This window comes from Dromiciops gliroides, chromosome 1 (genome assembly GCF_019393635.1).
Source record: "Dromiciops gliroides isolate mDroGli1 chromosome 1, mDroGli1.pri, whole genome shotgun sequence".
NCBI classification, from domain to species: Eukaryota; Metazoa; Chordata; class Mammalia; order Microbiotheria; family Microbiotheriidae; genus Dromiciops; species Dromiciops gliroides.
This window is the reverse complement of record NC_057861.1, coordinates 700,182,381-700,326,559: the sequence shown is the minus strand read 5'-3', so window position 1 is coordinate 700,326,559 and position 144,179 is coordinate 700,182,381. Positions and strand designations below refer to the sequence as shown.

The window sequence follows — 144,179 nt, the reverse complement described above, 5'->3', positions numbered from 1 at the left end:
AACAGCAGCTTTCATTCTGCTCACTCTCTATACTTTCTTTTCAGGGTATTAAAACCTCCCTTGCCTTCTGCCATCACCTCACCAGACACCAAACAACCATAGCTCAGTATTTAGCTGGGACTCAAAGAGAAAAGGTGGATAACCTAGACAGTAGGAATGTCTGTCTACCTCAAAGTTCAGAGGTAGCTGCAACTCACCTTGAAAGACCTGATGGAGGAAATCCCGCTGTCTGCCTGTCTCTGATAGTCGTATCGGGAAAAGGGCCCTTTGAGCACAGCACCGGTGTGCTTTAAGTCTACTGTTTCCTCTACAGCAATATTGCCCCAGTGAGAGACTTCAATGACTCGAGTCATGCTAGTGATGGTCAAGAAAGGACTGTTGTTCTCATAATGCACTTTAAAAGGATCCTGTGAGAGAAAGAAAAACAAATACCTTTAATTGTAGGTAAAAAGGGATAAGGAGGATTTAATATTTCAAAAGTTTAAAGGCAACTAGCATTTTGTTATTGTGTAGCCTTCAGGGTGCTTAGCGCAGTACCGTATATAGATTACATCGTGCAGGCAAACAATTATTATCTATTATCAAGCAGCTAGTGGCACAATGGATGAGGCATTCCGGCCTGGGAGTCACAAAGATGCAAGTTCAAATTCAGCCTCCAACACTGACTAGCTCTGTGATCCTTGGGCAAGTCACCGAACCTCTGTCTGCCTCAAGGTTCCTCAATTGTAAAAGGAAATAATAATGGCATCTCCCTCCCAGGGTTGTTGTGAGGATAGAATGAGATGGTATTTGTAAAATGCTTAGCATAGTACCTGGCAAGAGATAGCTTAATACATGCTTATTCCATTCCATTGGGGGGGGGGGGGGGAGGTGTTTCAGTCTTTAAGTAGTATTGCTTTGCTTTGGTTATCCCTGAAGCAGGCCTAAGCTCAAAGTTTACCTGACTGGGGGGCAGCTAGGTGGCATAGTGGATACAGCACCAACCCTGGATTCAGGAGGACCTGAGTTCAAATCCGACCTCAGACACTTGACACGTGCAAGCTGTGTGACCCTGGGCAAGTCACTTAACCCCCATTGCCTCACCAAAAAAAAAAAAAAAAAAAGAGGAAAGTTTACCTGACTGAAGGGAGGAATGTCTTTGAAAGGACCGTAATCCAGCACATCTTCAGATCGGGTAGGATTGCCGAGCTTGGTATAGCTCTCAACATTTCGGGAGGCCAACTTGACCCGCATGGTCTGTGTCTTGGTTGGATAGGGTGAATAGAAATAATGGCTTCCTTCAAAAACCACAAACTGTTTTTCTGACTGGGTGATCTGGGTTGGATATGGCTGCAGAGCGTGAGTGAAGACTGTCTCAATGACCACTCGGATCTTGGCACCTCCACTTAGGGAATAGGGAAGCTTCACTGTGAATACTTTCCCACTAAAGAAGAAATAGAGAAAGGATTAAAAAGCATAAAAAGTCTAGAAGCTCCAAGTTACAGGATCACTTTGCAACAAAGATCTTCCAGAAATCTCATTTCAAAAACCCGAAGGCATTCATCCCACCTACATAGATTGCTACCCTCTTATACTTTAGTAGATTAGTCTACAGAATTTCCATAGCCCAACCAGGATCACACATAATTCAGTAACCATCACACTAAAGAAGAGAGTTTGGAGTCTAATATTCCAGAATACTGGTGGTTATGGTGATGGTGATGACAGCAGCCTGCATTTACAAAATTCCTACCACGTGCCAGGCACTGGGATAAGTCCTTTATAAATATTAGTTCATTTGAGTTTTAACAACAACCTGGGAGGTAAATGAGTTTATTATGCTCATTTTACAGATGAGAAAACTGAGGCAAACTCAGGTCACACACAGGTGGAAAATGTCGAAGAACATGTTTTAACTCAGGTCTTCCTGCTTCTAGGTCCAGCATTCTATCTATTGTGCTGTCTATCTGATATAGACTTATAGCCAAGAATAACTTACCCAGCAAAACAGTATAATCCTATAAGGAAAAAAATCGGCTTTTAATGAAGTAGAGGATTTTCAGGCATTCCTGATGAAAGTTGACCTTAATAGATGTCACCAAAGCACAAATGTTATCTGGACTTGTCTTTTCTTCACTTAAAAAACCCATCTATTTATAGGTATAATTTCTTTCTGGCCAACCAGCCAGTTAATAAATTATGAGAAATAATAATAATACTTTATTCAAATTACAAAGTAGTTGAAGTTAATTCAGATTTTAGATAAAGAAAAAAATAATTCTACTGGTCAATTTACTAATAGGTTCAGAACTTCTTGGCACAAAGCAACAAAAGACATACTTTATAATAAAGGTAGTACAGTGTAATTCAAGGGCAATGCATTTGAAATATGAATGCCTCCCAGCTCCTGTAGATACTAACCATGTAACTACAGAAACAAGTAACTTCACCACGCTCAGTTTCCTTGGTATAAGATGGTGATGATAATATCCATTCTATATTCTTCACAAAGTGGCAAACTTGTGACTTCATGGGTATGGGAAGTGCCCACTCTTAGAGAATGATAAGGTTTTGGGGCGGCTAGGTGGCGCAATGGATAAAGCACCAGCCCTGGATTCAGGAGTACCTGAGTTCAAATCCGGCCTCAGACACTTGACACTTACTAGCTGTGTGACCCTGGGCAAGTCACTTAACCCCCATCGCCCCACCCCCAAAAAAAAAAAAAGCTATCTGAGAATGATGAGGTTAAGTGACTTGTCCAGTGTTTCAACCAGGGAAGGGGCTGGACTAGAGGCCAATCAATCAACATGCATTTTTTAAAAGCCTACTATGGGCCAGGTATTGTGTTAAGTCCTAGGATATAAGGAAAAGCAAGAGAAGAACACTCCCTGCATAGGCCCCAAGGAGCTTACACACTAATGAGGGAAACAACCTGTGAATAATTAAGCACAGAGATGATACATGGCTGAAGTCATTGGAGGGACCTTAAAGGCCTCCTGCAGAAGGTGGCATGTGATCTTAATCCTGAAAGAAGTGGGGGATATCAAGAGACAGAAGTGAGGAGGGAGACCATTCTAGACATGGGGGAAAACCAGGACAAAAGCAGAGATGGAAGATGGTGCACCATGAGCAGGGAATAGGTCATTACCACAGAGTATAGGATTGCACTGAAAATGTGGGGAGGGGGCAGGTTGTAAAGAACTTTGAAAAGAGAGGACTTTACATTTGATCCTCTAGGTAAGAGAAAGCCACTGGAATTTGCTGAGCAGGATGCAATGTGTCCAGATCTACACGGACAGCTGAATGGACCATGGAGTGAAGTAAGAAGAGAGTGGAGGCAAGGTGACAGGTGATGAGGGCCTGAATGAGAGAGATGAGTGTATATGAGAGGGATGCTGTGAAATCAGAAAAGACAAAACCTTGCAGCAGACCAGCTATGACTTAGAACTTGGGAGACCAGGAGGATGCTTTTCCTGCAAGAGTAAAAGGGAAGTTTGGATGAGGGAAAGGTGGGAGGAAAATGATGAGTTCTGTTTGGAATATATTGAGTTACAAGATACCTATAGGACATTCAATCAGAAAATTTCTAACAGGCAGTTGGAGGCATAAGAGTAAAGCTAGGTTATATACAGATCTAATAATCATTTGCATAGAAATAATAAATGAACCCAGGGGAGCTGATGAGATCACTAAGGAAGACAGGCTAGAGGAAAAAAAGAAGAGGACCCAGGACAAAGCCTCAGGTGACACCCACAGTTTGGGGACATGACAAAGATGATGATCCAGCAAAGGAGATGTAGGAAGAGAATCAAAAAGCAGTTTCACAAAATCGCAGCGAAGAGACTATTCAGGAGAGTGACTGAGTGTCAAATGCAGCATAGTGAATGAGAGAGCAGTAGGACAGTGGAGATGAAATTAAACAATGTAAACTTTTAGTGGACCCAATTAGCACAATTTCCTGACTTCCTCCAATTCAATTCATTAGCTTGTGGGTAGGAGTAAAGGAAAAGGATGATGAGAGTAATCAAAGGCTGGAGTTTGGCAAAGCACTGGCCCTGGAAAAGGGGGATGATGATGGAAGATTAGGGGCAGCCACCAGCTGAATTCTCCCAACATTCTCCTAAATCAAGTTTAGGACCAGCAGAGTCAACAAAACATCAGGGTGAGATATTTTTCAGGCTTATGAAAACTTAAGAGTCTGGCAGGAGAAGTCTGTAACACCATGGTGAAGGTCTGCATGGGGCCCACACACATCACAGTGACAGCGGCAACAGCAGCTTCCTGAGCTCTCACCCCAGAGACAGTAAGGGGGTCAAAAAATTGGTAAGAAAGAGACTGCAGAGGACCCTCTGCTGGCACTGACTAGCACCTCTATTGCCCATAGGCAGTTCTGGGTCACAGCTCCAGGGCAGAGAGAGGCACTAGAGCATGCAGCTGCAGGGGATCAGGGACTCTTCCTTGGTAAAGACCAGGAGAACAGTGGCCATACCTCTCTCAGGATGATACCACCTTGGAAGCACCAAAAACTTGTAGACTCTCACAACTAGCTCTAAAAACAGCCCCAGAAAAATGCCTGAAATTTGGGACAGTGTCTCTCCCCACCCCCATTCCCCCAAGCAGAGGCCAACCTTAACATAAAATATGAATTCAAGAAATAAAGGTGGAAAAACTAGCAATCAACAACAAAAAAGAAAATTTAACCCATAAAAAGCTACTACAGTGGCAGGGAAGCCCAAGACATGAACTCAGAAGGCAACAAAGTGAAAACAATAACAAAAAAAGTTAACTGGAACCAGAAAGTATGGGGGTAAATATAGAAATGTAAGAAATTGGTTATAAACAAAATACTAGGAGGCAGCTAGGTGGCGCAGTGGATAAAGCACTGACCCTGAATTTGGGAGTACCTGAGTTCAAATCCGGCCTCAGACTCTTGACGAGTACTAGCTGTGTGACCCTGGGCAAGTCATTTAATCCTCACAGCCCCACAAAAAATAAACAAACAAAATACGAATTAGACTGCTTACCTTTTGCCTTTAAGTTTTACTTCTCGTACTTCCAAATGATTTTCTTCCTCTTCTTCTCCCTTTAACTGTAGAACACACAGAATTATTTCTTATGCTTTTTCAGATCACAAATTCTGAATCCATTTTCATTTGACTCACAACTTCAAAAATAAGAGCAACCAGCCTGCAAGAGCTTTTCAGGAGCACCAGTCCTATCACCTTCACTAGTTTGGGTGTAATGAGATCACCAGTGATGATAAATTGTGACTCTACTCAAACCCTGTATAAGCTTGAAAACCAAATCTTCTACAATGTGAAACACTCTCAAGTAAAACAATATAAGGGTGACTAGAACTTGTGACACCTATAACCTTAACTCTTTCAAGTTTCCACTGTTTTCTTAAAGGATGGATGGATGTTTTATACATTAATACCCATGTTTTCCAATCTTTTAAACCCCTATTGCCGTTTAAAATTGCCTTCACTTAGACAGCTGCAATTAATTATGTAGACTGTCTTTTTTACTTTGTTTTACCCATTCCACATCACTTCATAAAGGCTTCCCTTATTTCTTCCAATTCTTCCCACCAGCTGTTCCTGGTGGTCAGTGTCAGACCACAGTTCTAGAGCTGGAAAGGGCAAGACAAGTGACAGGATTCAAACCCTTCATTTGACAGATAATAAACAGAGCCAGACAGTTTAAGTGGTCTGACTACTGGGTAGCAAAGCTAATATTTGAGCACAAGTCCCATCACTATATTTAGGGCCCTTTCCATATCATAACATCACATATCATAAGTGGTTGAACCTTTCCCCAATCAGTGAACACTCAATTTGTTTGCATTTTGTTGTTAAAATAGTACAAGGTCTAGAAGTACTCTCCCCCTTTATTTCTGTTCCTCCAAATTTTATTATTTTGTCTGGGTCTTAGTCATCTGATTGGTATAGCACTAAATCTATAAATTAATTCAGATCATCTTGGGATTTCATGTTGGCATGGCCTAACTATAAGTACTGAATATTTTGAATCCTACTAGATTGAAAGGGAGAGGAAAAAAATATTCGTCAATAATAATATACCTTTGACCTGTTTGGTTGGCCAGTCTGGGGTCACCACCGGTTTTCCATATTTTTTATCTTAATCCCACTTAAGCAAATGGACTACAAATGGCTAAGGGTGCCTGAGAAGAGAGCATATTTCTGCCTCTTCTCAACAGGAGTAACAAAAAACATGACACCTAAAACTTAACTCTTAAGAATGAATGGAGCAAGAGACTTACCTCTTGCAAAAATCACGGAAACTACAACCTGAGTTTACAATGAAGTTTCTGGAAAGTAGTAGTCCACAGTACATAATGGCCCCAATCTTTACAACAGGCCATGATTTGCACAGTCCTTATAGAAGACTACCGATTGTGAATAAACGAAGACAAGGAAGACTGAAGGCCTTAAAGACCAATGAAACTTATTTCTACCCACATAAACTTGGTTTACAACTATCCTTCAGCTATATACTTTTAGACAACTTGCTTCTATAATAACATAAAACGCCCATCTTTAATGAGGGTTGGACTTCGTAAAAAAACCAAACCTTATTTTCCATATAAAAAGAAATCAGTACCCATTAAAACAGAACTTTTGCTCGTATTTCAGAAAACAGTACTTGGAGAGCAATTTAGCTCCAAAATTTATTTAAATCCTGCCTTCCATACTCTGCACTTCATGAAAAGAATTCGGAAGTTAAATCTGATACCAGTGCTGCCAGAGACTCTATAAAATGCAATTTTATAACTAAGGCATCTGAAGATATTGTCCTGCTCTTAATAGAAGTCAAGGTGCTCACTTACTAAATCCTAGTCTGATAACAATGTAAATAAAAACAATAAGCAGCCTGACTCTTCCTAAATACAAACGTGGAAATTTCAAAAAGGCAGTTAACCATTTATAAGAAATAAAAGAAAAGGGGCAGGCAGCTAGATGTCGCAGTGGATAGAGCAGTGGCCCTGGAGTCAGGAGGACCTGAGTTCAAATCCGGCCTCAGACACTTGACACTTACTAGCTGTGTGACCCTGGGCAAGTCACTTAACCCCAATTGCCTCACCAAAAAAATTAAAAAAGAAAAGAAAAGAAATACAAGAAAAGGCAAAAGCAGCTTCCACAGTTTGGACAAAGCCCTGGCCCTAAAGTCAAGAAGATCTGATTTCAAATCTGACCTCACGTTTACTCATTATGCCCTTGGACAAGTCTCTGAACGTAGTTTCCTCATCAGCAAAATGTGGATAATTAGCACCCACCCCCCAGAGTTACTGTGAGTATATAAAGAGTTAATATTTGCAAGATGTTTTGCAAACAAAATTTTGTAAAACTTTTTGCAAAGGTTTTGCCAAGAAAGTACTGTATTAAAGTTATTATCCACACACTATTTCTTTAGGATTCTGTTTAAAAATGCTTCTTAAATTCTAAGGATTATAAAATCATGTCTACTACTTCCTCGCCAGCCGTTGTTAAGCACTGGTTAAGCACAATGAAGGGTAATAGACAGTCGGTCCCTCACCGTCTCCCGTAGGGGAGAAGGTGCAAATCTGGGGGTGGTTTCGGAGGGAAGACGCTGGGATTAAGAAGGATGGGCAGAGGGGACCCACTAGGTGAGCCTAGAAGCCGGGGCTAAAACAAGAATCTGAAGAAAGGGCCGAGTTCCCAGTGCCAACGCGGTGGGGGGGGAGGGCCGCTTAATCGAAAACACGCCCCCCGCTTTGGGCCAAAACCAAGGGCCCGGGAAGCCGCTGACGTGAGCTGGTGTTGGGGCGGTTCTCGGCCTGAGCCCGGGCTCCCCTGGGGTCTAGGTGCCAGGTGCCGGGCCCGGGGCTAAGTGCGGGGCCCTCAAGAAGGGCCCGTGGGATGGGGCAGCTAGGTGGCACAGTGGATAGAGCACCAGCCCTGGAGTCAGGAGTACCTGAGTTCAAATCTGGCCTCAGACACTTAACACTTACTAGCTGTGTGACCCTGGGCAAGTCACTTAACCCCAATTGCCTCACTAAAAAAAAAAAAAAAGAAGGGCCCGTGGGCGCGGCGTGGCCTGCAGGGGCCCGGCCGTGCACCCCGGCCTTATGCTTACGTGTCAGTCAGCGGCAGGCGGGCAGATCACACGCGGAAGTCCGCGGCTGTCCAGAGATGGGGAGGGGGGGGATCCGGGGAAGGGGAAGAGCTCTGCGAGGGGGGAGAGGAGTCCTGTCAGAGGGGGGGGCAGAGCCGGAGGGGAGGCGCAGCGAAGAAGCGCGGGGTGCTTGCTCCGCTCTGTGGTTGAGGCCCGCGGGCGCGTCGGCCGCTCGCCCTGGCCCCTCGGTCCCTCCATCCCTCGGTCCCTCCCCGCGGCTCACCTGCACGCCGAGGTGGGCCAGACGAGCCTCGAGCACGGGCTCCAGCGCCAGCAGGAAGGAGGAGACGGGCGCGGCCGAGCCGCCCGGGTGCGCCAGCAGCACATCGGCCGTCACCTTGGCCAGGTGGCTGCTCAGGTCCACCGTGCGCTTCACGTCCTCATTCACCAGCTGCGTCTCCGAGGCGGCGGCGGCCGCACCGTGGGCCGTCCCCACGGCCCACAGCAGCAGCAGCAGCAAGCGGGCAGCGGGCGCCTCCATGTCCGCGGACTGAGCAGGCCCTCCACGCGCAGGCGCGGGCGCAGGCGCAGAAGGCGAGAGCAGAACCCGGCCCAGCAGCCTCGCGAACCTGAGACTGAGGTTTCCCCTTCCCCTTCTCTTTCTCCTTCCTCCCACCCCCGCCAATCCGCTCATTCGGTGGAAGGCGGGGCCACAAGATGGCGGCGCCCACGGAAAGGGAAGGGGGCGGGGTTCTGCTGAGGACCCCGTCTCCTAGGCAACCGGGGCATCTCTGGCAGGCGCCTGGGAGCAAACTAATATTCATTAACAACCCTGCTATTAAGTAACGACTTTTTACACCACTTTTCTTAGAACCTGTGAGGAAGGTGCTGCAAATATTCTTTAGCTCCATTTTACAAGTGGAGAAATTGAGGCTTAGAGAATCTGAAGAACCACACCCTTTCACATGATTAGCCAACTGTCCAAGCCTTCTCACAAGTCATCTAGTCTAGGTAGAATGCTGGACTTGTAGACAGACAGGCCAGAGTTCGAATTATGCCTCAGACCCTAGACGAGTCACTTCACTGCACTGTGCCTCAGTTTCCAAATCTGTAAAATGGAGATTATAATTGTACTTCCATCTCCGGGTGGCTGTGAGGATAAAGTGAAATAACATAGATTATTGCTTTTTTTTGTTTTTATAACGTTAAGAGGGATTGCTCGGGGGCAACTAGGTGGCGCAGTAGATAAAGTACCAGCCCTGGATTCAGGAGGACCTGACTTCAAATATGACCTCACACACTTGACACTTACTAGCTGTGTGACCCTGGGCAAGTCACTTAACCCTCATTGCCCTGCAAAAAAACAAAAAAAACAAGAGGGCTTGCTCAAGGGGCTATATAAATCCTAGCTATTATGAGTGTACTCCAAAGGCCTATTTTACAGAGAAGGAAACTGAGGCACAGAAAACTTAAATGATTTCACCATAATCATGGTGGCAAAGCCAGGATTTCAACCTAGGTCTTCTGACTCCAAATAGAGGTCTCTTTTTAAAATAAAAAAAAAAGTATCAATATCTTTTGTGGGTTTTTTTTAACCTTCATTTTGGAATCCATCCTCCTTTCTTCCCAGCAAGTCATCTCTTGTAATAAAAGAGAAGGGGGGGGGGCGGAGGAAGGGGAGGAGTAACACTTCAATAATAATATCATGGGGGCAGCTAGGTGGCGCAGTGGATAAAGCACCCGCCCTGGATTCAGGAGGACCTGAGTTCAAATTCGACCTCAGACACTTGACACGTACTAGCTGTGTGACCCTTAGCAAGTCACTTAACCCTCATTGCCCCGAAAAAAAAACACACAATATCAATAACACACATGACGATTTATGCAATATTCCATATTCAGCAATCTATCTCAAATCATCATTTTTGCAGACTAATGCAGCCTATATATAGTTCACGGCTTACTATGATCTGGGAGGTGGGGCAATGAAGACCCAAATGGACCAGAGAAGAGAAATCATAAATCCCTGTGTGAAATGTAACTGCCTGCAAAATCCTAACTCATAGTTTAAGACACGGAGGGAAATCTGCAAGGTCGGGCAGCGCCTACGTGGCCCCACCTCCAGGAAGGCTTGGGCGGTGCGGGACAGCCCTGGGATGCCAAATATGCGTTGGCTGACGACATTTAGGATGTCCCCAAACCTGTCTGAGGGTGGAGCTGCAATTAGCTACTGGGGATACACTTTGATGTGGGGATAAGTCTTTGGAGAGACTAATTAAGCCTGTAAACTCCATCGAGCTAGGGCTGTTTCCTAAAAACCTATAGCCTGCGAGGATGAACACACAAGTAAAATTTGCGTACAGAAACCTGTGTTGCCCGCTGGCTGGAGATGAGGGTGCTCCTCCCTGGAGAGTAGTCTCCACATAGCCTCAAGGAATCACTGAATCTCAGAGTTGGAGGACGTTATTGGCTATTGTTCTTTGATCAAGATACTTGACCGCCATGCATTTTCTTTTTTTGGTTTTGTTTTTTTGTTTTTTTTTGTTGTTGGGTTTTTTTTGTTTTTTGCCCGGCAATGAAGGTTAAGTGACTTGCCAGGGGTCACACAGTTAGTGAGTGTCAAGTGTCTGAGGTCGGATTTGAACTCGGGTCCTCCTGACTCCAGGGCCGATGCTTCATCCACTTCGCCACATAGCTGCCCTCCCCAACCACCACCATGAAACTCTGCCTCCTCACGTCATCCTAGTGGCTTCTCTGACTTCCTTAGGATCCCAAGTAAAACCCCAACTTCTGCAAAAAAGCCTTTTCAGAACCAGCTTAATGATAACACCGTCCCTCTATTGATAGGCTACAACCGACTTCTAGTATATCTTCTTTGGACATGACTTATTTGTCTGTTGTCTCCTTTATTAGTCTGTGAGTTCCTTGAAAGCAGGGATTGTTGGGTCGTTTTGTTTTGTCTTTCTTTGTAGTCCCAGCATTTAGTACAGTTCCTGACATAGGGGAGGTGCTTAATCAATGCTTGTTGACTTGCACGTGTTGCCTATCTAGTTCAATCTGGTATCTGACTGAGGATCCCTCTACAAAAGCCTCAGACAATGGACATCCAGGCACCCTCAGCCAGTTGTAGTCTTTGTGCTTCAGTGAGATTAAGATCACATTGGTGACATCCAGTCTTTACCTGAAGACCTCCAGTGATGGGAACCTACTAGCTACAGGGGTCACTTACTACAGTTTTAAACAGCTCCAGTTGTTAGGAAGATTTTTTGTTTAGTGGCAGAAATCCATCTTTCTGTAACTTTCACCCATCTCCACTAGTTCTACCCTCTAGACCAAAACAGAACAAGCCTAATCCCTCTTCCACAAATACTTGAAGAAAGCTATCATATCCCCCACCCCAAGCCTTTTCTTCTCTGGGATAACATCCTCATTTCCTTCAACTGATGATGGATCATATGACATCAAGAGACCCTTCACTCTCTTCCCGATATTCTTGAGCTTATCAATGTCCTCTTCCTAAGATGTGGTAAGAAAATCTGAACTCATGACTCTAGATGGAATTCGGGGCAGGGGAGTGACAAAGGTGACAAGTGACATTCATTCTTTCATTCAGTCAACAAATACTAATTAAGCACCTACTGTGAACAAAGAAGAACTCACTTTTATGAAGCATTTCCTTCACACTTAGCCTTGTAAGATGCTAACTAACTGGGGGCAGCTAGATGGCGCAGTGGTTAAAGCGCCGGCCCTGGATTCAGGAGTACCTGAGTTCAAATCCGGCCTCAGACACTTGACACTTACTAGCTGTGTGACCATGGGCAAGTCACTTAACCCCCATTGCCTAAAAAAAAAAAAAAAAAAAAAAAAAAAAGATGCTAACTAACATCATTATCTTCACTTGAGAGTCTCTCTCTTTCTAGTCTGTCCAACATCACTTCAGCCCTAGAATTAATACCTTGAAAATACCCAGCACCCTTTTGGCCCTTGCTCTGGATTGGGTGGCTCCTTCCAGAACCTCCATTTAAGGAGGACACCCAAGCCACCCATCTCTCTCTTTTTATTTTTCAGGGCAATAAGGATTAAGTGACTTGCCCAGGATCACACAGCTAGTAAGTGTCAAGTGTCTGAGGCCAGATTTGAAGTCAGGTTCTTCTGAATCCAGGACTGGTGCTTTATCCACTGCACCACCTAGCTGCCTCCTGATTCTTTCACTCAACTATGATGGATCTTTACTATGTTTAAGGCTCTGTGTTATTGTGGGAGGATGCAGTAAAGAAAAAGGCATTATCTGCCCTCAAGCTACTTCTAGTCTGGTAAAGAAGATAGGTCATGTGATAGGAAAGCAGAGGTGAAAGCTATCTTCTTCAGGGATCAGAGACTGCATGAGCTTGACCTTGAAGGATGAGGAGGAATTGGACAAATTGATTATGGGATCTTAAATCTATAGAGAACCTCAGAGGGCAATCCTTTCATTTTACAGATGAGTAAACTGGGGTCCACAAAGGCTAAATGACTTGCTCAGGGTTACACAGAGAGCATCAAAGGTAGGATGTGAACCCAGGCCCTCTCACTCCAGAGCCAGTATAGTTCAATACTGCCTTCTTAAAGGAGGGACATGAAAAAGAGGGAAGAGGAGGGAAAAGAAATTAATTGAATACCTTTCACTCTCAGCTACTCACTTCCTATTTTACTAAGAAAGTAGAAATCATCTCATTGGAGTCCTTTCAATCCCTCTGAAACCCTCTATATTCACACCCATGTTCTCCTTACCTCTGGTTTTAGACCATAAGAAGGTCCTAATCTCTTACCAAGACTAAACTCCCTACCTCTGCCCTTGAATTAATCCCATTCCCCTCGGTGACTTTTCTCTAGCAATTATCTCCTCTCTCTCATACATATTCAATCTCCCCATCCCCCTTTCATTCCTCCCCTTCTGCCTACAAATATGTTCATGTCTCTCCTACCCTAAATATAGCAGACTATAATATTTCCTTCTCCCTCAGTCAGGGTGTCTGCAGCAGAAGCAGCCAGTTCTCTCCCTCCCTCCCTCCCTTCCTCTTAGAGATAGCTTGCAAATAACAAAACAAAGTTTTAAAAAAAGAGGCTCTTTGGCCCTGTGGTGTACAGTGTATTTATGATATGTACACATGTTTGAGTAGTCAAAGACACCAGGGTGACCCATCCACGTGGGCTGGACAGCTGGTCCTCTGGAATGAGATGAGTACCATCTGCTAGAAAATGGCAGAAGCAACGAAGTCAGCCATGGAATGGGAGCTGAGAGAAAGCTGGCAGGGGAAAGAAAAAAGAGACAAAAGAGGCTAAGCGGTCATGGAAGGAGACAGTGTCATGGAAGAGCAAACACACACATACACACCCTTGCTGGAACCCAGAGACCAGACAGGTCTTTGGGGAAGGTAACCCTCTGGTGGGTCTTTTGACTCTCTGTAGACTTGGATGCAGGTACTTTCTGCACCCTTAACTTTATAAATATAATTTTCCTATATTTTGAGTCCTATAAGTCTATGTGCTGGGGGCAGCTAGGTGGCACAGTGGATAAAGCACTAGCCTTGGATTTAGGAGGACTTGAGTTTAAATCTGGCCTCAGACATTTGACACTTACTAGCTGTGTGACCCTGAGCAAGTCACTTAACCCCCATTGCCCTGCCCCCCCCAAAAAAAACCAAAAAACAAAACAATAAGTCTATGTGCTTATATGGGAAATTGATGGCTACATTTGAGAATATGCCACATACCAACTCTGATTGGGGTCAATTGATAAGCCAGAGAAGTAAGACGTCACCATGGTTTCCCTTGGCCTTTTGTGTCTGAAACAATAGTGATATTTAAGAAAGAAAACCTGCCCTGGACCCCTGCCAAATCTGCAAGTGATTATTCTCTCTCTCTTATTCAAAATCCTCTGTAATCTGTCTTTTTGTTTTCCAGTCTTCTGCTGAAATCATTCTCCAAGGTCTCTAATAACTTCTTTATTGGGGCAGCTATGTGGCGCAGTAGATAGAGCACTGGCCCTGGATTCAGAAGGACCTGAGTTCAAATCTGGCCTCAGACACTTTACACACTTACTAGCTGTGTGACCCTGGGCAAGTCACTTAACCCCAATTGCCTCACCAAAAAAAAAAATCTTCTTTATTGCCAAAACAAATCTCCTTTTCACATTTGTAACCCTAACTGTTAAGCACAGTTCTGGGCATATAGTAAGCACTCAGTAAATGCTCTTCATTTTCATTCATTCAATCACTATCTTCCTTCTCCTCTTTCAAACATTTGACACTGACAATCTTTCCCCAGAGTCTTCCCTTGCTTCACAATTTCCAAATGCCTGATGGATAGCTCAGGTGAGATGTCACGATACCCCCCCATCATGGGATACCATTCCATGTAAAGGTAAAGGAAGCTTCCTCTAGCTGAGCCACTGCTGTATCTTTGTTGAACATTCTTTTCATTCTATTTTTGAATAACCTTCTTTTGCTAAATGTTATAGAACTGGGGGCAGCTAGGTGGTACAGTGGAGAGAGCACCAGCCCTGGAGTCAGGAGTTACCTGAGTTCAAATCCGGCCTCAGACACTTAACACTTACTAGCCGTGTGACCCTGGGAAAGTCACTTAACCCCAATTGCCTCACTAAAAAAAAAAAAAAAGTAAATGTTATAGAACCTATGAATGTCTCATGTCATTCCAGTCCCAAGACTTGAACTACCAGACTGGCCTAAGACAGGCCTAGTCAAGAATATCATGGCATTAATCAGAGTTTCGAAGGCTTTCACAGCTGTTTTCTTTAATACTGTAGTGTTAAAAATATTTTGAGGAGGGGTAGCTGGGTGGCACAGTGGATAGAGAACAGACCCTGGAGTCAAGAGGACCTGAGTTCAAATCCAGCCTCAGACACTTGACACTAGCTGTGTGACCCTGGGCTAGTCACTCAACCCCAATTGCCTCACCACCCAAAAAAAAATTTGAGAAAAAAGAGTTTCCTGGTTCTGCTTATTTTGCTCTGTATCAGTTCATACAAATCTTCCCAAGTTTTTTTGAATTCTTCATATTCACCACTTCTTAAGATGCATTAAAATTCCATTACGGGCAGCTAAGTGACAAAGTAGATAGAGTACTAGCCCTGGAGTCAGGGGCACCTGAATTCCAGCTTCAGAAACTTGACATTTACTAGCTATGTGACCTTGGGCAAGTCATTTAACCCAGATTGCCTGAAACATCCAGGCCATCTCCATTTGTCCTGATATATATCTTGCCACTGGACCCAGATGGCTCTAGAGGAGAGAATGAGGCTGGTGACTTTGGGTTTTTTTGCAGGGCAATGAGGGTTAAGTGTCTGAGGCTGGATTTGAGCTTAGGTTCTCCTGAATCCAGGCCCGGTGCTCTATCCACTGCTTAGCTGCCCCGAGGCTGGTGACTTTGTACAGCCCTCCCTCACTTAAATCTAATTCTCAGCAAGTCATGACATCATCTCCCGAGATCATCACCATTCTCTTTAAGGATGAAGGACAAACAACAAACAATATCCCACTACATTCATATGCCAGAACTCATTTAGCCATGCTACAATAGATGGGTGCCTAATTTTCTTCTACTTCTTTGTTTACACCAAAAAGTGCTACTATAAATATTTTTGCACATATAAGAACTTTTCTGCCTTTGACTTCTCTGGAACACATTCCTAGTGGCAGCATTGCCAGGATGATTTATACAGTTTAGTATAATTAAAAATTTTTTTCCAGAATATTTGAACTGATTCAGAGCTTCACCAGCAGTAGTTCATGAGTGTGTCTGCTCAAACTCATCTTTGGTTCTTTCTATCTCATATTCATCCAGTTACCAAATCCTATTCATTCTACCTTGAAATATCTTTCCCGTGGATAGAGCACCAGCCCTGGAGTCAGGAGTACCTGAGTTCAAATCCGGCCTCAGACACTTAACACTTACTAGCTGTGTGACCCTGGGCAAGTCACTTAACCCCAATTGCCTCACTAAAAAAAAAAGAAAAAGAAATATCTTTCCCATTTGTTGATATCTATGCTTTCCCTGTAATCACCTATGTTGGGTATTCTCTTCTGGTTCAGATTCCTATAATAGAATCTTCACTGGTCTTGTTCCTCTAATCTGCCCCTTCTCCAATCCATCCTTCACATTGCTGCCCATAATCTTCCCAATATACTTATCCAGTCATTTGACTCTGACGCCCAAGATCCTTTTGTGGTTTCCCATATTCTGCCAAAGGAGTCCCAACTCTGTGATTATTTTCTCCATCAAGCCTTACAATCACTGCCTCCTCCCCAGTTGAAAATGGTTTCTCTCTATTCAAAGTTCTCTTGGCATTTGGTCCAGCCCTCTGCTCTGCACCTATCTCTTTCTCCCTTGTATGCATCTTCCCTTCCTATTAGATTGTAAGGTCCTTCAGAGCAAGGCCTGTCATGCCTTTGTATCTCCAATACTTTGTACATTGTACATCCTTAGTAAAGGTAAGTTGAATGAATGGCAAGACCTTCCTTTTTTATATTCTTTCCTCTTGGCTTCTGTGAAACTGCACTCTCATATTTCTCTTCTCTCCACCTACTCCTTGGCAGATTCCTTTGTTGGTCCCTCATTCTTCTTCCACTCTCTAAATGTCGAATTTCTCCAAAGCTCTGCCCTTAATTCTCCTTTCATCTCATTCTAAACGTCCCTTTTAGTAACTTCATATACTCCATTGAAACCAGTGAAATATATCAAACAGAATCCATCATTCCTTCCCTCCTCCCTGCCCCCATCCCCAACCTGTTTAACCTTCTAACTTTCCTATTCATATCTCTATCATCTTGATAGATATAGATACATAGATATCTCTATATGTTCTAGTGGGATCAATATCATCCTTGTAACTCAGATTTGAAACCTCAGTCATTTTTTTACTCCTCCCCTCCCATACCTCATCACTTGCCCTATTATAATAACTTCCTAACTCTGTCCCTAGTGTCTCCTTTTCTCCAGTTCATGCTGTTTGCCTTCCTAATGGACTGCTCTAATCATATTACTCCTCTGCTCAGAAGCCAGGGCCTTCCATATAGAGGTTAGATCTAAAGCCTGTAGGCAATGATAAAAATTCAATTCAATTCAGCAAGCATTTGTTTATAATGTTTATTTATTTAATTTTTTTGTAGTTTAGTAGTTTATTTTTCTCCAATTACATGTAAAAACAACTCAACATTCATTTTTTAAATTATGAGCTCCAAATTCTCTCCCTTCCTCCCTTCTCACTGCCATCATGGAGAAGGCAAGCAATTTGATATAGATTATACATGTGTAGTCGTGCAAAACATATTTCCATGTCATTTTGTAAAAGAAAACATAGACCCAAAGGCCCTAAAAAAAAAGTTTATAAGTATGCTTCGTTCTGTATTCAGAAACCATCAGTTCTTTCTCTGGGGATGGATCGCATTTTCCATCCTAAATCCCTCAGACTTAGGATGTCTTGAATTATTGTATTCTGCAAGCATTTATTAAGCAGCTATGTGTCAGGTACTGTTCTAGGTGCTGGAGATATAAAGAATAAATGAAACAGTTTCTGCAAATAAAATGGATCTTCCCTGCCTCCTTCCATATGCACACTGGCTTCTGGACTGTCTTTGATGCCCACCTTTTACCAGATTTAATCTGTATAAATATATTGGCATAAATCTGTATAAATATATTTGTGGGGGGTGGGAGAAGGACAGGGGAGAGACAGTCTACAATCTAGCATCAGGCCCTTACCCTATTAGAGAAGCCCCATGAAATGACATTCCCGTTTATTCTTTGGACACTTGCCTGACATATGCCACCTTTCCGTTTTAAACAAACAACCATATATGAATCCAGGCAAATACATGTTTCTAAGTGGGCGATATGTGCCCCCACACTGAACAAGGCAGCCAGAGAGATAAGAAAAGCACAAACTTAACTCATATGAACTGATGTATAGTGAAGTGAGCAGAACCAGGAAAATACTGTGCACAACGACAGCAGTATTGTTCTATGAGCAATTGTGAATGACTTAACTACTCTCAGCAATACAATGATCCAAGACAATCCCAAGGACTAATGATGAAGCATGCTATCCACCTCCAGAGAAAGATCTGATAGTGATGGGACACAGACTGAAGCATGCTATTTTGCACTTTCTCTTTTTTTACTTGTCTTTTTTTTGTAAAATGACTAATATGGTAATGTTTTACATAATTGCACATGTATAACCTATACTGATTGCTTGCAACCTTGGGGAGGGGGGAGGGGAGGGAGGGAGGGAATGAGAGAGGGATAGAATTTGGAACTCAAAACTTTAAATAAATGGGGAAAAAAGAAAAAGAAAAGCACAGACTCTCAGAGTCAGAAGAAACTTCAGAAACCAGTTAGACCAACCTAGACCTAACCAAGGAGCCCTTCTATAAGATTCCTAGCAAGTGACCATCCAGCTCATGCTTAAAGACCTCTAGTGAGGTAAAACCCATTCCAGAGAGGCAGGCCAATCCACTTGAATTATTAGGTTCTTATAATTAATTTATTAGTTATTATCTATTATCTATGAATTATTAAGAGGCTCTAACTATTAGGAAGTTGTTCTTTGCACTGAACAAAAATCTCCAGTACTTCATCTCCCCCTGTGCCCCAGTTTTCTCCTCTGGGGCCAAGGAGAATGAAATTGTTGTTCCATTTGGCTTGTTTCAAATACTAGAAGAGGGCTATCATTTTCTCCCCTCATTTTAATTTTTTCCAGGCTAAATATCCTGGTTACCTCCACTAGTAGAAGTGACTAATGTGACGTTATGGCCCTTCCCCTTCTTGGTTGACCTCAGCAGAAGCTTTGTAGCTTATCAACCTCCTTCTGGAAATGTGGTACCTAGAATGGAACATTTGACTCCGGATCTTGTCTGACTTTGTAGTTCGCTCCCATGTCTGTACCTTGTACCTTCTCCCCACGTCCCTTTTCAGCCATTTTAAGTGTGTTGTTCCCCCCCCCCCATTAGATTGTAAGCTCCTTGAAGGCAGGGACTGTCTTTTGCTTTTCTTTGTATCTCCCAGAGCTTAGAATAGTGCCTGGCACGATTCAGGCACTTAATAAATGCCTGTTGGGGGCAGCTAGGTGGCGAAGTGCATAAAGCACCAGCCCTGGATTCCTGAAGACCTGAGTTCAAATCCACCCTCAGACACTTGACACTTACTAGCTAGTAAATGTGACCCTGAGCAAGTCATTTAACTTTCATTGCCCCACAAAAAAAGGAAGAGAAAAGACAGTAAACCATAGATGAAGTGGATTCTTGTGTTCTCTTGTGTTTAACCTGCTGGTTCCATCTTCACACCTTTATGGAGGATGCCCTGGAACAAAGGGGCAGGCCACCTAAAGGCTTTGGGAGTGTCATATGCTGAGTATGAGTAGGCCATCTTGTGTCACCAGTAGGAAATAGTTCACAAAAAGAAATGCAAAGGATATAATAGGAGAGGTATATGATTGGAAAAGAATTGAACCAGTCAGTTACATTGCAATAATAGCCAGCATTTATATAGTACTTTAAGGTTTGCAAAGGACTTCACTTCTATTTTTTCATTTGATCCTAAAACAACCTTAGGAAGTGTAAAGTAGTCCCACTTTACAGTTGAGGAAACTGAGGTAAAAACATAGGCTGGATTTGAACTCTGGTCTTCCTTACTCCAGGCCCAGTGCTCTATTCATTGGGTCCCCAAGCTGCCAAGAACAAGCACTAACCAAAAGACAGGACAGCTGGAATATTCTTTTGGTAATATGCAACTTCAAGAAATCTAAAGGAAGGTGCCCCGGTCTGTCCACCATACTTCCTGTGAGGGATTTCTGAAAGGGCAAGAACAATAATAATAACAGCTAGCACTAATATATAGTGCTTAAGGCTTGCAAAACCCTTTACAAAAACGATCCCATTTATCAACACAACAATCCTGAAAGTTGGCACTATTATTATCACCACATTTTACAGATAAGCATAGTGAGGCAGGCAGAAATTAAGTGACTTGCTTGGAGTCACATAGATAGGATTTGAACTCAGGGCTCCCCTACTCTAACAGTTAGATGACATTAGGCAAGTTTCCCCATGTGCATAATAGGCTATGATTCCTGACCAAATAATGTATGGTAGGTTGAAAGCCTTGAAATCCTTAGAGGGTAATATAAATGGATGCTGTTGTTATGATTCTCTGACAATGGGATACCAGGTAAGGTATTGCTCCTCTAAGCTTGCTTTCTCTTCTTCCATAAAAATAATGTGGTTGGACCAGACCACGGATTCTTAACCTGTAAGTCCATAAACCTGTGTTTCTAAATATTTCAATAACCACAGTTCAATGTAATTATTTGGCTTCCTTTATATCCATTTGTGTGTTTATTTTATACATTTTAAAATATTTTTTCCTGCAAAGGGGACCAGACTGCCCAAAGGATGCATGGTACCAAAAAAAGTTAAGAACTCCCTGGGTCAGATGATATCCAAGATGCCTCCTGGCTCTAACCTACTAACCTACTAACCCTCCTTCCAGCCCGTCCAGTCACTCCGGCAGCTAAAGATGTCCTGGGATGTCCTGGGCGCGGGGCGGGAGGGGACCGGCAGAGATGCTAACAAACGTTCACTTATGAAAATTTACAATGGGAGTTCCGGATGCGTCCACCAGGGGGCGGCAGAGCAGGTCGCTCGCTCCCTCCCTCCCTCCCCGCGTCCGGCCACATCAGCCGAACACAAGCCGGAAATGGTGTAAGGCTAAAGCCGTACAAGAGGAAAGGCCGAGCGGAGCCGTCCCTCCCTCCCCAGGAGGAAATGTCTTTCGCAGGCAACGACTCTTTCGTTGTCTCCGAGGGTGGGACGGCCCCGAAGTGTCAGGAAACTCATGAGGGGTGGAGCCAGCGGATCGTCCTACCGTTCCTCCCGCCCACCGCACTTCGCTCTGCCCCACCCCCCCAACAAGATGGGGGATCCTCTCGGAGTCCGAACCCGAGGGGGCGGTGCCTAGACGCGAGGCATGCGCCGTACTCCCAAGAACTCTTGCCAGCCCCTCCCCTCATCTCTTACTTCCTCCTCCGCCCTCCACCTTCCCGAAATAGATCCTCCTCCGTCTCCCGTCCTGCGTCAGGGGGTGTAGCCCAGGCGTCTCCCTCCTTCCGTAAGCGTTCGATCTCAGGGCGGGGCTGAGGTGGTGGAGGAGGGGCGGGCGATGTACGCTTGTTGAGCCCCAGAAAGGACGCCGAAGCTGGAGGACGGGAAACCTGGGTTCGAATGCCGCCTCTTTCGTTCACCACCGTGCGGGCCTGGGCTAGTTCCCTGGCACTCCCTGAATTTTCCTTAATAATGAATAAACTGTCATGCATTGATCACCCAGGAAGCCGTCTAAACCTGTTGGATTTTAAACCTGAACGATTTGGGGCTTGAAGAGAGTTTTATACGGGTCCTCTACTTTACTTACTGCTTGGAGATACTTCTACCTTTGTACAATGTCATATATGGGATACTCAGAAAAGAATAAGAGGAAGCTCATTGGTGCCATTGGAGAGACCAGGCTGGACCAAGAGTCTGCAAGACCTGAGTTCAAATTTTGCATCTGATCCTGTGCAAATCATTTAACAGCTCTACCTCAGTTTCCAGATCTGTGAAATGGGGTTAATAATAGCACGTGCCTCTCTGTGTTAGGAGGTTAGAATGAAATTATTTTTTGTAGAGCACTTGGCAACCTTAAAGTGTTATATATGCTAGTTATTAATTTTGTAAGCATCATTGTACAATACATGTATTGGATGTTCTAAATGGAAACTTTCTCCACATCACCACTGAAGAATTACCCCTGTTAAAAATTGCTTACACTAGCTTACACTTTTTGAGGCAAATAAGGCCTCAATATATTACAATAATTATTGTATATTAAAATTAAGGGGCGGGGCAGCTAGGTGGCGCAGTGGATAGAGCACTGGCCTTGGATTCAAGAGGACCTGAGTTCAAATCCGACCTCAGACACTTTACACACTTACTAGCTGTGTGACCCTGGGCAAGTCACTTAAACCCCAATTGCCTCACCAAAAAAAGAAAAAAGACCACAAGTGGTCTTTCTCAGCTTTAGGGCAGCTAGGTGGCATAGTGGAGAGAGTACTGACCCTGGAGTCCGGAGGACCTAAGTTCAAATTCGGCCTCAGAGGGGCAACTAGGTGGCACAGTGGATAAAGCACTGGCCCTGGATTCAGGAGGACCTGAGTTCAAATCCAGCCTCAGACACTTGACACTAGCTGTGTGACCCTGGGCAAGTCACTTAACCCTCATTGCCCCACAAAAAAAATAAATAAAAATAAAAGATTAAAACATACATTAAACAACTCTAAAGCTAGTCTTTCCTCATAAGTCTTCTATCTTAACCTCTTTGGCTTCTTCCTTATTTCATCAGTTATCCCTGTTTTTCAATCTCCCAGGCTTCATTGAATTCTTTCCTTCTGTCTATAAGTAGGTTTGCTCAGGTGTCTCCTATTATGATGAGAAAAAGGAATTTATCTTAGACCTGTGGGTTTCCTTGAACTACCAACACTATTTATTATGCATTATTGACCTTTGCTTTTTTTGACTTTATTAACCCACACTGTCCTTCCTTGAAATTTTTTCTTCCATTGATTTCTGGGACACTTTTTTCCCTGGTCTTCCACCTACTTCTAGCTTATTTTTCGTTATCTTTTTTGCTAGTTTCTCTTCTTCCCATCCTTATTGGCTTTCTATAGTCTTTGTTCTTCTTTTCTCCTCTCTTTTCAATCTCTCCCTTGGCACTCTCATCGATTCCCATTATTTCAACTATTACCCCTTGGCAAATGATTCCCAAATCTCTCTTCATATTCTTATTGTTTGCATCCTTCACTCAGCCTAACACAGTGCTGTGCCCATAATAAGCACTCAGAAAGTATGTGTTGAAAGAATAAAGGATCTCAGATAGAGTCCTCACCCTATTTGCCAGGAAGGGCATAATAAGCTTAAGCTTGAAACATCACAAACTGTGTGAGGACCAACAATCTCTCCAACTTCCTGACTAAACTAAGTCAGTAGCTGCCACAGACTACTTTCTTTTCTTTTTTTTTTTTGCGGGGCAATGGGGGTTAAGTGACTTGTCCAGGGTCACACAGCCAGTAAGTGTCAAGTGTCTGAGGCCGGATTTGAACTCAGGTCCTCCTGAATCCAGGGCCGGTGCTTTATCCACTGCACCACCTAGCTGCCCCCACAGACTACTTTCTTAACATCAAGGTTCTTCAATGCCGCTAACATTTCTTCTTTAAATCAGAAATTGAAGATCCATCAACATGAGGTGGAAGGTTGGATAATTCTCTGTGGGAACGTGCAAGGTGAAGACCACTGTTCCCAGAAGAACATGAGATCTTTTTCACAGAATTTCAGAATTGAAAAGAACCTCAGGGAAGCTAGGTGGCGCAGTGGATAAAGCACTGGCCCTGGATTCAGGAGGACTTGAGTTCAAATGTGACCTCAGACATTTGACACTTACTAGCTGTGTGACCCTGGGCAAATCACTTAACCCTCATTGCCTCGCAAAAATAAAAATAAAAAAATGAGAAGAACCTCAAAGATATTCTAGTTCAATCTATACTTGAATAGGAATACCTCTATGATTCCCAGCAGGTGGTCATCCCTTTTCATTTTCCTTCTCTGCAAAATGAGGACAGTAGAATAGATAAGGGGTTCTTAACTGATTTCTTTTGCAGTCCACTAGAAACCATGGAATCCTTTTCAGAATCAGACTTTTAAATGCATAAAATAAAATACATAAGATTCCAAAGGAAATCAGTTATATTGAAATATATCTGTCAGCTGATCACAGTGGCCATGCCAGTAATTCCTGCTACTGGGAGAGGCTGAGGCATGTGGATTGCTTAAGCTCTTGAACTCTGGGCTGCAGTAGGCTAAGTCAATTGTGCATCTGCACTCAATCTGGCACCAATATGGTAAACTGCCAAGTGTGGAGGACATCTGGCTGCCTAAAGAGCAGTGTGAACTGGCTCAGGTTGGAAATGGAGCTGGCCAAAACTTCCATGCTTATTAGTCATGAGATTGGACTGTGAATGGCCATTGTACTTCAAGCATGAGCTAGATAAGAAAGAAAGAAAGAAAGAAAGAAAGAAAGAAAGAAAGAAAGAAAGAAAGAAAGAAAGAAAGAAAGAAAGAGAGGGAGGAAGGAAGGGAGGGAGAGGGAGAAAAGAAAGAAAGGTAAGGGAAACAAAAAGAAACCATTATAAAAGTATTTTTAAGAGGGGCAGCTAGGTGGTACAGTGGATAGAGCACTGGCCTTGGAGTCAGGAGGACCTGAGTTCAAATTCGGCCTCAGACACTTTACACACTTACTAGCTGTGTGATCCTGGGCAAGTCACTTAATCCTTATTGCCCAGCCCCCCCCCCCAAAAAAAAACAAGCTCATAGACTCCAGGTTAAAGACCCCTGGACTGTGTGACCTCTAAAAATCTTTCTAGCTCTCAATTTTATGATCCTTTAGGAGGCTTAATCTAGTAGGAGCAGTCAGCATAAAGGATGAATTAGATGAGGAAGGCAGGAAGCCCAGTTAAGAAATTCTTTCAGTAGACTAGGAGAGGCTGAACTCTCTCCAGGCTGTCCCCCATGCTTGCAGTGCGTTCTCCTCTTTACTTGTGTTTCTTGGAATCCCTAACTGCCTTCAAGGTTGATCTCAAGTGTCTCCTACTAAGAATTTACTTTGTATTAACTTTTTGTGTTGTTGTGTACCTGTTGTAGTTCCTTCCCCCTTCTCTTCTATGCACAGTAGAATATAAGCTCCTTGAAGGCAGGGCCAATTTCCTTTTTGTCACTAGCATAGTGATTGTCACTATGATGGGTTTTGAATTTAATTCCATTGAACTACAGTGGTAGCAGTCAGAATGAAAAGAAAGGAATGAATGTGAAGTGATAACTGAGAAAACAAAATAAGCAGAATGTTAATTAAATGTAGGTAGAGAGGATGAAGGATCAAAGTCTTGGGGGAGAGGAACATTATAGTTTTCAAGGATTTGAAGACTGTCCTTTCAAAGAGATTTGTTCTTAATAATAAAAATAACAACAATGACAACAAAACAATGATAGTATCCTGTATCACTTTAAGGTTTGCAAAATATTTTTAAAATATTATCTCATTCTATCTTTACAACAACCCTGGGATGTGGATTCTATTGTTAACCCCATTTTTTTTAACCCCATTTTTTAAGAAGTAATAAGCATTTTTATTTATTGTTTTGAGTTCCAATTTTTATCCCTCCCTCCCCTGTCCCTCCCTGGGCAATCAGATGTGGGCCATACAAGTACGATTATGGTAAAACACTACCATATTAGTCATTTTGTACAAGAAAACTTGAATAAAAGAAAAAAATGAAAGAAAGTGGAAAATAGCATGCTTCAGTCTGTGTTCCATCAATATCAGTTCTTTCTTTGGAAGTGGATAGTATGTTTCATCAATAATCCTTTGGGATTGTCTTGGATTGTATTGTTGAGAATAGTTAAATCATTCACAGTTCTTCCTCAAAGAATATTGCTCTCTCTTGGTTCTGCTCACTTCACTATACATCAGGTTAACCCCTTTTTAAAGATGAGGAAACTGAGGCAAACAAAGAGACTTACCCCATAGTCACATAGTTAATGTCCAAGGCTTGGCCCTCATGGGCAGAACTAGAAGCAATAAGTAGAAGATGTAAAGAGACAGATTTAGGCTTCATGTCAGATAAAATTCCCCAAGAATAAGTGCTACACCAAAGTGTAATCAGCTGCCTTAGTAATAGTGGGTTCTGCCTTACTCTAGGTCTTTTAGAAAAAAGCTAGATGACCCTTTGTTGGGAATGTTATAGAAAGATTTTTGTTCAGGCATGGTTGAACTAGAAGATCCCCAAAGTTCCTAGAGCTCTGAGATTCTGTGATTCCATAAATCATTGATGGCCCTGATGTTTTCAAGCCTGAGTAATGGGAGGTTAGCAGAGCCATTAAAATTGGGAGATTAAGGTGTTTTCTCCGGGGGGTGGGGGGGGGGGGGTGGGGGGGGGTGGGGGGGGGAGAGACATGACCAATGTAAGAATTGTTTTGCTTTACTCTATGTGTTTGTAACAGCGGTTTAGTTTTTAGTTTCTCTTGTTTTGTTATGGGGAAGGGATGAGGTAGGAGGGATAGAATGCTGATCTGAAAATAAAATAAAATTTAATTAAAAAAAAAAACATTTTGGGAGAGGGCAGTTAGGTGGAGCAGTGGATAGAGCACTGGCCCTGTATTCAGGAGGACCTGAGTTCAAATCAGGCCTCAGACACTTGACACTTGCTCGCTGTGTGACCCTGGGCAAGTCATTTAACCCTCACTGCCCCACAAAACAAAACAAAACAAAAGAAAACAAAAAAACAACATATTGGGAAAGAAGAAGAATAGGTTTGAGTGAGATAATAAGTTTTGAGGAAGGGATACCATAGAAGAAATCTTAAAACCTTCCTGATACAATACCCCCATTTTGCAGATGTGGTAACTGAGGCCTAGATAGTAATTTGCCCAAGGCTACCCAGGGAAGCAGGATCTAAAACCAGGTCTTCTGACTCCAAATCTAATCTTCTTTCTACTGTACCATGCATGCTTGCCTCTTTAATATTAAGGTGTTGAACTTGATGATCCAATGGGACATTAGGGTAGCATATCTTGATGATGGTTAGGAATGTGAATTTGGAGGTTAGAATAGAGAGAAATGGTCAGATTAGAAATACAAATTTGGGAAATATAGTATACGGGAAGGGGCTTAACATGCCCTACCAGCCCCAATTAATAAAGTGTAAAGGAAAGATGAAATTTTGAATATGGAACCAAGGTAGTCTATAGCCTGCGATCTCTTTATGAATTGTAAGCCTCTTTGTTTGGGTCAAAAAGGGAACAGTTAATTGGTTAACCAAACAACCTAACCATGATTCTTTGGGGGCTTTAAATAGAGGAATTTGAGTAGTTGGCCAGGCAAGCAGTGAATTAGTCTATTAGAGGACTCCAAGTTGAGGAGTTGAGGATTTCATTTTCAGAACTGGAGTCAAGTTGTTTTGCATCTCTCCCCATCCCCCATTACCTCTATTGACCATGATATTAGAGAACATGGACCAGCAGCAGATAGTTCACCCACCTGGGTTCAAAGAGAATAGATGAGTAGATGACATATACAGGTGGGAACAGACTGATACAAATTCTGAGACAGTCACCCAAAGAGATAGCAGCAAAATGAAGACAGTGGACTCAAGAATGGACTTCCTAGCTTCTAGAAGTTGTGAGTTACCCCTTTGCCACATGTGTATCCTATCTGTGTGCCTCACTACTGTTGTATTCTAAGTCTATTCTTCCTGAGCATCTCTGCATATTTGTGGGAGAGGTTTCATACCAACAATTCTTACAATATCATCTTAGTAAATTACTTTATTAAGAGCTGTCTACTAGCTGATTGTTAATGGGAAACACACCAATGGTGGCTCTTGAGTGAGAGTATTAGAAAGAGCCTCGAACAGGGTTACACTTACAACCCTAAGAAAGAATAGATAGTTATACCTCTGGGGACCAACCTGCAAGTGGGAATGCAGGTGGAGGGAGTGAGCTCAGAGGGGATGCTATAGTAGAATTAATTGGTAATATCTGTAGTCTCTCTAGCTAATATATTCTCTTCAAGAATCATAGTATTTAAAACCACCACAACAACAAAAAAAATTAGCCTCACCTTTAATAAGAGTCCTGTTTCCAATGTTTATAAAATTTCTTACATCTCTATAATCTGTTATCCTGGTTTACTGGTATAATTTAGGTATTTAGGACTGACTCAGGAAAAGATTAACCATATTAAAATATCAATCAAATTGAGATATTAGTATTGGGCTCACTAATAGCAATTCTTATAGATATCTGCCATAACCTAGAGATTTTTATCAGATGCGCTTCACTGATGCTTTGAGGACTCTAGGACTGAAAAGAATTTTAGATATTGTCTAGTCTGGTGCTCTTCATTTTGGAGATGAAACTGGGGCCAAGATAGGGAAATCGCCTAAGGTCATGCTGCTAGTAAGTGGTGGATTGTGAGAAGGAACCAGCTTCCCTGACCCCTAATCTATATCAGTTTGTGGTTAAGAGTAGGTTAAATCCTGTGTGACCCTGGGCAAGTCACTAAACCTTCACTGCCCTGCCAAAAAAAAAAAAGAGTAGGTTAAATCTAGGAAAATTCTGAGTTTCTACTATGTGTTAGACACCAAGACATAAAAGAAATAAGATGCAGGTACCATCCTTAATCTTGCAATCTATTTGGGGCAAGTCATAGAATGTGACAGTTGAAAGGAACCTCGCAAGCACAGCTAATCTACCCAGTGCCTAAGCAGACATTCCCACTCCTACAACATCTAATTTAACAATTTAAAAACATTTACTAAGTGCTTTATAAGTGGTCGTCCAGCTTCCACTTGAAGATCTTCAGTAATAGGGGAATCCCTGGACTCCCAAGGCAACCCATTCTACTTTTAGGCAGCTCTAATTATAAAGACGCTTTTTCTGACATCGTCTAAATCTGCTTCTCAGCAACTTCCACCCACTCCTTCTCAATTCTGCCCTCTGGGGCCAAGCAGAACATAGCTAATCCTTTTTCCACATGACAGCTCTTCAGATACTTAAAGGCAGTTATTAGGTCATGCACACAGAAAATAGTTAAGTAACACTGCAAACCAGTCTATGATTAAATGCCTAAATGGTTTGGTATAAACAATGAATGTTTAGGTGTTCCCCCAGAAAGGGAAAGATATTCTGGCTGGGGCTAGAAGGGAAGACTTCGCAGGGAGGTAGGACTGGAACTATCTCCTTTTTAAAATTAATTTGTTTTCAATACAAAAGCATTTGTTTTTCTCACTCCCACTCTTCTGCCCCCTCCACATTAAAAAAGAAGAAAAGAATAGAAAAAAAAGTCCTTGTAAAAAATAACCATAGTCTTGAAAAACAAATTCTCAGACCGGACATGTGCAAAACTGTGTGCCTCTGAATATTTAGTCCATCATCTCTCTATCATGAGGTGGGGACCATTCTTCACCATTGATCCTCTGGATTCGTGGGCAGTCATTGTATTTATTAGAGTTCTTGCGTTTCTTTCTCTCCGCCCCCCCCCCATTATCACCTCATTATCTTTTTTAAAAAACTATGAATAAAGGCTGGAAAGATGGAATAACATCAGACTGGGGGACCTTTAAAGTTTGAACGTCACTAGGGAAGAAGTGGAAGACAACATTGCATAGCTGTGAGTAGAGGAGAGGCATGGTCAGACCAATGCATAAGGAAGATGAATCTGACAGTGAGCTGGAAGACCTGTTAGGTGCCTATTGCAATAGTTTAAACTAGCAAGGAATTTTCATGCCTCAGGACAGGTAGTATGAAGCTCACCCTCATTTGAGATTAGGGAGGAGGTGGGACAGAAGAGAAACTCACCCTAACTGACAGCTAAACTCTATTGTTTTTCTCTACTCAAAGGACTACAAGTATTGTCAACAAACTCAATTCAGTACCCTGGAACTAAGCCCCAGCTGTCCCATCTTAGTTAATGTGTTGTAAAGCTGGTGTCAATGAGGGCCTATATAATGATAGTAGCATAAAAAGAGGAGCCTTTTGGCCAGCTAGGTGGTGCAGTAGATAAAGTATGGGCCCTGGATTCAGGAGGACCTGAGTTCAAATCCAGCCTCAGACACTTGACACTAGCTGTGTGACCTGGGGCAAGTCATTTAACCCTCGTTGGCCTGCAAAAAAAGAAAGAAAGAAAGAGAAAAAAAGAGGGGCCTTTTGTAAATGAGATTGCAGGGAATAATTAAAGATAACATGCACAGTTTGGGATATACTGAATTTGAGCTCCCTTGTGTGAGTCTGAGTTTAGGAGAGAGGGACTAAAGATATTGATTTAGGAATCATCTGCATAGATTTTGAAGAGAGTCGAAGCTATGGGTATGAATGAGATTAGCAAGGAGGGAAGAGAGAGAAGCCCACTGAGGACAGACCCTTAAGGTTGTTAAGGGAGTGAGGATCCAACAAAGGAGACACAGAAAGAGCTAATAGGAAGGAGGATCAGAAGAGGATGGTGTTTTGGAAGTTAGGTAACCAGAAGTAGAAGGTGTTCAATAGAACTGAATGCTACAGGGAGGTCAAGAATGGTGAGGACCAAACAAAGCCATTGCATTTGGCAATGAGATCATCGCTCACCTTTTAGAAAATAGTTTCAGATCTGGGGTCCGACTATGTCAGCCCTCCTTCCCCGCCCCCCCCAACTTAATAAACTCCGGTGGCTTCCTATTGCCTTCAGCAACAAATACAAAATCCTCTGGCATTCAAAGTCCTTCATAATCCAGCCCTCTCCTCACTTTCCAATCTTCTGACACTTTATTCTCCCCCTCAACCTGCACTCTTCCATGCAGTAACACTGACTTCCTGGCTGTTCCATGAACAAGACCCTCCATCTCCCAGTTCTGGGCATTTTCTTTGGCTGTTCCCTGTGCTTGGAATGCTCCCCTTCATCTTCTCCAACTACTGACCTCTCTGGCTTCCTTTAAGTCCCAACTAACCCATCTTTTACTGGAAGCCTTCCCCAATCCCTCTTAAATCTAGTGCCTTCCCTCTTTTAATTATATGCTATTTATCTTGTATATAGCCTATACATATTGTTTGCTTGTTGTCTCCCCTATTAGACCGTGAGCTTCTTGGGGCAGGGACTGTCTTTTGCCTCTTTTTGTATCCCCAGTGATTAGCACAGTGCCTGGCACTTTGTAGATGTTATGAAAAGCTTCATGGATCTGGGAGAATAGTAACACAAATGGAGTCAACTACCACCAAGAGTAGGACCTTTGGTAGCAAAGAAGGGAGCTGGCTATAGGCTCAAGAGGGAGCTAACCCAAGCAATTGAGAGTGGAGTTGTAGAGAAGAGCAGAACCTGGGAACCTAACCTATCAACCACCCAGCAGAGATGCTGCAACCAGTGGGGAGTTGCATGAGGATTCCATGAGAAGAGAAAGACATTGAGATTCTGCACTACTAGAGGCATAAATTTTGTGGTCCTTATGTATTCCCTAAAGGTGTGCCTCTTTATTATTGTACTCTGTGCCTTCACATCTATGCTGTGTGTATTTCTTTCTTTCTTTCTTTTTTTTGCAGGGTAATGAGGGTTAAGTGACTTGTCCAAGGTCACACAACTAGTACATGTCAAGTGTCTGAGGCTGGATTTGAACTCAGGTCCTCCTGAATCCAGGGCCGGTGCTTTATCCACTGTACCACCTAGCTGCCCTATGCTGTGAATATTTGTAAGAGAGTATTCCTTAGGCTTATGGGGGAAACATTTTGTAGCTACTGTTCTTACTATGCTAGTAAATCATCTTAGTAAATACCTTTGCTCTGAGTTAGTTTTGTCTAATGGCTAACTGTTAATAGGAAGTATATTAGTAGGGATGACTCATGAGTTATAGTTTTAGGAATGCAGACCCACAGGCTGCCCAAGAATCTGGAAGTAGCAGCCATCTTTTGGGGACCCAACACTTACATGTTAACATGTAAGCATAATGGTGGACTGGTCAATGATAGTCCAGTCACTATGAGCTTATGCAGCAGATTCAGTCTGATGTAATCCCCTGTATGAACTTTAGGACATATAAAGGCATTTTGTAACTGGTCCAGTACTCATGTGGTGAAGGGACAGATTTTACTGGGCATATGTTCAAAGGGCACTAACTAGCTGGAGTGAGACTCTCTTTTTCCATTCTTTTTTTTTTGGGGGGGGGGGAGGGTTAAGTGACTTGCCCAGGGTCACACAGCTAGTAATTGTTAAGTGTCTGAGACTGGATTTGAACTCAGGTCCTCCTGAATCCAGGGCCAGTGCTCTATCTACTGTACCACTCAGCTGCCCCTGGAATGAGACTCTCAATCCTTCCTGCTTGTTTCAAGTGAGGAGGAAATAACTTGTAAGCCTTCAAGGTAGGAAGAGAGAGAGATGGTACCAGAAGCCTACTCTCCCTATCTGGGTTGACATGAAACCCAGAACACATAACCATACTGTTGTTTCTGACCCTATTGTATTTATTCTTTCCAGCCTTAGGTAAAGGGATATTGGAGATAGAACTGATTTGGCTGTGATCTTGTGAGCTCTGAAAGCACCAGAGGTCCAGGAACCAGAATCCATGGCAGGGTTTTCAGACAGCTGAGCCCAGCCCTTCAACACAACCTGAATACTGATCAACACTCAGACCAACACTTTGACCCTGCACTTCATATACCAAGTTATACACCCAAGGGATCAACTTTGCCCATTTGCCATGCAGCCTTCAGAAGTGAACTTATCGGAGGTAAATGGTTTGTAACATTCCTTTGAATTTGAACCCACTCTCCCCAGGAAACAAGGTGGTACAATGGTTTGGGGAGGAATGCTTGTATTTCTGTTCTTGCTCTATCTTTTCCATGAATATCTCTATGCCATAAATATCTGGCTCCAAACGAGCCTTCATGCCCAGTCACACTAGGCTTCTTGATTTTCTTTGAACACGTATTCCATTTCCCTTTTCTGTGCCTTGGCACCCTCTGTCTCCATAGCTGGAATCTATTCCTTCCTCATCTCCATCTCTTAGAAATTCTAGTTTCTTTAAAGCTTAGCTCAAGTGCCATCTCCTACAAGAGACTTTTTTTTCTCTCAGTTGCTAGTACTGAAGAAACTACCTTGTAAGACATTTTGTTGTTGTTCAGTCATTTTTCAGTTATGTCCAATTCTTCATGACCAAATTTGGGGTTTTCTTGGCAAAGATCCTGGAGTGGTTTGCCACTTCCTTCTCCAGCTCATTGTAGAGTTGAGGAAAGTGAGGCAAACAGGGTTAAGTGACTTGCCCAGGGTCAAGAAGCTGGTAAGTGGCTGAGGTCAGATTTGACAGGTCTTTCTCACTCCAGGCTTCAGATTCTATTCACTTCATCAGCTAGCTACTCAATAATTAATGAATAAATAATTAATGTGAGAAATTACCTGGTATCTATTTTGTATATGTTTTATACATGCATAGATGTGTGTGTGTGTGCGTGTGCACGCGCGCGTGTAAATGAGGTCTTCCCTAAAAGAATGTAAGTTACACGAGGGCAGGCACTATTTCATTTCTATATTGCCAAAATCTATTGAGAGGCAATGTGGTACAGCAAACCTCAAACCTACTATGACCTGAGTTCAGGTACTGCCTCTTTTGCATCCTGGCTAACATATTGATTCCTTGAGCAAATCATTTTCCCTCTCAGCATTCTAGACTTTAAATTTCAGTCAAGGAACTACTCTGCATTGATAAAAGGAATCTTCTCACCCATAAATTCCCCACCGGTGACAGTCCCAGTCAATACCAATGAAATTACAGGTCCAGGCCCTCTATCTACTGCTAAAACCTACAATGGTGCCTACCCCTAAATAGGCATTTGATAAATATTGTTGAATTGATGAATGGTGAAAGGGCAATTGCTAAATAGAGGTATAATAGAAATAAAAATCCAGCACTAGGATGGCCACCCAGGATTATATTGTGAAACTTAAATCAACCTATTTTCTAGAACTGGTATACAAAGCCTATGGAGTTCTATGGGAATCTGAAGGACTAGATTAGTTAAGAGATAGAGAAACAAATTATGTGGGCTGGTAAGTACACAATAAGGAAACTAAGTTAACAAAGAATAACATGTTATCTAATAAGAATTCTTAGGTTCCAAAATTTTTTCATCTTTTTTTAGTCAATTTTTTTTTAAAGAAACTATTTCTTTACGACTTATATCCCAAGAGAACTCTGTTTCTTGGTCTTCTTAGTGCCAGTTGTAATCCTGAAGTCATGTTCATGATTAGTTACCAACTTTGCCTTATCTCCCAATACTTTCTTCCTATCAAATGTGGTAAATGTATACCTAATGTTAAAAATACGAAAGCAGGGCAGCTAGATGGCACAGTGGATAAAGCACCGGCCCTGGATTCAGGAGTACTTGAGTTCAAATCTGGCCTCAGACACTTGACACTTACTAGCTGTGTGACTCTGGGCAAGTCACTTAACCCTCATTGACCTGCAAAAACAAAAACAAAACAAAAAAAAAATTAAAAAATATGAAAGCAAAACCTACCTTCACTACATTCATTTGTAGGGATTCAGTATGAAGGGCTGTCGAGAAAATATGAGCCTTAGACAAGGTTAATTGAGAAGGTTTAGGGTGGCAAGATAATAAATAGAGTTTGGGAAATGGACTCTTGGAAGTTCATAATTAGTTATTTCCCTCTGTTTGCTGGCAAGGCAACTAAAAGTACTAAATGTGATATTTTTCCAGTCTACACAGTGTGATTTCAGGACTCAAGAAGACCCCATTACCAAAAAGATCTTTATTTAGCTACTGCCTGGTATTCTACCATTAGAGACTTTCACTTTTAGCTTAAAATTCTGATTCCTATTAAAATGCAAACCCTACTGGTTATGGTTGGTGAGATAATTGAAGATAACAATGAGATGTTCAAGTGTCAATGACTTTTAAACCACTGGAAGTAATGGGATGTCAGTACAAGGTATGAATGAAGTAATAAAAATAGGGATTTGGGATTCATTAGTAAGGTATATTGTTGTTGTTGTTTGTCCTTCATTCTCGAAGAGGACCATGACATTGGCAAGTGATGTCATGACTTGTAGTGAATTGGATTTAAGTGAGGGAGGGCTGTGCAAGGTCACCAACCTCAATCTTTCCTCCAGAGCCATCTGGGTCCAGTGTCAAGATATATATCAGGGGGCAGCTAGATGGCACAGTGGATAGAGCACCGGCCCTGGAGTCAGGAGGACCTGAGTTCAAATCCGGCCTCAGACACTTAACACTTACTAGCTGTGTGACCCTAGGCAAGTCACTTAACCCCAATTGCCTCACTAAAAAAAAAAAAAAAAAAAAAAAAAAAAAAGATATATATCAGGACCACTGGAGCTGACCTCAGATGTTTTAAGGCAATTGGGATTGTGACTTCCTCAGGGTAACACAGCTAATAAATGTCTGAGGTGAGATTTGAACTGAGATCCTCCCAACTTTAGGGCCAGTGCTCTATCCAGTGTGTCACCTAGCTGCCCCAGTAAGGTATATATTTGAATTTGAATTAGGAAATGTTCAAGAGAGGAAAGTTAAGAAATTTTCAGTATACTGCCTTGACAATATCAGAAAATTGAGGAGGGGCAGCTAGGTGATGCAGTGGATAGAGTACTGGCTGTGGAGTCAGGAGGACCTGAGTTCAAATGTGACCTCAGATACTTACTAGCTGTGTGACCCTGGGCAAGTCATTTAACCCCCTCCCCCCCCCTGACAATTGCCTTAAACATCTGGGATCATCTCCAGTCCTCCTGATGTATATCTTGCCACTGGGCCCAGATGGCTCTGGAGGAGAGAATGAGGTTGGTAACCTTGCACAGCCCTTCCTCACTTAAATCCAATTCACTGCAAGTTACAGCATCACCCCGATGTCACGGTCCTTTCTGAGAATGAAAGACAAACAAGAGGATTTAGGAAAAACATCATCGATTTCTCAGGCTAGTTCTGTTTCTGGATTTTTCAAGTCCATTATATACCTGTCAACTTAGGATACAATAGGAAAAAATACTAAAGTATCATCCCTTGTCTCTTTTCACTCCTCCATCCCCACCCCATCTACCCATCGATAAGCCTACATTCTGGACCATACTTATGTTTACACAGCAGACATACATGATTAAGTGAAAAGAACACTAGATTTGCAGTCAACCTCATTTCATATCCCAGTTCTGTTTGTTCTTCCACCAATCCATTTCTGAGCCTCAGTTTCCTTGTGCAAAGAAAGAAGAGGTTGAATTAGATGATCTCAGAGATTTGCTCCATCCCTAGTATGGATGACCTTATGTAACCCAGGATGTTGTGACTCAGTAAAACTTCATTCCAAGAAGGCAATGAGCACTGACACCTGGAAGGTGTGGTGACAGTTGGTTTATAATGACCTAATTAGGATCCCTAGGGACAAGAAGGTTTTAGAGCATGAGTTGTAGATGTTTGGAGATACTAGAGCTATTTTCTTGGGAGTAAACATGGGTGCTAAGAGACAGGTGTGTCCTACAAGGGTAAAGACATTTTTTCTTTCTAGACTGTAAACTACACAAGATCAGGAACCATGCCTTAGATTCTCTGCATTGCTCCACCCCCATCCCCACCCTCACATATAGTAACTCCTTAGTAAATACTGATTGAATGAATGAAACATTTTAAATGTTTTATTAATGCAGCTTTCCTTTATTTTATTAACATTGTGTTACTTTCCATTGTCTCTTCCCTTGCAACAAGAAAATTATCAAAGGAAAACAAATTAACACAGGAACTAGGCCTAAAAATAAAGACTTCCTTCTAAGCCTATCATGGGATCATGGGTTTGGAGTTGTAATCAATCCATCAACAAGTATGTATAACACACTAGGCCCTGCGCTAGGTTCTGGGGATACAAGTACCAAGAATGAAACAACCCCCCTCACAATTAGAATTGAGTACAGGGGCAGCTAGTGGCACAGTGGATAAAGCACTGGCCCTGAATTCAGGAGGATCTGAGTTCAAATCCAACCTCAGACACTTGACACTTACTAGCTGTGTGACCCTGGGCAAGTCATTTAACCCTCATTGCCCACCCCTAAACCCTTCCAAAAAAGAAGTAATTAAGTACAAATCCAATGGAAAAACTATCAACCTCTTTGCCAGTGGGGAGGAGATGTACCTTATCATCAAGGCATCTGAAGTCCATTGGTCACTAAATGGATCTGAGATATGATTTTTTGCAGTGTTGTTTTCTTTTACATATTGTAGTCATGTAAATCATCCTCCTGGCTCAGCTTACTTTTCTTTGTGTCAGTTCATATACATTTTCTCAAATTTGTCCAAATTCTTCCTATTTGCCCTTCCTTATGGTGTTATATGCACCTGTTGGGTTTTCATATTTAAATGTTACTTCAGTTTCTGGTTTGTTTTTGTTGTTATAATCCTTTGTCACAGTGTGTTCATTGATCCTACAATCCATGGCTTCTAATTCTCTTTCTAGTTCTTTGTTACAGAGAAAGAATACTGCTGGGGAAAAAATGTATATATGTTTGTATCTTTGGAGGAAGTTCCTTTGTCTTTGGCCTCCTTGGGCTATGCTACTGTACAATGGTATTAGTAATAGTACAAAGAATATGTTGATTTCAATGACTTTTTTTAAAGTAAAATTCCAAATTGTTTAATGGATGATAGTTTCATCACCCTCATATAAAGTAAATCATAATCTCTGAGACTGAGCCATGTGCCCAGTGGATATAGCCAGCTAATCAATTATAAGTATCAGCAGCCTTATCTCATGTTGTAGATGTCACCAAGAAGTAATTTTCTAGAAGATCATAAATTGAGTTTCTTATGGGGCCCAGGGGAGTAGAGACTTAGTAGGTCCCTACTCCATTTCAACTAGGAGACCATTTTCAGTCACTTTAGTCCATTGCCTAACATGAAAATCAAAAATAATAGATAGCATCAGTGCCTACTACATGTTATTTTTGTTTGGTTGTGGGTTTTTTGGTTTTGTTTTGTGGGGCAATGAGGGTTAAGTGATTTGCCCACTACCTGTTATTTTAGAACCAAAAAGGCACTATACAAAAAAGAAAAAGGAAAAAAGTCTTTTCTTTTTCTTTTCTTTTTCTTTTTTTTTTGCAGGGCAGTGAGGGTTAAGTGACTTGCCCAAGGTCACACAGCTAGTAAGTGTCAAGTGTCTGAGGTCAGATTTGAACTCAGGTCCTCCTGAATCCAGGGCCAGTGTTCTATCTACTGTGCCACCTAGCTGCCCCCCAAAACACCTTTTCTAATCACTGGTGGGTGCCTGAAGTTCTACCATTATAGCTTCACCCTTTTAAAAGATTAATTCATTCCATAAGCATGCATTAATCATCCTTTATTAAAGTACAATTCTATCACAATCTGAGCTATCATTAGTTTAAATTTCAGTGTGACTGAAGAATATGAAAGCAAGTTTTTATCAAAAGGGAAGAACATAAGGATACTGGCAGGGATATTGTGAGGCCAAATGAAATAAAATAGGTAAAGCACTTTCCAAACCTTAAAGCTCTGTATAAATGGTAGTTGTTGTTGTTGTTGGCCTAGAGTCACCAGGCCCTTTCAGTCCTGTGATGACTATGTTCTCTGAGACTTCTACTTCATTCCTGATGAGCTCAAGCAATGATTATAGAGCCATAAAGTGATGGGCTCTCTCACAAGCTGGTTAGAGCTGGTCCCAGCATACCTCTGGACTGGATGACTCTAGTAGGAGTGGGGGACTTGGGCTTGTTGCAAGAAAAGGAATAAAGATTGACAACCAAGGATAGGAGAAAAGAAGAAAAAATCCCTTCTCCTTGCATCACAATTTTGTCTCAGACCAGCTCTTTCTCAGTTTCTGTTAAAGAAGTAGTCCCATTCTTGACTCAAAGTTCCATGTTTCTTGGTTTTCATTATTTTTTTTCAGGATCCCCTTTGACATTGATTTACTTATTTTCCTTAGTTTCTTATTTTATTCTGAACTTAAATATTGAATAAAACAAGCATTTCTGTATACATATTTGAAGAAAGAAGGGTTGTACGCTAAATTAGTAGTGCTTATAATATGCAATTTGGTGTCTTTTAAAATATAATAAATACTAAAATGTAATAAATTCAATATGTAACTTTCAAAGCTGTTTTGCTTATGGATACTTCTGGCCTTCATTATGTTATCATTGGTTTATTTTATATTGGCACATATACAGACCCAATTATCTTGCTCAGATGGATTTTCTACATCAGAGATGTCTAGGAGAAATGATGGGAAACTGCTGCTGGAAGAATCATGATGTGTAAGGGAAAGGCCGTGGAGAGATTGTGGAACGTATGTGGAATTATGTAACTGGTTCCAGTTGGCTGGCCACATGGTTGGGAATAGGCTTTTTCCATTGGCTGTGTAGCTAGACTTGTTGTGCCTCAAAGAGACCTGAGTCAGCCTTGGCTGTCTCTCTCTTTGCTTCATTTGCATCTGGGGGGAGCTGGGTGATCCATGAGAGACCATGCGGTAAGGGCAAGAACCTTTAAATCTTCATTCTCTGGGGCTGGGTGACTCCTAAGAAATGTGTCCCTCTTGTTTTTTTGTTTGTGGTGGTTGTTTGCTCCTTTCTATTCAGGGAGTAGAGTCTCCAATCTTTGAGGTAAGAAGAGAAAACCACAGGAATCCAGGAGTTAGAATCCAAGCTAGATGTTGCAGCCAGCCCAGCATCAATGCCTCAAAGACCAAGAAGTGCTCCTTGTAAGCATCCTTCTTGACCCATGCCAGTGAAAGCTCAAATGGAGACTAATTCAGCAGTGAAGCCATCTTTGAACTTGATGGGACCAATGCTGTATAGAAGAGAGCTAAATTATGAGCCTAATCTACCCCAGAGACCAAGGTGGTACAGGGGGGATTTTTATGCTGTGTTGGGGGGAAATTTGTCTTTACTCTAATTTTGATGTAGAAAATCCATCTGAGCAAGATAATTGGGTCTGTATATGTGCCAATATAAAATAAACCAATGATAACATAATGAAGGCCAGAAGTATCCATAAGCAAAAGATAACTGGTGTTAAGTGGTTATATGGAATTAGGTTGCTAGTCACTGACTTCCAACAAATGAGGGCTCAAACCAATGAGAGTAGAGAAAGGGACATCCCACAAACCCTTCAGGTACCTTAGAATTCTAACAGGAGATGCACCAGGCCCAGCTCTGGGAAAACATATTATGTTATAATTTGTTCAGCCATCCCTTTAGTTTCCAGTTCTTTGCCACTGCAAAAAGAAAATTGAAACTGGTATATTTTTGTACATGTGGGTCCTTTTCCTCTTTTTAAAAATAATCTCTTTGGAGTATAATATAACCCTAATAATGGTATTTCTGGATCAAAGAACATATGCATACTGTTTAGTGACTCTTTAGGCATTGTTACAAATTGCTTTCCAGAATGGCTAAACGAATTCACAGTTTCACTAATACTACATTAGTATGCCTGTTTTTCTGGGGCCCCTCCATCAATCATCATACTATTTTTTTTATCTTTGCCAATCTGACAGATGTAAAGAAGAAGCTCATAGTTGCTTTAATTTGCATTTCCTTTTTTTATATAGCTATCAATCACTTAATTTCTTCCTTTGAGATCTATGTGGCCATATCTTTTGACCATTTATCAATTGGGAAATGGCTTTTGTTTTTATTTGTTTAAGTCAGTTCTGTATATATCTTGGAAATGAGACTTTTTCATTAGAAAATTTTGCTGTAAAGAATTGGAAATTGAGGGGATGTCCATCAATTGGGGAATGGCTGAATAAGTTGTGGTATATGAATGTAATGGAATACTGTTGTACTATAAGAAATGATAAGCAGATGAACTTCAGAAAAACTTGGAAAGATTTACATGACTTGATGCTGAGTGAAATGAGCAGAACCAAGAGAACATTGTACACAGTATCAACAATATTTTGTGATGATCAACTGTGATGGACTTGGCTCTTCTCAGCAGTGCAATGATCCAAGACAATGTCAAAAGACTTATGGTGGAAAATGATCTCCACATTCAGAAAAAGAACTAGGGAGCCTAAATGCAGACCAAAGCATACTATTTTCACTTTTGTGTTGCTTTTTTGTTATTGTTCTTGTTTATTTTTTCTTGTGTTTTTTCTTTCCTTTTGTTCTGATTAATATGGAAATATGTTTAATATTATTGTAATGTATAATGTATACCTATATAAAATTGTTTATTGGCTTTGGGAGCAAGGAGGGAAAGGAGGGTGGGAGAAAAATCTGGAACTCAAAAAATATCTTTACATGTAATTGAGAAAAAAATAATTAGAATTAGGAAGCAAAAAAAAAGAGAAAATTTTGCTGCAAAGCTCCCCCCCCAGTTAACTGCTTCACTTCTAAGCTTAGCTACATTGGATTTATTTTTGCATTTAAAAAAAAATTATGTAATAAAAATTTAACATTTTATCTTCTTTGATCTTCTCTATTCCTTTTTTGGTAATGAGCTCCTCCCCTGTTCATAGATCTGAAAGCAATTCTTCCTTGTTCCTCTAATTTGCTTATGTTGACACATTTTATGTCTAAGTCATCTATCCCTTTCCAGTTTATATTGTTATATGGTATAAGATGATAGTTTATTTTTTTGTTTTTTGTTTTTTTGGTGAGGCAATTGGGGTTAAGTGACTTGCCCAGGGTCACACAGCTAGTAAGTGTTAAGTGTCTGAGGCCAGATTTGAACTCAGGTCCTCCTGACTCCAGGGCCGGTGCTCTATCCACTGTGCCACCTAGCTGCCCTTGAGATGATAGTTTATACCTAATTTTGGCCAGACTGCTTTTCAGTTTTCCTATTGGTTTTTGTTAGATAATGAGTCCTCACCCCAGTAGTTGGAGTCTCCAGATTTATCCAACACTATGCTACCATCTTTATTTGCTTGTCTATCTGATATGTTACACTGAGCAAACTTTCTACTTTATAATTAATACCAAATCATTTTTAATCATAAAAGTATTTTCTTATTTTCTAGTTACATGTAGAGATCGTTTTCAACATTTGTTTTTATAAGATGTCTAGTTTCAAATTTTTCTCCCTCTCTCCCCTACCTCCCCTCTCCCCAAGACAGCAAGCAATCTGATATAGGTTATGTATGTACAATAACATTAAACATATTTCTGCATTAGTCATGCTGTGAAAGAAGAATCAGAGCAAAAGGGAAAAATCCTCAAAAAAGAAAAGCAAAAAAAAATAGAAATAGTATGGTTCAATCTGCATCTAGATGCCACAGTTATTTTTTTCTGGATTTGGAGAGCATTTTCCATCATGAGTCCTTTGGAACTATCTTGGACTATTGTATTGCCGAGAAGAATCAAGTCTATCACACCTGATCAACAACACACAATGTTGTTGATACTATGTACAATGTTCTCTTGGTTCTGCTCATCTCACTCAGCATCAGTTCATGTAAGTCCTTCCAGGTTTCTCTAAAATCTGCATGCTTATTGTTTCTTATAGCACAATAGTATTCCATTACATTCATATACCACAACTTGTTCAGCCATTCCCCAATTGATGGGCATCCCCTCAATTTCCAATTCCTTGCCACCACAAAAAGAGCAGCCATAAATACTTTTTTGTACATGTGGGTCCTTTCCCCTTTTTTATGATCTCTTTGAGAAAAAAGACCTAACAGTGAATACCAAATCATTTTTGATGACAAATGTTTTGTATTATAGTTTGGGATCTAGTACTTCTAGGCCTTTCTACTTTTAAAAGACTATTTCTCTTGCGGTTTCTTTAACCTTTTATTCTTCCAGATCATTTTTATTATTGTTTTTTGCATTTTATTTAAATTTCAGTGGTCTGAGTCCCATTTTATGCCTGGTCACTTTCTCCTAGCAGGAGAGCCATGTCTCTTTCCTTCCCCTACTTTCTGGGACTTTCTGAGATTTACCTCTCAAAACTTCCATTTCATACTTTTACCATTTACTTCCCCTTCTACCATCTCCAGAAAGATCTCCAATTTAGCAATTTAGGCTTTAAGTGAATACACTCTGAGGTGCATGCCCACACTTCCCCTCCCTAGTCCAACAAACTTATCAAAGGTCCTTGTAACCTAGCAGAGTCAAGTCTGTGCTGGACTTTTCTTAAGATGGTTTACTTTATTTAACCCAGCAGCTCTCAAACTTTGTGGTCTCGGGACTTCTTTACACTCTTAAAAATTATTGAGGATCCCTCCCCTGAATTGCTTTTGTTTCTGTGAGTTGTATCTATTGATATTTACTATTATAGCTTTTGATACTTTACAATTTTGTCTATTAATATTTGATTTTAGAAATTAAAACATTATAAAAAGTTTTGACCTCGTGACCCCTATTAAAGGGTCTCAGGGACCACATTTTGAGAACCACTGCTCTAGGCTTAACCCTAGGATCTATGGCCGACCAATCCACCTCGTATCTTTCTCCCAGCCCCCTGCACCAAGCTCTCCCTCACATGGACTATTTCAGGAAGAACTCTTGAGTCTGTGGCCTATAAGATGTTTTCTTCTGTCTCATTCTCACTCAAGTTTTGAAATCCTCAATCCACACTCAAATTCTACTTCCCCATTTGATTTCTGGGGAAAATTAGGCCTCTACTCATGGATTGTTAACTAAGTAGGAGCTGCAACACAGGCCAATATCTCTCCTTGTTCCTTCCAGGTCGGACAGAATATTTTGTTGGTTTTTTCCCTTTGATATAGAGCAGAAAGCTGACACAGCATGATAGGAAGGGTGGTGACCAAGGCTGTATATATTTAGGCATTGGAAGCTAGGAGTTATGGTTTCCAGCTTTCCTCAGTAATTGGCCAGTGTATGGCATGGTCAGAAAGAGAAGTGGTTGGTGATGGACCAAGAGAAGAGGAAGAAGTTGATTGTGAGTGTTTTCACTTCTCCAAGAAAGAGCATGCAGAGAGTAAGATGTCAAATGATTTCTGTAAACCCGGAAAGAAAACCTTTGGGCTCCCTCTCTTAGAAAATTGTGGACACTTTGGGGTTTCCTGAGGGAAATCAAGAGCCCAGGATTGCTGAACTCTGGAGTTGGCCCTGATATGAGGAAGACTTCCATGCATCTCATGACTGGAAGATGGGGAGGGGAACTCATTGAACCCAAGTCATGCCAAATATTGATACATCTTCTCCATCCTTGCTTACACTGATGTGTTGTTGTTACTGTATTCTGGGCTTAGAAATGGTAGGACTGGGGCAGCTAGGTGGCGCAGTGGGTAGAGCACTGGCCCTGGATTCAGGAGGACCTGAGTTCAAATCCAGTCTCAGACACTTAACACTTACTAGCTGTGTGACTCTGGGCAAGTCACTTAACCCCAATTGCCTCACAAAAAAAAAAAAAAAGAAAAAAAGAAATGGTAGGACTGACTTAAGACTCATGGGAAACTGGGTCCTGATTCACATCCTCTGCCCATAGTTACTCTGAAGGATTGGGAACAAAGAACCCAGGCACTAGCTCTCCAGAGGATCATGGATTTTAGCAGTGGCAAGGATCAAAAAGGGGTCTAGTCCAAATCCCTCATTTTACAGATAAAGAAACTGATACCATTAGAAATTGTCAGTCATTGGCAGATTTGAACCTGGGATCTCTGACTTTAAATACAGCAAGACTCCTAGCATTTCCCCTGTTCCCTATGCCTGGAATATTCTCCCTCCTCATCTCTGCCTCCTGACTTTCCTGGCTTCCTTCAAGTCTCATCTAAAATCTCCTCATCTACAAGAAGCCTTTCCTGATGCCCCTTAAAGCCAATACCTTCCCTGTACTGATTATCTCCAATTTATTCTGTATCTATCTTGTTCATACATAGCTGTTGGCATTTTTCTCCCTCATGTGAACTCCTTGAGGGCAAGGACTGTCTTTTGCTTTTTGTTGTATATCCAGTACTTATTGCCCGCCTGACTCCATGGTATTCTGTCTCCTTGTGAATGAAGGTGGTTATCTGAGAGTTAGAAACTGGAGCCACTTCTTAGGCAGATTGTGCCTAGGGGAGAATAGAGCTGACCATATGTTAGTGGATGAGCCCATCCCCTTTGCCCATGGCTCTTCGATCATTTGAACAAGTCATTTCACATTCTCTTTTGCCTGTTTGCCTCAATGTTTCCATCTGTCAAACATGTATTCTATTCTATCCCTTTCTCTGACCAAGTTCCCTGGGTCTGTGAAGATGAGTAAGTTACCATACTTTTCTTAGAAGAGAGAACAAGTAATAATAATAATAACAATTTACATGCATATCATTATTATAATGGCCAAGATTGCTATAGCAGCTATTCCAAATTTTTTCATCTCTCTTTATGCTTTCCATGCTGCCCCTTTGCCCCATCTCAGCTAAATGAAGACCTTGCTTCATACTTTCCTGAAAAAAATAATTATGCTATTTAACAAGTTTCCTCTTCTCTCCTCATTCTCCCAATACCTCCTTCTTTAACTCAGTCTCCAATAAAGAATTGACCCTTCTCCTTGTCAAGGCAACATCCTCTAGAATCTACCTGCCTGCTTGATCCTGGCGCATCCCATATTCTCCAGCAGAATGTAGCCTTTATCATCCCCATTTTCTCACTAATCTTCAATTTCTCCCTATCTACTGGCACCTTACCTGCAACCTCTACAAATATAAGTATTCCTGCCTTATCCGTAAACAACGCTCACTTGATCCTTCCATTCCTGATAGTTACTATCCTAAATCTCCCCTCTCCTTCTTGGTTAAACTCCTTGAGAAAGCCATCTTCATTCATTTCCTCTGCTTCCTCTCTTCTCCCTCTCTTCCTCCTCTTCTTCTTCTTCTTCTTTCCTTCGTGAAGCACTTGGGGTTAAGTGACTTTCCCAGGGTCACACAGCTAGTAAATCCACTGTGCCACCTAGCTGCCCCTTCCCTCACTTCTAAAACCTCAGCAATCTGGCTCCCTACCTTATCGTTAAACGAAAACTCCTCTTTCCAAAGTCACCAATGATCTCCTAGTTGCCAAAGCCAATGGCCTTTTCCCAATCCACTTTCTTGACCTTTCTGCAGCATTTGACACTGTTGATCCCCCTCTCCTCCTGAATACTTTCTCCTATATAGGTTTTAGAAACATTACGCTGTCTTGTTTCTCCTGGGAAGAGTGAGCACAAATTTAGAGCATAATAGTAATGAGACACACATGTGGGATGCACATGCAGCAGCAGCAGCAGCAGCAGCAGCTGCTTACAAATCCTGGCACTCCAGGGCTGGAAAGCCCTTTCTCTCTGCATAGAATCTTCATTTAGCTCCCCTTGCTTAAAGCAGCTTCGGAGGGCAGCTGAGATGCCAGGTTCTGCTCCTCTCCACAGTTCAGTTCACCGTGGCTAGGGCTAAATTTCTCCTGAGGTCGTAACTGGCTCTCTTTTATGCTGCCAGGAATCCCACAGCTGCCTCTGTCTTCCACTAAATGCCTTTCTGTATCTGTATCTGTCTATACTGTGTCTCGATTACCTCAAGGCACCTTGAGCTCTAACTGATGACCCGGATGGGGTGTATCCCTTTGGGTAAATCATTGCTAGATGTTATTGATGTTATGACTGCAAGGGTCTCACTCCACAGCTGCTCTGATCTCTCACTGTCTTCAGCTACTCAGGACTTCAATTAAAAAAAATTTTTTTTTTTAATTTAGACAGATAATTAAAACTCCCAGGTTAATTTGTGTGTTCTGGCGATTTCAGTTGTTCCCTTTGGATTCAATTATATTAGATGTTCATACTTTGTAAATATTTGTAGAGAAACTCCTTAATGCCTCCTTTATACTCATTCTTCATGCCCTTTTGTCAGGGATTAAAAAACAAACAAACTTCTCCATAGCACTTCCTTTCCACATCTATATTATAGCAGATCAGACTGATGATGGAGCCTCTTTTTTTCCAGACCAAGAGTAGCCTTTGAGACAGAGCTTGAGTTTTGTGATTGTATTTGTATTTGTTAATCTTCTTTTAGTGTTCCTGGTGAATATACACCCTAAGTATAATCTTTTTTTCAGTCACCTTTGAACAGGACATGTGTTTACCAAGATGACATATGAAATATGACAACCCTGCTCCATTTGACAGCCCTTCAAATACTGGAAGAAAGGTATCGAGTGCCCACTGAGTCTTTTCTTCTATAGGCTAAATATCCTAGGTTTCTTCAACTGATGTTCATAGGCGTGGACTCAAGGCCCTAGACCATCCTGGACATTCTTTGTATATTCTCCAGTTAATCAATATCCTTCTTTTTTTTTATTTGTTTGTTTGTTTTTGTTTGTTTTTGCAGGGCAATGAGGGTTAAGTGACTTGCCCAAGGTCATACAGCAAGTGTCAAGCATCTGAGACTGGATTTGAACTCAGGTCTTCCTGAATCCAGGGCCGGTGCTCCATCCACTGTGCCACCTAGCTGCCCCTATCAACATCCTTCTTAAACCATGACACCCAGAACTGAATACAATACTCCAGATGAGCTTGGACTAGGACAAAGTACAGTGGAGTGATCATTTGTCTCTTCTTTGAAGCTATGCTACTCTTTTTTTTTTTTTTTTTAGTGAGGCAATTGGGGTTAAGTGACTTGCCCAGGGTCACACAGCTAGTAAGTGTTAAGTGTAAGTGTCTGAGGCCGGATTTGAACTCAGGTACTCCTGACTCCAGGGCCAGTGCTCTATCCACTGTGCCATCTAGCTGCCCCTATGTTACTCTTAATGCAAAGCAAAACTGAATTAGCTTGTTGGGCTTCCACATGTCATTGCTGACTGGTACACTAAAACCCCAAGATCTTTTTCAGAGCAACCGCTAGCAAGCCATGCTTCCACCATCTCTTACTTCTGAAGCTGATTTTGGGTTTCTAAATGCATTTATCCTTATTGATTTTCATCTTCTTAGATTCAGCCCTGTGCTCAGGTCCATCAAGATCTTTTTGGGGGGCAGCTAGGTGGTGCAGTGGATAAAGCACTGGCCCTGGATTCAGGAGGACCTGAGTTCAAATCCAGCCTCAGACACTTGACACTTACTAGCTGTGTGACCCTGGGCAAGTCACTTAACCCTCATTGCCCCGGAAAAAAAAAAAAAGATCTTTTCAGATTGTGACTCTTCAGTCAAACACTTTAGCCTTTCTAGCTTTGTGTTATCAGCAGATTTAAAGAGTATACCATTTTTGCCTTTATCCAAATTACTTATGGATATGTTGAAAAGCATAAAATCCTGCACAATTCCTGGGGTGCTCCACTGGAAACCTCCTGCCATATTGACAATGAACCATTAACAACTCATTTTATCAGTCAGGCCATCTGACCAGTTCTGAATCATCCAATTGTCTAATCCACATCCCTCTATATTCATCACAAAAACAGTATGAAAATTTTATTAAGAGCTTTGTTAAAATTTAGGTAAACTATATTCATAGTTATTTAGGAATCCTGACCAAAAAGTTAATATGTTAATATGACCTGTTCTTGATGAAGCCAGGCTAGTTCTTTGTAATCCCTGCTTTCTTTTCTAGATGTTCCACAACTACTTCTAGAAAGTCCATTCTAAAATTTCCCCAGAAATGAAAGTCAAACTCAAGGACCTAGAGTTTGCAGATTCTCCTATCCCCTTCCCTTCCCTTCCCTCTCCTTCCCTCCCCACCTTCCTCCTCTTCTCCACTCCCCTTCCATCCCCTTCCATCCCCTTCCTTCCCCTTCCCTTCTTCTCCCCTCTCCCATCTACTTCCCACCTCTCTTCTCCCCTCTCCTTTCCTCCTCTCCTCTCTTCTCCCTTGTCCCCTCCCCTCCCCTTCTCTCTTTCTCTTTCTCTCTGAAAACCAAAGTATTTGCCATTCTCTCTCATTTTCCATGACTTTTAAGAAATCACTGATAATGGCTTACCAGCCGTTCTTTCAATATCCCAGGTTAAAGTTTCCCTGGGAGAGGACTTGAATTTATCAAGAACAACTAGGTGCTCTCTTACTGTCTTTTTATTTGCCTTGGCTATCCAGCCTCCCATTTTTCATTTTCATTCAGTCACTTCCAGAGCAAAGATCCTTTCCCCTTGTTAGAGAAAACAGAAACTATACAAACATTGGCAGTTCTGTTTTCTCTCTGGGATCAGTCAACATCATCCTATCCACCCTGGCCACTCTTTGGCCCTTCTTTTTCTCCTCATAGAGTTAAGTGGAATGAATTTACTTTGATTTCACTTTCTCAGAAATAGGCTGCCAGGGGGCAGCTTGGTGGTGTAGTGAATAAAGCACTGGCCCTGGATTCAGGAGTACCTGAGTTCAGATCCTGCCTCAGACACTTGACACTTACTAGCTGTGTGACCCTGGGCAAGTCACTTAACCCCCATTGCCCAGCAAAAAGACAGACAGACAGACAGACAGACAGAAAGAAAGAAAGAAAGAAAGAAAGAAAGAAAGAAAGAAAGAAAGAAAGAAAGAGGCTGCCACATCTCCCCCCCTACATTCTAGCCCCATGAGCTGTGTTCCCCCCACTGTTTGTGGTCAGTGGCTAGACCCTATTTTGATTTAATTACAATATCCCTTGACTTTTACAAAAAGCTATTTACTTTAAAGGAATAACAATAATAGAATACATTTTCCTCAATGTCTCAGAAGCATAATCTACCCTTACTCCAATTCAATGGTGAGGGATAAGGAGGGAGAGAAGTAGGCTCATAACTTAGCTCAGTTCCTATATAGTACTGGTCCCATCAAATTTATTCCCAGAAGTGGCATATGTAAAGTTGCTATCTGTACGGTGGCTAAAATTCTAGCTAAACTGTCTAAAAATCTATTGAGTGGTCACCATAAATTAGAAGCTTTAGCAAGAGTTTAGACTTTTAAGTATTTATTAAGGAGCATAAGAATTAGGAGAGGAGCCAGCATCTCAGATCCACTCAAACCGAGTTCCTGGGCAAAAGAGAGTTCTTGGAGCAGCTAGGTGATGCGGTGGATAAAGCACCAGCCCTGGATTCAGGAGGTCCTGAGTTCAAATCTGGCCTCAGACACTTGACACTTACTAGCTGTGTGACCATGGGCAAGTCACTTAACCCCCATTGCCCCACCAAAAAAAAAAAATGGGGAAAAAAAAAGAAGTACCTATAGCTGATAGGTCGTTTTGAATACCTCCAAAGTTAATCAGAATGCCTCCCCTACACCATGTGATATGTTGACAGGAACCAGGAAAAACATGTCTACATACACTCCCAAGTTTCCCATTCAACAACCAATTCTTCCCCATTCATAAAAATCATATCCAGGGTGGCACAGCGGATAAAGCACCAGCCCTGGATTCAGGAGGACCTGAGTTCAAATTTGAACTCAGACACTTGACACTTACTAGCTGTATGACCCTGGGCAAGTCACTTAACCCTCATTGCCTAATAATAATAATAATAATAATATTTTGTTTAAAAGAGGGGACTGGGCTAGATGGCCCCTTTCATCTCTAGATCCATGATCCTGAATTGAACAAATAAAGATCTCCCTAGAAGGTCAGAGATGTCTGAGACATCAGGGAAAGAACATGACGTATGGAATCAGGACCTAGGTTTATATCCAGTTCCTACACTGGTTGATATACTGATTGTATATCGTCACTATCTATCTCTCTATGTCTCTGTTTCCTCATCTTCAAAATGGTATTCTTGAAACTATACTTACTGGATATGTGCCACCAAATAAGCCTTCTACAGGAAGCCTTCCCTAAAGCTTCTTAAATTCCAGTGCCTTCCCTCTTTTAATTATTTCCTATTTATCCTGGGTGTAGATTGCTTTGTATATATTTGTTTGCATGATGTCACTCCTATTTGATTGTAAGTTCCTTGAAGACAGGGACTGTCCTTTGTCTCTGTTTGCATCCCTAGCACTTGGCACAGTGCCTGGCATATAGTTAGTGCTTAATAAATGTTTATTGAATGGAATTGAATTAAGGTTCCTGAGCCTCTTTTTCCTCATCTGCGAAATGACAATTATGCTTGTACTCCAAGGTTATTGTGAAGAAATTACTCTACAAATCTTAAAGCATAGTAGAAAAAACAAAATTAGCATTGCTATTTACTGGAAGTCACTTAGTGGAAAGAGGAGACTATGCAGATCACATATGATGATTATGGACAATAGTTATTTATTAGCCCAGATTGTTTATAGCCTGAATCTCAAGGAACTCTAAGCCAAGAAGGAGGCAAAACTAGCCAACTAGCAGGGGATGGTGGATAGAGGAGACCTAAATGAAAAGAAAAAAAGATTTTAGTATTCTAGGGATCTGAATCAGATCAACAACTAAGTAGGTATATTTTATCTCCCAATTTGATTCTAAATTCAGCAGCCAGTCTTCAGGTTGAACAGTAATCTTGATGCCTAGAAAGTTTTTGGTCTCCCAGAGTCCTTTCCCCTTATCAGCAAAGGCTTTCTGTGGTTAGTCAAGCCTAGAAGGAATAACACTGGAAGAGGGAGAGTAAGGAAGAGGGGGGAAAGGGGGAGAGGGGGAGGGAGTAATAAAGGGGGGAGAGGGGGAGGGAAAGCAAAAGCACAGGAGGACAAAGATAAATCTTGCCTATGAAGGTCGGCCAGCCCTGTTGTCTCCTAACATCACAATGATACTTGGCGCTCTTCTACCTTTGTATTTGTTCAGCTATCCAATACAGCTTTTCTGTGGGATCTGGAATAAAATCTTTTTTAGATGACTGGAAATTGCCTCCTCCCCACCCTCTCCTGGGCTTTTGACCTGTGATTTCATTAAGAGGAAACTCCCTTAAGCAGGAGAGATAAGGAGTTCATCTGTAACTTTCAGTGAGAGTTGCTTCAGGGCACCAGGAGATGAAGTTATTTGCTCGTGGAGACTTGAGCTGGTGTCAGAGGCAGGAGCTAACCCCTAACTCCAAGACCAGCTCTCTCTCCACTCCACCACACTGTCCCCCAACTAAAGCAGCAGTATTCATCGTGTATTTGCAGGCTTTCTCCTTCCCTATTCTTTCTTCTCCAAGTACACAGATGAGCGTTCCCATATCACGTGATGTTCACCAGTATAGTGATGAATGATTAAAGGCTGTGAAGCAGCTGACCTCACTACGTCCCAGTCTCTCATTCTCTCAGTCTCTAAGTCTTCTCTCTTCTCTCTCTTTGTCTCTTTCTCTGTCTCACTCTGTCTTTCTATTTCTCTGTTTTTCTGCCTGTCTGTCACTGTCTCCCTCTCTGTAGGCACTGCTGAAAAAGAGCAAAGGAATTGTACTAACAGTGTTGGACCTGCAGTCAGGAAGACTCATTTTTGTGAGTTCAAATGCAGCCTCAGACACTTACTAGCTGTGTGATCCTGGGTAAGTCACTTAATTCTGTTTGCCTCAGCTTTCTCATCTGTAAAATTGAGCTGGAGAAGGAAATGGCAAACCACTCCAGTACCTCTGCCAAGAAAACCCCAAATGAGGTCACAGAGAGTCAGACACAACTGAAAACAATAAACAACAACAGTATCTAAGGGCTTCACTTGGGAGAGCTACCAGTCTGAGAATAGAGAATCAAACATTCCACTTATCAGGAGAAAGGAAGAAAGTCCTGCTCTGTGAGGTGAGCCTAGCCTTGGATAAGATCATTCCATCACATCATTCCCATTTGTCCAGCTCAGTCTCTCTTTCTTCCCTTACTCCATCTTAGTAGAGTATTATTTCTTTGAGGAAAGGGATTATTTTTGTCTTTGCATCTTCAGCACACAGCATAGTGCTCAGCATACGGTAAGTGCTGAATAAATGCTTGTTGAATTGAAAATTGAATGGAATTGAACACCCTGAGCTAGTAACATCCATCCCTCAGGCCCATTGGGCCTCAGCACTTGTACAACATTCCCATTTTATACCATGAGTATCATTCATTGAAGTGATGAGATCCAAAGGGCCACTGGTCAGGCTAGACAACTCAATTCAATTTTCAATTCAAAAAAGTATTAAGCACCTACTAAGGTCAGGCTGCAGAGAGCCTGCGTTTCTAGAAGCACTGTAAAAAGGCCCAACCCTGGGGGCAGTTAGGTGGTGCAGTGGATAGAGCACCGGCCCTGGATTCAGGAGGTCCTGAGTTCAAATCCAGCCTCAGACACTTGACACTTACTAGCTATGTGACCCTGGGCAAGTTACTTAACCCTCATTGCCCCGCCTCCCACTTCATGAACTCTACATTCTAGCCAAACTAGGATCCTTGCTGTTCCCTTGTACATGGCATTCCATCTCCTCTCTCCTCCTTTTTTCTCTCTCTGTCTCTCTCTTTCTCTGTCTCCCTCAAACACTTTCAGTTTTATTGATTATTTTACATTATAAACATTTATAGATAACTCTTACTTTGTGAGGTCTCTTGTAACACTTTAACAAAACTGTTAATATAGTGACCTCAAATGGAAGTTCATGTTATCTTTCAAATCTAGTACTTTATCCCACCTCACTATTTTAATGACATCTTTTTTTTTTTTTTGGCAGGGCAATGAGGGTTAAGTGACTTGCCCAGGGTCACACAGCTAGCAAGTGTCAAGTGTCTGAAGCCAGATTTGAACTCAGGTCCTCCCAAATCCAGGGCCGGTACTTTGTCCACTGTGCCACCCAGCTGACCCCCCTACCTCACTATTTTAAAAAATAAACAGAAATCTATTTTCTCTCCTTCCTATCCCTTACCTTACTGGAAAAAGGAAGGAAGGAAAAAAGGGAGCAAGGAAGGAAGGAAGAGAACATTTCTTTAGCATGTTTGTTGAATCCTGCCTCACACATACTAGCCAAGCCTTTCATTTTATAGATAAGGAAATCAAGGCCCAGCAAAGTGGTTTATTTGCCTTTTTTGTTTGTTTGAGGGTTAAGTGACTTGCCCAGGGTCACACAGCTAGTAAGTGTCAAGTGTCTGAGGCCTGATTTGAACTCAGGTCCTCCTGAATCCAGGGCCAGTGCCTTATCCACTGCGCCATCTAGCTGCCCCCAAAGGGATTTATTTGCTTAAGGTCACACAGGTAGTGTGGGGGACCTTGGCTCCAAAGCCAGTGATCATTCTGTGTCAGGCAACCTTTTGATCCCTATAAGAAAGTAGAATAGGTTGATGTCTCTGTTAACCTTTCACCTCTCTGTTTTTTGCTACAAGGAGTAAACATTCATGTTTGAATGTTTTATTTCATACCATGACTTTCCCTCTGTTGATTTTTTACATTCTCTCCTATGTCTGGCTTGTACATAATTGTTTGCATGCTGTATCCCCCCTTAGATTGTAAGCTCCATGAAGGCAGGGACTATCTTTTGCCTTTCTTTGTATCCCTAGCACTTAGCACAGTGCCTGGTACATAGTAGGTGTTTAATAAATGCTTGTTGACTGTGTTTGTTGCCAATATGCATAGTCAAGCAAAACAAATCCCCACAGTGGCTATACACAAAGATAGACGTGTCTCATTCTGTACCCTAAATCCACCACCCTTCTATAACGTAATGACAGCATGTTTCTGGAGTCACAAATGGTCGTTGTATTATTATATCTGGGCTTTTACATCTCATGCTGGGAATGCTTCCTGGACTCACCTTAGCTTCTTGGAATCCTCAGCTCCCTGCCAGGCTCAGCCCAAATGTTGTGGGCCATAAGGGTTTTTCCTGATTCCCCCAGTTTGGGGTTCTTCCCACCTCAACACAAGTTAAGCTTATCAACTCCCTGAGGGCAGAGACTTTTTCATTTTAATCTCTATACCCCTAGCACCTAGCACAGTGGCCACCACATAGCAAGGAGGAGCAAATGCTTGCTAAAGTGAAGTGAATTGACTCGGAATCTGGCAGAATTGAGCCCCTTCTGCTTCTCTCCTCCCTGCAGGAAATACAGGAAAAGGGCGTGACTGCCCTGGGAAGCAGAGGAACAGGACAGACTTCTCTGGCTCCCTTTCTTCCCATGGTCTGAGCTAAGGCTTCCGAGGCAGGCCAGGTGAGTGGTCTCTCTTGCTGTACACTGCCAGTCTGGCGTTGTCCCCTCCCCTATTATTAGGGACATCAACTCATTCCACCATCTGTGGGCTATGGGAGGGTGGGTCAAAGTCAAGGAAAGGTACAGAGTAAGAGGGGAGGATGAAAGAAGATAATGAGAAGGAAAGGGCAGAATCAAGTTTGTGGGCTCTAGACAGAGGTAAAAAAAATTTTTTTTCAGGGCAATGAGGGTGAAGTGACTTGCCCAGGGTCACACAGCTAGTAAGTGTCAAATGTCTGAGGCTGGATTTAAACTCAGGTCCTCCCGAATCCAGGGCCGGTGCTTCATCCACTATATCACCTAGCTGCTCCCCAGAGGTGAAAATTCAATCCACTGAACATGTATTAACCCATCATCAGTTACTATGCATAAACTAGTGTTCGCTGTATTTCTGACCTGTCTTCAGGATTGTTCCTCTAGCGTTTTCTTTTTTAGGGGAATTAATCTTCATGTCCAAAGAGTTATTAAACTGCCTCTACCCTTTGTCCCAGCAATGCCACTGCTAGGTCTATTTCCAAAGATGGTTAGGGAAAAAGGAAAAGAACCTATGTGTTGTAAAATGTTTATAGCAGCTCTCTTTGTGGTAGCTAAGAACTAGAAATTGCCTGAATGCTCATCAACTGGGGAATGGCTGAACAAGTTGTGGTATATGATTGTGATGGAATATTATTGTGCTATAAGAATGGTGAGCTCGATTGTCTTAGGAAATGATGGAAAGACTTGCATGAAATAATGTAGAGTGAAATGAGCGGGATCAAGAGAATATTGTATACAATACAGCAGTATTGTGTTTTTTTGTTTTTTTTGTTTTTTTAGTGAGGCAATTAGGGTTAAGTGACTTGCCCAGGGTCACACAGCTAGTAAGTGTTAAGTGTCTGAGGTCAGATTTGAACTCAGGTCCTCCTGAATCCAGGACTGGTGATCTATCTACTGTGCCACCTAGCTGCCCCAGCAGTATTGTTTTTAAGAATTACTTTGGGCAAATAAGTCATTTTAACTATTATAAATACCCAAATTAATTATAAAAGATATATGAATAGGGGGCAGCTAGATGGCGCAGTGGATAAAGCACCGGCCCTGGATTCAGGAGTACCTGAGTTCAAATCCGGCCTCAGACACTTGACACTTGCTGGCTGTGTGACCCTGGGCAAGTCACTTAACCCTCATTGCCCTACCAAAAAAAAAAATTTAAAAAAAAGATATATGAATAAAGGCACTATCTGCATCCAGAGAAAGAACTGATAAATAGAAGGATGTATAGAATAATTCTACATATATATACCCATTTGTGCTTAATGGGGGGGACTGGGGGGAGAGAGAAGAAAAAAGGAAAGAAAGAAATTTAGATAACTTTATTATATATTTAAAAGTAAGCAATGCATAATAGATTTGCAATTTCATACTATTATGAAAATACTTGTTTTATTCAATAACTTAAAAAATTAATTTATAACAAAAAACTTTGATTCACATTGTATTTAAATGATCACTAGTTAGCATTCCAAATGTATCTTAGCTAAAACTAGTTAAGCCCTAATTTAGATGGTTATGAAGTCAGTACCTTTGATATTGCTTAATACTTAAGATTTTATATCTCTTAGTATGGAGGAGGAAAAATGTTGTTGCTTATCATTACGTACATTTAGACCAAATTTGTATCTGCACTGTTAGTATGAGTGACAAAATGGGTAATACACTATTGGATTTTTACACTATTGGATTCCATCCAGGGGCAGCTAGGTGTCGCAGTGGATAAAGTACTGGCTCTGGATTCAGGAGGACCTGAGTTCAAATCTGGCCTCAGACACTTGACACTTACTACCTGTGTGACCCTGGGCAAGTCACTTAACCCTCACTGCCCCACCAAAAAAACCTAACAAAACAACAAACTATTGGATTCCATCCATATGTGTGTTTGTTTCTGCATATGTGGAGTAGAGGTTATGTTTAACATCTCATCAAAGAGTGTGCAACCTAGTATAAATGATAAGAACATGCACATGAAGAACTACAAGGCAAAATGGTATAAGACATTGGCAAAACATCCAGAGGACTTGTTTTGGGAGGTCAGGGAATGGAAAGACCACTCCTGACTGGCAGCAGGGTCAGCAAAGGCTTTACAGAGAAGATGGCATTGCAGTAGTGTCTGGGAGGATGGGTAGAATTTCAACAGGCAGAGCTGGGGGTTGGGATGGGGGTGCTGCCCAAGCAGTGAGCAGAGCTGAGCAATTGGCATGAAAATGAGGGGGAAAGGAAGAGGGAGCAGAACATTTACTGAATACATGACTGACTTGGCAGCAGTGTGGAAACAGGGTCAGGAGTGGTGTGAGATAATGTTGCAGAGATCAGGTGAGCAAAATGAACCCTATCACTCTACCTACCTAGAAGGGAGGTATTGTGTATAAAAGGAGCAGGGAGGGAAAGAAAAAGAACCCTGAGTAGAGCTGACAACCTCTGGCCAGGATTCCTGCCTTTTCTGCACCTAGATCCCTTGTAAGAAAACAAGTTATGTGGGATTGAGAGAAAAAATCTTTCCCCTGAGGTCAGAACTTTATTCTGGTTGTTCCTGTTTATGTTCCAATAGGAGTAGGGTTGAGGAATCCTTGTCTAATATTTCCCTCACAATAGTACCGTGAGACAGGTGGCTATTATTATTACTGTTATTATTATTCTCACTTCACAGATGAAACTGTGTTTCTGGGAAGTTGAGTTACTTGCCCGTGATCATGCATCTTTTACATACCAATTTGTTGTCCTGGTGATCCTATATAACTCCCAATCATGGAATTTCACAATCTCCCAAAGGGTAATAGAAAGTCACATGGTGAGTATATATACAATGCAACTTATTGCTGATAGATTGAAGGCACGAAATGTCATAAAAGATAAGGGAATGTATGATCATAGAAGGGGGTGGGCCACTCATATGTATCTGAGACCTATATGAACCTAGGTCTCCTGGCTCCAAGCCTTTTGCTCTATTAACAGATGGTTGCCTGTGGTCACCCATTTAGGAAGTATTCAAGGTAGGGTTTGGGTCCACATCTCTTGACCCCATGTTGAGTTGTCTTTCTCCTATTTCACTGAAAAGGTATCAGGGTTGTATAGATGTAGGCTTTTGATCCTGCTATGGGACTTTTGTGTCTTTAGAATAAGGTGATTGGATTAGGTGACCTTTAAGGTCCCTTCCAATTCTCGGCTGATTCTCTTGGAAGCAGGGTAAAGTTTTGAAAGAGGCCCCCTTTGTCTTGGGCACCCCTTCTACTTTCCCATCTGCACCATCCCAACAGGTCTAGTACAGATTGCCCTGACCCCCTTCCTCTATACACACTCTGGCACCTCTCTCAAACCTGCCCTACTTCCCCAAGTGTTATGTTCACCAAAATTAACTTCTACCCTTTCCCCTTCTTTAGGGAACCCCTATTCCCTCAGTGCAATCGTGGTTATCTGCATATTCCAGGAAAATCAAACTGAACTAATTTATTCTAATGTGGGACTGAATGACCTGGAAATACCTAGAAGCGTTCACATTTTTTTTTTTTGCAGGGCAATGGGGGTTAAGTGACTTGCCCACGGTCACACAGCTAGTAAGTGTCAAGTGTCTGAGGCCGGATTTGAACTCAGGTACTCCTGAATCCAGGGCCGGTGCTTTATCCACTGTGCCATCTAGCTGCCCCCGTGTTCACATTTTTTTTTTTTTAATTTTTGCAGGGCAATGGGGGTTAAGTGACTTGCCCAGGGTCACACAGCTAGTAAGTGTCTGAGGCTGGATTTGAACTCAGGTACTCCTGAATCCAGGGCCGGTGCTTTATCCACTGCGCCACCTAGCTGCCCCCCCGTGTTCACATTTTTTAAAGAGGATGATTGTTATCCTGAATAAATCCACACCTGGCCATTCTTGTGTCCTCACTGTCCCTTCCCCAGAAAACAAACAAAGCGGAAATGAAATGAAATAATTCAAGCAATGTAGATGTCTTAGGCAGTTATAGGCAGGCCATCTCTAACTCTACCCTGGGGAAGCTCTCCTAAACTCATTATGGTTTTTGGCAACTTCTTTCTTTTTTCTACATCTGTAAATGAAGATTCCCATAAGTTTTGTTTTGTTTTTGGACAACTCCCTGGATGGGCCAAAGAAGTCTCTGGCATGGAAAGATAGGGGCAGCCCTTTGTATGTATCTGAGGTTTATAAGTCAGGACTGCAGGTAATTAAATGCCAACCCTGTACTATAAACCAGATATTTCTTGGGAGGTCAGAAGAAGAGAAATCTGTGGAGGCCAGAAGAGTGAGGAAAAGCTTTAGGAAAGACACTGGACTTGGCCTAAATGTAAAGAATGGGTATGCTTTAGAAATGCAGAAGGGAAAAAAATGCAGAAAGGGGAGAGGGAAGCTTGGCTTTAGGAACAAAGGCCAAGAAGGAGGATGGGGTGGGACAGTTATGAGGAAATCAATCTGGCCTGATTGCTGAGAGGTGGGGGACTGAGGAATAGTGGGCAAGATAAGATGGAGGGCTGAAAATCTAGAGGGCTTATAGGAACTGCAGTGGAAGTATACCTAGATGAACATGTTCCTTTACAGCAGATTTAGTCATGTTTTAGAATATGCACACAAAACCAAAACTTTATAAATCATGCAGTCATGGACCTTGAATCAAAGGCAATGAAGAGATTCATAGCAGACAAGAGCAGACTGTAGACTGTTTCCAATGACCACATATGCAAAAAAAGAGAAAAAAAGTGACATAAGGTATAACACTAAAGATAGGGGTGTTTAGAAAAGGAGGTAGTTCTGGGAACGGTTGTGTAGGCCTATAGTCCCTACTACTGAAGAGGCTGAGGCCAGTGGATCACTTGAGTTTGGGAGTTCTGAGCTTCAGTAGGGTTAAAGTAGCACAAATATAGTGAACCTCTGGGCTGCTAGCCTACATAAAGTAGCAGCATGGGTTGAAAACTGAGCAAGTCAAAGCACATTCATGAATGGCTAGTGTACTTAGAGTGTGGGAGAGATAGGGAGATAGAGGAAGGAAGGAAGGAAGGAAGGAAGGAAGGAAGGAAGGAAGGAAGGAAGGAAGGAAGGAAGGAAGGAAGGAAGGAAGGAAGGAAGGAAGGAAGGAAGGAAGGAAGGGGAAAGGAAAGGAAGGGAAGAAGGAAAAAGAGAAAGAAAGAAAGAAGGAAGGAAGGGGAAAGGAAAGGAAGGGAGGAAGAAAGAGAGAAAGAAAAAGAAGGAAAAGAAGGGGAAGGGAGGAAGGGAGGAAAGGAGGAAGAAAGAAAGAAAAAGAAAGAAAGAAAGGAAGGGGAAGGGAAGAAGGAAGGAGGAAACCGGCCACAGTTATAAGGCTAAGAGATCCCTTACCTAGATAATCCACTAATACCCGTAAATGAATACCTAGAGGAAGGGCTTTTAGCACATTGAAGATCCTCTTCTATGAGAGAACATGGATGCAAAGATATCTGACATTGCTACCAACTGCACCCCTTTTGTACTTCTTTGACTTTACCATTGTCCCAATAAACTCATGATTGGGAAATCTCATCTTGTCAGATCCAATCAGCCTTGTTATACCTCCTCTATTTGTTCCTTTCATTGGAGGGTGGAGTCATATGCTCCCCCCATTTAAGGAGAGGAGACCGGACAGACTTTTCCTAAAACATCTCTTCATTTCCCACCTGGCTGTACCCGTTTTGGACTTCTTTGACTTCTTCATCATACCATGGTGCTGGGTATCTCCTCTCTCCCCCTTTCAGCTTTCTTTTGTATGCCATCTTTCTCCATTTGATTGTAAGCAGTTTGAGGGCAGACACTTTCTTTTTCATATTTTTATCTCCATCACTTAGCACAGTGCCTGATGAGTACTTAACAATGTTTATTGACTGCTTATTGACAATTGGAAAGGATGGATTTTAATCTGAGACAATTTTGATAAGATTACAGATAATTTTCTTACCCATAGCTTTTAATTTGGTTCCCTACAAGTAAAGACTTTTATATAAAATTGTGAATAATAAAAATAGCTCACATTTATATAGAGTATTCCAATTAATGAAGAGGTTGATTGAAATATATTATATATTTATATTATATATTAATATAATATATTCTTTCATTTTGGGAAAGAACACTATACTTGGGAGTCAGGGGACCTGCGTTCAAGTTCCTACCCAACTCAGCTGCTTCCTTGTTGTATAACTTTGGGCAAATCACTTGGCCTCTTTGAGACTCAATTTCCACAGCTGTAAAATGGAGATGATGTGCTCTTCTGGAAACTCTACTTCTTCTGCTCTCCCTAGTTATATCTTTGACATGTTTCAAGGGGCGCCTTCTTCCCAAAGCCTTCTCTGCCCTCCATCCTGACCATGGGATTATAGATTTAGAGCTGGAAGTCTAGCCAGGTCATCTAGGCAAGTCTTAAGGTCATCTAGTACAGATTTTTAAAATTTTACAAATGAGAAACTGAGTCCCAGGGAGGTTAAGTCCCCTGACCAAGGTCATACTTTCTTAAAGTATGAAGTAGGAGAACTAGGATTTGAAGACAGGCACTACTCCAAATTTGTTGTTTGTCCTTCATTTTTTAAGAGGAACAGTGCCAGCACAGGGTGATGTCTTGACTAGTTCATGAACTGGATTTAAGTGAGGCAGAGTTGCATAAAGTTGTCAGCCTCATTCTCTCTTCCAGAGTCATCAAAATTCAGTGGCAAGTCAAAGTCAGGGCAACTGGTGATACAATGGATGGCCTTGGCATCTTTGATGTCTTACTAAACTCTAAATTTAGAGCTACTGGACCACCACAACATTCTTTCTGTCTCTTTCTCTGTCTCTCCCTCCCCCTCCTCAGAATTTCTTCTTTTTTGTTTTTTTGTTGTTTTTGTTTTTTTTTCTTTGCAGGGCAATGAGGGTTAAGTGACTTGCCCAGGGTCACACAGCTAGTAAGTGTCTGAGGCCAGATTTGAATTTAGGTCCTCCTGAATCCAGGGCAGGTGCTTTATCCACTGTGCCACCTAGCTGCCCTCAGAATTTCTTTAATATTTATAGTCTGTCTCACTAATTAGGGACTTATTCATTGACTTGTATTGTTATTTAATAGCATTACTTCCCTACTGCTCACCCTTAATGATCTCATCCAGGACCTGGGTTTCATTTCCAATTTCTTTTTTTTTTTTTAGTGAGGCAATTGGGGTTAAGTGACTTGCCCAGGGTCACACATCTAGTGTTTAAGTGTCTGAGGTCGGATTTGAACTCAGGTACTCCTGAATACAGGGCGGGTGCTCTATCCACTTCGCCACCTAGTTGCCCCCTCATTTCCAATTTCTAAAGCAGATATCTAAATGGGTAACTCCAGCCCCTATTTCCTCCTAGAGTCAATCCAGTCCTGTATTTCCAACTGCCGGCTGTATACTTCCACCTGGAGTTTTCCCAGGTGCCTAGATTGCACCACCTTCTCATCTCAAGCCTCTTGTTCTTTCACAGGTGTCATCTTTCTTCCAAGAACCCTTCCCCGATTCCTTCACTTTAGTTCTCTCTCCCTCCTCAAATAATCTTGTTCTTACTTATCTTGTGTATATGTTGTAAACCCCCCCCCCCCCCCCCCCCCCCCCGCCATGTAAGCTCTTTGACAGTACAGCAACCCGGCAGCACAATGCCTACCACAGAGTAGTCAAGCACCTCGAACTCGCGTCCAAAATCCATCATCTTTCCCCTTACATCCGGGCCCTTCTGCTCCCTTCCTTTATCTCTGTGGATGGCACCACCATGCTTCTACTAGTCACCTAGGCTGGAATTCACGAGCTAGCCTTTCTTTGAGTCTTTGGCAGGCTTCGCGATAATGAACTTTTCACTTAGAGGTTAGTGAAAACAGGTGTAATTTTTCGTCCCCGTTCAAGCTCACGGACCTGCTGAGAAGTATCCACAGACCCCTTGGGGGTTCATTAGACTGTCTTAGAATGTAAGTTCCTGGAGGGCAGGAATTGTTTTATTTTCCTATGTGTATACCCAGTGCTTCGCATGTAGTGAATGCCAAATAAATGTTTTACTCATGCGTTCATCTTGCTTTAATACTAAGGTCTTTCTGAACCTCATGGCTTGCTCCCGTGAAAAATCTCCATCACCTGGAATACAGTAGGCACTTAATAAATCCTCCTTGGACGAAGTGCGTGAATAGAGCTCTGAATGAGAATCCTACAAGCGCGTATGGAACCTTAGGGCTCCGCTGTGGCCACGGGGACACCATCGCGCTGACACTAATACAAGGAGAAGCTGTCATTGCTTCCTTTTTCTTCCTCTGCCGGGTGGAAAGCCGGGAAGGTCAGTTTGGGGTCTAATATGGCGCCGCCCTTACACCAGCGGCCTCTCGGCATGGGGGCCGCCATGTTGTCCTACGTGATCTCCACCGCGGTCGGGCCCGGCTGGTGTCAGACGTGCGGACGTATGGGGCGGGCCTTGGCGTCAAGGGTCTCGTGACAGGTACTTCCGCTCGGGGCGGCGGCGGTGGCGGAAGTGAGAGCGGAGCCCTAGTGTTGGCCATAAAGCCCGAGGCGGAGACGGCGGCGGTGGTGGAAGAGGGAGGAGGAGAAGGAAAAGGGAGTCTCGTCGAGCGGACTCGGAACGTCCACTCTCCTGCTGCCCTGCTCGCCGAGTCCTCGAGACGCATCCGGCATCGCTCCCGAGCCCCGGAGGAGCCGCCCGCCCTCTCGCCTGCGGTGAGCCGCGGGCCCAGCTGCCCCCTCCGTCCGTCCGTCTGTCCGCCGGCCCACTCCCGGGCCCCCTCCGCCCTTCCCCCTCCCACTGCCCCGTCCCTCAAGACAGGGGCCTAAGGAGGGTCCTGAGCCAAGGACCGGGGCTCCCGCCTCCCCGGCGCCCCAGGCATGAGGCGGGAGGTTCCGGGGCCTCGTGGGAGGGGTCCGAGAACTGGCCAGGGGCCCCGGGGCCGGTCAGAGGCAGTGGGACCCGGACGGGCACGTCGTCGGGGGCCCGAGGCTCGCCCTTCTTTCCTTGGCGGGCCGCCCACGGCCGGTGCATAGGGGCCGGTACGGTCAGCTGTCTGGGATTGTTTACTAGACGCTCCGTGCCGTGAGGGGGGAGGAAGGGGCGGCCGTCCAGCTGGCCTTCGGGGCCGCAGAGCCGCGTGGGCTTGGTTTCTCAAGTGGGTCGGCCTCCGAGCTTTGCGAACAAGGAGGTAAGGTCGGGACGGATTTCGGCCTTGTGTAATGATGAAATTAGTGTTGGTGGCTCCTCACAGGTCCTCGGTGTAAGGGGGAGGAGGACAAAACAGCGATTTTCCGTGACAGTTTCCCGGGTCGTAGTCGAGGGTGCCGGGATTTGTCACGAGTGTCAAGGCTGTGAGCCCATTAAGTTATTAAACTCGATTCTTTTGTTTGGGAGAGGCTCCCCAGAACACCTGAGTCAAGCTGAATCAGTCCAAGTCATGTGGTCAGTTTGCTTTTCCTTCATGTTGGGTACATGTGAGACCCTTCAGGCCATGTAAGAAGACAGAGGGCTTTTTGTGATCCACATGTTTCAACTGATCGTGACTCCTTTGTGGGGTGAAGTTCTAGAACTTGGTGGGGGAGACTAAATTTGGGTCTTGCCTAGTAGCTTTCTGTGATTATCCTACTGAGTTATGTTCAGTAGGTTAAATATACATCTTGAATGGAATCCTGAAGCTTGCAGTGACTTCTCGTGCTGCCTGATATTGTTTTTGGCAAAGCTTTTATAGAGCTTCTTCAACAGCAAGGAACAGTTCTTTGCTAAAGCCAGGAATTCAGCTGGCAGTTGCAACTTCAAGCACACTTGTGTATAGTGCCAGTAACTTAGGAGCACTTGACTGCTGTCAGGAGTCTTACCTTTGTTAAAAGATAAACTATTAAACTGAGACTTTAGAAGCTGGCCTTCTGCTTATTTCTATTACTTTTACATGAATTTTGGCAAAGATAGAGTGAGATAAGTGAAGATCTACCGTGTTTGAGTGTTCATACTCCCTTTAAAGCATCATATCTTCTCCTTGGATACCGAAAGAATAAGTACTGTCTATTCCTTGTGACATTAGCAGCTGATTTAAACACATGACTTGTCATCAGTGGATTAATAAAGTCTGTCCAGATTGTTACTCTTTTCAGAGTACTGGGGTCTTTCCAGAGGTGCTGCATGAAAACTTGGTGTTAAGTAGGGTAACTTGCCCATAGTGGATGGTTCAAATATTTCTTGATAAGGGAAATGAACCTTGTATCAAGAGGCAGAATAATTTGAATTTGGTATTTCCCTAGAGAATGTTATCTTTAAAACTGCCTAATATTAAAAGCCTACTGTGTGTCTGTGTGTGTGTGTTTGTGTATTTGGCTTTAACAATGGTTTATAAGTAGAGGGTTTTTTGGGAGGATGGTGGATTCCAGATGAAAGCAGAAGCAAAGATGGGAAGGTGGAAAAGAAGAGCTTTCTGATTTAACTTAAAATAGTGATTCCAGCTTTTTGTTGATTTTCATTCTGTGAAGTACTCTTTTTAGTTTTCCTTGGATTTATAAAGGAACATTACTATCAGAGACTGTTCTCCAAATGGCAGATCTTTTTTGTGACTGAGAATTTGCATGGAATAAATTTGGATATCATAGAAATATACAGTGGAATGATGGGACTTTGGAAACATACAAACTTATTCTCTGAAGGGGAACATGTGTGTGTGTGTGTGTGTGTGTGTTTGTGTATGTCTTGGAATAGCTATTAAATTCTTTCTTATTTTTATCAACCCAGATTACAAGGTTAACACATGATAATTTGGGTTATATTTGGAATTTGTTGGGTGAGGGAAATATCTTTTTAGGTTGAATTTTGAGGAAAGCTAGTTAATTTTGCCACTGTACCTTTGTGACAAATTTACCCTTAGGGCTTCAGTTGTTGCTTAAAACATAGCTTTAATTTGGGGGATTAGATACTTTTCCTTGTTGCTTTAGTGGTGTTTTTTTGTCAGATGAGTTCCTCATATCTGTGTTCTGCTGATTTGCAGATGTTAATGACTTGTTGAAATGTATTTATTGAAAGGTTTGAAACAGTCATACTGGTTATAAACTAGATTCCCTATTTAGCAGATGTGATTGAGGAGATTGCACACTTGGAATACATACTATCAACTACATTCAACATATCTTTGTTAAACATGTTACCCGTGTGAAATGCCTACATCTCTCATTCCTTTTTTTTTAGTCCAAACAAGGATTTTTGTTTAGGGGTTTATAGTAAGATCGTGTGGATCAGAGGGACACCGATGTTTCAGAAGAGCAGTATTTTGACACTTTATCTCATGTGATTATTTGCAATTACTTAATGAAGGAACACTTGGAAGCTCTGATCACATAGTCCTTCAGCCTTATGGCATATGTGATTTAGAGTTGCCTACAAAGTGGGAGGAATCAAAATGCAAAGAAAAAAAAATTTGTTGTTGTTGATGATTTTAAAAACCCTCCCCCAACTTAGCCATTTATTTAGCTAGAGGATTTTAGTCCTTTTGAGCTTGAGCCAAATTGCGAAGGAAGCACTGTGAATTAAGTTTTGTCAGTGTCATGTGCATTTGATGTATCTTTCATAGGTAAATTAATGCAAAATAGAACTGAGCTCTCAACAGTGATTTTACCTGAAGTTTGTCTTTTGTATCTCCTGAAAACTGTCCAACTCTCTGCTGAGAACCTAGTATTAGTCTACAATCTAAAGAAATTTAAACATAGAGCTATGACAAATTTTAGTAGATACTGAACTAAAGAGTCAAGGGGTGGGAATGGGAACTAGGAGGAGGCTTCCTCCGTATTAAGGCTAAACAATGGTTCACTTGGCACTGATGTCATCTTCTGAAGAAGAATTTAGGGTATAGAAATAAGTGCCTGCTTCTCTTTTCTTCTCAGACCCTGTGTTCCAAAGCTTACTGTTTTACTGCTGACTCTTATCTCATATATATATAACATTGTTATTGAATTCTCAGTTGCATTTCTTTGTGTTATCAAACTACTATCTATTAATTCCATTTAAATAGATTTCTTTTCTCTTCCATCTGCAGTTTGCTGCAGTAACATTTTGCAATGTGTTAATCTCAAAATTACGTGCCCCCACATTTTCACTCTTCTTGCCATGGTTTTCTTCCCACTTTTTATACTGAACATAGGGAAAATGGTGTGTATCTGTCTCTTGAAATTCTCCCAGAGTAGTAATGGTGGTTAGTTGTATCAGCTACAAATCAAAGGTGAGTGGTGTGTCAGACAAATTTGAAGAGATCAAATAAATATTTGTTGAATTTAGACCTTTTTTTTTTACTCCTTACAAAGATATATTTAAATTTGAAATCAGTTACAACTCTGGGCTGCAGTTTTCAAAAGCAACTTTTAAGAATAGCTGTTTTCAAAATATTTCATGTTGGGAGATAGCTTGAGAGTTTTGTTTTAGTCCTTCCTTGCTTACTTTATTGCAAATGCTTTACTAAGAGGACAGAAGAACTTCTGCTGTGTGCTGCCCCTCCTTTTTTTTTAAGTGATGTCACCACTTCTGTGGAGATCAATCTGTTTCTGCTTCCCACTTTGCATAGTGCCAAGCAGTGTGAGCTCCATGGATACAGCAAAATTGTGGCAACAAGGTGAAAATTAATGTCCACTTTAGGAATTTTCCAGTTTAATGAGTAAATTACATATGGCCTTCTTGCTTGTATTCGTGCAATGATGTGTATTAAAGATGTGTTTTCCCCCACCCCCCATTTTTTTTTAAGTGTCTAATTGCCTTTTTTTTTTTTTGGTGGGGCAGTGAGGGTTAAGTGACTTGCCCAGGGTCACACAGCTAGTAATTGTCAAGTGTCTGAGGTCAGATTTGAACTCGAGTCCTTCTGAATCCAGGGTCAGTACTTTATCCACTGCGCTACCTAGCTGCCCCTTTCATTGCTTTGTTTTTATCATCCAAAATCCACCTTCTTATACTCTCACACTAAACCTCTCCCTCCTGCCCCTCAACTGAGAATTCAAACAAAACAACCTATTACAAACATATATAGGTCATTGATTTCTTTGTGATAGCTACCCAGTAGCTATTGAGCTAATAACCACAGATGCACGTCCATGAGGCTGACCTTTGATTAAATACCATTACATAGTTTATAAGGATGGAAAAGATCAACTATCTTTATGTCTTTAAGATTTTCAAGAGAATTACTATGGAAAATATTAATAATTCATACTTTATAGTACCTTAACAAACTTTGTAAAATACTTTCCTCAACAGCCTATTAAGGACTGTTGTACGAGTATTTCTTTACAGACCGGAGACAAAGTCTGAGGTCAAGGCATTTGTCTAATAGGTATAGATTTCTATAGCTATTAAGTCTCTATGGTTAGGATTTGAACTCAGGTTTCCGGATTACAGGGCCACAATGCTCAGTTGTCCCGTACTGTCTGGATAGTGCTCTTTGTGTTCAGACTCTGGTATTTGTATCCATTTTAGTTTTTGTTTCTGTCCTTTAGTAGACTGGATGCTTCTTGCAGTCTTGAGGATTAGTCACAGTGCTTGGCTTTGTCTTGCCTCACTTCTAGTGCCTCTTTTCCAGTGGGAAACAGTCCTGCCAAACCAGGGGGAGTAACTAATCTCCCCTGAGGCCCAGTAAACTGTTCCAGGGAGCCCTCCCTGGGCTGTGCTGCTGCTGCAGATCTTTGTTCAAATGGAGCCACCTTTCTGTGAATGCAGGTCAGTGAAGGAGAAGCTGGGAAAGAGCAGGGCACTGGCAGTGTGCTGAAACTTGTATTACTTAGTGGTGAGTCAGAGCCTGCAGTCTGTCTGGGGAGCAACACGAATACACACACACAGGTGTGCGAGCTAAAAACACATATAAGGGAACACTCAGAATATAATCGGTATAGTGAAAATTATGGAAATGGGTTGTATTGAGGTGGATGGTGTTAAACAAGAAATAATGACATACTTTACATTTCCACCTCTAGACCCAACATAGATTTCCGTTGTTCTTAAATATTTCAAATAATCAAAGTAAATCTGTCAGTTTGGATCTGATGACTAAATCCCGTGGTCTTTTCTAAGTCCTCATTCTTTACCTTTTTGTGCTGTTGAACATGCTCCCCTCACAGATGGTCTTATCTTTTTTTAGATTTCTTGATTTTCTTTTCTTTCTTTCTATTTTTTTTTTTGCCAGGGCAATGAGGGTTAAGTGACTTGCCCAGGGTCACACAGCTAGTAAGTGTCATGTGTCAGAGGCAGGATTTGAACTCAGGTCCTCCTGAATCCATGGCCGGTGCTTTATCCACTGTGCCACCTAGCTGCCCTGATTTTCGTTTCTTAACAGTGCTCTCTCTGGGTTCCTCTCCTACCTGTTGGGTCACCATGCCACTGTCCAGTTGCAACTGCTCAGTTTCCTTTATTGGGCCATCTATCTCAGCTTACCTTTCTGCCCCCAAGTAACTGTATGTACCTCAAAACTCTCTCCTGTTGCTTTCTCTCTATACTCACTGGTTCAGTCACTTTAGTCATGTCCAACTCTTTCTTGACTCCATTTAGGGTTTTCTTAGTGACTTGCCCAGGGTGACACAGCTAGTAAATGTCTAAGGCCAGATTGGAACTCAGGAAGATGAGTCTTCCTGACTCTAAGCCTGGCACTGTATACACTGCACCACCTATGTACCAGATACTGGTCCTGGCTTTGTTCCTGGATAAATGGTACATATATTCTTTTGGGTTAGGGTTGGAGGGTGGGAAAAACTGGGCAGGGATGACATGTACACATATAGGTAAAGTTATGTAATGGGGGAGCACTAATACCTAGGAGAAGCAGGAAAGACCTCAAACTTGAGTTGAACTTTGAGGTGAAAATGAGGAGGGCTTATTATTCCATGCCTGTCAAACACCTGGAGAAAAATAATGGAATTCTCTATGTGAAGATCAAGTGAATCAGTTTGACTAGACCATCAAGGCAGTGGATAGGGTTGGGCTTGGAATCGGGAAGACTCAGGTTCAAATCCTGCCTCAGACACTGCCTGGCTGCATGACCCTGGGCAAATCTCTTCCCAGCTTCATCTGTAAAATGGGAAATGCTATTGCATCTGCCTGAAAGAGTTGTTGTGAGGAAAGAATGAGATAATGTGTAAAACACTCTGCAAACCTTAAAGTGCTATATCCGTTCTACCTATTATAGCTATTAATGCGTAGGGTGACAAAGAATAATGTGCAATATATTGGAAAGAGAGTCTGGAGTTTGTGTAGGGCTTTAAATGTCAGATAAGAACTTGTGTTTTACCTGAGACAATAGAGAGCCACCAGAGTTTTCTGAGCAAGACTTACATGCTCAGACCTTCAGGCATATTACTTTGGCTGCTGTGTGGAGGATAGACTGGAGCCTCCCAGAACAGGAGGCTATTTTTAATAGTTCTAGTAATAGGTTATATGGACCTAGACTCTGGCTCTGTAAGCGGAGAAGGGAATTGATGCCAGAGATTGCGTGGATGGAAAATTGACAGGATGTGGGAGGGAAGGAGAGGGAAGAGTTTAGGATGATTCGGAGGTTTGAACCTGGGTGACTGGAAGGATGGGAAGTTCAGAAGAAGGGGAAGATAAAGAGTTTTGTTTTGGATGTGAGGGGTTTGAGGTATCTACAGGATGTCAGGGGGAAATGTCCCCTAGGTAAGTTGGTACAACTTCCCAATAGACATCCCATAGACATCTGAAACCCAACAAGTCTGAAACAACTTGCTGTCTTTCATAGTAAGCTCCCCACCCCCACCCTCCTTGGACTCTTGCCAAATTGACCTGCTTGGTGCTCTTCATCCATGATGTTGTTTCTCCTTTCTCTGTGCCTTTGCACATATTGTCCCTCGGGTCTGGCATTGTGGATTCCTAGCCTCCTTTAAAATTCAGTCAAGCCTCAGCTCTGTTAGCTCCTCCCTGAGCCCTTTCCATAGTATCCTATACTAGTGCCCTCAGCAGATTATCATATATGTTATTTAATAATAACAGCCAGTATTTATGTAGTGCCTACAACATCCTTTCGAGGTAGGTGCTGTTATGCACATTTTACAGATAAGGGCACTGAGGCAAACAGAGGTTAAGTGGCTTGCCCTGGTCACAGCTAGTAAGTATATCCAGATTCAGATTTGAATTCAGGTCTTCCTGACTGCAGGCCCAGCACTCTACTGTGCCTCCTAGCTGCCTCCAGTATATCCTAACTTGTGTGTTGTTTAAGTGTGCTCCTTGAGGACAAGGATTGCTTAGCAGTCTTCTTTTCTACCACCTAGCTGGGTGCCTGGCATGTTGCTGGTGCTTAATAAATGCTTTTTGTCGTTGAAAAGCAGCCTGTTTAAAAAAAAAAAGCTTTTCCCATTTTAGGTTTGGGATTATATTAATGCAAGTATTCATAGCAGTTAAAAAATTATTGCTTTAATCTCACCTTGAGCTTGTTTTCCCGTTAATAATTGGGACCCGTTCCTGCTAGTAGAATTGGCCCAGATATTGGGCTGTAATATCTGAGGTGAGTCTAACATAGTAGTAGATAGTACCAGCGTTCAGTGCACTTCACTTTGACCTAGTAAGAATACTCCCCATACTGTTAGAATTACTTTAAGGGGGAAGCTAGGTGGCACAGTGGATAAAGCACCAGCCCTGGATTCAGGAGGACCTGAGTTCAAATCTGGCCTCAGACACTTGACACTTACTAGCTGTGTGACCCTGGGCAAGTCACTTAACTCTCATTGCCCCGGCGAGCCTCCCCCCCACCCCCCCAAAGAATTACTTTGTTAAAAATGACATAGCATTTTGACTGCAGTTGGTAACAGTGGCAACTTTCACCTTTAACAGACTATTGTACAGGTTACATATGATATTCACACATTGTCTCTGTTAAATGTACGATATTCTCATCCTGCAGAGTAAATTTCCTCACAGCATACTGGTTAGGATTTTGTTACATTGTAGATAGGTGTGCTAAGAGAGTTTAAGCTTTTCAGAGATGAATTGTTTTCTCTTTTGAAAAATAATGTTTCATTGAGGACTGTGGTGTGGGGAATGAAGACGTGTTCCCTCTGAGAGTTTACGTTCTTTATTAGAGTAAAGGAGTTATTACCTTACTACATTGAAAGGTAGTTAAACACACATGACACAAATTAAATGCTGTAGGAATTTTTAAAAGTTGGGGTTTTTTTTCCTTTTCTTCCCTCACCCTCTCACCATTAAAAGCAAAAATTCTTGTAACATATGCAAAGTCGAGCAAAACAAATTGCACGTTGACCGTGTCCCAAAAATGTCTCATTGAGCATCTTATTCTATCATATCTCTGTCAGGAGGAGGTGGGTAGCATACTTCATTAGCAGTTCTCTGTAATTGTGGTTATTCCCCCCCCCCATCCCCTTTTAACGGTGTTATTGTTTAACTTGTTCTGATTACTTCACTTTGCATCAGTTCCTAAGTTCCACTGGAGTTATCCCTTTCCTACTTTCTTATGACAGAGTACTACTTTATTACATTTATATGTCATGATTTGTTTAGATATCCCCTTAGTTTCCAGTTTTTGCTGCTACAGAAGGAGATGCTATAAACATTTTTGTACATGTGGGTCCTCTTTGCTTGATCTCTGGGGTATAGACCTAGAAGTTGTAGGGTTAAAAGATGCGTAGAGTTGAATGACCTTTTTGGATATAGTTCTAAATTGCTTTCCAGACTAATTGGACCAATTTAGAGCTCCACGAACAGTGCATCACTACGCTCATTTTTCTATACCCTCTCCAGCATTGATCATTTTCCATTTTTGACAGCTTTGCTTAGCTGTCTGAGGTAAAGCCTCAGAGTTTTTAATCTGCTTCTTAATCTGCATTCCTTCCATTGATTACTAGTGATTTGGAGGGTGTGTGTGTGTGTGTGTGTGTGTGTGTGTGTGTGTGTAACTTGGTAGCTTGGATTTATTCCTTTGAATACCGTCTTGTTCATATCCTTTAACTATTGGTTGGGGAAATGCTGTAGGAATGTTAGATGACTTTGACTGGACAATAGGAAAAGGCCGAATGAAGGAGATAGCATTTGAGTGGGGGCATTAAAGAATGGGTAGGATATATAAGTAGAATTGGTGCACATGCACACACCAAGATTCCAGTTGGAAGCAGAAGCAAAGGCCAGTAGGAAAGAGACAAGAGTGATGATTTTAGTTTGTTTCTCAAGCAGTAAAAGGTGGCGTGAGAAAGATAGATTGGGCTCACAGAATGGTTGAATTCCTAGAATGCCAGGAGGAAGAAAGCTTTTAGTCTGGGAAACATGCAAAATGGTGCTTTAGAAGGGGCAGTGAAGTAGTTGAAGTACTAACTTAGTCTGGAGATCTTGACTTTTTGCTTGTAAGTATCTGAGGTCAGATTTGAACTCAGGAAGAGAAGTCTTCCTGACTTCACACCTGGCATTCTATCTATTCAGCCACCTAGCTGCTCAGTATTAGGAGGAGAAAAAGTCAAATAAATTGATTGGTTGGTAGTGCTATTATGAAGTCTGGAGGAAAAGGTTTGGTGGTTCTTTGTTAAATTACCCCACCCCACCCCCCAGAGCCAAGTATATATAGATCCCTGGACTATGTCATTGGAGACTTACTGCCATATTGATTGTCTCTTTGAGACCTGCCTTCCATCTTTTTAAGATTTCTTGAGATTATGAGACTTTTTTGGTTATGGCTTTCATGTATTCAAGTGATTCTTAAATCTTCTCCCCTTGATCTGTTTTCCAGGTCAGTTGTTTTGCTATGAGAGACTCAGATTTTACTTTTTCAGTCTTTTGACTTTGTTTTAATATTCATTTGCTTCTGGTCCATCCCAATTTTCAAGGAGTTTATTCTTTAGGGGTAAGGGTTTTTTTTAACCTCTACTGTCAATCTATTAATTCCCTTTCCAATTCTTCTATAACTCTCATTTCTTTTCCAATTTTTTCCTCAAGAGCTCTCATCTCATCTCTTATTTAAAATTTAAAATTAAAAAAAAACTTTTTAAAATGCTTGCTTTTATCTCTTCCAAAAATTCTATTTGAATTTGTACCCAAGGTATGTTTTTCTTCAAGTCTTTTCTTGTAGATGCTTTGGACTCCGAAAGCTGGATATGGAGAGCTTGCAATTCATATTGATAGAGGCAATATCCTTGTGTAGATCTCAGATTTCTTTTGGTGAGTGAAGGGTAAGGATGAGGAAGGCAGTTTACTAAACTTAATTTTTCATAGCATTGCATCTGTGCTGAACACAAAGGCAGGAACATGAGTGTTTTGGTTTTGTGTTCTCTTCCTTTGGCTTTGTGTCTTTAGTTTCTCTATCATCATAATTGCTTTTCTGGTGGGATTTTTTTGGGGGGGTTAAGGATTGGGACATTCTTCAAGACTACTTCCTGGGGCAGCTAGGTGGTGCAGTGGATAAAGCACTGGCTCTGGATATTCAGGAGGACCTGAGTTCAAATCAGGCCTCAGAACCTTGACACTTATTAGGTGTGTGACCCTGGGCAAATCACTTAACCCTCACTCCCCTGCCCCCTGCCTCCACCACCCCCCCATAAGACTACTTCCTGACTTTGGACTTGATATTAAGCTGGGCCCTGCACACTTCTTGAGGAATGGCATGGTTAGAACTGTGCTTTATGAACATCAATTTGGAAGATGGCTTGGAGTGGAGGGAGAGGGATTCTTACCTACTGCTAAGTGGGAGCCTGCTGATGGGTGCCCACAAAATTGATGAGGTAATAGGAGGAGGGTTCAAGTATGCTGGAAGCATAAGGGTGGGAGAATTTTTTTCCTGCATGGCTGCTGGTATTAGTGCTGGTGTTAGATTATGAATTCAAGGCCATTGCTTGCTGCAGAGGGGAAAGAGATTGGAAACTTTCTCAAGATACCAGCTAATGGAAGGAACAGAGTAGGAAAATGAATGATAATAAATGGGGGGGGTCCCCAGGGTGTTGGCTATTCCCTGGAAAGTGAAATATAAGTTGTATTCTCACCCTTTGGTTCCCCTCGGGTCACCCTCCCCAGCCCCTCTTTGGAGCCCATACACACGCCCACTTTGTGTGTGTGTGTGTGTGGGGGGGGTTATTTGTATATGTCTACTACCTATGATGAATTTTTGTATCCTCAAAAACAATCTAGTATAGTATAGTACTTTAAATAGAATTATTAAATAAATAAAAAGTTCCTCCAAAACTTCATAATATGGATCAAACTTTTTACAGCTGATTCTAAACCATTATTCAAGTTCTTTGATTGTTTTGGAATTTCCTTGTGCTTGATACTATATAAAATCATTAAGCTTTAACTGAATAGGATCTGATCTATAGGTGGATGCCTTCTAGGTATGTTCACTTATTGAGTTAGTATGACTGTTGAGTGCTGTCATTAAGTGCCCATCATGATTTTTGTAAAATATCTTAACTGACATGGCAACACTGTTAAAAACCAAAGTAAACCATGCAGGCTGCTGTGCCTGGTACCTGCAAAATGTTTGAACCCAGAAAACAGCTTCTACGTTGATGGGGAGAGGAATCCTTAATATGGAAGGACATGGGCAAGCATTTTACAAGATGAGAAAGAATGGATAGCTTGCTCTCTATACTATAGAGGGAATAACCTCAGAGAGATTCCAGATTTCTTTTGGAAGGTGCAGAAGGTGAGGGAATAGAACTTTACACCAACTACAGGTAGTCAAGGCAGTTTATTAGAGTTATCTTTTCATGACAGTGAATTGGTACTGGACACAAGTGGGCATTCAAATGTTTTATTTTTTAATTCTCTTAGTTCATGCTGTCAAAGCTAATTTAAGAAGCCAACAGAATTAAGACTTGCAGTAATACTTAAAGTACAATATTTAGAACACTAAATTTGGAATTTGAAGTATTTTTCCTTTGCTCTCTGTTTTTTTTTCTTGTAGTATTTGAAAGTACAAAATTTAAAAATCTAGAGGCTCTAAATTGTTGCGTTTTTTTAAAGAGGAGGTCCAAGGTAAGAATTTTTTGTTAACCTTTCAGTTTATTATATTAAGTTCCACAGACTGGAATTATTTCCCCTCCTGAAAAATAAAGAGGTGGGATAACATCATTGTTTTTCAAATTTTGCCAAGGAACACTTTGTAGACACTTGAAGTACATTGATTGGCATGACTCATAAATACTGATTTGGGAAGGAGAGAGTCTGGGCATATATCCTGGGAAGGAAGGAAGGGTTGGGTAGTTTTGGGAGCAAAATAAAAAGAATCTAACCTAAAAATTTGCCAATGGTGATTTTTGATAGAATTTTATGTATAACATTTTAGATGGGGAAAAACATATTAAAATGTTCTTAAGACTCTATTTACAGCATGTAGAATACAGTTTGGGAAATAAGTTAAATGTATCTTGGGTCTCTAATAGCTATGATAGCTTGAACATTTTGCTTGTTCTACTTCATCCCAATTGACCTATATTTTAAAATTTAAATTGACTAAAAATAAGCCATTAAGTCATTTTTCTTATCTTCAGTGCTTTTTAAAAGGAATACTGGTAGATTGATCTGTCTGAGGGATACTAGATTTCTAAACACTCAGTTTTTCAGGGAGGATCAAATCTTTTTGCTCTTAGCATTTTAAACCAAGTACTTTAAAGCTCTCTAAATGTCATTAGGCAGCTATTGCTTCACATCATATGTGCATATATACACACAATAAATACTCATTTTTTCTTCTGTTAAGTGATTCTTCCCTGCAGCTTGTCCTGTGTATGTACAAATACCTACATGCACACACAAACATCAGCAAATGGATTTTTCTCTTTCTGCCCCTTTCCCTGGCTAGTTCCTCTCCCTCCTCAGATTATCTCACATGGATTCATGTGTGTATATGGTATAGTTTTCCAGTAGGTTGTAAGCTACATAAGGGCAGAGTTGGTGGTGGTTGTTTTGGTTTGGTTTTGCTTTGCATCTCACACTGTTTTGCATACAGAAGACTCTGGAACTCCACAGTTGAGATACTTTGGAGGAGAGTGACGAGTTTGTTAAAAATCACTAATGAGGGGCAGCTAGGTGGCACAGTGGATAGAGCACTGGCTCTGGAGTCAGGAGTACCTGAGTTCAAATCCTGCCTCAGAACATTAACACTTACTAGCTGTGTGACCCTGGGCAAGTCACTTAACCCCAATTGCCTCCCCCCCCCCAAAAAAAAATCACTAACGAGCACCCTTTGTACTTGTTAAGGGATAACTTGCTTTGAGACCCTAAAAAGTACAAAAGCTACAGCTGGAAATTTTTATCTACCTTGGAGCAGGTATTGTTTTTAGGGATGCAACTGAGGAGGTATGTGCCCCATAAATGATGTCTGGATACTTAAGTGTAAAAGCAAGATACAGTTGAGTACAAATGGTGTTCACACACAGTGTTGAAGGGATGCAGGGAAGTAGCATATTGAGAGAATTCCCTTTTTGAAAGAAGGGAGGAACATGATTGGTGAAAAGAAAAAGGTATTCCATATGCGAAAAATGGGTTGAATAGAGATTGGAGCAAACATGTTTGAAGATGTCAGGTTTGGAAAAATGATGGAGTTTTTGGAGGGTATTAGAATACCAGAGTATGCCAATTCAGAGCTGGTGGTGAAGTCATTCTTCATTCATAGTCAACACTTTGTGACCCCATTTGAGGTTTTCTTGGCAAAGATCCTGGAGTGGTTTCTATATCCTTTTCCAGCTCATTTTACAGATGAACAGTGTTAAGTGACTTACCCAGACACACAGCTGATAAGTCTAAGGCTAGATTTGAACTCAGTTCTTCCCAACTCCAAGCCCAGAGTTCTAACTACTCCACCTAGCCACCAATGTATTATGTATTTTATTTTATGCACTTAAAAACATACCTGAGAAGAGATTTATCAGACTGTCGAAGGGAACTGGGATCCAAAAGGGTTCAAATAAACCCCTCTACTAAATAGTCTAAGGGTCTTTCTAGCCCTTGCATCGTATGACATTATTTACAGAACTTTTTTTCCCCTGGTATGTGTGTAAACTAGATTAGTATCTGTGTGTAAACTGGATTAGAAGTGGCCTAAGGGGGCAGCTAGGTGGCGCAGTGGATAAAGCACCGGCCCTGGATTCAGGAGTTCCTGAGTTCAAATCCTGCCTCAGAACATTAACACTTACTGGCTGTGTGACCCTGGGCAAGTCACTTAACCCCATTGCCCCATTCAAAAAAAAAAAAAGAAAAAAAAAAAGAAGTGGCCTAAGGAGGGTGGTAGTTGCAGTTGGCCAGATGTGAAGTAATGACTTGAGTTAAGGTTGATAGCTTTTGACATAAAAAGTTGGGACATTTGAAACTTGAATTTATTATCCAAAATTTTAGAATAGACCATATCTTCTCACATGAATCAATAGAAACAGGATTTTTTTGGCATGATATTAAGAAGCTCATAAGTTTAGAACTGAGATGGACATGAAAAATATCTATCTAACCTCTTTTTATAAATTAAGAAATGAGGGATTAAAGAAGTCAAGTGACTTGCCTTACAGCTAGAAGCCCAGTTTGCAACTAAAACCATTGGACTTTCTACTGCCCGCTTAGAGAGCCTGTGTTTTAGAGAATGTATGGTAGTTAGAAACTATCTTGACTTAGCCTCTGGACTTGGAGGCACAAAAGACCTTGATTCAAGTCTTTGTTATGATACTCTGTGGCTCTGGACCAATCAATTTACTTGATCTCTTACTACTGAAAAAAGAGTAGTGTCAGGTTTGTTTTTTTCCTCCAATCTCACAGGATTTTTCTGAGGACAGTATACTGTAAGTTGTGAGGTACTATGTACATTTCGGGTTAGATTCTGCTTCCAGTAGCTGTATGACCTGCAGAGTGTTAATTTACTGCTTTTGGTCTGTTTCCTCACTTAGCCAGGGGAATTGCACTGAGTCATCGAAGACTTCTTCCAGCTGTAATTTTACTAGTTGAAGTAGTCAACTGCTTGTGGTTATACCATTGGTTCTTCCTGTCTTCTGGCCAGTCAGTAAGCATTGTGCCGGGCGCTCTGCTAAGCACAGGAGAGCTAAAGCAAGGCAAAAACCAGTTGCCTGTTCCTAAGGAGTTCCCAGTCTAATGGGCGAGACAAAATGCAAGCAGCTCTTTACAGTGGTTCTGGTGAGAAAAGTAAGCATAGGGATTGGGACTGTAATATTATCGATGGAGGGTGCTCCCTTTACCAGTGCAGAGGGCACTTCTCAGATGAAGAGAGGTTAATTGACTTGCTCAGGTCCCTTGGCCCAATGTGTTGGAGAGCTAGCTCTCTATCCAAGGATCTAGACATCTAAAGTTCCTGACTTTATAGTCCAGGAGGAAAATGATGCACACAGTTATACAAATCAGTCAGTGCATAAGAGGTTAGGGGTGGAGGGAACAGTATGTGCCAGATACTTTGCTAGGCCCTGGAATACAAAGACAAAAAAAGGCAGTCCTTGGCCCCAGGGAGCTTGCATTCTCTTTGTATCTTATGTATAAGATGGTTTTGAGTGCTGGTATCAAACTCCTTCTGGGCTAAATAATGACTTAGAAAACTACACATTAACATCATTTATGCTTTACTCTATATTTTGTTAAATATTTCCCAATTACATTTTTTGTTTGTTTTTTGCAGGGCAATGAGGGTTAAGTGACTTGCCCAGGGTCACACAGCTAGTAAGTGCCAAGTGTCTATTTGACACTTGACATAGTTGAACTCAGGTCCTCCTGTATCCAGGGCTGGTGCTTTATCCACTGCACCACCTAGCTGCCCCCTCCCCTCAGTTACAGTTTAATCTTGATCTGGGGAGCACTTTGGAATTTTGTGAGTTTGACACAAGACGTCTGGAATAGATCGAGCCTGGTTGTGAAGGGCTTTTAATCCCCCTAAAATCCAATTTGTATTTGATCCTAGAGGCAATAAGGAGCCACTAGAAGTCTTTGAACATGGTAGTGAACATGTTCTGAAAATGTTCTGTGCTTTAGGAATATTCCTTTGGCAGCTGTGTGGAGGCTAGATTAAAGAGGGAAGGGACTTGAGGCAGGGCCACCTATTGGGAGGCTGTTGCAATCAATATTCTAGGTGAGCAGTAGAAGGGGGTAAGCTTGCCACATGTGGAGTTAAAGGAATGACAGGATTTGTCAACCTGTTGGAAGTGTGGGGTGAGTAAGAGTTAAGGATTTGAGCATTTAGTGCCTGTATGACTGGAAGGATGCCCTGGATGGAAATAGGGAAGGTTGAAGAGGGGTGTGTATGGGGATTTTGAGCTTGGTTTTGTATTTTAATAGGTAGGTAGGGATTCTGTGGTGGGAGAACACATCAGTTGCATGGAATAGCCTAACAGAAGGCTGTGTGACCTGGGGAAAGCCACTTAACCCTTTCTAGACCTCTGCTCTATCCTCTTTAAATGGTGTTGTTGTGAGGATCATATAAGATAATGTATTTAAAGTGTTTTGCAGACTTGAAAGCACAATTTTAATATCAGTTGTGGAAAGTTATTATTTGTGAAACATTTCAAGTATATGCTAACTTTTGGGTACATGCTTATTCTAACTGAATTTTGTTTGTTTTTTGTTTTTGTTTTTTTGAGGGGCAATTGGGGTTAAGTGACTTGCCCAGGGTCACACAGCTAGTAAGTGTTAAGTATCTGAGGCCAGATTTGAACTCAGGTACTCCTGAATCCAGGGCCGGTGCTCTATCCACTGCGCCATCTAGCTGCCCCACCTAACTGAATTTTAAATGTCTTTGTTTTCTCTTATGGTTAACATTCGCTATTTAGAGGATTTGGGGAAGAAACAATTTTACAATGTACAGGTGTGATAAACTAAACTATGTGATAGACAAAATGCAGTAATTCAGACTACCCTCATTCTTTAATAAAAGAAGCCTTCCTGATCTTCCCCCTGGCTATTATTTTCCTCAAATAATATTGTTTACTAAATTAAATAAGCGCCCCGAGGGCAGGGATGGTTTTCTGGTTTTGTCTTTGTACACCCAATTTGGCACAGTCCATTCTGGAACTTGGATTAGATTCAAGATCTTAACCCACGTTCTTGGGCCACTTTGATTCCAGCCTTATTTCTTAGAGTTCCCTTCCCTTCATCATGCATTCCAGACAAACCAGATTCTTTAATTCCCTCTTGTCTCTTCTGTTCTCTGTGCCAACTACCTATATACAGTATACATTGAGTGATCACTCTTCCCCACTCTAAAGTCTCTGCTTTCCTTCAAGGAAAGTCTTCTGTGATAGCTCTCCTCACCCAAAATGATCTCTGGCCTCAAATTTCTCATAACTTTTTTACCTTTGCACTTAATCTCTGTAAAAAAAAAGATTAATTATATCTATTCTGAAAAATTATAACTGTACTTATATGAAAAATTATAATTGGGCTGTAAGTCCTTTAGACCATATCTGTTGCCATTCAAGTGTAAAAATATTTTAGCTAACTTCAACTGGACTCTAATCTGTTGACTTTTGACTGGCTGGCTAACTGACTGCTATTAATTTCCTAAGGCAGTCTATTAGGGCCGTTTAAACATTCCCCCACAACCCCTTCTCCCAAATTGATAAGCAAACGCCTCTTTTAATTAAATAATCAAAGCAGGGTTTATTTATAAAAATAAATGTAAGAGATAAGGGTAAAGAAATGCAAAGTTATATGATCTGACTGCTTTCCAGAGAGGCTCTGTCCTGCCGGCCACTTGTGCTTATTCTTTGCCTCACCTGCAACTTTCTTAGCATCCTCCACTCTCAGTCCCCTTCTCTCTACCTTCTTGCTAGCTCTTTCCCCATCCCCTTTCTTTACCATCGCGGCTCCCAGAGTCTCTGCCTCTCAGACTATATATCCTTTCTCTCCCCTCAAACCTTGGGCTCCCCGCGCCCCCACACACACCAAGCTAATTTGCTGGCCGCTTAGCCCCCCAGCTGAGGCTTGAGTGAGCCATGCATACCACACCCAGAGCTCAAGGGGCTGTGCCCTGTGCTGCGCACCTGGGACCTCCGCATGCCCATGGCTGCTGCCAGGGCTAGCCCGGGATCTCTGAGGTAGATCTCTTCAGGGTGGAGGGAGCTGGGGCTTTTCGTAGCCATCCAGCCCACCGACGCCCCCTAAGGCACCTCCTTAGCTTAGAAGCACCTATGGGCTTCTCGTGATCCAGAGTGAATGTAAATAGCAAAATGTTTCTGTTCTGGCCAGAAACTGAAAGTTTTCCCCTCCCCGGTTAATCTTTGTGAAGGCAAACTAGGCTGTCTTTTGCCTCAATTCTTACCTAGCTTTTAACTACTGAGTGGGTGTTGCCTCAAACAAACCAAGACCTGGGAAAGACCTTAGCTTTAAAAAGGCCAATGATTCTCATGACATCCAGGGCCATCACTAGTCCTCCTGACATATATATCTTGCCACTGGACTCCATTGACTGGAGGAGAAAATGAAGCTAATGACTTTGCATAAATCTGCCTAGCTCAAAATCAGTCCACTTGCAAGTCAGGACCTCACCCTCCTGATATCACTGGTCCTCTTCCAGCACTAAGGGTGAACCACTACAGAAGCACTGTAAGAGAATGGTTTATGTTGTCTTTATGACCTGACCATTTATTGCCTTTCATTTGGGGGCTTAATTATTAGGGTTTTTGTTTTTTTAGAGCTAGTTTTTAAGGATTCAACAATTCATCGATTTCTTTGAAAGCATTCACAAATTATAATTTCAAATGTTTAAAATTTCCTAACCCAGTCAGGGACATGATTCCGCTACAAAGGAGCATACTTTAGGATATTTCCAATCCTACAACATCTATTATTAACCTGAATTTCCAACAGTAATTTCCATTCATTTTTATATTAACACTAACATTAACAGAATGATATTTCCCAGTAGGAAGTCCTTTGTCTTAAAACATCAGAAGTACTAGAGAGGGGCAGCTAGGTGGCACAGTGGATAAAGCACTGGCCCTGGATTCAGGAGTACCTGAGTTCAACTCTGGCCTTAGACACTTAACACTTACTAACTGTGTGACCCTGGGCAAGTCACTTAACCCTCATTGCCCCACCAAAAAAAACCCCAAAACCCAGAAGTACTAGAGATGTGTATTGTAACAGCTCCACAAATGTTTCCTATAATTCTGATACTTTTTTTTTTTTTTTGGTATAGTCTGGTTTCCCATGACTTTCGTCCAGTTTTGGCCCACAGACCATTTCCTCCTCGGTGCCCTGGTGACTGTATGAAACAAAATTTCTGAATATGAATAGGTTTTTGGACAAAACATCTGAGCCCAGACTGTAGGCTATTTCACACTTAACATTTGACCTGGATATGACCCTGAGGTAATCAAGACCATTCTGCTTTAAGTAGAAATGAATATAGCCCTTGTCAGACTGATAACCTATTCTGGGTTTTGGTTTTTTTAATCTACTTTTCACCCTTAGGGAAAATAATAAGGAAGTATTTGACAATGAGTAACTGTGTAGCCTTTTCCTATCACTTATTCTAATCCAGGATCACATTTCTTTTTCTTCCTTAGGTCATCATTCTCTACAAGCTTCATTTGAGGCCATTGAGTCCAAGTTCAGCTAAACTTGACCTGGTGGATCAGGTGTCTATCCAGTGCAATCTTGCCAGATTTCCTAGAGTTCTTACCTTTGCCCCTCCCCCATCTCTCTCTCTCTCTCTCTCTCTCTCTCTCTCTCTCTCTCTCTCTCTCTCTTTCTCTCTCTTTCTCTCCCCCCCTCCCTCCCTCTCTCTCTCACTCACTCGCGCACGCGCACACACACACACACACACACACACACACACACACACACACACACCCCTACCTCTCATTTTTTTACCCAATTTTTTTTTTTAAGTGAGGCAATTGGGGTTAAGTGACTTGCCCAGGGTCACACAGCTAGTAAGTGTTAAGTGTTTGAGGCTGGATTTGAACTCAGGTACTCCTGACTCCAGGGCTGGTGCTCTATCCACTGCGCTACCTAGCTGCCCCCCTACCTCTCATGATATAGAAGAAATTGAAAAAATTCTCTCCCTCAACTGAGTAATTGTTGCATTATACTTTATAACCTTTTTCTAAATAGCTTAGGTTTAGTCTTCATAAAGTATATTATACAAAGTGATTTCTGTACTAAATTAATGATATAATGAATAAGACTATTTCAGTCGATAAATTTTTAGAGTTAGAAAGCTGTGCTTATTAACCAGTCTTCATGAATGACTTAATTTATATAGAGTTCATAGCATTTGTCGCAGTGTTGTTTGTAGTCTTTGATACTTTTCTCCCTTTGCTCTTATATCACACAAGCCCCATGGAAGATAAAATAATCACCTCATTTTTAAAATTGGGTTATATAAGTACTCATTCTTTCAAAGTAACAAAGGTTAGAAACCTATAACTCAATGTCCATTATCCTTACATCCATAGATTGATTTCAGAAGGGTCTGTGTACATGGATGGGGGAAAATTATATCTTTATGTCCATTAATCTCTGATATTTAGCATTTCTTTCAGTTAGGAATGCTATTTAAAAAAAAAAAACACAAACCCAACAATGTTCTGGTGTAAGGGGCTAAAATTCTAGCTAGTCTGTCTAAAATATCTAATGAGTGGTTGCCAATAAATTATAAGCTTTAGCAAGAGTTATTAGACTTTTAAGCATTTATTAAGGAGAATAAGAATTTGGTAAAAAGAGAGAGAGAGAGAGAGAGAGAGGCCTAGATTCATCTATCTATTAAAGGAAGAGCACATTTCTAGCTCTACTCTCCACCAGTCCTGACAAAAAAGAGCGAGAGTGCCAGCCTCCCCCCTTTTCCTCCCACAAGCAAACGTCACTTCCTGATGCCAAAGAAAAGCCATATGTCTTGCCTTCAGGTGCCTTCTCATGGCAGAGCTTTCCTACAGTAAGTCTCCAGCAGGTAGCGTCATTCCAATTGTTACAGTCCCCCCTTTGTTTCTTCAAGAAACATGGGGTGTTTCCTTGGTGAAACAGTCAAAAATAACAGAATATAACACCCCTATGCAAATAAACAATATGTTAATAACAACATAGAAAAGGGAGAAAGGAAAGTTTGTCCAGAGGGGAGGTCCCTCATGAACCAGCACTTTGACACTGGCCTGCAGAGGGAGGGCCTCTGCAGAGAATACATATTACACATGGTGTGCATAACAACAGAAGGGAATAAAAATCAACAAAACAAAACTGTTCATTTAAAGTCTTTGAAACTCAGATAATTCTTTTGTTTTTGTTTTTGTTTTTGTTTTTGTGGGGGGCAATGAGGGTTAAGTGACTTGCCCAGGGTCACACAGCTAACAAGTATCAAATGTCTGAGGCTGGATTTGAACTCAGGTCCTCCTGAATCCAGGGCCGGTGTTTTATCCACTGCGCCACCTAGCTGCCCCTTTGGGGGTTTTTTGTTTTTGTTTTTCAGATAATTCTTGGGATTTCCTCTGAGTGTAGTCATGGAATGGTAGTCTTTTCAGGGGTTGATGTGTGGATGCTGGTAATCAGACAGGAAAATTTCCTACAAAATTGAGCTTAACACAACTTTAAAATAGCTTTGTCAATAATCAAATCAATCAATGAGAGTTCTTAAAAACATGTCTAAGGGAATTCAGACTCTGTTGTTACACATGAAACATATAATAAAACAAAAAGTGAAACATTCTCTAAAACTTAATATTACTATAGTCTCCCCTTGTGGAAGTTAAATTGAGAAGACAATTCTAGTCCTTATTCCTATTATTGAGCCACTGAGGCTAGATGGTGGATGTTCAAAGTATTCTGAATGTTCTGTTATCAACAAGGTTTTGCTTATTGGCTTATCTTTTCACAAAGGAGGGTTCCATTTAGGAGGTGAGTGGGAAGTGATTGCAAGGGGAAAAAACAAGGTATTAATAAAATGAATTTTTAAAAAATTGAATGATGAAGGGGAAAGGAAAATAAGCTATCCAACTTACTTTCTTAAAAAAAAAAAGGGGGAGGAAAATATAGTTCCCTAGACTTTCTGGTTTTGATTTTACTTGGTTCCTACTCTCCCTTCCAGTTTTTACATATCTAATTATACTAAAATTGTTGTCATGAGCAAAGCAAATGACCAATATTGTTTCATGTTCCTCATCTAACAGTGTAACTAAATCTATAAAGGGCACTTTCAAAAACATACTAAATATACTTAAGTTTTGCCCTCATGGCTTAGAAAGTCATAGAAATTTTTGGTGATGAAGAAAGAGAACCACTCTAGAAAAGTCTCAATGGTGATGGCAGAGTGACTTGGAATTACTGCAAGGGGGGAATTCTCTACTGAACCTCCCCACCCAGAGATGTGCTTAGACAAGTACATATAGCCTGATAGGGAGATGGTGAAACCTCTCTGAATCTGTTTGCTATTAGAAATGATTCAGGGACTATTTTCTCAAAATAATTTAATGCTCTTACTGTACCTTACTTATCCAAGAATCAGCAATATGTGCTTTGGTTGATAAGTACTTCTAAAATAGTTAATTTAGTGTTCTGTGTCACAGATAGCATATGACTATCTTTCCTAAATTGTCTGGAATTCCTGTGTTCTGTTAATCCACAAGTAGTTAGGAATCTTGGGCAGCTAGGTGGCCCTGTGAATAGAGTGCCAGACCTGGGGTCAGGAAGACATCTTCTTAAGGTCAAAACTGGCCTCAGACACTTACTAAAGCTGTGTGACCCTGGGCAAGTCACTTAACCTTGTTTGCCTCAGTTTCCTCATCTGTGAAATGAATGGAGGAGATGGCAAACCACTCCAGTATCTTTGTCAAGAAAACTCCAAATGGAATCATGAAGAGTTGGACACAATTGAAAAGGACTGAACAGCAACAAAAGTTAGGAATCTTGGGTGGTAATTAATTTTTTTTTTAAGTGAGGCAATTAGGGTTAAGTGACTTGCCCAGGGTCACACAGCTAGTAAGTGTTAAGTGTCTGAGGCCTGATTTGAACTCAGGTACTCCTGACTCCAGGGCCAGTGCTCTATCATCCACTGAGCCACCGAGCTGCCGGTAATTAATTCTTTTTTTTTATTCTTTTTTTTTCTTTAATAGAATTTTATTTTCCAAAATATATGTAAAAACAAAATTTTAACATCAATTTTTTTAAAACTTTGTGTTCCAACTTCTCTTTTCCCCTCCATTCCCATCCCTCACCCACAAGAACTCGAGCAATTCAAAATAAGTTATACATGAGTAGTCATGGAATAATTTCCATGTTAGCTAGTTGTGAGAGAAAACAGTCAAAAAACCCAAAACTTCAGATTAAGGAATTGTCAAAGAGGAAATGAAAAAAAAAATTAAATGTGTTTCCATCTGTTTTCAGATACTAAAAGTTCTTTCTCTGCAGATGGGCTGCAATCTTCATAAGTTTTTCAGGCTTATATTGGATCATTGCCTTGCTGAAAATAACCATGCTTCCCAGCAGATCATCCCCCACTATTGCTGTTATTTTGCATACAGTACATTTCACTCTGCTTCAGTTCATGTAGGTTTTTCCAGGTTTTTCTGATAGTATCCTGTTCATCATAACCTGTATATAGTACCTTAAGCTTGACAGAGAATTTTCTTCATAAAAGCCCAGCAAAGTAGGTACCATATGTTTTGCCATTACAATCAATCATCATAACTATTTCCCTCCATCCCACTCCCTTCCCATGACATTTACTCTTATCTTCTTTTTACCTATTCCTCCTCAGAGGTATTTTACTTCTGACTATCCTCTCCCTCACTCTGCACTCCCTTTTTTCACCCTTCCTTCCTTATCCTCTTCCCCTCCTATTTTCCTGCAGGGTTAAATAGATTGCTCCTCCCAATTGGGTATGAAAGCCATTCCCTCCATGAGCCCACTATGATGAAGATCAAGGTCCCTGAGCTAATTCTGTGTTCTAAATTTTTCTTTCTCCCTCTGAGATCAAGCAATTCAATATGTCATACTGGTGCAGTAATGCAGAACGTCTTCATCTTCCTTGAAAGTGTTCTGCTTTTTACTGCTCTCTCCCCCAATCTGCCCTTTCCTCCTTCCCTTCTCCTCCCCCACTTTTCTCCCTCCCCCCACCCCCAGGGCAAAAATATATTACTATACCTACTTGAGTATGTATGTTAGTTCTTCTTTGAGCCAATTTTGATGATATTAAGGTTCACTCACTCCCCAACTCCTTCCCCCTCTTCTACTTTCCTCCATGAGCTTTCTTCTTGTTTCCTTCATTTGAACTACCTCTCTCCAGATCATCTCTCCCCTTCTCCCTCCCCCAGTTTATTCCTCCTACACCTCAACCCTATTTTAATGATGTCATCATGGATTAGTTAGGTGGCACAGTGGACAAAGCACCATCCCTGGACCCAGGAGGCCCCAAGCCCAAATCCAGCCCCAGACATAAGACACCCCACCCTGTCTGCCCTACAAAGAACAAAACATAAATGCTTTACAGATATCATCCCTTCATATTCAGTTCAGCCCCGTCTTCTGTGAATTTCTTTTTCTTTTTTTTTAAGTGAGGCAATTGGGGTCAAGTTACTTGCCCAGGGTCACACAGCTAGTAAGTGCTAAGTGTCTGAAGTCGGATTTGAACTCAGGTACTCCTGAATCCAGGGCCGGTGCTTTATCCACTGCGCCACCTAGCTGCCCCTCTGAATTTCTTACTGAGATACTTCTTAAGATTTCAAAGTATTATCTTCCCATGTAGGAATGTAAACAGTTTGATCTTTTAATATCCCTCATGAAGTCTTTTTCCTGTTTACTTTTTTATGCTTCTCCAGGATCTTATATTTGAATGTCAAATTTTCTATTCAGTTCAGGTCTTTTCATCACAAATGCTTGAAAGACCTCTTTCTCATTGAAATCCCATTTTTGCCTCTGAAAAATTATACTCAGTTTTGCTGGGTATGTGCTTTTTGGCTGAAGTCCCAGTTTCTTTGCCCTCTGGAATATCATATTCCATGCCCTTCAGTCCTTTAATGTAGAAGCTGCTATTTATCTTTATTGGAGCTCCACAGTATTTGAATTCCTTTTTTCTAGCTGCTTACAGTATTTTCTCCTTTACCTGGGAGTTCTGGAATTTGGCTATAATATTCCTGGAGGTTTTCCTTTTGGGATCTCTTTCAGGAGATGATCGGTGGATTCTTTCAATTTCTATTTTAGCTTCTGCTTCTAGAATATCCGGGCAATTTTCCCTCACAATCTCTTGGAGGATGGTGTCTAAGCTCTTGTTTTGGTCATTGTTTTCAGGTAGTCCAATGATTTTCAAATTATCTCTCCTAGATTTATTTTCTGGGTCAGCTGTTTTTCCAAGGAGATATTTCACATTGCCCTCTATTTTTTCATTCAGTTGGATTTGCTTTACTGTGTCTTGGCTTCTCATAAGGTCACTAGCTTCCATTTGTTCAATCCTAATTCTTAGGCAGTTATTTTCATCAGACAGTTTTTTAATCTCCTTTTCCAATTGGCTTTTCAAACTGTTGATTTTTCTCATGACTCTCCTGCATCGCTCTCATTTCCCTTTCCATTCTTTCCTTCTTTTCTCTACATCTTCTTTCTCTTTCTCCTACTTTCTCTTCAAAGTCCCTTTTGAGAGCTTCCATGGCCTGAGACCAGTTCATAATTTTCTTGGAAGCTTTGGATGTTGGAGCTTTGACCCTGTTATTATCTTCTTCTGAGGTTGTATTATGGTCTACCTTACCCCCAAAGAAGTTTTTGATGGTCTTCTGCTTTCTCTGCCTACTCATCCTGGCTTACTATTTCTTGGCTTTTAACTCCTTCTTAAAGTGTGGCACTGCTTCCAGGACACACTGTTCAAGCTACAGGGTGGCCCGGGGTATGGTTGGGCTTCTCAGCTTGCTTGGCCTTGCTTTCATTTGATTTTAAACTCTCCACTGGGGGGGGGGGGGGGACTGCTTCTCAGCTCCACTCCTGTTCTCAGCTTCAGAGGGTCCCAGGTGTTTTGGGTTGAGGTGGGGAAGGCTTTTAATCTCACCTGGCCTGTTCTCAGGTCCAGAGATAACCTCAGGCCTACTTTACTAAGTAACCAACCAGCAAAACTTTCTGTGGTGTGGTTCTCACCTTCCAATGAGACTCCTCCCCTGCTCCCCTCCCCTACCTGGGTCTTCTGCCATTCGGGATTTCTTCCTGGTTCCCCGCTGGGGTGGGACAGTAGAATCCTTCCCCCCCAGTCCACTAGTACCTCTGCACCACCCCACCCCCGCCAGCCATTCAGTCCCACCTCGTGCTCCGTTCCAGAAGACGCTGGTGCTGCAGCTGATTCAGAGGCACTGGGGCAAATTCCTCTGGTGGGTGTCTGGTGTGCCAGCCCAATTGCAGGGTTAGGCTTTATTCGTGGCCCAGCACGGCCCCCTGAAATCTATCTATAGCTGGAGAAAACTCTCAGCCTGTATTTTTGTGTGTTTTCTGCCCCAAGGGTTCTTTTATTGCTATTTTTGGGGTGATTGTATCAGGAACCCTGTGGGTTTAATGTCTTTCCTCCGCCATCTTGGCGCCCACCCCCAATTGATTCTTTGTTTTTGGTTTTGCAGGGCAGTGAGGGTTAAGTGACTTGTCCAGGGTCACACAGCTAGTAAGTGTCAAGTGTCTGAGGCCGGATTTGAACTCAGGTACTCCTAAATCCAGGGCCAGTGCTTTATCACTGCACCATCTAGCGGCCCTGTAATTGATTCTTTTTTTTTTTCCTTCGTAATTGATTCTTAAGAGGCTGGAACCTCTATGTTTTTTGATAAAGTTAACAATTCTGGGAACTGCTCACCTTTCTGAATAGATTTTTTCAAGTTGTTAAGCTATTTTTGAAAACCATTAGAAACCAGTTCTTTAAATTGGTGACAAGTCTGGGTTTGAAATGAGTGTTTAAGTAAAACATAAAAATATTTAAATATATAATAAGACAGTATGGGTGTCTAATATCAAATAAAGAAATCTGATAGGTACAGTATACACTATGACTTTGGTTTGGTAGTTAATTCTTGTTATTATGGTATTTTCTATTCATTTTGAAGAAAAATTACCACATGCTTAAGGAACAGGAAGACTTCAAATTTAGTGCTATTTCTCAATAGATTAATTGAAAATTAAACTACACGTATGATAAGCATAATGAGAGCTAAGGGCATAAGAAATAAAATGAAACTTAAAAAACTAAATGTAGGAGGGCACATTTATGTTGAGAATGGTGGCTTAAATTGCATAAGAAAATATAAGAATTTGGGACAAGAATAGTAACTGAGACCGTGATTTCATTGGTATAGGAAATTCCCCGGTGAGGAAATAGGGTCACCATCTCTGCAACATACTGTTTTAGAATTTCCTGGGGCATGGAGAGGTTAAATGAATTGCCCAGGCCATAAGCCAATATCTTACCAGAATGCCTACACTGAAACCTAGGGACTCATGACTTCTGGAGAAAGTTGATAAGCTAATTTAGCAACAAAAAAAAAGTATGTTTTTTAACTTTCCTCTAGGGTTTGATTTTACCTAGCCTTAAAAAATGATTGCTCAGGGGGCAGCTAGGTGGCGCAATGGATAGAGCACCAGCCCTGGAGTCAGGAGTACCTGAGTTCAAATCCGGCCTCAGACACTTAATACTTACTAGCTGTGTGACCCTGGGCAAGTCACTTAACCCCAATTGCCTCACTAAAAAAAAAAAAAAAAAAGATTGCTCAGGGGCAGCTAGGTGGCGCAGTGGATAGAACACTGGCCCTGGAGTCAGGAGGACCTGAGTTCAAATCTGGCCTCAGACACTTGACATTTACTAGCTGTGTGACCCTGGCAAGTCACTTGAGCCCAATTGCCTCACACCCCTCCCCCTCCAAAATGATTGCTCAGTTTATAAATCCTCTAGGTAGAGTTCCTTTGAACAAAGTTGAACTAGGCACAGAGGCAGTTGATGAAAAAATTTTCATAGTACTAGGTCAGTGGTCACCTTCTTACTGTCTCACACACCGAATTGTCATGCTCGGGTCCAGTGTCCATATCTAAGAAGGGAATATTACAATTGAAGACTAATCATATTGGAATAGGGAAGCTGCCACTTGAAACTTAGCAACATTACACCCTCTTTTTCTTGAAATAGCTCCCTTTTGAGATAGATGGGGGTGGGGAGCTAACCAGTTTTGTAACAGTAGTGTGTTAGAATTCTCACAGATAGACTTAATTTTGGTAGATTCCCATCACCCGTGAAAAATTCAAATGAACCTGGATATACTGTACAGCCTAGGTATCATTTTGAAATTAAGATATAGTGAAATCTTGGTAGCAAGGAAGTTAGTGACATGGTCACAAGCCTTGTCATTATTATTTTGGGCTACCTCTGGGCAAAATTCCAAAATTGGGAAGACACCTGAGCCTTCCTACTTTATTGCCCAGAGTTGTAACCTGAGCTTTTTAGAGAGTGCTTCAAAGTTACTTTTTTCATCATCTTTCCTCCTCAAAAGTTTAGATTTCCTCAGCTAATTTAAATATATGTATATAATTTTTTTATCCAAGTAGCAAAAATCTGCCTTTTCACTCCTACCTTACCCTCTCTCCCTCACTTTAGAACTAAGGGAAAACTAAGCCCTGGTATACCATGTATAATCAAGCAAAACAAATTTTCACACTGGCCTTGTCAAAAAAATTTTTTTTCTAATTCTGCACATTGAATCCTAAACCACTTTCCATAGATGGGTAGTGCATTTCATCATTAGTCTCTGGAATAGAGGTTGGTCGTTATGCCAGTCCTAAGTCTTTCAAAGTTGTTTGCCTTTACCATATTGCTATCATTGTATAAATTGTTTTCCTGGTTTTCACTTCATTTGTCATCAGATTATACAAGTCTTCCCAGGTTGCTCTGAAGCCATCCCCTTCATCACTTCTTACAATACAATAATGTTCATCAAATTTGTATGGTATAACATGTTTATCCATCCCCCAAATTATGGACAGTCCCTCATTCCCATTGTTTGCTTCCTCAAAAAAAGACCAACTATTTTAATATATTCTTAGACTTTCTTTGCTTAGGGACTAATCCCTCCCTTGGGACAGCTAGGTGGCACTGGCTCTAGAGTTAGGACCCAAGTTCATATCTGTCTTGAGACACTGGTCACTTACTAGCTATAAGACCTTGGGGAAGTCACTTAACGGGGATTGCCTCATACATCTGAGGCCATCTCCAGTTGTCCTGAAGTATATCTTTTTTTTTTTTAGTGAGGCAATTGGGGTTAAGTGACTTGCCCAGGGTCACACAGCTAGTAAGTGTTAAGTGTCTGAGGCCGTATTTGAACTCAGGTACTCCTGACTCCAGGGCTGGTGCTCTATCCACTGCGCCACCTAGCTGCCCCTGTCCTGAAGTATATCTTGCCACTGGACCCAGATGGCTCTGAAGGACAGAGTGAGGCTGGTGACTACACAACCCTCTCTCTCTCTCTCTCTCTCTGCAAGTTATGACCTCACCTCCTGATGTCATGGTCCTCTTTGAGAAGGACAAACAATCCCTTCCTTAATGTACTGGCCTTATAAACTCCTTCTTATCCTTCTCCTGTTGATTGAAATGTATTTCTGTTCCTAATTGTGTGTTTGTTTCTCTGTATATTCTTTCTTTTTTTTTAATTTTAAGTTTATATTTTATTTTTCCAGTGACATGTAAAGATTTTTTTTGAGTTCCAGATTTTTTCTCCCCTGTCCTGAGGACAGCAAGTAATTTGGTATTGATACATTACAATCATGTTAAACATATTTCCAATTAGTCATGTTAGAAGAATGAGAACAAAAGGGGAAAAAACACAAGAAAGAATAAACAAGAACGATAACAAAATGACAACAAAAGTGAAAATAGTATACTTCAATCTGCATTCAGACTCCATAGTTCTCTTTCTGAATGTGGAGAGCATTTTCCACCAGAAGTCTTTTTGACATTGTCTTGGATCATTGAAGTGCTGGGAAGAGTTAAGTCTGTTGCAGTTGATCATCACACAATGTTGTTGATAATGTGTACAATGTTCTCTTGGTTCTTTTCATTTCACTCAGCATCAATTCATGGAAGTCCAGTTTTTTCTGAAATCCACCTGCTTATCATTTCTTACAGCACAATAGTACATTCATATACCACAACTTGATTAGCCATTCCCCAGTTGATGGGCATCCCCTCAATTTCCAATTCTTTTCTACCATAGAAAGAGCATCTATAAATATTTTTGTACATGTGGGTCTTTTCCCCTTTTTAATGATTTCTTTGGGATATAGACCTAGTAGTGGTATTGCTGGGTCAAAGGGTATGCACAGTTTTATAGCCTTTTGGGCATGGTTCCAAATTGTGCTCCAGAATGGCTGGATCAGTTCACAGCTCCAGCAACATTAGTGTTCCAATTTTCCCACATCTTCTTCAACATTTATCATTTCCCTTTTTTGTCATAATAGCCAATTGGATAGGTGTGAGGTGTTACCTCGGAGTAGTTTTAATTTGCATTTCTCTAGTCAGTAGTGATTGAGAACATTTTTTCAGATGGCTTTAGATAGCTTTAATTTCGTCATCTGAAAACTGTTTGTTCATATCCTTTGACCATTTCTCAATTGGGGATCTTCCTTCCTTTTAACCCGTACAGATGAGAATGAGGTTGAAAAGTCCCGTCTCCCCCCACCTTTACCTCCCTGTTAGTATAGGTACCTGCTTCTGTACTTCTAATTATGTGAAATCATGCTTTCTCTATGTTCCTCCTCCTTTCTGTTTGCATTCTTTTTTTTTGTCGAGGCAGTGAGGGTTAAGTGACTTACCCAGGGTCACACAGCTAGTAAGTGTCTGAGGTCGTATTTGAACTCAGGTCCTCCTGAATCCAGGGCCAGTGCTTTATCCACAGCGACACCTAGCTGCCCCCTCTGTTTGCATTCTTAAGATCAAGACGTACTTAAAAACCACTTCCAGGCCATATCTAATTAGAATTTTTCTGACTTCTAATAATGATAGGGCTCAGAGGGGATAAATGTATAATTTCTCCATATTTGAATGTAAGCAATTTATTCTTATTTAGTCTCTATATTCATTCGTGTTTACTACTTTGTGTTTCTCTTAACTCCTGTGTTTGAACTTCAAAGTTTTTTGTTTTTTTATTTAATTAATAAAGTATTTTATTTTTTTCCGTTACATGTAAAGATAGTTCTCAACCTTTGTTTATACAAGCTTTACAATTTCAGATTTTTCTCCCTCCCTCCCCTTCCTCCCCCCTCCCCTAGACAGCAGGTAATCTGGTATAGGTTATATATACACACACACACACATAATAACATCAATTCTATTTCTGCATTAGTCATTGAACTTCAAAGTTTTGACAGAGCTCTGATCTTTTCATTAGGCATGCTTGGAAATAGGAGGTTTGTCTCTCTTCCCCCACCTCCTTTTAATGTTATAGTCAGTTCTTCTGGGTAAATTATTCTTTGTTTGTTTGTGGGGCAACGGGTGTTGTGACTTGCCCAGAGTCACACAGCTAGTAAGTGTCAAGTGTCTGAGGCCGGATTTGAACTCAGGTACTCCTGACTCCAGGGCTGGTGCTTTATCCACTGCGCCACTTAGCCGCCCCCAATTATTCTTAACTGTAAATCCATATCATTTGCCCACTAGAAGATTGTATTCCATATTCTGCACTCCTTTATAATGGAGGTTGCTAAAAATTATGTAATCCAAAACTGGCTCCTCGACCAGAATCTGGCTACTCACAGTATTTTTTTTTTTCTTTGACCTGGGGAACTCTAGATTTTGGCTGTCATGTTCCTGGGAGTTTTCATTTTGGGGTTTCTTTCAGGAGGCAACTATTGGATTCTTTCTATATCCAACTTTGTTGCCTGGCTCTAAGAGATTTGAACGGTTTTCTTTTAAGATTTCATGAAATGGGGCAGCTAGGTGGTGCAGTGGATAGAGCACTGACCCTGGAGTCAGGAGTACCTGAGTTCAAATCCAGCCTCAGACACTTACTAGCTGTGTGACCCTGGGCAAGTCACTTAATCCCAATTGCCTCAACCCCCCCCCCCAAAAAAAAAAGATTTCATGAAATAATGATGTCAAGGATCTTTTTTTCCCTTGTTAATGGCATTCAAACAGTCCAGCAATTAGTAATTTTTTTCTCTTTAATCTGTTTTCCAGGTTAGATGTTTTTTCTATGAGATAGCTTACATTTTCTTCTAATTTTTTTCAGACTTTTGACTTTGTTTTATTAATTCTGGCTTCATGGAGTTATTTCCTTGTATTTGGTCCATTTTCATTTTCAGGGAGCTTATTTGTTGGGCAGGGTTTTATACCTCTTGTGTCAAGCTGTTGATTCTTTTTCCACTTTTTTCCTCAAGAGCTCTCATTTCATTTACTAAAAGTTTTTTTTTTTTTTTAACTTTTTCACTTGCTTGGCTTCTAAGGCATTCTAATTAATTTTGGGTCAAAACTGCTTTTCTTTGAGGCTTTGCTTTTAGATGTTTTGGAGTGATTCTCTTCTGGGTTTATTTCTTGAACATCTTTACTACTATAATAGCTGTGTGTGTGTGTGTGTGTGTGTGTGTGTGTGTGTGTGTGTGTGTGTGTGTTTTTAACCTATTCTTCCAGCCTGCTTTCTGACTTTGGACTTGATATTCAGGCTAGGCTCTACCATCCTTGTGGAAGGAAGGTCTAGGTTAATCTTGTTGCTGTTTTCTTGGGGTTTTCCTATTACAGTGTACCAGGTTGGGTCTGAGGGTACCCCATTATGGGGTGTCCCTGTTTGACCCTTTTTCCAGTGTCAGCAGACCTTTGTCTTTCTGTGCTAACCTTGCCTGAACAAAGGACTCATTGAACTTACTTTTTCTGACTATCCCCATCAGTCTGGTGCCTTTTCTCCACATCTGTGTAGAGAAGAGGAGCTCAGCTGCATTGCTTTCTGTTATTCCACCATCCTATCCTAGCTAATTGTTAAATATGAGTTTGCCTTTCTCCAAACTTATGAAGAAGTGGTTTTTCTTTTCCAGTCTTAAGTTCTTTAGCTTCTGCAAGCAAGAAAAAAGATAGCCTGTAGCAGAAACACAACTTGCTCAAGAGTTGGAAGATCTCAGTTCATTCTGGCCTTGAATGGTTTGGGGCAAATTTCTTTTGTTGTTTTTTAATGTTGTAGTCATTTTCAGTCATGCCTGACTCTTTGTGACCCCATTTGGAGGTTTTTTGGGGAAAATACTTGAGTAGTTTGCCATTTCCTTCTCCAGTTTTATGGATAAGGAAACTGAGGCAAAGAGAGTTAAGTGAATTGCCCAGGGTCACACAGCTAGTAGTGTCTGAGGCTGAATTTGAACTTAGTTCTTTCTGACTCCAGGCTGGGGTCTCTATCCACTGAACCACCTAGCAGCCTCTATTTGTTGACCCAAAGGAAAATGTCAAATAATAAAATTTTTAGGCAGTATGAAGAAAACTTTTTTGCAGGATAGCATCTTCTGTTACTCCTTTTAAATTATACTATGTGGATCATGGCTTAATCTATTTACCTTTCAAAAAATACTATTTTATTTTTTCCCAATTACTGGTAAGAACAAATTTTTAACATTCATTTTATTATTATTATTATTATTATTTTGGTGAGGCAGTTGGGTTTAAGTGACTTGTCCAGGGTCATACTGCTAGTGTCGAGTGCCTGAAGCCAGATTTGAACTCAGGTCCTCCCAAATCCAGGGCCAGTGCTCTATCCACTGAACCTCCTAGCTGCCCGTAACATTCATTTTAAAGATTTTGACTTCCAAATTCTCTCCTCCTGCCTCATTGAGAAGGCAAGCAATTTGATACAGGTTTTACATGTGTAATCATACAAAGTATACTTCTGTATTAGTCGTGTTGTAAACCAGACCCCCCCCCCCAAAAAAAAATAAAGTAAATAATAGTATGCTGCAATCAGCATAAAGAATCCATCAGTTCTGATGAATGAGATGAGCAGAACCAGAAGAACATTGTACACAGTATCATCAGCATTGTGTGTTGATCTACTGTGATGGACTAGATTCTTCTCACCAGTGCAATGGTACAGGAGAATCCCAGGGCACTCATGATGGCAGGGCATCTCCAAATCCAGGAAAAAAAAGAACTGTGGAGTAGAGATGCTGAATGAACCATACTATTTCTTTTGTTTTGGGTGCTGTTTTTCTATTTCGAGGTTTTTCCTCATTGCTCTGATTCTTCTCTTATAACATGACTAATGCAGAAATTTGTTTCATGTTGTTATGTGTGTGTATATATATATATATATATATATATATATATATATATATATATATATATATAACCTATATCAGATTACCTGCTATCTAGGGGAGGGGGGAGGGAGGGAGAAAAATCGGAAATTGGAAAGCTTGTATAAACGAATGTTGAGAACTATCTTTACGTGTAACTGGAAAAAAAATTAAATACTTTTATCAGAAAAAAAAAAGAAAAAGAATCCATCAGTTCTTTCTCTAGAAGTGGATAGCATTTTTATCATGAGTCCTTTGGAATTGTCTTGAATCATTGTATTGCTGAGAATCCCAAGTCATTCACAGTTGATCAATGTACTATATTTCTATTACTGTGTACAGTGTTCTCCTGGTTTTGCTCATTTCAGTTTGCAACAGTTCATCTAAATATTTCCAGGTTTTTCTGAACTTAATTCTGCTCATCATTTCTTTCTTTCTTTCTTTTTTTTTTTTTTTTGGCGGCGGGGCAATGGGGGTTAAGTGACTTGCCCAAGGTCACACAGCTAGTAAGTGTCAAGTGTCTGAGGCTGGATTTGAACTCAGGAACTCCTGAATCCAGGGCCAGTGCTTTATCTACTGCGCTACCTAGCCACCCCCCTGCTCATCATTTTTTTTTTAAGTGAGGCAATTGGGGTTAAGTGACTTGCCCAGGGTCACATAGCTAGTAAGTGTCAAGTGTCTGAGGCCGGATTTGAACTCAGGTACTCCTGACTCCAGGGCCGGTGCTCTATCCACTGCGCCACCTAGCTGCCCCTGCTCATCATTTCTTAAAGCACAGTAGTAACAATCATACACCACAACATGTTCAAGGGTTCCCCAACTGATGAATCATCCCCTCAGTTTCCAATTCTTTGTTACCACATGAAGAACAATAAATATTTTTGTACAAATAGGGTTCTTTCACACACCCCTTTTAAAAATGTCTTTGGAATACAGACCTTGCAGTGGATCAAAGGAAATGCAACGTGTTATAGTCCTTTGGGCATAGTTGCAAATTGTTCTCCAGAATGGCTGGACAGTTCGTCTATTTACCTTTTAAAATGGTACTACAGTTATTGTCAGCATGGCTCAAATATCTCTGTTCACAATAACATGACTGATAGTTACACTGCATTTTAAATCCTTGTAATATCTAAAACTGGTTAAAGGTGGACTTTTCACAGAGACACCATGTCTTTTTAAATTGTGAAGGATGTATAAGGAAGACTAGCAATAATAGCAAGAGAAAACTATCTCTATTTCCTTTTTTTTTTAGGTGGGGCAATGAGGCTTAAGTGACTTGCCCAGGGTCACACAGCCAGTAAGTGTCAAGTGTCTGAGGTCATATTTGAACTCAGGTCCTCCTGAATCCAGAGCTGGTGCTTTATCCACTGCACCACCTAGCTGCCCTCTATTTCCTTTTGCTAGATTCTTTGGGGTATTCTAAATGAAACAATTAACTTTGGCATTTCTGTATGGCAACAGTGATTACCAGGATGGCAAAATAAAAAACAAAGTGTCATAAAAAAACCATAAAATATCTAAAAGTTATTCTAAAGACAATTAAAAATATTTCTCAAAGAAATAAAGAATTAATTTGTTGTTGTTTTAATCATGTCCAACTTTTTGTGACTCCATTTGGAGGTTTCTTGGTAAAAATGCAGAATAATTTGCCATTTCCTTCTCTAGCTCATTTTATAGATGAGGAAATTGAGGCAAACAGGATTAAGTGACTTGCCCACGGTCACACAACTAACTAGTAAGTGTCTGAGGCCAGATTTAAGCTCAGGAAGAAAAGTCTTCTCAACTCTAGACCTGACTGTCCACTGTGCCACCTAGCTGTCCAGTTAAGAATGACTTATAGTTGGACTAAGCCAATATACTAAAGTGATATAGTAATTAAGCTGATTTACTGATTTATTGCCATATTATCCCTCAGTAATCAGGTTACCAAGAGATACTTTATATACTTAGGCAAAACAGTATTTGGAACTGAAAAACAAGGGTAATAATTGTAAAGTTGCTTATCTAGCTATACTGTCTAAAAATCTAATGAGTGGTCATCAATAAATTATAAGCTTTAGCAAGAGTTTAGACTTTTAAGCATTTATTAAGGAGAATAAGAATTTGGTGAAGAGAGAGAGAGAAAGAGACCTAGACTCAGCTTTCTATCTCAAGGAACCAGCGTCTCCTGCCCCACTCCCCTCTGAGGTCCTCAGGAAAGAGAGTTCGAGAGACTGTGCCTCCCCCTTCTTCATCCCACAAGCCTCCTCTGAAACTGGGAACATCCCATCTCCCCCACACACACCTCCAGGCTAATTGGCTGATAGCTTTGATAGACAGTACCCATGAGAAAACGTCACTTCCTGACGCCAAGGAACTGACCTTCTAAGCCCCATGGCTTGCCCTCAGATGCCTTCTCCTCATGGGGGAGCTTTCCTACAGTAACTCTCCAGCAGGTGGCGTCACTCCAATTGTTACATAATGAAAGGGAGGGAGGTGGGACAGAGAGGATAGAACTTCCAGGCTTCAAACTGTACTACAAATTAGTAATCATCAAAGTTGTGTTCTAAAAATCAGGAAAATAGAGCAACTGAAAATACTGAAGAAGATTCAGAAATAACTGAATCAATAATTTGTATTAATCTCAAAATTTGGAGGAATCTAGGAACATAAATTACCTGGAAGAACTCTTAGATATATCTTTAAAAGGGCCTGATAGCAAAGATATATAGGTAACTAACACCTTTATAAGACCAAGAGCCATTCCTGGTGGATAAACAGCAAAGGATATGGACAAACTATTAATCATATGAAAAATTGTTTAAACATTTCTATTAAACAAGCTGAAATTTGAATAAGGCACTTTTTAGGACCAGTACTTCACGATAATGGGGAATATACTGCTTTGTAGGGATTTTTAACACTTAGAAATGATTTTGTTGTCAATCTCCATGATAGGTGGAATCAGTTCATTTGAGCCTCATACTTTCAGAAGAGATTCCAGTGACACAGTTGTCAGTCCTAAAAGGCTTCACATTATGTCTCTCCAGTTCTGGCTCTCAACAAAACAAGGTGGCAAATCAGATCTGTGAGGTCCCCTGCCTTCTTGTTCTAATATTCTGTGAATATAATTCTACTAAGAACATTATATAAACACTTTTTGCCTTTAGGGATTTGTATCTAGACTAACTTGATGCTGAAAACATAATAAACCATCATTTCCAATAGGTTTGCTGGCATGTCCTCATACTTGGGCAGTTAGGACTTGGCATTAAGACAACACCCAAGGTGGGGGGTTGCTATTATACAAGTATATTAAGCTGAGTTACATTTTATTAACTAGCCCCCTCCCCCAAAATTGTCAACCCCATCCATTTTTGCCATTGTTCTAAACACCTATAAGGCAAAAATACTGAGTCAGAAGTATGGTATCAATGTTAAGTTCCAGGCTTTGGGGCAAATCTAACTTTTTAAAGTTGCCTCATTACCATACTTTTATCAGCTAAATGATATGCTTGACTTAACTTGAATTTTTCTTAACCATCTCTTCTAAATTACATAGATTGAGAAGGAATTACATAAGAAGATCAATGTTACTGTTTTTAAGCACTTCCAAACATTAATCCTGTCCACTAGACTTCTCTACCTGGGTGTCCCCTGGTACCTCACACTAAGCATGTAAAATCATTTTTTTCTGGGCCTCAATTTCTTCATAGGATGAGGAGTTCCTGTATCATTTATACACACACACACACACACACACACCTGTAGGGGTCTGGTTGCTTTAATGCTTTGGGACACTAAAACACAAGTAATGAAGATATAGACTATTAAATGCAGTGACCTTTTTTAATCAAGGTGGATATATAAAAACAATTCTTGGTCTGAATTTAAGGGTTAATCTCCCAGGCTTGGGTTTTCCTGTGCAAATGAACTTTGACTTTGGACCTGAATGACTTGGATAAATGGGTACCGCCAATGTGTGTTGTAATGGAAAGTGTTGGATTTGGTGGCAGAAGACCTGGCTTTGAGTCCTGGCCCTGACCACTTATTAGTTACTCATTCACCTTAGTCAAGCTACTGAACCTGTCTGAATTCCTAAATTGTGATGATCTGGAAAGATCCCTGCCATGTCTTGAGCTAGGATCCTTAACCCCTTCCCCTGCACCACCCTAACAATACTGTTATCTTGTCTGTCAAAAGTACCATCATAGGGCAGCTAGGTGGCGCAGTGGATAGAGCACTGGCCCTGGAGTCAGGAGGACCTGAGTTCAAATCCAACCTCGGACACTTAACACTTACTACCTGTGTAACCCTGGGCAAGTAAGTCACTTAACCCCAATGCCTCACACACACAAAAAGTACCATCATTCTCCCATTTATCATGTTTGAATCATCCCTGAACCCTCCCTCATGTCTCCCCCTTGAATTTGGTTGTCAGTGTTCTTCTGCAGTCTCTTATATCAGTTCATTTTATATTTTTACTGCCAGTGCCTCTTTGCTTCATGCCTCACCCTTGTGCCTGCCTTCTAAGAGGTCTCTCCAAATTGATCTTGCTTCCCTCCATACTGCTTCTAGTCTGCCAAAATTTTTGAGTCCACAATGCCTAAATGAATGTTACCCTCCCCTTCTGGACTGTTTACAAAGTATACCAAACTGACCTTCCCAACCTTCTTTTCTCCTGTTCTTGATCAAGCCACATTGATCTATTTATCATTCCTTACAGATCTTTGCTCTACAATTCTGTGAGAAAGCAGTCAGTTGACGGTTTGTTTGTTTTGTTTTGTTTTTTGTCATTTAACATTTATTAAGCACTATAGTACCAGGCACTGTGCTAATAAAAAGGAAGGGTAGGGGATACAAATACAAATAAAAACAGACAATGCCTCCCTTAAGGAGTTTAAGATCAAATGAGGGAAAACACAAAAGGAAGCATTTGAGAGACGTTGCCTGGTTTGAGGATTTGATGAAGTAGTAGTGCAAAGAAGTTCAAAAGGAATGTAGCTGGGGACTAATGAGGAGAAGATTGCCCAGCCCCTTCCTTAAAAGAGGCCCTAGAGTCCGTGGATCTATCTACCAGTCAGAAATGCAGATGGCACTGATGAGATGTGAGTATTGAGGCAGATTCAGTTTTGTGGAGTAATGAGATTTTCCAATGATGAGTTTCCTGGGGAAGGAAGGCATGATGGAGCGGTCCAGAAAAATCCAGAAGTAGTAGTGTTGTTGTTGAGTTGTTTTTCAGTCAGGTCTGACTCTCTGTGACCTCTTTGGGGTATTTTTGGCAAAGATTGTCCAGGGTCATCCAGCTGTTGTCCGAGGCCAAATTTGGACTCAGGAAAATGAGTCTTCCTGACTTAAGACCCAGAACTCTATCCACTTTGACAACTAGCTGCTCATCCATTCATCACAACCCTGCTAAAATACTTCTTCTATTAAGTGAAATCTTCTAACATACTATAGACACTGATCTCCTGTCAGATATAATTGCCACTTTTTAACTACTATGAGATATAATTTTTGTAAATGTCTCATCTCTGCTATATTTATGAGCTGAATGTATCTTTCTATTTTCTACAATACTTTATACATTGGCATTCAATAATTGTTGAATTGCTGGTCTCTTTAGGTAATGTCCTCTTGAGAATTATGAATTAAATTTTTATGAACAGTAATTTTAATCTACCAGAGAAAGATTTTTGAGTGATTCTTAAAAATTCCTCCTAAAGGGAAAATGTTAGAATGGAAAGAGCTCTAGATTAGGAATCTATAGATTTGTTTAAATCTTACCACTGGTAAATCATTTCAAACACACACCAACCCCAGTCCTGCTCCCTTCTCCCCTCTTTGTTTTCTCTATTCGTAAAAAGATATGCATACTTATTAATAAGGTGGTCAGGCTCAATAGAATCTTGTCTCTGCCATTGGGTTTATGGCCCTGAGTAAGTCACTAAATCTTAGTTTTTCTCTTCTGTAAAATAGGATAAAAATAGTAACTACTTCAGGGTTGTAAAGATTCATTGAAATGATACTTTTGTTAAAGTGCTTTGCAAACCGTAAAGCACTACTGAAATGTGAGATTAGAGAAATGTGGCTTTTACTTTGATACAGAGATAACACCTTTGTTTCAAGGAGCCCTGGTGTTCCAATTTTGTGAATTGGTGCTCAGGGAGAAAACTGAAAATCTGAAGTGAGCTAGAAATTTGCCATGGGGCAAATTTGGCCCCATGATTATATTCTCTCTGAGACTTGGTATGAGAACTGTAATATGACTCTGAAAGGCAGCCCTTTTCAAAAGAAATGAAACAGATAAAATGTATGGGTTGGAATAGCATGTATATTCCTCATGAAGAAATCTAGAATCAGAGTGCTTGGAAAGACATAGTGAACACTTAGATGAAAATTAATAGAGGCAGAAACAAATGATATTGTCACAAGTGTATACTATAGACCACCTGGACTGAGAAGAAATAGACGAAGTGTTGAGGTAATCAATCAGAAATTGGCCCAAAGGCATGGTGTTGTAATGAGTGGGAGACATCATTTATCCTGACATGTTCAGTCTCTCTGACAAACACATTCTCGGCTTGAATGAATGATTTCATCCTTCAAAAGGCAGAAAAAACGAAGGGAACGATTCTGAACCCAGTTATTTTAAAACGTACTTTTTATTGATGTTCTTTTTCTTCATAGCATAATCCTTTCTTACTTTCAGGTCAGATTCTTCCTTGTGAAGGAAGAATTTGGGAGGGGGGCAATATAACAAATTCCCAACATGTAGACATTTGTTCCTAGTAGTCTCCTACTTCTCTGCTCTGAGGAAGTATGTTTCATTAACTTTTCTCTGAGATAATAATTGGCTTTTCTATTACTCAGGAGTTCAACTCGTTTGGATTTGAATTCTGATCAAAAGAGAAGAACTGGTAGCTGAAGTAAAAATGAGAAGTACTTCAAGCCAGGCATGGTCATATCATTTAACCTGGATGTGGGGAGAGCAGTGGAAGGGGAGGGAGTGGCTTGAAATTACCAGAGAACTCCACTGAAGGCCGTGCAAAAGCACTTTGTAATGAAAATCTGGATGATAAGGAAAAGAAGTGGTGGTAATTGTCTTCTTCATCTGAAGCCTAGCTTCTTAAACTGTGAGTCAAAACCCCATATGGGGTCACATCACTGAATGTGGGCGTTGTGAAAAATTTGGCAATAGTAAAAGGTTATATAGATCTATTTTATATACGTATACACCCAGGGTCACACAAAAATTCCTCAGGCAAAAAGGGATCCTGAGTGGAAAACGTTTAAGAAGCCCTGGTCTAAAGAGGAAAGGTATGGAAGCAACTAATTTTTTAACTAGTGTTTTGGTGGATGAAAGATGAAATGACTGAGAAAACAAAGGTCCAATCCATCAATTTATAAAGCAATGCAATTGCAATACAGTTGTTTAACAGATTGGGACCATACTCCTTCCTCAGATTAGGACTGGACTGAGTACGGGGGCAGTCAGACTTTCATACATTTTTAAAAAAATATATTTAAAGGAACTAACAAAAATTATGCTTCAGTCTGTATTCAGATAGCATTAGTTCTTTCTCTGTAGATGGATTGCATTTTTCATAATACCTTCAGAGCTGTCTTGGATCATTGCATTGCTGAAAATAACCAAGTCATTCACAGCAGATCACCTCACAATATTGCTGTTATTTTGTATACAGTACATTTCACTTTGCATCAGTCAGCTCATTCAAGTCCTTCCAGGTCTTTCTGATAGCATCCTGCTCATCATTTTTTTTTTTTTTAAGTGAGGCAGTTGGGGTTAAGTGACTTGCCCAGGGTCACACAGCTAGTAAGTGTTAAGTGTCTGAGTCCAGATTTGAACTCAGGTACTCCTGACTCCAGGGCCAGTGCTTTATCCACTGCGCCACCTAGCTGCCCCCTCATCATTTTTTAAAATAATAAACTACATTTATACAATACTTTATTTTATTTATTTATTTAGGTAAGGCAATTGGGGTTAAGTGACTTGCCCAGGATCACACAGCTAGTAAATGTTAAGTGTCTGAGGCTGCATTTGAACTCAGGTACTCCTGAATCCAAGGCCAGTGCTTTATCCACTTCACCACCTAGCTGCCCCTGTATAGTACTTTAAAGAGAAATTTTCTTACAATAAATCCATGATCTTGATTATTGCAACAACAGTAATAGATAACATTTATATAGTACCTCAGACTTTTATACATTAAAAACAATCAAATAAGGCCAATTAAAAGGAAATAATACAACATTAGGCAATTTTATTTCTAATTGGATGAAAGATTTGGGACTTTCCAGGTTGGGAGAGGGAGAGCAAACAGATGCAGTTCTCTGAAATCAGAAAAAGAGGTGTCTCACTCCCCCCAAGTGTCTGTGAACAATCAAAAGAACATGGATTAGGGACAGCTAGATGGTGCAGTGGATAGAGCACTGGCCCTGGATTCAGGAGTACCTGAGTTCAGATCTGGCCTCGGACACTTAACACTTACTAGCTGTGTGACCCTGGGCAAGTCACTTAACCCCAATTGCCTCACTTAAAAAAAAAAACAAGAAAAAAAAAAACATGGATTGAAACAATAACTGATCAGTATGGTGCCAGTTTTCAGATAAGACATGAGTTGCATGAAATGTACAATTTTGGGGGGGCGCTTAAGACGGGGGACTCCTTGCATCAGTCTTTGGGTTTGAGTTTACATACATCCTTAGTTAAGGATCTCTAAGTAACAGGTGTGAGATTTAAAATTGGATATTGGATCATAAATCTCCCCTACTTAACTTTTCCCTTAATTTATCTCCCAGACTAGTAAATGGAAGAAGCTTCTGGTTTTCTAGATAGAGCCTTTATTGTATATAAGGTGTTGTTGATTAGAAGGATAGGAAAATAGAAATACAGTACAAATCGTCTTAAATCTAGGCTTAGTCTATATTCCTTATAAAAACTCACCAAACCAAAAAGGCCACCTTTGGAGTGAGGGAGACCGTCTGTGCCGCGCCGCCAGGAGTCCCGCCAAGCAGGCAAAAAGGCCTACTCTCGTTCTCTCCACCCCGGAAGTCAAAAAACCCGGCAGGCAGTCTGACATGCACAGCAGGCGGACTGTTCATCTCCTCCCCAAAAGGGTGGTCCTTGAAAAACTGGCGTCTTTCAGTTATCCTAACCGACTGTTAAAAACTTTCATATTTTACCACATTTCCCCCCTTTGCTTCCTCAAGAAATGAAATGTTTCCTTGATGGAACAGTAAAAAGAATATAATAACTTTTGCTGACTAATAATATGCGAACAACAATACAGAAAAGGAAGAATAGAATCAAGAATAGATCATGTTAGATTAACATTTCCTTCAAAAACAAAAACCAAAACCAAAACAGGCTAACTGAACTGCTTATTCAGGGGAAAGCTGTGGATACTGTTTACCCAGGGTTTTACAGGTACTTGAACTCATGTCATGCTGGTTGGTAGGGTAGCAGTAAGATTAGATAGATTTGGAATTAGTTGAATGGTTATCAGAAGTGATTAGTGTCATCACCTGGGAACAAGTTGTGGTAGTGATATGTCCTTGAGCCTGGGCTGGCTTATACCTTTCTTTTCCCTCAGTTTTCCTGGATGAAGAATTTACTTAAAGACTTTTTTTTCTTTTTCAGTTGCAAATTCTCTTCCTACCCTTTTCCCTCCCCCAGGAACATAGATTTTTATAAAAGTATGTGGTCAGATAATAAGCCTGTTATCATGGTATATCTTAATTCCTCACAAAAGGGGAGATTTAAAGACCTAAAACATCTGGTTCAGATAAAACAAGGGTAATCTGTGCAGTCACTGAAGTAGGAGGAGGAAAAGGGTCAATCAGAGTCTTTCTGGGAAGCTTTCTGTCCTTGGACACTACACACTGAATTTGGTCACTTTCCTAGTCTCTCCTGCTTGGTGCAGGATTTCTTGGTACTTATCACCTTGTTGGTTTCCCTTCCCTGTATTAGAGAGACACTGTGGTGGTTGCAAGAAGCTCCAGATACTCCAAATATGGAGTACAAACATGTAGTAACAGCAGCTTGTGCAAATGGAAGCCACATAAGCTATTGTTATCTCAGGCTGCACTAAGAAGGCATAATATCCAGAACTAGGGAGGTAATAGTTTCTTCATTCCTCCTCCCCTTCCCTTGTATCCACAGTGCCTGGCACACTGTAGGTACACACTAAATCTTTGAATCAGATTGGATTGGATTGAATTGATTTAGAATATGAGGTCAGTATGGTAAATAGCTTCTGATTTGCCTATTGTTTAAAAAACAACAACTGCATATTGTGAAATTGTTCCCTTCCCTACAACTGTGAGCAGAGTACATGGAAATGTGTAATGTGAGATAATTTGAAGAAAGTGAACTGGCTTCACAGGGAAAATAACAGCTAGGTGGCTCAGTGGATAAAGCCCTGGATTCAGGAGGACCTGAGTTCAAATCTGGCCTCAGACACTTGACACTTACTGGCTGTGTGACCTTGGGCAAGTCACTTAACCCTCATTGCCCTGCCCCCCCACCCCCAATCTACTACTTGAGGTGGTTCTGAGGAAAAGCTTTGATTTAAAAGGGGAAGCCTAAGATATGGCACTTAGGCTTTGAAGAAGTCTAAACTGGTATTATGGGAATTGGAAAGGATTTTTAAATGTTCAGATGTCACGGTAGGCAAATATCAAACCAGCCATGGTGGCTTGCTATCTTCTCTATTTTGTCATTCTCTCTCCTCTATTTATTTTCTTAAGTAGTGTTGATCTGAAATATCATCTTCTGTCTACTCAGGGCACAACGTTTCATTAGCAGTATTGCCTTTTAAACAGAAGACTTCCAGGACATCCCAAAAAAGAGAAAAAGACCTGTTTGTACAAAAATATTTCTAGCAGCTCTTTTTGTGGTGGCTAAGAATTGGAAATCAAAGGGATGCCCATCCATTGGGGAATGGCTAAACAAGCTATGGTATATGATGGTGATGGGATATTATTGTGCCATAAGAAATGACAGGCAGGATAATTTCAGAAAGACCTGGAAAGACTTGTATGAACTGATGTATGGTGGAGTGAGCAGAACCAAGAGAACTTTGCACACAGAGATGGCACTATTTTTTTGGTGAAGAACTGTGAATGACTTAACTATTCTCAGTAATACAATGATACAAGACAATCCCAAAGGGCTATTGTTGGAACATACTATCCACCTCCAAAGAAAGAACTAATATTGATTGAACACGGACTGAAGCATGCTATTTTTTCATTTTTTCATTTTTTTCAAGTTTTCTTGTACAAAATGACTAATATGGTAATGTTTTGCATAATTGTACATGTATAATCCATATATGATTGCTTACTGCCTCAGGGAGAAGAGGAAGAGAAGGAGGGATAGAATTTGGAATTCAAAACGTTAAATAAAAATCTTTATTTTTAAAAAAGAAAGCAAGAAAAAGAAGACTGCCTTGCTGGGAGTGAAGCCTGCTTATGGGAGGATATCAGTGGGAGAGAGTGATACCACTATTAGACCTATGTACCCCAAAGCATCCAAAGAAAGAGGAAAGGGATCCACGTGTACAGAAATATTTATAGCAGCTCATTTTTTAGTGTCAAAGAAATAGAAACTAAGGGGATACCTGTCAGTTGTGGAACAGGCGAACAAATCATGCATATGAAGTAATGGGACATTCTTATCCCATCAGAGATGGTTTCAGTGAAACCTAAGATGAATTGTATGTGAATAGATGCAGAGTTAGAGAAACAATTTACAAGCAATTTATAAAAAACAATATTGTAAGAACAGTGTTGAAAGACTTAAGAACTCTGAGTAAGAATGTAATTATTAGTATTATATAAGTGGTTTTATATAATATCATTATAAACACCTCCCCACCCTCTACTCTAATTTATTACAAAAACCCAATTCTGGCATTTTAGTTGACCTTTGACCACCTTATCTATGTGTCTGTATCTTAAGAGGCAAAGATTGAGTTTCGAATTCAGTCATTGCTCATTGTCTGCCTCTTTCATCCCCTTTCCTCCAAAAGCCCATCCATAGGACAAGTAAAGTCATAGAATCATAGGTCTATAGGTAGAATGAGTCTTAGAAATCATCTATCTCTATAACTTTGTGCATTTATTTTTTCAATATATATCTTTTTTTTTCCTTTCAAAGAGCTCTCTTTTGGGGGATGTAGTTTATCTTAAGGGTACACTGTATTTAGACTAATAGCATGTTGTCTGTGTTGGGTCATTATTTTTGTCCTGATTTCCCTTTGTATTAGAAGTATCCTGGGATGTGTTTGTTCTAAAATCAAATAAAAAAGACTTGATTTAATTTACTTCTATCATATAGCATATAACTATCTCACAAAGTTATAATTGTGGATTTTGCTTCTTAATATTTTTTATAAAGTGATCTTTTTTCTTTTTAAATTGCTTCCATAAGGTTTTTACCCTAACCTAGAAGCAATTACCTGCTATGTCATGGGAGTTGAAAGGCTGGTTTAATTATGTCTCTTTTTGCTATACACCTGAAAACCAAGATAGACTACTTGCTAGCAGGGGGAAAGGTCACTGTGATGTAAGGAGTAATGGTCTCTTCTCAGTGGGACATAACCACCACATCAGCACCACTCAAATTACACTCCTCCAGACCTGTTTGAGGACTTAGGTCCCAGTCCCCCTTCCCTCTGGCAGACAGATCATGTGATTCAAGTAGCCCTGAGCTGGTGTCAACTAGGTCTTCTCCTGGGCTGTGTCCATATAAGGAAGGATTGAAGGAATGTCCCTGTGTCACCTCCCCATTAGCTAAGAACTCAAAGAATAATTATGGAAATTAGGGTTAAGAAGGCTGCATCCAATTAGCTAGCTTTCTTCCTTAGATTGTAACCCTTAAGTAATCAGCCAATGATGAACAAGGGGAGGGTCCATTTCAAGTTAGGGACTAAGCATTAAAACAGGGCCTTGGAGTCCTATGCTTGGCACTTGCTGGCTGTAGCACTTATTTGCAAGTGTTCATTGTTGAGAGAATGGAAATAAATGAGCTTTTGACACATCACTGCTGAGTTCCAGAGAATTATTGAGCACAGGTCGTTTTTCTCTCAGGCATTATAATTATGCAACGTTCTGTTTGGTTTTATTGTTATTTGTATTTTAGTGGTTTTACTCATATATTGTCTTCCTGGTTCTGCCTACTTCACTCTATTAGTTCATGTAAATCTTCCTATGAGTCCCTGAATTCTTCATAGACATAGTTTCTTAATGTAGTAATAATCCATTGTATTAATGCACTGTGATTTGTTTAGTTGACTATTTCCTAGTCAATGGACACTTTTGTTTTCTTTGCTACCACCAAAAGTGTCATAGCACCATTTGTAAAATAGCTCAGGCTCGTGTTCACTTGGATATAAAGAAGATAGTGTAGCCCCTTGTATGATTCTATTTTCTTTTTAGCCACTCTGTCCCTGACCCAGCCACCGGCCAGTTTCTGAGGTTGGTTTTCCTCTAAAAATGCCTAGTGTTAAGGGCTAAAATTTCAGCTAGTCCGTCTAAAATATCTAATGAGTGGTCGCCAATAAATTATAAGCTTTAGCAAGAGTTAGGCTTTTAAGCATTTATTAAGGAGAATAAGAATTTGGTAAAGAGAGAGAGAAAGGCCTAGATTCCTATCTATTAAAGGGAGAGCACATTTCTAGCTCCCTTCTCCGCCAGAGTCCAGAGGAAAGAGAGCCAGACTGAGCGCCCGGCTCCCCTCTTCTTCCTCCCACTAGCCTTCGTCACTTCCTGACACCAAAGAAAAGACTCCTGGTCTTGCCCTCAAAGACCTTCGCTTCATGGACGAAACTCTTCTACAGTAAGTCTCCAGCAGGTGGCGTCATTCCAATTGTTACACTAGTGAACAAATTGTTCACTGGGAGGGTGGCTATTGCCACAGAAGAGTATCACATCCATCATAATTTGGTGCAGGTCAAAATAGGCAGAATCACTGTGAAGCCAAGGAAGCATATCATTTTCTTCAGGAAGAGCTGCTGCTGCTCTGCCAAATTTAAATCTACTTCTTTACACTGAAACAGTAAATTCTTCCTATGCAATGTCACCATTTAGGAAGAAAGAGTGTAATAATCAAGTTAATGAATGGCCAAGGACAAAGGTGAGGCCACAGACCATCTGGAGGGAAAAGAGAGATTTAATTACTCTTTACCAGTTTTTAGGTTTATTATAGAGGCCACACATTTGGCAGTTTATGTACTACCTTGTATCCTTTTTATACTTTTCACTAATTAAATTGTAAATTCCCAAGAACTTAAATACTTCCCTGCATCCATGCTCTGAAAAAGCCAAGAGTAGTATTGACTAGGAGTCCTGTGCTGTTGGGGTATAAGGATGTAAGGGAGGGCACATGGAGAGGATAGAATGGCCAACAGTCTTGACCAGATGTCCAGAGACAGTAGATGATGGCTGGTCTAGTTAGGGGAAACTCAATGGAAAGAAGACGTTTGAAGAATTGAGTTAGGATTTAGTTAGTCACAGAACATACCCTATAGAAGAAATGTCACATGCATTTCTGTTTTCATTTATAGATGTTTGCTTGTATGGATTAGGTTAGCTGGAACAGAAGTGGGTAGGGACTAGACTCTGAAGATGCTTGGATATGATGGTTTTGACCTTTGTTGTAAGCAGGGGGTGGGGGGACAGCTAGATGGTGCAGTAGAGATCACTGGCCTTGGAGTCAGGAGGACCTGAGTTCAAATCTCACCTCAGACACTTACTGGCTGTGTCCAGAGCCATCTCCAGTCATCCTGGATATATATCTTGGCATTTGACCCCCGTGGCTCTGGAGGAGAAAGTATGGTTGGTGACCTTGCATAGCCCTGCCTCATTTAAATCCAATTCATTGCAAGTCATGATATCACCTTGATGTCATGGTCCTCTTTGAAAATGAAGGGGGGGGGGACAGCTAGGTGGTGCAGTGGATAAAGCACTGACCCTGGATTCAGGAGAACCTGAGTTCAAATCCAGCCTCAGACACTTGACACTTACTAGCTATGTGACCCTGGGCAAGTCACTTAACCCTTATTTCCTCCCCCCCCCAAGTAAATAAATAGATAAATGAAAAGGAAGAAAGAAAAAAGTGAAGGGCAAATAACAGGGAAACATTAAAATTCTCACAAAATGGCAAAGTTTTGATGAAAGACAAGGTTAGGAGAAAAATAAGTTGTTTGGAGTAATGAGTTTATGGCATTCCTAGGAGACATCCAGATAGCCACTGTTTGCAACAGTTTGCCTCAGTTTACCCAAATAATTCAAGGAGGCCACCAAGTCAAGCAGAGACAGGTTGGGGGGGGTCCCCTCATGCACAGGGTGGGCTCACAATCTAACATCCAATCCTGCCTCACCCAGAATGTGTGTTCAGCTCATGATCACAGTATAGATGCCTGCTCAGCTCTGTCTGAGAGCTGGGGGAAGGGGGGGGGGAAGGGTGAAACCTCTCCATCCTTGTAAGGAGGGGGTGAAAGGGGAAGAAGGGGAGAGATGGTAGACAGATTTATTTATGCTTGGACTTAAGAGGGGTCAGGGTGTCTGCACTAACGAGAGACTGCTCTTTTGCTGGGTCATAAAACAAGGGGGACAAGACAGAATGACAGACCGGGGGCTTTTGGAATGTAAGCAGGAGACACTAATTCCAGCAAAGCAAGATTTATGATTAGACAGAATAATCTGATAATAATTCTTAGAGTCCAAGCTGGCTCAAATCTGCCATACCCCACCCAGACACCTTGCATTTAGTAATATAGGATTGCAATGCAGCATGAAAGCTTGGACATATAGATTTGGGGGTCATCTATATAAAGATAATTGAACTTAGGGGAGCTGATAAGTATAGAGAAATGAGACAGAGGCCAGGATAGAGCGTTAGGGATGACCATGGGAGCAGTGATAAATAATATCTATTTCAAACCAGGGTAATGTAATGGAGTAAACTAGAGACCTTTGACATAGGTATATAAGTGCTAGCTGTAGCAATAAGACAAGTAAAAGGAATTGAGAAAATATGCATAAAGAGAAAAAAATTCCCACTTTTTGAAGATAATAATGATAACCTTAGAGAATTACCTATAATTAACTGAAACAATAAACTTCGACAGTGAATCAAGCTGTAAGATACACCTACACAAATTGTCAGCTTTTCTATATTATTACTAATGGAAATCAGCAGGAAAGAGAAATTCTATTAACTATAGAATGTATAAAACATTATATTGATGGAGCTATAGTTATACTCTTTACAGCTGTATAGCTACTAGGCAGCTAGGTGGCACAGTGGATAAATCACAGGCCCTGGATTCAGGAGGACCTGAGTCCTGAGGGCCTCACACACTTGACACTTACTAGCTGTGTGACCCTGGGCAAGTCACTTAACCCTCATTGCCCCCACATACATGCATACATGCATACATACATAAGCAAGCGAATGAATGAATAGAGAATAATAAATAAAAATACAAAAATACAGCTCTACAGACTTGAATGATTAGAGAAATGTCCATTGTTCGTGGCTTGGCAATGCCAATAAAATAAAAATAACAGTACTGCCGTAGTTAATATACGTAGTTAATGCCATACAAACCAAACCACTAAAAGGTTACATTATAGAGCTAGGAGAAAACAACAAAATAATCTGGTTGAGAAAAGGTAAGTAATCTCAAGGGAAATAATGGGAAGAAAAATAGCTTAGCAATAGCAAATCTTAGTACTGATTTAAAAATTTAAAGGTCCCCAACATACAGAAGCAAACAAAAGTAGGAGTCTTAATTTTAGATAACCCAAAGACCCTGACTGCTGGGGCAGTAACTCAGTGTCCAACAAAAACTGTTGGGAAAACTAGAAAGCAGTTTTGGCAGAAGTTTGGTGTAGACCAATGCCTCACCCATATGCCAAAACATAGGCTCTGAATGGATATCGATTTATCTGTATCGAAGACCACATCATAAACAAATCAGAGGATCAAGGGACTAAGGGTAGGTGAAGAAGTTCGTGTCAAAGGGCAAGCTTACTGAAGATAAAATGCCATACGGTTATCAAGTTGAATTTTTTGCTGGGGTAGAAGGGTTAGTGATACAATATTAGCCTTTTGACAAATGACAGCTTTATAGAATTATTTTTTACTTTGAAAAAATGTGTTGTTAATCATTCTATCCTGCACCCTCTTCTCTTTTCCTTCATTCTTTCATTTGTTTCTCACCTGTTCTCATGGTTTCAATCATCTTGTCTTTGTAGGTGACTTTCAGATCTACTTGTCTGGCCCTAACCTCTCTCCCAAGGATGTCTCAGACATATTAACATGTCTAAAACTGAACTCATTAGCTCCCCAAAGCATCCCTTCTTCCCGACATTACTTTTTTTTTTTTTTTTGTGAGGCAATTGGGGTGAAGTGACTTGCCCAGGGTCACACAGCTAGTAAGTGTTAAGTGTCTGAGGCCGGATTTGAACTCAGGTACTCCTGACTCCAGGGCCGGTGCTCTATCCACTGCGCCACCTAGCTGCCCCCCGACATTACTTTTACTGTCCACCTTCCCACCCCAGTGGTCAAGTAAGTGACCTTGGTAACATTTCTACTCACTCTGGCACTGCCAACAGCTTGATGCAGGTGCTTACCATTATTTCAGACTGAGACTTGCAAGTAGCCTTCTGTTGGTCTCCCTGCCTCCAGTCTATCATTCAGTTTAAACTGATCTGAAATGCAGATCTGACCAGATCATTCCCCTATGTTAGTGACTCCCTTTTTACCCCCAGGATCAAATATAAAATCCTCCCCCTTTCCCCCAGGTCTTCTGACACTTTACTCCCCTTCACAAACTACCATCTGTTGATAACTGACCTCCTTGCTGGTGGCTAAACACCTGACTCCCAGGTCCTTTGACTGGCTGACCCACATGCCTAAAATGTTTTCTGTCCCTGCCTCCTGGCTTCCTCAGCTCATCCCAGCTTTTGCAAGAAGCCTTAGGAACGCTGCTCCAGTTTATCCTGTGTATTTCTTATTTGTACCTAGTTCTTATGTTGTTTTCTTCCATAAGACCATGTTCCCTGAGAGCATCGGGCTGGCTTTTGCCTTTCTTTGTATCTCTAGCACAGTATTTGGCACATTAATAAAAGCCTACTAATAGGTGTTGACTGACAAACAAGTGCTTGTAATTATTATTAAGATATTTTTACATCATTTACATTTCCACATGTATTTCCCTGTCCCAAGATCTTTCTTATAACAAAGAATAGAAGATGGACAACAAAGTTCCACAAAACGACCTGAAATAGCCACAGTTCCTCCCCTCTTCAAAGAAAGAAGGAAGCTGCCTTTTCAGAGCTCTTTTTTTTTGGGGGGGGGGAGAACAAGCTTGGTCATTAATTTCACCTGGACGTTAATTAGTTGTCAAGTTCAATAAAATTTTTATTAATGTTTTCTGTTTCTTATCTCACTGTTGTAGCCTATGTAAACCCCACATCCCAAGCAATCCCATATGATAAATAATAAGGATTTTTTTTTTTAGAGAGAACAAAAAGTCAGCATAACAGATTGCTCCATTGAGAAAGTGGGAAAAAAAAGGTGCAGTGTGAAACACCTGTGGACCTCCCCCCTCCACCAAGGGGTACATTGGGGGTGGCCTCTCATCTCTTCATTTGAGTCCTGCTTGTTCTTTATATTTTTGTCAATTTTTTTTTGCTGTCATTGTTCTTTCCATTTCCATTTGTTTTAGTCACTGTTTATATGTTCTTAGCTATGCTTCACTCTGCCTGAGTGAATCATAAGAGATCTTTCCATATATAGATCATATAGATCTTTCATGCTTCTGTTTTCATCCCATGCATCATTTCTAATGGTATTCCCATTATATTCATGGACTGGATATTCTTTCCATGCAAATTATCATTCTTGGGTCTGTTTTTCCTGGTTCTTTTTCACTATTTCAGTTCAGATAGTCCTTCCTCTTCTTAATTTGCTGCTGCTACCCAGGGTCTTCAGTAGCTGGTGGTCACAGACATGTCTTCCCATGCTTCTTATCTTCACCGTGTTCATTGTTACAACAGAATATTTTATTCATTCATGTGCCACAATTTGTTTAGCACTCCCTCAATAGATGAACATCTACAACAGAATTAAGTTTTGGGGTTGTCCTGTCATTCGCATTCTTGGGGTGTATGTCTAGCAGGGGCATCTCTCGTTGTGAATGCAACTTTAAATTTTGTTTTTTGGAGCAACCTTTGGGTTAAGATTTTGCAATTCTTAGGAGGCAGCTAGGTGGCACAGTGGATAAAGCACTAGTCCTGGGTTCAGGAGGACCTGAGTTCAAATATGGCCTCAGATACTTGACACTTACTAGCTGTGTGACCCTGGGCAAGATGCTTAATCCTCATTGACACCCCCCCCCCCCCCGAAAAGGTTTGTAATTCTTTTGATAATGATTCTTTCCTCTGACAACTTGGTTTAATTGACTGGGAACATGTGGATAGGAGTTAAGATTACTACACTGCTTTTCCTTATTTCATAGGTAAATGTTAAGGTCAGAAAGCTATCATTGTTCAAATAGTATGAGCTATGATTAGTCATTAAGAATAAGAGTAGGGTTAAACTGAATGTTGGAACTTGCGCTTATGATTCAAAGATAGCTGTCAGCAGGATCTTTCTAGTCTGTATATAACCTAACATCTGCAAGTCATAGAATGTTGAGAAGGTGGTATTACAGTGCCTGAAAAATCTTTATCTGCCATATTCTGCTTACCCTTCAGTAAATATAGGCAGGGAAGAGGTTTGACATTGTGTCATCTCAGGCAGGAACACTCTTTGGGCCCAGTGGTGGCAGCATAAGTACCTGCTAAGAAAATTCACAATTGAAGAACATTGTATATTGCACTGCATCTTTGGCATTAAAAGGTGTGAGAAAGGCCCAGTAATCAGCACCAGGGGAAGTTGCCTGGAGGCATGATTGTTAAGGATATGAGTACAGAACACCTTAAAGAATCAGGTTTGACTAAATGAAGGACAAAGAAAGATTAGAGGTTTCTGGAGACTAGTGTAGACAAATGTTAAAACTGCTTGACACTAGTTTCTGGGCCACCCATTAAAAGATTAAGATTTGCAGAGGAGCAAAAGGTCCGCTGGTGTTTCACCTTGGGCATATTTTCAGACTTACAATGTCTTGATCCATGCTGATTCCCCCCCCCCTCTTTTTTTTTTTTTGTCTTTAAAAATACAATTTATTACATAAAAATGACTCTGGGACCAAGCTGGAGGGATACAAGGAAACTGTGTTAAAGTAGAAAACAAAAGACGATAGTTTTCTGGGTTTTTTGTTTTTTAAATTTTCATAGGCTTAATTGCCTGCCTATGGCCTTAACCCTAAAATGTGGTTAGGTTAGTATTACCGACTTCACAGTGTACTGAAGGAAGTGCTTTGTAAACCATGAAGCACTATTTAATAGGCAGTTTGGTAGAATGGTTAGAGCCTTGGAATGAGGAAAAAACTTAGATCTGTACTTTGTACACATATTAGTGATGTGACCATGGCAAAGTCACTTAACATCTAATATACCTCTAAGCATTTAAGTTTCAAATATATGTCAGGGGAGGAAATTCCCCTACTAGAAAATATCCACAGGCCTACAGAGAAAGCTATACAGATGTGAGGTGTCCTAGTTAGGAAAGACACCAATTTGTTCTGCCAGTTTGTTCTGTTTTTGTACAGTCGGCCTCTTTCCAAAAGACTAGGAATGCTCCCCAAAATACCTGGGTGGAAAACCTTCTCCTTGATTTAAAAAGAAAAAAAAATGCCCCTTGATCTTATCCAAACTTGAAAACTTTCTATGTAGATGCACCATTTCATAACAATAGCATTTATGTGGCATGTTATGGTTTGCAAGGTCATTTATTTTCTGCTCACCTCACTGGGAGGGAGGTGCTATTGTCCCCATTTTGCTGATGAGGAATCAGAGATGAGCTTTTGTTCATTTCCTTGTTAAGTGACTTCCTAGAGTTACACAACTTCTACTTTAGATCCAGCTCTCCACTCATGATGCCTGTTTCCCAATTCAGCTAAACATTAGTATACCGGAGCCCAGCAGGATAGTTTGATAGAGAATGCGGAGTGTGCTTAGCTAGAATTGTTCCACATTTTGTCTAAAGTCTCATCTGTCATCACAGCAGCCTTTGTCAGACTGAGCTTGCATATAGTCCATCAAGAAGCACAGAATACAAGTGCTGTATTAATCACCAGTGATGGTGAATTCCCCTGATGCCCTCAGCCTTGGTTAGCGAGCAATACCTGATGCTCAGAGTGAAAACAAATGCAGATCGGACTTGGTGTGATGCCGTGTTGTCTGCTGCCACCACCACTTGTGACTGCACTCATACGATTTGTTGACTGCAGCCTTGCTGATAGGGCTGCTTGGGTTTCTTTTTAGTCTTAACTTAGAATGATTTGTTTAGTGGCTGTCTCTGGAGTCTGAAAAGTTGAGTGTCAGAGCAGAATGAGCATATCTAATTTTTTTACTGAGGCAATTAAGTCTCAGCTTGATTCTGGGCCATTTGACTTGAGTATAAAGGAACTTGGAGCATGGAAAGAGGGTGGGGAGATCATATCTTTTTACATTCTTGTTACATTTGTGGTGAATTGAAAACTGGTATTCTTCACTTGGAGACTTGTATGTAGAATGAATGTTGCTTTCAAAGATCATTTGACAAAAGTTCTAGATCCTGTTGTTCTGTCTTCTACCCGTATTGTCTTCTGTCTTTATCAAGAGGGCTCAGTGAATATTGCTTCTACACTTAACTGTGGGTAAGATCTCCAAATGAGCATCTCCAGTATCCCCATCCATCAAGCTTAGTTATTCTGAGGTGTTGAATTGGAAAAAAGCATTTATATATGTATAACCTTATTTATTTATATATGTATAACCTTATTTGTGCCTTGTGGGCTTTCCATGATATATTGCTGGTCATCACATCACTCATTTTACTCTCATCTTAAACTCACAATTCAGGTGTCTGCAGTGAACAGATAGAAGCATGAAGCCCTTCCATGAGCTCTTACCTAATGAAGAACGAGGGAGGTGGTACAATTTAGTAATTCTGAGGGCTGACTTGGGCATCAGGAAGGACCTCCGTCCAAGTCCTACCTCACTTACATGTCCTAGCTTTCTTTAAGTCCCATCTTCTGCAAGAAATATTTTCCCCAGTCCTCCTTAGTCTTAGTGTCTTACCTCTGAAAATTACCACCGCCGCCGCCGCGCCCCCCCCCCCATTTATCCTGCATATATGTTATTTGTACATAGTTGTTTTCTTGCATGTTGTCTCCCCCATTAGACTGTGAGCTCCTTGAGAGCAAGGACTAATTGCCTTTCCCAGACATTGTTGGGTTTTTTTGTGCACCACTTAGCACAGTACCTGACACAAAGCAGGCACTAGATAAATGTTTTTTTGACTTTGGGCAAGTCATTTAAACACAGTGCCCTGAGTAACCTAACTCTAAGACTAAATTATAGGCAGATCTGCATCATCCGTGCAGGGAATTGGAATTCCCCATATTGAAAGCATAGCTACTGAATGAAAAAGGGTGCTGCTTTTGATTGAATAAAATTATCCTGTAGTCTTCTTGACATTAATAATGTTAAATAGTTTAAGTTTATATTTCCATCAAGCTTATATTCTTTTTTATTTTTATTTTTATTTTTTAGCTTGAAAGATGACTTCTAGGAAGAAAGTGTTGCTGAAAGTTATCATCCTAGGAGATTCTGGGTAAGCATTTTTAAGACCAATTAGTTCCTTACCAAATGGACATAAGTTGCCCTATGTTTTCTCTTCTCATTAGTGTATCTCTTAACAGGTGACCCTCTGTGGGGTTTCTTATAGTCTTCTCTGAAAGTCGCTTGTTCTGATACTGAAATGGCTGACTTCCCCTTAGTATAACCTGGGGGAAAAAAATTATTTTTTAGCAAGTAGTCGTATGTCTCATTCTATACCTGTAGACCATTCACCTTTCTGCCAGTAAGTCCGCTACTTACACTTCATCGGTTGTTTGTATTCACTTTCAGGCATGGCCAAGCTATAAAGTAGTTTTGCTTAATTAAGCTTATTTGTTACAAGGTAGAACTTGGGAGCAGTGTAGGGCATGAGGTTGAGGGGAGAGTTAAAGGGGGTGGGGGGCAACCAAACACCAAAGCACTCAGAAAATATAAGATGTATATCCACAGTACTCATAACAAAAATTTGTGGATCCATATATTGTCATCTCTTTTGCTTGTTGTATACTGAGGTGTTCAAGTACATAATAAAAAAAAAGAATAGAAAAACCCAGAGTATTTAAATGCTAATGCTTGATGGTGCTTTACAATATACTATCTGCCTGCTTCCTATTGTGGTTAAAGTTGAGGCTCAGAGGTGAATGACTTGTCCATGGTCATATGATGATAGAAACAAAAGGAAATTCTTCTGGTTTCAAATCTATTGCTCCTTCCACTGTCATCCCAATGTAGGTGACATTCCCTTTCCTAATGTGGCTGATAGAAGGACCTAGGAGGGTCTCAGGGCTGATTGGTTAATTTTATCGGAACATTGGGCACATGCTGTAGTGCTGTCCTGCCAATGAACCAGAGTCACTGATTGAAAACACTTTCCAATGGAGAATGGCAGTGGAAAGATGGCAGGACTACTTTCATGTTCTCTCATGTTATTCATGAAAGTTTTCTCAATTAAATGAATTAACTTCTAATCATTCTCTCTGGGCCTCAGGTTCCTCTTCTGTAAAATGAGAAGATCATTCTAGAATTCTAGAAGATTCCATTTTAGGTCCAGGACTTTGAGACACTAATGTCCTTTTCAGTAGGATAGGTATGTTCTTAAATAGGGTGGCTACACAAAAATGGTTCTCCATCCAAATTTAGGGGTAAAACTTACTGATTCGTCACATACCTTCCTCCTTCACCAGAGTCTGAGCAAAAGAAAAGGGTAAAATCACACTGTAGGCCATATCAAGAATAAATCGGGGCAGCTAGATGGCGCAGTGGTTAAAGCACCAGCCCTGGATTCAGGAGTACCTGAGTTCAAATCCGGCCTCAGACACTTAACACTTACTAGCTGTGTGACCCTGGGCAAGTCACTTAACCCCAATTGCCTCACTAAAAAAAAAAAAAAAAGAAGAATAAATCAGTGGTTACGTTACAGGACGAGTGCAAAAGACCTAAGTTTGGCTCTCTTTCAAGTTGTGAGCATCACAAAGTCACTCCCTCATTTTTAAATTAAGGGATTAAAGAGGATGATACAAACCCTTGTTTCCAATTTAAAATCTATCCTGATCATAAACCAAAAGTTAATGCTTTGGGCTTTTTTTCTGGTTAATAGAAGTCTTTATAAACAAATAGCAGTGGTTTGGGAATGAGTATTCTTAGGTTCCTCTCAAGACTCTTTACTAGGTATTCTTTCTCTCTATGCAAATGACTCAGAATTATATCTCAGCTCCAGATCTTCCCTGAGCTTCTGTTGGACATTTCAAACCCAGCCTGCATAAAAATAGGACTTGTTCCCACCACTTCCCATCCCCACTCCCTGCATCATCCTCCACTTCTCATTCCCCCTACATACTCAGTTGCCATATCCAGCCATTTCTGCATATATCCCCTTCTCACTACTTGCCTACTTAATGCCCTACTCCAAACCCTCATCACCTCTTGCCTAGATTAGAGTAGTAGCTTCCCAATTATCTCCATGCCTCAAGTCTGTCCCCATCCCTTTCCATCTTCTACATACTCTGCCAAAGATATTGTTCTTTAAGCACAGCTTTGACTTGACACCAGCAGCTTCTTATTGTCCCCAGGAGTGAATATAAACTGCTAGTTGGCTTTTAAAGCTCTTCATAACCTGGTTCCTGACCTATCTTTCTGCTTTATTAGAGCTCTACTTCACCTGTGCTACATCGTGGCCAAAAGGGCCCTTTCCTCACACATGACACTCTTTCCATCTCTTGGCTGACCCTTGCCCACTCCCTCCCATCCTTTTCACCCCGCAGCCCTTGCTCAAACTCCAGACTTCTGGTGCCCCTCTACCTTTTATTTATTTTGTATTCTGTATATATTTAGATATATACATCTTTTCTTCCCTGATGGAATGAATGGAACCTCCCTGAACAGGAACTTGACTCTTACTTGCTTTTTCTTTTCTTTCCTTCCTTCCTCTCTGCTTTCCTTCTTTCCATTCATAGGGCCTGGTACTTATTAGCCACTTACTAAAAGGTGACTGGTTGATCATTTTTTCTCTCCCTCTGTAGATTAAGTTTTATAATATAACTCTGATCTACCGTAAGAACCAGTTCTCAGCCAATATTGCAACTTCAGTAAACTGAATACATGAATCATTTACTTGTGAAACATTGAGGGTTGAATCAGTATTTTTGGAATAACAGCTCCTTTGGTTATTCCTCCTTTAGAATAGACAAGAAAACCTTGAAATCTGGTTCTTGTATCCTCCCTAACGTAGGTTTAACCAGTGAGTCACTTTGAGTATACACAAGAGTTCCAAATCCCCTGAACTCTTGTGGGTTAGGTAGGGGTGGGGGTTAGAATGGCTGTTGGAGGGCAGGAGCAAGTTCTTGGGCACTTGAGTGATTCTAGGAGCCCTCACTGATTTATAAAAAATGTTGTGGGGAGGATCTTAAAATATAGTCCAAGTAATCTATAGCTACCAGTCTGTAGATTCCTTTTTACTCCGCTTCACAAGTCAACTCTTATTTGTGGTTTTTCTTCCATTTTAGGGTGGGTAAGACCTCACTTATGAACCAGTATGTGAACAAGAAATTCAGTAATCAGTACAAAGCAACAATAGGAGCAGACTTTCTGACAAAGGAAGTAATGGTGGATGACAGACTAGTGACGATGCAGGTAAAGCAACTTCATGTACTATTGGTCTTTAGTGATGCCCTACCTTTTCCTACTCATACCTGTCAGATCTCACTACCGAAAGGGATCAAGAGAGCCTAACAGTTACATCAGCCCTTCTGTCTTCTGATGTAAACGAATACCTAGCATACTGGATGCAAGATCTACTTCTACTCTGGTGTTTCTGCTTGTAATCTAGCTTAACTTCAAAGTGTTTTAAGGGACCAGGTGTAGGGTCTCTTGATCCCTCTAAAAAGAAACTGCCTTGAGGGCAGCTAGGTGGCACAATGGATAGAGCACCAGCCTTGGATTCAGAAGGACCTGAGTTCAAATCTGGCCTCAGACACTTGACACTTACTAGCTGTGTGACCTTGGGCAAGTCACTTAACCCTCATTGCCCAGCAAAAAATAAAAAATTAAAAAAAAAAAGAAACTGCCTGGTTAGCAGTTGTTCAACACATTCCCAAGTGTAGAAAGTTAAGGGCAGGTGACTCTCTTACCTAGGAGGCAGTTTATCAACTAGTCCTTCAGGTTGTTTTGTGGATAAGGACAAAACTCTCCAGGCCAACTTCAGCATTGAACAGGGTAACCTACCTACACGATCCTCCATGATGAGGTTGGATTAGTTTACAAGAATGCCTTAAAAACACTTCGTGGTAGGCCTGCTTTAAACATTTCTCAATGGGATTACAACCAAGAATCACTTACCCAGCAAAACTCAGCATTATCTTTCAGTGGAAAAAATGGGACTTTAATGAAAAAGACTTTCATATATTAAACATTTCTCATCACTTTATAACCTGGTTCTAAGCTCTTCACATTGTAAAAATATGACTACCTGGAGAGCCACCAATTCACTGGTAATGTTAGATCTACCCAGTCACTGTGTACCTTGACTGTCCCAAGAGCCTTCTAAGTTCTCTTCTCCTGCCTGATCTCTTCTTCCCCTGATGGTTAGTTAACCTGTACGTGTAGACTATATTACATATGTGGGATAGGGGGTTGTTTTCCAAAGATGACAGCCAATTATTATCCATGTACAGTCATCACTGCAAAAGCCAGTATAGAACGACAAGTTCTTTTTCTCTCCAAGAAGTCTACCCTCATTCCTTAGAATATTATGGCTGGCTAATCTGTAGGCTTTTAAGTTATGCTATTTTTTTCTTGACAATTAGGTTGAATTCTTTAAGCTGCTTCTTCTGCCATCCCTGCTTGTAAGTTATCCCACCTTATTGCTATTGAGTTGGCAACATTTCATAATTATTATTTGCCCTGCCACTAGGTGTTAATAAGTACAATTCTTGGCTAACGGGAATGAGCCAGATGTATATTATGTGATGAACCAATTTCTTTTAGTTTGTAGCTTGATGCTGTATGTCTTCTAAGTCTCTCCAGAACATGTTAGCTCTTACTGATCTCTGAAGTCCCTTTTAGCTCTGATTCAGATCATGCTGGGGTTTATCCTAGCAGTGTGTACATTGGCGAAAAGTGTGCTAAGTAGCAGAACTTAGGACCTTTCAGGCCTGGGTTTATTTCAGTAGTCTGAAATAATATATGTAAGGCTGATGCTGACCTGCTATAGGATTCAGTTTTCATCAAGCTCATTTGTCTACAACATAATTGCATAGAGGAGATGTTTGGTAAGTGCATATGGTAAAATCACCAAGTACTGATTTTTTTCCCCTTTTTTTGGCAAAGCCACACAATGCACTGTTTTTAAAAGTCTTGTGTATTGTAGAAGGCCAAAATAGCTCAGTTCATAGGTTAAACCCCTGAATAAAAGTCATGCTATTATTGATTCAAAATCCCTTTTGACTAATAGCAGATATTAATAGTAAAAATCCCTGCCTATAGCCTTATTTTCTGCTCATCAGAATTATTAATGGAGCATTTCTCTCCCAGACTCTAAAAGGAGGTCTTCTGTACTTCCCATAGAGGTGGGTACAGATGTATCTGATTTCTTAGCTGTGGATTATGATGCTTCTAGAAGAATGGAAAAATTTCAGAAGTTCATCTAATCCACATTTTAGTGGTATACCAAGCAGCATAAGAGGTTAAATCACATCCCTTTGTGTGATCTCAAGCCTGGTAGGCATTCTGGCTTGGTGGGTTAGTGCCAGAGGGCCAGATGAGAGAACTAGGGGCTCATCCACAGGCCTTCCACAAAAATAAGTGGTTGCTTTTGCCCGGTAAATTGAAGTTACAAACTTTATATCTAGAGATGTTTTGTCCTTTCATCAGGTAAGCATGACTGTACCCAGGACAGGGACTTCTCTCTGACAGTTATCAATGTTGTCTCTTTCCTGAGAGACAAGAATAATTGTGCATCTTTGTGCTTTAGCTGAACAACACACGTGCTGAGGATTGAGCTCCTTGAACTGGGTTATTGCATTCCAAGGATTTTTGGTTTTGTTTTTTAGTTTCCATTTATTTTCTCTTCTGCCCCCAAAATCTCTCCCCCTCAGGGCCATTTCATTTGCAAATGTTGCACATCCTTTTTTTTTTTTTTTTTTGGCTTGAAGTTCTTAATCACAGTGTCAGCATCGATCGGTGTTTTTTTTCCCCTGGGTGATGGTAATAGCAACAGTAGTCATTTTGTGTTCTCCTTTCTTCTGTTCCCCAACTGTTTGTACTGTCCAATGTCCTATCAGACTGACGAATAACCCTTTGTCTCCCAAAGATCTGGGACACAGCAGGGCAAGAACGGTTTCAGTCCCTTGGCGTGGCCTTCTACAGAGGAGCAGACTGCTGCGTCCTGGTCTTTGATGTGACTGCCCCTAACACATTCAAAACTCTTGACAGCTGGAGAGATGAATTTCTCATCCAAGCCAGTCCCAGGGATCCTGAAAACTTCCCCTTTGTTGTATTGGGAAACAAGATTGACCTAGAAAACAGACAAGTAAGTAATGGGCCCCTCTCTCACTTGGAAGGTGAAAAAAGCCTCAATTTTTGAATTTTTAAACTTGCACTATGTGAAGTAGATAGAGCAAACATGTTGATTAGAGGAATCTCCTGAGGCAGCAATACCTGGGTGAAAGGCTTCATGTTCAGAGCACTGAAAGGTCTTTGGGTCTTGCCTTTTATGCCTAAATGAAGTGGGGGCAGCCAGGGTCTGTCCTCCAGAAGGAGAGGGTCCTCATGTGTCCAGCAGTTGGGCTTTTGCAGGAACCTGCCTAGGCGTGAGCCATGGTACAAACGCAAGGCACTAACTAATGGAAGTTACGTTCTTGGATATGATCCCACTCTTGGTGCTGGCTCACTAAAACCATCAGGGAAATAGCCCATTAGCCTCAAATGAGAATTGCTCACCAATGATACCTGACAAGGCTGGTAGTAAGTGTCCAAAGCGGGGTCCGTTCAAGCAGCGGGAAGGAAGTGGGCTTGGTAAATACCCAGGGAGTGTCAAGCTTTTCTGGTTTCTCACTAGTTTTCATGTCTTGATTTATGTTGAGCCTCTCCTCCTACTCCTAAGCAGAGGCAGCTTTCTTTCCCAGAGAGGCTATGCCAGGAGAGTATGGCTCCTCTGGAGCTTTAGGAAGCTCAGCAGTGGGCCTGAAATAACACTGGCGGGGCAGGAAAGAGACCCTCGAAACCGCTTGGCTTCCATTGACTTCCTAAGAACATGAAGGCTGCCAGACAGAAGATAGTTAATGGTAGCAGCTGGTGTGGAGTCTGTAAAAGCTCTTTTGTGGCTAATATAACTGATTAGACATCACGTAATAACGAGAGAACTCATTAAAGCTAGAAACTTTATTTGAGCTCACTCTCCCATACACCTTAGAAAACTGTCACACTCCAAAAGTTGAAACTGATCTCCACAATAGATTTGATGAGTGCACTTTCTCTTTCTCCTGCTCCTGCTCCTTTGCTCCCTCTTCTCTCATCATCCATCCGTCCATCAGTGTTGAGCCTGTATTTTAATCACTTAAACATACTTCAAAACCTTTATGATGAAGACCCAAGCCTCATTTAGACCTTGCCTTGCCTCTGCTTCTGACAGGTTGCCACAAAACGAGCACAGGCCTGGTGCTACAGCAAAAATAACATCCCATACTTTGAGACCAGTGCCAAGGAAGCCATCAACGTGGAGCAGGCTTTCCAAACCATTGCACGAAATGCACTTAAACAGGTAAGTCTCGGGGAATGATCTCTCTCTCTCTCTCTCTCTCTCTCTCTCTCTCTCTCTCTCTCTCTCTCTCTCTCTCTCACACACACACACACACACACACACACACACACACACACACACACACACACACACACACGACTTGGATAAGGGATATATGGGTTTCACCAAACTGCTAAAAGGGTCCATGACACACCTGAAGGTTAAGAAGCTGATCAAGATCAAGTACAAGCTCCTTGGCTTTTGTCCCAGTATTTCTTCCACCTTGCAAAATTTCTGTTGTCTTAAAACTAACACAGATGAGCTGCTACCTCCTCTGTAAGACCTTTCTAGAACTCCCATCCTGTGCCCCGCCTCCTCACCATGCAGTGCTTACCTTCCTTTATTTCTGTGTGTTGGGCTTGTTGGATGTTAACTCCTTGGGGGAGGGTAGTTTTGTGTTTGGTATTTGTCTCTCCAATGCCTATCAACTAGAATTGTTTCAAAGTCCCTTACTCTCAGAAAGCGAAGAATTGGAGGGGGGCAGGAGCAGGAGCAAATTGCATTCACAGGGAAGAATAACTTAAAGTAAAAGTGCTATCATGCAGAAGATCAAGCTTCCTTCTAGACACCTGTAAAAAAATTCCACCTTTTCTGTTAGACTACACAGAAGAAGTCGTTACTGTTTATCTCAGTTGGGCTTTTGACAGAGGTTACCGGGGGCAGGTTCCTGAAAACAAGTCTCTTACCATGTTTTTTCCCCTCACTGTGACTTTGAATGCTTCTCGATCACCTTTCTTGTCCTTTGCCCCACAGGAGACAGAGGTGGAGCTGTACAACGAATTCCCTGAGCCCATCAAACTGGACAAGAACGACCGAGCAAAAGCTTCTGCCGAGAGCTGCAGCTGCTGAAGAGGTGGCGGGCGGGGTAGAGCACAGAGCCCTTCACAAACCAATATCACACTTAGGCCTTCAGACACAAGCCCCCTCTCCTGTTCAAACAAGAAATCAATTCTCCCATTTCCAGCTGCCAAAAAATGTCACCCCGATCTGCCACGAGCAAACACGATCCCATTTCTGTACACAGCTCCATGGGTGTCAGCCCCACCACATCAGCTGTTCTGTGTGCTAGCAGGACTGTTCATTGGTGGAAAGAGGTAGTTCTGATGTGGGCTGGACATTGGAAACACTTCCACTTGTCCGATGGAGAAAAACTGTTGACAGTTAATCTGTGTATAACTAGTTACCTGGTTTTTTAAACTGTCTTATTTTTTTCCTCCTCCTTGTGAAGGCTGCACCTGGGAAGGCTGGTTACCCATAGTTCATTGCAAGCTCACACCCAGTTTAACTAGGTGGAGTTTTGTATGTATCTGTTAATGCTTGTTACTTTTAACTAATCAGATCTTTTTACAGTATCCATTTATTATGTAATGCTTCTTAGGAAAAATCTTATAGTACATGTTAATATATGCAACCAATTAAAATGTATAAATTAGTGTAAGAAATTCTTGGATTGCGTGTTTAAGTCCTGTAATGCAGGTATGTAGGATGAGGGGAGAACTTTGTTCTGGATTGCAGAGTGCTAGCAATACAGAACTTTGAAGTCCAACTAGAGGCAGTATTCTGTACAGTAGAAGCAAGAATTATGTAAGCCTTTTTATTGAAGACTTAAGAGCCAAAAAGCTTTTCATCTCCTTGGTGGGGGGGAGGGAGGGGTTATCTAGTTACCTTTCTGTGTCTAAATTTTAAAAGGGTGATTGGCGTAATAGACTGATGTGTGCAATGGATTAATGGAGACGATTTGCAGGTCGTAAACTTCTTCCTGTTTTTTTTCCCTGCTCCACATTTTAAAACCTCCACTGAATCAGCATTCTACAAAAGTCAAAAAAAGGAAAATCTACAGATCTGTTCTAGTGATTTTACCTTTGTTCTAGCAGGCGCTCCTTTCTGGGTTGTGGTGTTCTTAGGCTAGAAAACTTGTTCCTCCTCCCTCTCCTGCCCCAGTATTGCCCATATTACTGTTTCTTTGGTATGGAGAAATTTACAGGTTAGCTCCCCTCCCTAGTATCTGTTCCTGCATTGTAGCTTGCTTACATGGAGCACTTCTCCCTATTTTCCAGAGGTCTGCATTCTAGGGTGTGGGCTGAGTTCTTCTGTAAAGAGACGAACGTGATGCCAATAAAATTTAACAAGAACAATGACCATCTTGTTTCTCCCTGTCTTTATTTCCCCCTCCTACCTCTGGTCTAAGTAGCTAATAAAAATCACTTCAGCTAATTACTGAGCAACTTAACAAGCAAAGAGATTATCCAGGTCTGCAGTTCTGGACACTTCCATGCACAAAGGGTCTTCTCATCTCTCCTTCCCCCCTCTCACCCTGCTAAACAAATAAACATAGAAATAAGTTATTTGTGAACTTATTTTTAGGCTGATGTGGGAATAGTACATTATAGAAAATGGTATTAACCTTCTTAGTGGTTCTCATTCAAGCTGAAATACTGATTATATTAAGCACAGATACTATGTCTCTGCCTTCATGGGGTTGTAATGAAACTGGGTATAACACCTCAGTCCCATTGCTGGCAGGTCTTGGGTTCTTAATTTGTTACTACAACCCAAATAATAAAAAGAACAGGAAATTTTTCACCAGTCTTGCCTGAGGTTTTGGCCTTTGTAATTTTCTAATATGATTAGTGGAATCTTTTTTACATATCCTAGTCTACTGTAGTCCAGTTTCACTCACTCAGCATTTGGTTTAAGTGTCTACCAGACTTCTTTAAAAAGACATGGAGAGAAGGGCAGCTAGGTGGCTCAGTGGATGGAGCACCAGCCCTGGAATCAGGAGGACCTGAGTTCAAATCCAGCCTCAGACACTTGACATTTACTAGCTATGTGACCTTGGGCAAGTCACTTAACCCTCATTGCCCCACAAAAAAAAAAAAAAGAAGAAGAAGAAGACATGGAAAGAAATTTGGAGATAGACTGCAATGTATATTATTGTTAGCACTCCTTGAGTTTAGATTCATAGCTGAAACTTAAACCCCTTCTGGTAAGAACTGGAGTGTAATGTAGTGGAAGGAGCCTAAGATTGTGATTTCTCATCTCCATCACTTCCTGTTCAGGGAATTCCAAAAGTTAACACCCTGAATAACCTTGAACAAATCCAAGGGTTGTTGTGAAGATCAAATAAAATATGTTGGGTTGGCCCTTAGGCCTCTAGTCAAATGGTATGTATTGCTTCAGTGACTTCCCTTGGTCAGCTGGTCTTTGCTGGTTTGTATGTAAGCCTCTTGTGTTCTCAGTGCCTTTAGCGTCCTTTATTTATTTATTTTTGGTGAGGCGATTGGGGTTAAGTGACTTGCCCAGGGTCACACTGCTAATAAGTTTTAAGTGCCTGAGGCCAGATTGAACTCGGGTCCTCCTGACTCCAGGGCCAGTGCTGTACCCACTGCACCACCTAGCTGCCCCTCTTTAGTGTCCTTTTGATCACTGATTCTTCTATAAGTTTGTATTCCTAGCCTTTCACTGTGAAGTAGCCTCTACCAGATGGTCTACATCCTGGTCTGTGGTCACCCTCTTTTCATTATGCAAATACAGTCCATTTGTTTATCTTGCTACTTGTAGTAAGAAGTTCCCACTTTGGACTGACAAGTTCTGATAGCATGCCAACCTTTTTTTTTTTCCTTGGCGGAGCAACGAGGGTTACGTGACTTGCCCAGGGTCACACAGCTAGTTGGTGTCAAGTGTCTGAGGCCAGATTTGAACTCAGGTCCTCCTGACTCCAGGGCCATACTCTATCCACTGCACCACCAAGCTGCCCCTGCATGCCAACCCTTTTGAAGACTGCTCAGGGCAACTTAAGTGTGCTCTTATTCAGCACATCACACTCTTCATGCTTTCTTTTCTTTTTTTCTTTTCCTTTTTTTGAATCCCCCTCTTTTTTTTTTTTTAGTGAGGCAATTGGGGTTAAGTGACTTGCCCAGGGTCACACAGCTAGTAAGTGTTCAGTGTCTGAGGCTGGATTTGAACTCAGGTCCTCCTGAATCCAGGGCTGGTGCTCTACCCACTGCGCCACCTAGCTGCCCCTCATGCTTTCTTTTCATGAAAAGGCTCTGTTCTGTCCTAAGTAGAGAGATAGTGATACAACCATAAGTTTGTTAGGAGAGGGTATAGATGTTGCCGCGGTTTTGTTCTACCGATGGCTAGATAGAAGGAAAAGACTTTTTCACTAGTTCTCACATCTTATCCCTTACTGCTAAGTGTTATTCAGTTGAAGGGAACTGATGTTTCTATCCTACATGATGTGGAATCATCACTGAGCTTCCTGCCTCTGGATGGTTATTGGAAATCCTTCGAATGGCCAGTATCCTTTCCTTCACCTTTTTTCTCCTACTGCCCACAAAAAAAAAAGCATCGCTTTTTCAGAAACCCTATCTGCATTATTGCTGTAGCTGCCCTTTCATTCATTCAAGACTAGTGATGGTCTTGGGAATGACAAGTCTAGACTACTGAACATAAACCCAAATGAAACAATATGATTTTATTTTCTTCTTGTTACATTCTAACAGATCACGTGAAATTTGGTTAACCCCACCTTATGAGGACTAAGGAGGAAGCTGTGAGGACCTGCTTGACTTTAGGTTTATGAGCAAATCTCACTGTGAGCTTGTGTGTCTGAAGCTGGATTTGAATTGAGGTAGATTGCTGACACCAAATCTAGGATTCTCCCCAGTGCCCCCCAGCTGTCTCTATTATAGACACCAGGCCGGCTGGTGTCCCCTGTGATGACTTTCTGAGAAGACAGACAGCAGTCACACCAAATGGGCAGGCATGGAACATGTGCCACTCAGTTACTTTGACCGCTGTTGGGGATGACCATACAGTGATTCAGTGGAACTGGGTAGCAAGAGCCTTGAATTCCATTCTGGTGTGTGTGCATGTGTCTGTGGGTAGGTACCAGTGCAGAGGAATCACAGGAAAGTCATATAAATGAGTCAGGTGGTGATGGTTGGTTTGGGTTCTTTTTCAAAATGGAGGCTGAGGGGAGAGACTTAGCAAGGGGAGGAGGAGGCAGTAGGTGTGGAGGAATCTTTCAGGGTGAGAAGGCCACAGAGATGAAGTGGCCTTTGTATATTTGCAGTGCCTGGTTTAGGACAGCCAAGGTAATAGGTGTTCTCAACATTTTCCCATCAGTTTCTTCCTCTCCTTTGTTAAGGGTTAAAATTCTAGCTAAACTGTCTAAAATATCTAATGAGTGGTCGCCAATAAATTATAAGCTTTAGCAAGAGTTAGACTTTTAAGCATTTATTAAAGAGAATAAGAATTTGGTAAAGAGAGAGAGAAAAGCCTAGATTCCTGTCTATTAAAGGGAGAGCACATTTCTAGCTCCACTCTCCACCAGAGTCCAAAGGAAAGAGTGTGAGACCGAGCGCCAGTCTCTTCCTTCCTCCTCCCACTAGCCCGCCTCACTTCCTGACGCCAAAGAAAAGACTCCTGGTCTTGCCCTCAAAGACCTTCGCTTCATGGGTGGAACTCTTCTACAGTAAGTCTCCAGCAGGTGGCGTCATTCCAATCGTTACACCTTTTAAAGATTTCATTTCTTTCCCTTTCCCTTTGCCTGCATAAGGAGATTAGCCCCTTTAGCACAGAGACTTGAGATTTGGGGTTAGGATGTACCTTCTTGTTTTTACTGTTATAATAAAAACCAATTCTAGAAGTGCCCCCTATGTAAATCAAATTAAGTACTGTATAAAGGTGAGGTTATTACTTAGCTTAAGCCACTTGGCACAAATAAGGCATTTAAGCCATCTAGGTCAGACTTGTTTGGTGTCTTTTTATGCCACAGGTTTTTTTTTTTCCCAAACATCACTCACCACCACTACATAGTGAGGCTTTCCTTATAACAAGAACATTTTAGCAAAACCAATTGACTGGGTGGCACAGTGGATAGAGCACCGGCCCTGGATTCAGGGGGACCTGAGTTCAAATCTGGCCTCAGACACTTGACATTTACTAGCTGTGTGACCCTGGGCAAATCACTTGACCCCAACTGTCTCACCAAAAAAACAAAACAAAACAAAAAAAACCAATTGACTAATTAACTATCCCTGACAGTATATGCAACATTTTGTGACCATAATCCCCAAATCTTTGTGCTAAGAGGAAGGAAATATGTTTGACCATCTCTTTTCCAGGACCAAGATTGGCATTTACAATTAAGATGAAAAGGGGAGGGGGGATGATACTGCATTAATATGCCAGACTTTGTGATTCCAGTTTATTCCCCTGCAAAAAAAGTTCTAGAGGAATATTCTGGTACAATTTCAGGCTGTAGACAAGTTGGAAGATATCTTGGAGAGATTGGGATTCATCACTCACTCTCCCAGGCAATCGTTTAACTTTTGCTGGTTTTGAGCCTCTTCAACACCGCCTTGAGAGGATGCTCACTGTTATCCACTATTTGACCATAGGCTATAATTGAACCACTCAGGTGGCTGGTTGACAGAACCAAAGGGAGAACTTACAGGGATCCTAACAGTCCCCTCAAGATACGCAGGCTACGTCTTCCTTCCCCATCCCCACCCCCCCAGTCCTAAAGATACTAGAAGATTAGAAGATGAGTTTCCCAATTCCCTTATATTCTTCCTGCAGGTCAAACGTTACCATTTCCTTTTGTCCTTCTACGGATGATTTCTGGAACCCTCAGTCTGCCCTCTGGACATGCTCTTATTTCAAAGCTTCTTAAGCAGTGGGTCAGGATTGTGTAATTGAATGTACTGGGTCGCCCAAAATTTGGCAACAGTAAAAGTTTATATATACCTGTTTTATATACCCATATAACTAGGGTCACATAAAAATTTATCAGGTGAAAAGGGACTCTGAGTGGAAAAAGTTTAAGAAGCCCTGCTCTAAGGGGCAGCTAGGTGGCGCAGTGGATAGAGCACCAGCCCTGGATTCAGGAGGACCTGAGTTCAAATCCAGCCTCAGACACTTGACAATAGCTGTGTGACCCTGGGCAAGTCACTTAACCCTCATTGTCCCGCGCCGCCCCCCCCCCCCAAAAAAAAAGCCCTGCTCTATTTTATCTAAATTCTAGACTCTAGTCGTTCCTCCCTGCTCTGGAGTTGGCCCTATCTTGCAAACTTTACTGAGGTTTGGGGTCTTCTGGAGAGGGATGTTTCTAAATGAAATAGAACGAAGTCTAATTCATAGGATTTATTAAATTTGCATTGGCCCACAACTAAGCTATGCTTGTGAGCTGTTCATTCAAATCTTTCCCATTAGACTTGAGGGGAAACTTGTGGCAACCTCATGTAATGGAAAGAGCATTAGACCTAGAAGTTAGACACAGCACAGATCCAGACTGACATTAGCTATATGGACTTGTAACATTTGCTTTTGTTCTTCTACAAAATGGGAATAATTCCAGTGCTCAGTCTTTTGCTTTTTCTTATACCACCTAAGTCACAAGGTGATTGTGAGAAAAAACATGTCATCCTTATAAAGCAGGCTTTAAATATGAGTCATTAACTGCTGAAGAGTATGAAAGAATGAAATATCAGGGCAGGGAGAAGTTTTTCAGTTCAATCCCAATTGAGAGCAGAAAAAGCCACCCTTGAAAGGAGGTGCAGTGTAGTTCACATCAGAACTTTGATGCTTGAAAGCAAAGTCTTCCCCGCTGACATTAGCTAGAGCTATCATCATCTCTTGGAGCCTGAAGTACCTTCCTCACAGTACTGTCGTACCACAGGCGTGGGTGACTGCCAAATTTGCCATCAAATGAGGGAATTGAGGCCTGACTTGCCCACAGTTACACAGTTTGCTTGGGCATCTACAATTCACAGAACATCATAATCTCAACAAAATACATATGGAATGACAGGTGTGATAGTGCCAAGAATGACTTGCCCACTAGAAGTGGCATAAAAGACATGTACAATCAAAGAAAGCTAGAGCCAAGTGCCAGTGATAGGAACAAAACGTGCATCTGTGTTGGGGGAAGTCGGGGGTAAGCAGGGCAAGAATTGCACAAGACCAAAAGGTACGAATAGGATTTAGCTTCTACCGAGGGGATACCCACACAGATGAAATCAGGGATTCATCTTAAGTATCGTCAGTGTCTTAAAAAAGGAAATGCGTTTCTTTTTCTTTCCCCATAAGGGTAATAACTCAGAGGAATGAATGAATGAAGCATTTATTAGATAGCAAATATTTAATAAATGCTTCCTGCGTCTATGTGCCACGCACTGTGTTGAACACCAGTGCTTCTTGGCAAGCAAGCTGTTCCTGCCCTTAGAGCTTACATTCTGATGGTAGATTCAGACATCCATCAGGCCAGGGGAGACATGTCATGTGCTGTAGTTTGGACATGGCTTAGAAGTGATGTGGATTCCCGGGTTTCAAGCCAAGGTGAGTCGAGAGCTCTCCTACTGGAGCCTGGCGTCTGAGGAGCAACGCTAGGGAGAGGGTTGCTAGAGGGTGACTGGCTTGTAGTGCTTGTTGTTGTTTGTCCTTTGTTCTGGCAGAGGACCATGATGTAAGGGTGATGTCATGACTTGCACTGAATTCGATTTAAGTGAGACAGGGCTGTGCAAGGTCACCAGCCTCTCTCTCCTTCAAAGCCATCTGGGTCCTGTGGCAAGGTATATATCAGGATGACTGGAGATGGCCTCAGATGTTTAAGGCAGTTGGAGTTTAGTGACTTGCCCAGTGTCTGAGGTGAGATTTGAACTGAGGTCCTCCCCACTTCAGGGTCAGTGCTCTATCTGCTGTGCCACCTGGCTGCCCAGTGCCGGTAACCACTTAACTAGGTGCAAAATCCTGTGCTAAACCCTAGAGATAGAGACAAAAGTGGGGCTGTCTTTGCCTTCAAGGTACTTCTGATGGGAGAGAGAACATATAGGGGAGTCACTGGGATGGTGAATGTGTCCACCAGGCAGTTGGTTGATGAGTATTTTCCAGAATGATGTTACTATTGATGTAATCTGGGGGTGGGGGCAACAGCAAAAATGGCAATGGATGGCTAGAGGAGTTTGCATCCACTCACCAATCAAGACTGATGCGTACCTGGCATCGGGATCTGGGTTCAAATTTCACCTATGATGCATGCTGCCTGAGTGACTTTGGCAAGTTACAAACTCTTTAGACCTAAACTTTTCTCTTATAAAATGAAAGGATTGGACTAACCAGGTCTCGGAGGTCCTTCCCTGCTCTAGATTAGCTGATTTCAACTGGACAGACAATTGACAGCCTTTTGCCAAAGGCTGTGTGAGACTTGGAATCAGGAGGGTTGAATTCAAATCTTGCCTCATTAAAAATCGTATGGCTAGGGGGCAGCTAGGTGGTGAAGTGGATAAAGTACTGGCCCTGGATTCAGGAGGACCTGAGTTCAAATCCAATCTCAGAAACTTGACACTTACTAGCTGTGTCACCCTGGGCAAGTCACTTAACCCCCACTGCCCCACAAGACAAAACAAAACAAAAAAGAATCAGAAAAGTCTCAGGGGCAGCTAGGTAGCACAGTGGATAGAGCACTGGCCCTGGAGTCGGGAGGACCAGAGTTCAAATCCGGCCTCAGACACTTAACACTTACTAGCTGTGTGACCCTGGGCAAGTCACTTAACCCCAATTGCCTCACTTAAAAAAAAAGAATAATTGTATGGCTTTGAGCCATGGAACTAAAGCTATTACTATCTATTTTACAGTCTCAAAGCTTAAGTGATTTGGGTGTGTCCAAGGGAGGCCTCCAAGCCATCCATGTCACCAAGGGTTAGATGGTGACATGGTAGGGGTCTTGCAGTATCTGAAGGGAAGGGGCAGCTAGATGGCGCAGTGGATAGAGCACCAGCCCTGGAGTTGGGAGGACCAGAGTTCAAATCCGGCCTCAGGCACTTAACACTTACTAGATGTGTGACCCTAGGCAAGTCACTTAACCCCAATTGCCTCACCAAAAAAAAAAGTTCAGACCTGGCAGTATCTGAAGGGCTGCCTTGGGGAGGAGGAATCCAATTTTTTTCTCCTTGGCCCCTGAGGGAAGAACTAAGGGCAATGGTTGGAAGTCAGAAGCAACTCGCTTTACAACTGAAATTCCTCCCCAAGTGGAGTGGGATGCCTCAGGAAGTAGTGACTCCCCTGCCAGTGGGGGTGAAGGAGTTAGAAGCAAGCTTCTGGGGGCAGGGACTATCTGACTTTTTGTTTTGTTTTGGTTTTTTGTGAGGCAATTGGGGTTAAGTGACTTGCCCAGGGTCACACAGCTAGTTGGATTTGAACTCAGGTCCTCCTGAATCCAGGGCTGGTGCTCTATCCACTTCGCCACCTAGCTGCCCCAACTATCTGACTTTTTAAAGTGTCCTATTCCTGGCGCTTAATGAATCATTTCCTTAAGTGGATGGGAATTCTTCCCCACCCCCCTACCCCCCAAGGTATTCTCCAACTCAGAAGCTGCCCTCCAGATGGCAAAAGCAGCTGTGATCTAGTTCCTGGCTCCAGGGCCCCAGTGGGGTTTGTTCTCTCTTCCATCCTGGGAAAGCTGCTGAGTCTCTAAGTCCTGAGCCAGGGGCTCCCCAAGACTGAAAGAATCTGGGCAAAAACTTGAGGCTTCCGCATCCTGGCAAAGGCAGAATAGTAGCCAAGGGCAGCAGCAAGCAACACACCCTCTGTGGCTGAGGCTGTGGTATAGTCATGGTAACAGTGACGTCAGAAGGCCAGGAGCCTGACTGTCCTTTGCAGCCTCCAGTTATCCTTGATGACATCTGCTCCCAGCACCCTGCTCAGTGAAAGCTGCTTCACATGGAGGCTGTGTGCATCCCCCCCAGGGTCCCAGGTATGCCCAGAGCTCCGTCAAAGAGAAACAATCCTGTCTGAGCTATGTGTGTTAATGCTAACTAAAGCTTCCCTTACTGGAGAGGGAGGCAGGACAGGAAAAAAGGCACAGGGAGGGAACTTTAAAAAAAGATCCTTTACGGGGGCAGCTAGGTGGCACAGTGGATAGAGCACCAGCCCTGGAGTCAGGAGGACCTGAGGTCAAATCTGGCCTCAGACACTTAACACTTACTAGCTGTGTGACCCTGGGCAAGTCACTTCACCCCAACTGCCTCACCAAAAAAAAAAAAAATTTTTTTTAAAAGATCCTTTAGAAGAGGCTTCAGACAGCATAGTCCAACCTTATTTTACCAACCAAGGAGATAGCTATGGAAGGCCTGCAGAGGTGAGATGACTTCTCCAAATTCACACAAGCTATTAAATGACTCGGCCTGATTTCCACATCTCTTCCATCTGATTGCAGCCCCTACCAGTCTCCTGAAATCTCTCTCCTCCTCTCTGACTTTTCTGTACCTTTCACCCTGCTGACCACCTCTTCCTCCCAGGTACTCTCCTCTTAACAGCTTTATCCTTTTCTATTTCCTTTACTGTTGCTTCATCTATTTCTCACTCCCTAAGCTTGAATGTTCTACACCTCTCCCACCTCCTCAAGATAGTCATACTTGCCTTTATATCCTCTCTCCCATGGTGCTCTCATTCCCCCGTAGTTTAAAAATAACCTCGGAGATAGGTCTCTTAGAGAGCCATGTCTCTGTGCCGTGCCTTCTCTCTTGGTTTCCCTTCCCTAGCACCTAAAAGAATAGCCTCTATGGAGATGAAGCCCTAGTCCCTTTCCCGAACTACTGAACTACAATCCCCTACTTCCAACTTCCTGCAGGATGAATCTCCCAACCATATATCCCACTGGGGTCAAACCCAACAGCACTGAACCCTGACTAGAATGTGGGAAACTTGGCTTCATGTTAGAAAAGAGAGGGAAGAAAGAGCCTGCTAGGATTGAGTCTTTTTTACCCCCATTAAATTAATATTTTTCTCCCCCAAATTTAGAAAACACTTTGAATTTCAGGACTTTAAAAATGACAATGGGGGGCAGCTAGGTGGTGCAGTGGATAAAGCACTGGCCCTGGAGTCAGGAGTACCTGAGTTCAAATCCAGCCTCAAACACTTAACACTTACTAGCTGTGTGACCCTGGGCAAGTCACTTAACCCCAATTGCCTCACTAAAAAAAAAAAAAATGACAATGGCTTGGATGCTTACTTTCATCCCTTCCTCTCCCTGTAGTTTCCCCATCTCCAGCCTCCTGGGGTGCTCCCTCCAATACCATTCCTATCCACCCAGTACTTTAATGCATATTCGCCCTATAGTTCACAGGAATTCTACCCAACATTCTGGGTGGGAGTCTTCCCCATATTCTTTTGACATCACAAGATAATGAATGTGCAATTGCGAGTATTGATTTTTCAACTGATTTGATTTTACATTGATCAAATATTAACTTCCCCCTCCCCCCATTGAAATGCAGGCCATAACGGGCAAATATCAAGGAGTTAAATAATAAAGATTCCAGTAAGAAGGATTAGCCTTTTGGGGATTATGAGCAAATTTCTCCTTGACTGAACTAGAAGGTGCATGCCGCTGTTGACTGGGCAGTAGCCAAGCCCTTAACAGGCTGCAGTTCACACAAGTGAAGCCAGGCAGGGAACAACTCTATGAAGTGTAAACCTTGGGCCTGGGTGGGCAGGAGTGGGGTGGGGTAAGCTTTCCCACTGCCCGAAGGCATCGATGGTGTTGAGCAGCAGGGCTAGTCACTTCATCGGAGACATGGAGACATTGAATCTAGACATTAGGCTGAAGGAGCTCAGAGATCCTTGAGGGATCATGGGATTTCTAGTCAGAGGAAGGGTGCAAGGATATGCAGAGAGCAAGAGAAAAGAGAGGGGATTGTAGAGTCCAGGGAAAACCAGCTCTAGCAAATGAGCTGGAGACTTCAAGGAAAGGAAGGACCCTGCACCTCTGAACTCTAAGTTTTTATCTATTCTTCCCATGTATTTGTGGAAGAGCATGCCCAGGTTTGCAAGGTCAGTGTTTTGTAGCTACTGTTTTTACTCTTATCTGACTGTTAAGGATAATCTCACGGGCAGTCCAGACCACCAAGACACCTAGAACCTGTAAGACTAGTAGCCGCCCTCTGGGAAAGTACCCCAGAGAGAGTGCCAAAAATACGACATGCACTGTTCAGTGGTTCTCATTATGGAACTGGCCCATCTTTTTCTAGCATGTTTTTTTTATATATATCTTTTAGACAATGTTTCCCACTTAATTTCATCCAGCACCACCATGTGTACCTCCATTGCCCTTTGGGTGATCCTCTCCCATCAGTTCCACAATCCACAGCTATACACGAGTTGAAGATTATTGTTTAAAAGATGGGCCTTTGTTCTGGGGAGAGAACTTTGCAATTTCCTAAAGGTACCCGAGCCTGCCCCTCTCTTCTGTTCAGTTTTAGGCCTGCCGCGTTTTTCATTTGCAGTTTCTGTCCGCCATGTAAATATAGAACCATCTAAGCTCTCTACGAGGTTGTCCAGCGGCCAAAGACCACTCTTAATGATTTAGATTCCTTTAAACATAACAGAGACAACCTTGTTTCATGACACTGATCAGCAAAGCCCAAGTCAGAGAAACTTCATCATCAATGGGGAAGTCCTCCAGATGTTCCTCTTTGTGGATGAGATGCTGATCATTTCTTGCCCTAGAACATTTGGGAGGCCTCCAAGTGAGCACCCTAATCAAAAATTTCACCATCCTAAAAGCAAAACTAGCCTCCCAAACAAGAACTTCTCAAATGATTGTCATCTAAATCAGTGTTTGCCAAACAACACATTTTCCTTTTCTATGGTTTTACCAAGTCCTGGTTATCACTTCAAAGTTCCCTTGGACTTTACAAGTCGAGACCATTTTTAAAATGACTTTTCCCCTTCCCACCTCACATCCTTCCACAAAACAAACATGAACCCCAGGACACAATGCAGGTACAAGCTGACTTCACATTTTTTCTCCAGAATAACCCATCCTTCACTAGGTGGCTCCAAACTCCCTCGATTCAAACTGATGCTTTATTTGCCTCCCCAACAGCCTCATGCCAGGCACTAATTACAATTTTCTCCAGCTGTGAAGACAAAAACAGTTGTATGACAATACATTGTCCTCGCCTTCTCTAATTTCCCAACCTGTCACCTCCCTTCTCCTTTCTTAGATTCATTTGATATAACAATTCAATAACTGGCAGTGCAGTTGATGTAAATTTGAGTCAAAGGACTTGGGTAACTAGTATGTGCAACTTGCTGAGGAAGCATAGATGGAAATCACGGGCCATGTCCCCAGTTCCTGATCTAATGGGGGAGGAGAAGGAGAGTGGATGCAGCAGGTATAATGACTATACAAGGTAGAGGGTGATAACAGTAAAATGGTGTCAAAGAGATTGTTTGTATTGCTGCAAAGTGTCATGGAGAAGCCCAGCCCCTAAGCTGGGCCTTGAAACTGAGATGTGGAGGGAGCACATTTTCAGGGATGGAGCTGAACCACAGAAATGAACTAATGGAAAAAGAAGAAAGAGCAGGAAAAGATTGGGAACAATAGGTGGCCCAATCTGGCTGGAAACTGCATGGAAAGGGATCATGAGGATTAGGAAAGGAGGGTTAGATCCAGATTATAGGGGGACCTTATTGAGAGAAGTAATTCTTTTTCTATTAATAACCAATTATTAAATTAGGATTGAGGTTTTTTTTCCTTTTTTATTTCCTCATTTAGGGACAAGCCATTGTATTCTCCTAAATCCCATCTAGAAGAGCTTATTTCTGATTAAAGCGTAAAGAGAACCTAATCTGGGTGAATTCCAACCCTAAAAAAGCAGTAGCCTCACACATTTTGAAACCCCACTGTTCAACTTAAGTGGTCTGGAAGGAGATGGATCCCCTTTTCTAGATTGCCTGAGGCAAGAGTGGGCAGGGTGGTGATGGATTCCTTTGTCTGAAGTGCCCTGGGATGAATCTGTGACGTTTAAAAATCTAAATGTGTGGTCGCCTTAAATTAGAAGCTTTAGCACCAGTCTTTGGGCATTAAGCATTTATTAAAGCATACCAGGTATTAGTAAAAAGAGAACATGTGGAGTTCCAGCCTGGTCTGGTTCTTCCTCAAGTCCCCCACCATAAGCTTGATTTAGCCACAAACTGAGTGTGGAAGCTTTTTATGGGTCCGGAGGAGAGGCGGTCCTTACACACTGCTTCAAGCTGACTGGTTAGTGTCCTCCAAATCCACTGGTTCACTGGACTTGAGGGTGGTCTTGTGTTGATGTCACAGTCCACAGCCTCTGAGAACACTCCCTCTTGGGAGTCAGCCAGGTGTGGCTTTAATTGAATTAACTTTAAGTAGGTTAATCAGCAAAGTTAATCACTCACAATCAGTCTCACTTAATTCAATCAGTTCTAAATTAATCTCAGGTGGGGCCTTTGGGTATCTGCCAAATCCCATTATTTTCTCACAAATCTCTATAAAGCCAAGCTCTCAGTTGGGGGAGAGCCGAAGACTTTTGGCCCCCCTCCTCATTAATATATCCACCCCCTCACTGATTGTTCACCAGTCAGGGGTGATTTCTAGCTGTCGGGTACACCTGCTTTTCCAAAGATATTTAAGCATTCAATCATTTCAATACCAAGAGGAACCACTGACCATCAACTTCTTATTTGCTAGCTGATTATTAATTACCCAGAAACTCTTTATCTCAGACTTTTCAATCATCTCATTGAGCACCAAACTACAGAGTGTTTATTTTATCCGACTGAAGCAACAGGATGACATGGTTGGGTCTGTGATCAGGAAGATTATTTTGGCAGCTGGGTCACGATGGATTATAGAGAAGTGGGACTAGAAAGATCAGTCAGGAGGCTGTGGTTAGTAGTCAAGGAGAGGGGTGGAAGGTCTGAAATAAGATGGCAGTGGGAGTGTCAAGGAGGGGACAAGTGCTGGAGGCCAGGCTCAGGACCATCAGCAGACTCCTCTCCCTGGGGGGCCCTTCCACTGCAGTCTGTCAACGTTCTCTCCTCCTCCTCCTCTACCTGATTGGAATTCAGCAGGATTTTATTGGGGGGGGGGTGAGGGGAATCCCTTTCCTCATCTTCTCTCAATGAAGATTAATTTGAAATGAACAACTCTAAAGCAGAGAGTGGGAAGAGCTTCAGAAGAGAAGTCAGGAGATGTGGATTCTAGTGCCCACTCCAATATGTGACTATGAATAGTAATAATACTATTTACTTCACATGATGAATGAAAAGAAAATCCTTTGAAAATCTCAGTTCAATGGAAGGCCCATGATTAGAGGCAAAGGACCCAGGTTCAAATCTACTCTGCTTTGAATTACCTGTGTGACCTTGGCAAGTCACCTGGCCTCCCTCACCCTCAGTTTCCTCATCTGTAAGATGCAGAGAGTGGACTAGATGACTTCTAAAGGCCCTTCTAAATCTGTGATCCCTAAAACA

General features: G+C 41.5%; 2 protein-coding genes across 2 annotated transcripts in view; one reads left to right on the top strand and one right to left on the bottom strand.

Annotated features, from left to right (window-relative positions):
* The window catches only part of RPN1 (ribophorin I), an 18,271-nt gene extending 9,567 nt beyond the window's left edge, over positions 1 to 8,704 (bottom strand). The window contains exons 1-4 of the mRNA XM_043975170.1: positions 8,360 to 8,704; positions 5,004 to 5,068; positions 1,117 to 1,423; positions 198 to 407 (exon numbers count right to left, since the gene is read on the bottom strand). Of these exons, the coding sequence (XP_043831105.1) occupies positions 198 to 407; positions 1,117 to 1,423; positions 5,004 to 5,068; positions 8,360 to 8,617 (840 nt within the window). The 5' untranslated portion in view covers positions 8,618 to 8,704. The remainder of the gene's footprint in view (positions 1 to 197; positions 408 to 1,116; positions 1,424 to 5,003; positions 5,069 to 8,359) is intronic.
* A 54,405-nt stretch (positions 8,705 to 63,109) lies between these two features.
* Positions 63,110 to 130,028, top strand: RAB7A (RAB7A, member RAS oncogene family). The gene is made up of 6 exons (XM_043971432.1): positions 63,110 to 63,348; positions 120,530 to 120,590; positions 123,598 to 123,724; positions 126,402 to 126,620; positions 127,722 to 127,850; positions 128,643 to 130,028. The coding sequence occupies exons 2-6, from the start codon at positions 120,538 to 120,540 to the stop codon at positions 128,736 to 128,738; spliced, it is 624 nt and encodes a 207-aa protein (XP_043827367.1). The 5' UTR covers positions 63,110 to 63,348; positions 120,530 to 120,537; the 3' UTR covers positions 128,739 to 130,028.
* Positions 130,029 to 144,179: the final 14,151 nt, after the last annotated feature.

What these genes read in the sequence shown, in the direction of transcription:
- RAB7A (XM_043971432.1), top strand. Translation starts at nt 120,538, where the DNA reads ATGACTTCTAGGAAGAAAGTGTTGCTGAAAGTTATCATCCTAGGAGAT. An exon ending in ATCATCCTAGGAGATTCTGG is followed by an intron (nt 120,591 to 123,597) that starts GTAAGCATTTTT and finishes CTTCCATTTTAG; the next exon opens with GGTGGGTAAGACCTCACTTA. An exon ending in ACAGACTAGTGACGATGCAG is followed by an intron (nt 123,725 to 126,401) that starts GTAAAGCAACTT and finishes TGTCTCCCAAAG; the next exon opens with ATCTGGGACACAGCAGGGCA.